At 34.5% G+C, this 144,179-nt stretch overlaps 2 long non-coding RNA genes across 8 annotated transcripts; one reads left to right on the top strand and one right to left on the bottom strand.

The window, feature by feature from the left end:
• Positions 1–69,793: 69,793 nt before the first annotated feature.
• Positions 69,794–97,437, bottom strand: LOC146761108 (uncharacterized). The gene is made up of 3 exons (XR_014945409.1): positions 97,284–97,437; positions 74,742–74,887; positions 69,794–70,535 (listed from the first exon to the last, which is right to left on the bottom strand). It is a non-coding gene; the product is annotated as an uncharacterized LOC146761108 (long non-coding RNA).
• Positions 93,057–131,086, top strand: LOC146761107 (uncharacterized). 7 transcript variants are annotated; one of them, XR_014945404.1, is made up of 7 exons: positions 93,057–93,106; positions 94,664–94,724; positions 104,753–104,816; positions 106,789–106,820; positions 116,652–116,756; positions 125,205–125,277; positions 130,177–131,086. It is a non-coding gene; the product is annotated as an uncharacterized LOC146761107 (long non-coding RNA). The 7 variants fall into 7 exon arrangements; XR_014945402.1 differs by lacking the exon at positions 125,205–125,277; XR_014945406.1 differs by lacking the exons at positions 104,753–104,816; positions 106,789–106,820.
• The last annotated feature ends 13,093 nt before the right edge of the window (positions 131,087–144,179 follow it).

Raw genomic sequence — 144,179 nt, 5'->3', positions numbered from 1 at the left:
AATGATTATGCAAGTACTTGATGAATGGTCCATTACAATATCTTTTTCTCCAGCACTGTGTCATGCATGTATCAGTTGTATATTCTAGTTTGATTTCAGGGGGAAAAAAAAGAAAAAAAAAATGGAAAAAAAAAAGGAAGTAACCGGCAGAATTATATCATTTTTGTCACATTTCCTTGCCTATCCTTGCCACCTGCCCATTCAGTAACTACCCAGTTAGGAAATTACTGATTCTGTCTCCTTTTTATATGGTCTGTGCATTGAATTTGTCCTTACTGACAACTTCAGTTTCACTGTTTTTAAGTTTAAATGTTAAGAAATTACATACATTTAAAAAGACATTTCTTTCTTAGATAAGAACAGAGAATTAATAGTCTTTCAGAACATGTCTTCTAGAAAGACAGGACAGAACCCAGAAAAGGCAGTCAATATCTAGATAAAATATTAAGAAAAGTAGTCCACAGTACCAACAACAACAACAACAACAAAAAGTACTTTTAAAAAAGAGCTATTCAAAGTGCCTTTGTTCTTTACTTTAGAACTTGCATCCATGGGAAAATGAAATCACTTTCTGCTAACTGTTCCAATGATTTAAAAAACATGCAGTTCTTCTGTGCTTATGAGTAGTTCATGGAATTTGGAAGCATCACATTCAGATTTACTTTAAGGGGTTAAATCTTACATGCAAGAAAGCAAGCTCCTACAGTTAAAAGTCTTTGTTCTAGAAGATTTTCACTCAATCTCTTGGCTGCAATGAAAGATCTTGTTATGGTCAAGGCCTAAGTCATCTTACAAATATTGAAAGAACTTTCTATTTTGAAAAAAAAAAACAAAACAAAACAACAAAAAACTTTTTTTTTTAAAAAAAAAAAAATTGGAACTAAAATAGCAGCTGGATTAAATATGTCAACAAAATAAAGTAATTACTGCTCAGGTGGATAAGATCAGATTTTATCAGTGGGACAAATTGCACCGATATTTAGAGGCATGTATAATGGGTATTAGCTATGACGCTCAGTCAGATAAGGTTGTCACCTTAATATATTTTTCCATTTAGATGCTAAGAAAGCATTAGGTATAGATAATGATAAGGATAAAGTATTTCAAATGCTTCAGTGGTTGAATTTAGTTCCAGGTGTATGTTAGATATAGAACTTGCATTGTTAAAAACTGAATTCCTTGGAAATGTTAGTGATACAGTGATATTCAAGGAAATATCCAATTTATTTATATTTACAATTAGTTTTGGCGTCAATCTAAGTTTTAGTAAAGATGTTAAAACAGCCCAACATGTAGATAACAATGGTGCACTACTAGAAAGAATAGCCACTAGCTGTTTCTTAATATTTAGTAGTCTGATTAACACAGTTATGGTAAGGGAAAGAAGTAATGTTGTTAGAAGACTAATACTCCTATGCTCTAGTAGACAGTGATCGGCAATTGCTTAGCTTTGCCTTTTTGTTCAAGAGAACATAAGAAGAAAAGTCACCAATATTTTGCAAGTTTATTGTTGCTAAACTGCAGTCACTTTTAGGTGTGGTACTAAGCATAAATAGTTCTCAGCAGCTTAACTTGAAGATTAGGTTTAAGCCAAAACATGACTTATCCTACAGGACAACCTAATGGCTTCAGACAGAACTTGGTAAGGTGAAAGGCGGATAACAGTGTACTTTTTATGGGTTTCTGAATCCCGGTTGCATTTATGGGTAAGTTTATCAACTAAATCTCTGGATGATTATTATTTTAATCTTGGGATCAGCAGCTAAGTATCTTTCTCTGACAAGTGCCTCAAAAAAATGCCCCTCCCTAGCAAAAAAATAACCAAAAGCCCAAAGCACCACTACCAACAGAAACACTTAGAGCCATTACTCAAAGTTCAGGTAGCCTAGCAGTTACACAAGTGTGTTTTGTATCTGCCAGTACTAGCTGACATGAATGCGTTATGTGTATATATAAAAATAAATAAATAAATAAATAAATCCGGCACACACACACAAAAAACCACACCCATAATTGGTGGGAATTTATATTTAGACTGAGTTTCCTTAACTCCTTGCCTTGAATTTTGAAAACCATCTTTATCCTGCAAAAGACTGATTGCTTTTCAAGGTAAAGCCGGTCTTTCATATCTGTGTGTCTGTGTACTGCATATGTCTTAAGACATACAACATTCACAGCGTTTTTCCCTTCATTTCTTTCAAAAATGAAAAATTATGTAAGCCTGGTCCAACAGTATCACATTATCTGTCTAGAAATTTGTATTTGTTCCTATTTTTGTATGATTTTCATTAATCTCTGCGGGTTCGTGCCAAACAACTGGTAAGATTACATTAACAATGGCATTATTTGATCTTAATTATGATGCATCAGTACAGAAAATGTAAAGATTGAGAGATCCTCTCTCTGCTGGATGATATGGGTGGAACTGTCAAGCAAAAGCAAAGGGGGAATTCAGAAATGGAATGCAGCCAGCAAGAAAGTAGCATTGTACCACCTTTGTGGACTCTTCCATCTCAGGAAAAAGACGGGAAAACAATGGTGGTTACTTCAGATGCAACGGAATGAATTAATGAGGGAATTAACATGGGAACTCCCTTGAAAGAGCCATGGATTGGAAAATCATGCTCAGTAAATCACAGGAGGAACAGTGCCAATCTTAGATGATGTGGAAAAAAAAAAAAATCCACAAATATCTCTGAGGTATTTTCCAAGTCTCAGTGATGGCATCAGAAAAGGATAGATTTCATAACAGTAAAAATAGAGCGCCTACATGGGGAAAAATAGAGTTTTGCATAATATTTTTGATCAAAGCATCCCATATTCCTGAAACAGAGAGATAAATATATTATAAAGGGCAAGACGAATGCCGTTGACTGGACTAAAGAAATGCAAATACTGGTGAAGCAGAGTAGGTGTTTTAAGGACACTTGAGCATTGGATGCCTCTGAAAATGTAACATCTGTGAATGCAGGAAGGTTTCTCTTCATGCTTGTATCCACAGCAAGAACTTTTTGTTAAGCTCTGCTTGCTATAACATTTATAGGATGACCTGCTTTGTGCTTTCTTTGTACACCTCTGACATGTTTAAAATAACAGCTCTAAAATAACAGCCCAGGTGCTCAGATCAGCATAGAGCTTATGAAGGACAAATTCTATCCAACAAAGGAGCTGAAATTTCAGAGAGCCTCAGCAAATTTTATGCTGTATGTAGTTAAATTGCTTTTGATTATGGAAGCTTTTTCTTTTTATGTGGTATTCATTTAAACATTTATTTTTAGTTTATACCAGTCTGTATTTTTAGCTGCTAAGTTCAGACGTTAGCTATGATTTGGCTTTGATGTGGCTGTACTTAAGCACATCTGAGTGATTATTTACAGTTTTTAGCAAAGCCCAAACCTTTGGAGGTATGGTCTAAAATGGAAAAATAATTTTAATGTGTCTCCTATTACCAGAAGTTCTGAAAATAACACTTGAGTTATAAAAAATCTTTCCAAACACTGCAATTTTTTACTATTTTATCTAAGTAGTGTGCTCTAATGGGTAAAAAATTGTAAAATTCAACTGGCAGGCATTTGAGAAAGCACAACCAAAACAGCTTTGAACAAAATATCTTTAGCAATTCCGGGGTATGTAAAGTCATGAAGAGGACATAAGCTTTTCTATCTTGCTTTTATTCTGTTGATAAATCCAGCTTTCAAAGAGCAGCTATAAGAACAGGGAAGAGTACATTAAAATGATAGCACTGTTACTTACTGCTGCAATTTTTTTGTGAATCACATTTACACACATGCAACTTGTGTAGATTTTCTACCAGTAACTTTGCTACTAAATCGTGATATGTAAAAATAAATCTTTATTGCTTATGCTTCTTGATCCGTTCTAGCCTTTACAGCTTGTAAAGTGAAAGACAGATTGCTCTGGTCTTATAAACAGTATTTATTTGACTTTATTTTATACTTTTCTCTGTGTTAGCTCAGAGCTATAAAGTCCAAATTGTGCATATTTGTGAATGTGCAAAATTTATTGTTAAGATACAGAACTATCAAGATACCATTTATCTAATTTTTTCTAAAACTTCAATTTTGAATCAACTTGTATCTCAAAAAATTGTGCTATTTAATACTACTTTTATGCTTATCATTCACCAGAGTACTTAACAAATAAAGTTCTCACATTTGAAATTCTGAGCAATCTTACAAAAAACCTGAGCAAGACATTAAAATATTTTTTTACAAGTAACATAATTTCAGCAACAGATGATTTTTATCACTTTATATGAAAAATGTGTTCATGCACTAACATAGCATCCATTTAGGATGCACTATATGATTTCTAGAATTGAAAAATGAAAATGAAAACAGCTTCTTTATGAAACCCACCTTACATCCTTGTAAGGGACAAAATGAATGTATGCAGTGTGTGCATTCCTGTGACTACATAAGGAAGTTTTAACTGAACAATTCAAAGTAACCAAAGCACAGGTTTTTTGTTTGTTTGTTTGTTTGTTTTTAATGGTATTTGATTTAGAGTATCTCAAAGAAATCACTGGACTGACTCCTACAAAGGGCCATTTTCTACTGCTGTCTGACTGAAATCTAAGTAGATTTAGATAGGATAGCCCTTGAAAAAATGCTGTTCTTTGCTGGAGAATGGAAACTCCATTCCAATGGAATATTCGAGTATTCAAGAATTTTGAAATAATTTTCAGTTAGAATGAATATCATGAAATCATAGAATCGTAGAATTGTTTGAGTTAGGAGGGACCTTTAAAGATCATCTGGTACAGCTCTCCTGAAATCAACAGGGACAGCTACAGTCAGATAGGTTGCTTGAAGCTCTGTCCGGCCTGACCTAGATTGTCTTGTGATGGTAAACTGTGCCACTTTAAGGGTCAGCATTAGGATGCAATTTGAAGCCTTTGACCTTTTTCAAGAAAAAGTCAAAGACTGTTCACAGCCACTCTCAAAACCATGTAGTTTGGCAGGAGGAGCATGTAGAACTGGTGGGTTCAAAATCACTGTAAGCCAGGAATAGACATGCAAAGTCTTTGTGCTTATATTGTTTGTCAGAACAGTAAAGTGTATATAGCTCTTTCCACTAAATTACTTATTTGGAAAAAAAAAAAAAAAGTAATTGCCTTGATTAATTCCCTTTCTAATTGTTGTCTGCACTAACCAGGTGTTCAGAACTTTCTTTCCATGAGAAGAAGATGAATGCTGTAACTTAGATACATATGGTAAGAAATAAAGCTATTAAAAATTCTAGTAATTGGCCATTCACAAATCTTTATTTCTGAGGGAGTTATTTTTTCCTTGTCTGAAATATGGGCTATATAAATATTTAAATATATTCTTTTTTTAGTAAGAATTGTTCCTAGTCTGCTAAGATAATGTCATTGTGTATGAATAAAATATGCAGTTCCTCTTCTGAAATATTTTATCACATCTCTGACTTGTGTGATTATTCTGGATTTCGCTACATAAAATATTCTGTATTGCACTGCTGAAATATTTCATAGGTCTGAGCTTGTAAAAACACATCATATTCTTTAAGAAGGCTAGTATTTGAAGATTGCTTTTCTGGTGCAGTAAAACATAATTCAATCTCACAGATGTCAGGACTATTCCAGTTTTTGAATGGCAACTTTATTTTCCTTGAACGGCAAATATCACTAGCATTACAGCCAGAACAGCCTACTGACCAAGCTGTCAGTCATATGTTTAACATTTCAGACCTGAGACCTGAGAAGTACTGAACTCAGTGACAGAGGGTCACCTAGTACTCTGCACCACACTTGGCAGCTAGTTTTCAGAGCCTCTTGGGGAAACCAGTAGAAATCTATTTTACTGAACTACTAGGAGATTATCTTACAAGGTCATTTTCTTTGCTTCTTTTTTGATTACAACTCCATATAATTCACGTGAACTGTTGAACAGCATGATTCTTTTTACAACCCCTGCTAAAGTAACAAGTGTGCACTCAGGAACCTGCATATGGAAGGTAGTCTTCCAGGCCCATAGAAGCATCTTGTTATCATTTGAGGTACTGAATACAATGCTTGACAATTCATGAAGCCAATAATAATTAATGAAAAAAGTATTGGACAGAAAAGGAGAAAACAAACAAACAAAAAAAAAACAGCAAATGTTTTCTGCTCTGAATAAAAAAATGTATGTTTTGCGGAATCTGAGCTGACATTTCTGAATTACAACCTCACGTGGCACACCTGCTTTCAGGAAATGTTGTTCCTCGCCTTAATTAAATCAGTTGCATCATTTCATATTGTGCTAAATTCTTAAGAATATTGTAACAGAAAATTCTGTTTCTTTGCAGTCTTGAAATTGTCTAATCTCTGAAGACTACATGTTGCAACATATGATAATTTCCCATTGTTTATCTTAAAAATCTTGATGGAACTTGCCTGGCTTGCCCCAAAATACTGCTGAGCTGTCTCACCAGGAGTGGGAATGGACACCCATCAGGTTCCCCCACAGAGCTAAATGGTCTTGCCTGGAAAACAGCCTGGCTACTGATCTACTTTATCTATTCATCTCAGAGGAAATATCTAGAAGGGAGTGAGTGTGGTGCTTCAGTGAAAGGATTCAAAAATCTATGTAACAAAAGTCAAATATTCTCATCTAAGTTCTTGAAAGGGCAATGGTGACATGAAGATAATTAAGACTGCCTATATCATGTGGTCTCTACTTTTATTATTATTCTCTCTAGAACTGGCAGTTAGACTACTCTATTCTCATCTGCAAAACTATTTAAGAGCCAGATTTCCAGAGCAACAAAATGCCTATGCAGGAAGTGTGTTAGTACAACCACACAAAAAGAGCTATTACTCATCTATTACTCACATGTAAATATTTGCATAATATTCAGATCCCTCATGAATATATGTGAGCAAAAATCTGGTCCTGAAATCATTCTTATGTTAAGGAAACTTCTCCCAAATATTCTAATGTAATTTCCAGGCTATATAAATGCTAACTATATTGGGCAGCTTTCCCAGCCTTGGAGAAGAAATAAGTGTTACTTCATTGATCCTCTGTGATTCCTTATTGTTGATTTATTTTTCTCTGGTAGTCTGTAGTTCTCTTCTCCATTGGCCCCAGCTCCTGAGCCTCCTCTTGTCCATCTCAAGTGTGGAAGGGGAAACAGTTTTCCAAGAAAACATACGTATTTCAGAGCAACTTCATTTACTTTTAAGATACAGGCTGGAATACGTATATTTGTCTTCTTTCCATTACTTCAGAGACTTCCACATCCTTAAAGACTTAAACATATGATCTCTACTGCTCTGTCATTTCTGAAGACATTTACTTGAAGACAACTCAAATGAGAAAGGAAGAATCACAGAACCACAGAATCGTAGAGAATGGAGGGAAAATGGAAAGGTGCATAGGAGTCAAGGATATGGAATGCATATCCATGGCTGAATTCACATGACTCAAATTGCTGTCTGCAGCTCTTTTACCATCAAATTGGAGTTTTTCTGGGATTCTTAGTTTTACAATGTAGTCATTTTATGGAATTGATAGGCTTTAGCATGATAATGTGAGCATTTCAGTTTATCTTATTTATTCTCATTCCCTAACTGCAGTTGATTTCAACACAGATATTTCAGGTAGCAGAGCAAAGTCTGCTTTGCAGTAAGAATTGCAGTATATCAGAAGACACATATAAACACAGTCTACAACTGCTCTTGCTATTGTTTGAACACAAGTAGTGTCTAATGGCTATTATGTTTCTAGTATCTTCCTTGTATTCTTTGTTGTATAAACATTCAAAAGGATTTATATTCTATGTAAAGATCATAGATGGGTATTACAGGAATAGAAAGTAGAAAAAACACTGGAAGTAAAACAAATCCATGGTTGAAAATATTATCTAATAAATGTTCTATCAGTGACATAAGGTTTTCCTTTTTGCAACTGTTTCTTCCATTGACATACAAGTGTAAACAAAAAGTTGTTCTGAATTGGAAATAGGGTTTTTATTCATTAATGCAGCATTCATTGTTATACAGCGGTGGATAGCAGCTGGTGGGAGAAAGAAAATTACAACTCATTGCCAAAGCAAAAGAAATGAGGAAGGGAGCTAAAGAGTAATGAAGAATCTTGTAAAGAAAGCCAACTTGTGGTATTAATAGCTTAATTAATGCAAGATGTCACAGAAGCTTTATCTCATCAGCAAAGCAGATGAGATGCTTATTTTATTTAACTTTAATTAGTTTTTGCCACTATTGTTCTCTTTCTTGTCCTAGTTGTATGTGAGATTTACCAAAATATGCCAAGCAACAAGTTACAGAATTGCTGCTTACATTCTTAAATTCTGGGCAGAGTTCTATATATTTCCATATTCATGCCCTGGAATAATTTGAACAAATCTGCTATTAATCCTACTAATTCATCTAGGCTTTGCTTTTAGGAACTTACTAAATTTCTTTTCTGGGTCACTCTCTTGATTTGGGAAACCGTCGTTACTCATTTTCTGCAACAGCCTCTTTAAGACTGAAGAGTTTGTGAAGTTTTTAAAATAGATTCAATGTCTATTTTTATTCATGCTTTAGGATGGTTTTCAACATCACCTTATTAAGAGAGTAGACCGAACTCCCCTTCAGTTGGCATAATTATGTGCTTGGCTCTCTAATGCCTTTACTCTACTCCAAAAATCTTTCTGCATTAACAATTTTTTTTTGTTTATACATCTGCATTTAAAGCAATATCCTTTTTTTATAATTGAAAGGTTATGTAGCAACTGATTAAAGTATAAAGCAATACAAAAATTCAACACAGACAGATAGTAAAAATTCTGTGATCTGCTTTTACTGATGGTCAGCTTCATTTAAAAGCAAGTCTACTTTCTCAGTGCTGAGATCTCCAGAGATAACAGAATGACCTATAGACTCTACCCTGTGGTGTTTTGGGCTGGATCATTTTTCAGTTTGCTCTTTCTGCCCCATGTACAACACAAACAGCTGATCCACTGAAGTCTGAATGATAGCTAGGTAGCTGAAAAGCAACTACAGTGTATAGGTGAGGGGAATAATGGATAGAATTCAGGAATATGGGTACAAAAGAACAGAGAACAAAAAGGAAAAGCTTACACTAAAGCAGATATCAAAGAATGAGCTCAGGAAATGAAAAGGTACAAAATAAAGAAAAGGAAGTCAGAGAAAGTAGGAAAATCTAGCCAGAGAGAGGAGAGGAGAGGAGAGGAGAGGAGAGGAGAGGAGAGGAGAGGAGAGGAGAGGAGAGGAGAGGAGAGGAGAGGAGAGGAGAGGAGAGGAGAGGAGAGGAGAGGAGAGGAGAGGAGAGGAGAGGAGAGGAGAGGAGAGGAGAGGAGAGGAGAGGAGAGGAGAGGAAAGTTCTAAGTGTCATTTTAATAAACCAAATCCATTTTATCCCAATTTAAACAAAGACAGAATGCAGATGTATATTTTATTTGACTAATTAAAATCATGCTATCTGTCTGAACAATTAAGTCTTCTTGTATACTCAGGGGAACACTGAAATAACTGGAAAGATGGACAAAGTTATTCAGAGAACTTTAGTAAAAGGCAGGATAAAATAACAAACATTAAGAAGAGCTGAAGAATTTTTTTAAGTAGAAAAATTTGCAAAGTGTTTCACCAAGTAACTGAAGACAGTTTAGTCTAATTGTCAGAACTGTTGTAAATTAAATGCAAACTCTATACATGTAAACAAAAAGGAAGTGACTTTAAGTAATAAACAGGAAAATGTGTTGGCTGAGTTTGTTGACTGAATAGAAGTTCAACGGTGGAGAAAAAGTTTATCAGGCTAACACAACCTACTTTAAGATATAATTTTTTCTAAATTATACTTAGTTTCAAATTAGTCTTGAAACATTTATGAACAAGATGGTAACAAGCATGGCTAAATCATAGGTTTTAAAGAACAATAGAACTCTGACTGTAACAAAATGCATTTGCTCTCCTTATTTATGCTTTTTCTGGTCCAAAATATAAAATACTATTGAAATAGCTTCTACTAAATTAAGAAAACACAGGGAAGTATAGATCTCTGCCAAGAATTCTTAGCATCTGGATCTAACCTTTATGTAGCAAGGGAAGTTAATTTTCCCTTATAAAAATGTGGTATAATTGTTAAAGCCAGAAATATAAAATAAGTGAGACAGTTCCCAGTAACTGCAGGAATTATAGAAAATCACACTGCCAGGAAAGACAGACATGGAGACTACAGGATTCTCCCTGCCCCCCCCACTTTCCCCTTTTTTATTTTTAATAGCTAGTAGCTGAAATAGTAGCTGAAATTCAGTGACTCTAAGTGTTTTTCGAATGGATTCTGCTAATCTAAAATGTATATTCTGTTAATGTACGTAAAGCCCATGTGATTTAGGTGCACAGGAGACATACCGGGTTACCTGCTTTCAGTAAAATATGCTAGAGAAGTAGATGTCACTTGTTCTCTCTCAACAAAAAGATTAAATACTACTAAATAGAACAGTATAGATTTCTTCAACTCAAAGTATATTTTGTACTGTCTGTTAGACTCTTCATTACAGAGTCATTAGAAAGAGATATTCAATAGATTGTCTGGCAATATTTGATATCCTCTATAAAATAATACAATACTCAACACATTAGAGTGAAATAGGTAGGGTTTTATTGAAAGACATTTTTCAATTACATTGAATATTACATTGTTCTCATATATAACAATTTTAATATTTTAATCCAAATCTTCATTATGTGCTGTGTAATGTGGTTCACAATAAAAATAAAGCCTGCTTGATTTTTTTTCCCCACCTGATTTGTTCCATTTCCCTAGAATAATTCACCCTTCATCAAAAATCTTATGAAAGGCACAGGTGTGTAAAGTAATTAAAATGTGATACTAAAAGGTCTTAAGTTCGTGAACCATGTCAGAAGGCTCTTGGATATAAATGAGTACCTAGTTCACAGAGAGATTTGTATAGTGTCTTTTCATTAGAACAGTAACTGGACTGTACAATCATGGTGATGTCACTAGCTTGTTGTTTTGTCCCTGTAAAGCTCTGACAGAGTTAATCATCCCTAAATGTTAATTCTTTGAGACAGCCAAGGAGAACTTGACTTAGGGGAAGGAGGAATCCAGCAATAAATTCTGGTAACCCTTCATATCATATGACTTACAAACAACCCTGCTAAGAAACAATAATTCTATTTTTCAAAACAGAAAAGTCCTGGAGTCCTACCATAGTTTTCAGATAGTGTTTAAATCTAAGTCACATACCCTCCTGTAATGGAGGTAATTTAAACAAATTACAGAACTCTTCTGATAAGACATTACCTTATACTAACAAGGCGTAATTCTTATTAATAACAACTTACCCAAGAATAAATTTCTGAAACCTTTAAAAATGTACATGACAAGAAAGTAACAAAGACTCTATAACTAGAAATAATTCCTTTACAGTTTAAAAAGTTTGGTCACAACTTTGGTGTTGAAAGTATTTCGTTGAAATTTCAGGTTTGCAGCCAAACAGCATTAACTGTAGCTATATTCATCAGATTTGCCAGACATCTCATACATTCTACTCAGCATTTACCAAATCCTGTTGCTGTCCTGGAGAAGTGCAGAAAGTTTAGTGGCATTCTAAGCTAAATTTTGTCTCACAGTGTGGACTAGGCATCTTCAGTGAAAGCTTCTATTGTCAAAGTTACTGAATCTGCATAGAAAGTGATAAAGAGAATTGTAGTTTTAGATTATAGAGAAAACTTTGACCTCAGTTTTGCAGCGTATTTCTGAAATAAAAGCACATTCAATTATAACACTTGGAATAAAAATAAGATGAAATTCAAGATTATTGTCCTCTTCAAAGTTGTCATTTTAATAAGAAGATATTATTCAACTTCTTTTTTACCTTTTTTATTTTTATAAGATAAAAAATTATTTATATATACAAATTTAAAGAAATAAAAGGTACTATTACAATTTTTAATTATTTGTTTATATAATAATTTATTAATAAGTAACAATTAAAATTAGTGACTATTTTGAAATACAGTAATTTATGTAATTAAAAATGTTCTGGTTTTTTGGTTTTTTTTTTTAGTTTTTTCAGTTATATATTACAACTCAGTTTAAAGAAGGCAAATGTACAGATATGACAGCTTGCAGGTTATTTTTAATTTTTTTTTCTTGGTAAATTATATCTTAAGATTGGTCACTAGTAAGGCTCTCAAGATCAAATGATATGGTACTTCCAGATTTTCTAGCTACAAAATCTGTTCTGCAACAAGCATGCCTTACAGAAATTGAGTCAAATGCCACAAACTGGTGACAAAACTACAGCTCATGATTTTCTTGTCCATAAGCCCATTCAGACCACAGGTGGTGGTCCAAAGATTATTTTTTCTCTGCTTAATAATTCACTTTATTTTCACAGTAGACGTTAGACAGTTCTTCCTTATGTTTTCTTGAAATGTAAAGTGGAATAAATAAAGGATTTAAACTAGTACGTCTTAGAAAAAAAAAAAAAAATTGTTCTAAGGAAAAAATATTCTAGAACACAGGTTTAAGCTCTTTGAAAGTTTTTCTATAATATTTTCCAAACCTGATGTCAAGACGAGATGAAGACAAAAGGAATATTGTCTGAAACCTTTTAAAAAGTCCTTCTGGTGGGAGCTGGAACTGAAGAAGTAATTTACTTGCCTTACATAATTAAATGACGATCAAGCAGCATTCTTGATCTGGTCTTGTAATGAATGTTTTTTGTGATTTCATAGCATTATGTAGAGTTCAGCAAAATATTCCTGTGAGTTGTGCTCCCAGAAGCTGGTGCTTAACTGGATTTTAGTTTAAAATTAGCTAGACACCCATAGGCACAAAGCTAACTATTTTATGATCTTTTTTAATATCAAGAACAAGTTAAAAACTGTGTTCAGACAAAATCCCACTAGTGACCAAAATTAACTTTATGGCATTAAAAAAGGGCATTCTAACCCATTTATTACACCTACAGTTTCTCTTGTCAAGAATCTTAAGCAAATAATAGCCCTAAGCAAAGGGCTTATACAAAATGAACTGATCCAAAAGAGAAATTTCTGTTGCTAATGAGAACCCAAGGCACCAGTTAAGTTTAGAAAACTGTAATGGGGTTTAAAGCTATCATTTTAATCAGGAGTAAAAAAATATTGTGTGTCAAACTATTTCACTATAACACCTGTTTTTCCCCCTGTCCTTCTGATAATATTTGCTCTAAAATTTAAGCTTAATTTTTTTACTTTGGTGTGGAGGTAGAAATCATTTATGTTGGTCTTGTCAGTTTTCTGGAATTTGACTGACTGGCTCTCCTATCCCTTTCTTCTTCCATCCTGTCAAACTTTTAACAGGATTTAAATTACCAGCCTACTAAAATTACAGTATATCTGAAAGGTTAATGCAGTACAGCACGTACATAATATATTGTACTTGAAAAGTTTAATGTCTTATTCACGGAACAAGAAATGTAACAAGGACTGAGAATGACAGAAAATTAATCAGTTCTCATGAAGATGCTCACAGTAAGAGCAAATGGTTATTGAAAAAATAATACTTTCAAAATGCTTGGAGAAAATTGAAATTCTGAGCTCCTTCTTGCACTGTGGAAGGTGTTGGCTGTTATCGGTGAAAACCTGCATGTGCAAAATAAACTAAAACCATGTAAAAACTCAGAAATTTGGTAGCTCTTCATTATATGTTATGAATAATTCTAAGACTGAGGCCATTATGGCAGAAATTTTTTTAGAAAACGTTAGGTAGACTTTATTACTGCTAAACACTGATGGAATCTCTGCATTTTTCTCTAAAAAAGACCCCCTGAACAATGAAAAACTACCATTTTAAAGCAGAAAAGTGGAATCAATTTAAGATCTGTCATTCCTTCTAAGCCTTGGTAAATGTCGGTGTGATCCTTCTGCTAAAGATAACAAAATCAGAAATTCTTTACTGAAAACAGGATGTACATAAACCTTGCTATGTCTTTGTCAATTAGATTCATAAAAACTTATTCTGCTTGTAGAAATCATGTAATTTGAATATGCCTGTTCACACAGTGTTGCCCATAATGTCCAGATAGCAGGGTCCTCACATCATTTTGACTCTTATAATAGTTGAATATTTTCAAATATTTCAGTCTATTTTTATTTTATTTTTTTTTTCCTTCCCTACTCTTTCAGACAGAAAAGGACATGGCATGTGGGGACACTATTAATACATAAGAATTCTATGTTTCTATTATCAGATATTATCTGAAGTGCGTGATTTGGTTTTTTGGGTATTCACTTCAGAAACCTGAGAGGAGATGAGATGTATTATAAAATTTGGTTCACAGGTCTTGTTTCTTCTTGTTTCTGCTCATTGATGTTCTAGTGTTGTTGAATGAACTTTTGAAAGGTGAATTACAGAAAACAATCTAAGAAAGAACCTGGAATTTGAATCCAGACTAAACTCTTTCTCCACAGTCCCTGTTGCTTTGACTAAGTTGAATGCTGTGGTGAATGCATGAGGGTCCAACACTTCGCATTATGGTTTTGTCCTTTTCTTGGAACACTATGTGGCAAGTTGCATACTCATGGCCTATTTGTGCATGTTGGTTTTATACATGCTAATGGAGAAATATACTATAAATATTTAGAAAGAAAAATATTTAGGAGCCTCAAAAATTCATAGTCTTCAAACAGAAGGACTCATGATTACTTAAAGTAATGAGTGCTCCTGAAAGCAAAGAAATGAAAAATCCAGCTCACAGAATGCATGTATGAACTTATGTACATGCACAGATATCAGTCATGAATTCAGTTAATGAGGCCAGTGTGAACACATCATTACATCAAGTTCTTAGCAGTGTTACTGCAAGAAAATGTAAATACAGATGAGTCTGCAAATCTTTGCCACCCCTCAAAATCCCTGCTTCCAATTTTTTTTCAAAAAATTATGTTATTTATTTTTATTTCATTTTGCTATTTGTCAGTAATATTTGCAAGGTGAGGGTACATTTTGTATGCATCAGTAATAACAAAGAAAAGCATTTTATGGTTCACAGACCATAAAGGTTCACTGGACACTCATTCTGAGTCTCCAAAAGCCTGGCAAAAATTAAAAAGAAATACAGCTTGTCGAGATAGCTACTAAATTAAATATAGACGCATGACGATGATAAAAGTTCATTTCTAACATAGAAAAATATGATTAAATTTTAATAGAAATTAGAAAAAAATATTCACAAAAATAAATATTTTGACTATAAACAGTAGAATTACATTGAAAGATTGTATTGAACATATATATATTATATTGGAGATATAGATTAGATATAAGGAAGACATTCTTTACTACAAGGGTGGAGAGAGACTGGAACCAGCTGACCAGAGAAATTGTTAATATCCAGTTCCTGGAGGTGTTCAGCATCAGGGATTTGAACAAACTAATACAAACATTTTAGACTCCCTTTCATTACCTTATTTTTCTCCTGCTTCTCTCTAGAAATCAATTTAGAACTAATGTTTTCAGGTGAATAATAAAACACTGAGAAGACTCTTTCCATTATTTTGCTGAGGAGTGAGATGGTTTTCTACCCCCAGTTTACAGGGTCTCCTTGCCCTAAATTTCTATATTCTGTACAAAGACCCAGTCTATATTCATATCTATAGGCTTTTAAAAAGGCATACTATGAAATACCAGTTATTCCAAGTTTTGCCAAATTATGAGAAGTGTTCATTCATCAGTGATTTTCAGTGTCAGGTACTGTTTTCTGGTGGAGTTGAGCTTCCTGTGACAAGCTCTTTTCAGAAAATATTTTTTCCTAAAGTAATTAATAAAATTACAGCTAAATTCTAAGGACAGTCTTGGGGGAACAAAATAGCACAGGCATGGTTTTCACTGAAATAAAAATTTTTCTGTATATATGCTTAACCTCATTTTCATTTCATGCTCTCAGGAAGAACTGACTGAATGTTTTGCACCATTTCTTGTATTGGCACTAATGGGCGTAGCACAGCCACTAAAATTTACAAGCTATTAAATACTCAGAGCAAATCATAAAACATTTTTGCTCCCTGTTGCTGTACCTTAATTTGATAAATTTTTCTGAACTTTTGCTGCACTGATATCTGTGAGAGTTTTGCCATTGGTGTTGAAGGGACAGAATTTTACTCAGTGTATCAATTACCTTTCAGAAAAAGTTGCTATTTTAGGAAAACTATATAGTACTTTAGAAATAAATGAACTGGACATGCAAGCCTTTGGGTCATGAAGACCATGTTCTAACACAGCCTCATGGAGAAAAACTCAGTTTTCTTTCTTCAACAAGAACATTTTCATCATCACCCTGTTTATCTGCCTCACGGTGTAACAAGCCCACAGTAGATAAAGGATTGAAACAAAAGTGGCCTTGGTCATACTGGAGAGAATTAGTCACTGTTTCCACTTAGGCCACTAAGTAGAAAGTCATTAACAGGGAGTTAATAACTAGAATAACAGGGAGTTAATAATTAGAATGTTATGCTCTCATATATTACTCTTATTGAGGTTACACTGCACAAATTCATGCAGCCTTTATAAAGACAGTGTAAGATCTTGGTTTCATGTGAAATGCATGGTAGTACTTGCTAATCAAAAGATGTTTATCTGTATTTCTGAAACTTATTTATTCATTAACTTATTTATTTACTGGTATGTCTGTCATACAATTTATTGTTTTTATGTATGAAAGTGATTTGCATTCAGCTGGACAGTAAGGGCACATAAATTTCACACGTATCTGATATTTTGTCTGCTTGTCAGTATAAGCAGTAACAACCAAGCTGAAAGAACAAAGATATTTTTCCACTTTGACATCACATATATCCAGCTGAGCAGAGAGGAATTGAAGGAGGGTAGTTTCTATTGTAGTTTTTTGACCAGAAGGGCATAAATCAATTTGTTGATATAGTTACCACTGAAGATCAGAAAACCATTCTGTTTTAAAGAATTAGGAACTCAGATCACTCCAGGTCTGAGAGGAAGATTGTAGTTTTGAACACCAAAATGTCTTTCATAACCATTTCTCCTTATGAAAGACAGGGCTTGCTTCGTCCATCAATATAAAATAAGGTGCACTGACAAAGCCAATTAAATTTTTAATATCCATAAGTAAAATACTACACAACAGATAGTCAACTCAGACACTGGCATAAAAGTCTTTTCCTCAACAGTGCTAACAATACCTCTTAAATCATTCCTTCAACTTGCCTACATATACTTTGACTAACAGACAAAATTCAACAGTCAGGGATTAGATGAAACCCAAATGAAATCCTACAATCTACTGAATAAATGTGAACTTCCCATAGTGCTATCTTGATTATCTTATAAGACATTAAATGTTGATTGATCTTGACGCAGATAGAATCAGAAAGCAAGAGCTGCAGGTGGTGTAACATACTAAATTTATAAATCATCTCTACAGGTAGTTTACTCACCTAACCAGCTGAAGAAGTGGTTGCTTGAGGAACTAAAATATTTTCTCTTTTTTTCTCTAACACTAAGAAGTTTACTTTCCTGTATTAACTCATACATTTCTTCTGTGCTTCTTTTTTTCCTGACACAAAGATATATATTACGTGAAACAAGGAGAAGAGAATCATGGAAATGATTAGAAATATAATTGAGATGAGCCATTTTACTCAGACTAGAAATAAGTATTAAAATATTTTCTGCTGTAATCCTTATGACACTTGGTATTCATAGCGAAGAATCATCTATATTATCTGAAGTAAAAGTTTGAAAGTTTTTTTCCTAAAGCAAATCTGAGATTTCATTTGTTATGTGTTCGCTTGGACTGCTAGGCGCATACTGCCTTTCACAGCAGTGCCAGAAGAGTGCAAGAAAAGAAATCAAATCTGAAACCTTTTCTGTTGTAGGCAAGCCTATTGATTTTGTTTTTTAAGCAGGCCTAGTGATCCATGGAAAATATACATATTTTAACATTCACATTCTCCATCTGTAATATGGGGAAATGTCAGCTGCAGAATACTTTACAATATACTGCATCTTCAAAACAAACACCATGTGTTTCTTTTCCCTTTTCTTTTTTTTTTTTTTTTTACTTACAGTGTTCGATCCAGAGTAGGGAATTAAAAGTGCCTCAGCCACTGGCTACTACAGGGCCTGTGCAGGTTAGACATCAATACCAAGCAGTGAAAGCTCCATGGTTTATAATGCCCTCTATCAGTCCAAGGACATAAACGTGAAGAGATCAGGTTCAGGTCAGATGCATTTCCTCCCTCTGTTCCAAACCACCAAAAGGTGAATAAAGTGTTAGAATGTCTAACTTTATCATGTTGCTGAAATCAGACACGAGGCAGACTAAGGAGGGCAATTGATTTTGCTTTTGGGTAAGGACAGTCCTGAGACTGTCTCTGAGAAAGAAAAAAAAATATATATATAACGGTGAAGAGAAAGCAGAGTTTATGTCTGCTTAAGAGTTATGGACTCCACTCACCTCTATGCCTGGTTTCTGATGTGGAAATAAAACATAGTACACTGTGCTGTTACAGAGTGGAAAATTAAACCAAGACAGGTTTTAAAACATTATTCTCCTCCTTACAGAATACAAACAACATCCCACAGAGCAGTAAAGAATAAGTCTTCAACTGTGTATAAGCCCTCATACCAATATAGATACTTTCTGCTTGTGTAACACCTTTAACCATCATGCGGTCATCAGTCATGGTAATCTAGGAAACTTTTCGGTGGAATTTAACCAAAGATAACATTAATTGCTGCCTTTACTTAGCTTATTACTTAGAGCAGAAAGCAAGTATATATTGCAATATAGTGAACATATTTAAAATCCATTTCTTTTCCATAACATTAGATCAAATGTGGTTCCTATGTACCCCAAGTGAATTTCAGCTAACTACATGAAAATAAGTATCTAAATCACAAAGCGTGATTAACTGTATTTTTAAAGCCTACTCTACATAGATAGAGTATATACGGATTACTAATGCATGCTGGAGTAATGGAAAATTATCTTTAATGTGTTTTGTTGTTTTGTTTTTTTTTTGTACTCTTTCAGCCTTTCTAAAAGTTGAATACGCATACATGTACCCATATACACTTTCCTATTCTTTCTTGCACGAATAATGTATGTATAGCCTTATAGGATAAAAAGTGTTCAATTACAGGTATACAGATAGTAATATACACTCAGAAAAAGACAATGCATGCTCTCCTATTTTTGTTTTTATTTTTGCCTGTTGATAAAATATCCTGACCTACTGCCAGACATCTTATATTTCTTCATCTATTTGTATCCTAAAAGTTGACTCTGCGAGTGCAAACTTGTATGTGTGCAGAAACAGGATGAGAGAGATTGCGGCTGAGGAAAAAAGGGCCATTCTGCAAATAATGAAAGCTATAACCTCTTGTTCCCCACACAGGAGCAAATTCAGCAATTTTGACTAAAACACACTGACGTTTCTGTCCCTTCCACTGTGCCAAGGTCACACATTTTTTCACAAAGAGATCACAACTGTTGAAGCAAAAGATCCCTCATCAATAAGCTAGTTTGGCTATCAGGAACAATATTAGAAACTGAGCTTTCCTGAAAATGACTGTGCTTAGCAACTAACTATTAAATCCTGTATGGCCTGCATTTTCCACATACCTTTCATATTTTTCCTTTTTAATATGTTCTCCATCTAAAAAAGTATCATCTCTTCCACCCATAGCTACAAGCTACTAGTCTGGAACCAAGATTAAACCTAAAAATGTCAAGTATAATGAAAAAAGCAGAGGAGGAGACTGTATGGCTTAGTGGGATGGAAATGGTTTATGAAGTCTTTCACCTTTAACTTAGTGATCTGAATAGTCTGCAGTCAGTAATCAGTTTTGAGCATTTGATACGAGTTCAGCAATGCATGATAAATAAATTGTTAAGTCTCAGCAGAGCTCTTCATGGCTGCTGTGTACAATACATAAAAACATAGCATCTGATATTGATAGAATTTTATATTGTCATTCACAATAGTTATAAAGAACAAAAAAGCTGAAGAAATATACTTTCCTTGAAAGAATTTATGTATCTGTTTCACTGGAAGATCGTTAATGCTCTCAAATTACTGATAGTACTGTTCAGCCATCTTATGCCCTTAATAAATTACATTTTAAAGACTCAGCAGCTGTTTTGCATTTAACAAGAATTGAAGAACTATAGCAAATGGTAATGACTATTTATTTTCCTCTGACTGTCTATGTAATCTACATAGAAAATAGAAAATCTCTGAAATACAATACCTGTATAAAATTATTTCCACCATGAAATGTAAAAGATTAACTATAATTTGCAAATATAATGTGATAATTTACACCACTTATCTCAGGTTGAAGCTCTGAAATGTTTTCTGACTTACCTATTCCAGTTTAATACTTCAAAGGCTAAGAAGGATTAATGCTCTAAATGTGAGAACAGATTCTTCAGTTTTAAAAGTGCAAACTAACTATTTCCTAAACAGGAGTCCCTAAGATTTTATGTTTTATTAAGATCAGGAAAGAATGCATTTCAATATATAGAATATTTTGAAACCTCAGCAGGTTTAAAATATTTTAAGCAGGATGTACTATTAATATCTCTTGATTTTATAGAAATTTCTAGTACATCCTGCTAGAAGATTGATGTAAGACTGGTGTAAGCATAACAACAGTATACTACTTTCTTAAACGTTCTGAATATCAAAGGCATGCAAAGATTACCTATATATTGATGCTTGTTTGCTCTCTATACTAATGCCAGAACTTGTGTCCCCATCTTCCTCAAAGTCTCTTTTGCTTGTTCTCCCAAGACGTCAAAAGGAATCATACTTTATTTATACTGAAATTTTAAGAGGAAATGCTTAGCAGGTCCGGAGCATAAAAACACGAAGTATTTTGTAGGGAAGACAATTGTGTACTTTCTTAAAATAGATAATGGAGAGACAAGTATTCATTCTTCCTATTTTAACAAAGAACAAGTATACTGCATGCATTCATCCACTTAAAGTTTAAATGTTTCAGTAATTGAAACAAATCTCTGGATATTGTAATAAGCCCAGAGGCCCTCTTAAGGAAATTAACCTTTGAATTGCAGTTCTGTCTAGTTTTATCATACTTGGTGTGTTAAAATAAGCAGGAAAATAAATCTGATTTTCTTTCTTACTGATGGCTTCATTTTCATCAGTTGTGTTTTTGTTTTTGTTTTTGTTTTTGTTTTTGTTTTTGTTTTTGTTTTTGTTTTGTTTTTTACCTTGTTGTTGTTGCTCTGGTTTATTTTGTTTGTTTCTTTGCTTTGATTTTGTGACAGTTTCACTTTGTGATGGACAAAAAATGCCTCAAGGTCAGGAAACCCAAAGTACTGTAAACAACTGCAAGAAGAGTTTATTGAATGTAATTAAACACAACCTTTAAAATGTATATTTATAAACATTTTATTGGAAAATATCATAATATAAATTATACTTTTAGGGAATAAATTAAAACATAGAACTGTATTAATAACATGCACCCAGAAGAAACACTCTCATCCTTCCCTTAGAAAAATGAACATAAATCTATAGAGTTGACATTTTTTTAAAAAACCTTCATGTCCAAAACAAACAAACAAATGAAAAAATCACAAGCATTACAGAAATACAACACATTTTTATCACACAAAGTTACTGAGGTATCTATCATTTACAACTTGCTAATCCAAGACTTATATCTGACTTACATAAAATCCTGAGGCGAGCTGTAAAATAAGATCAGATGGGGCACATTAGTTTTCATGTATGTCATCACTTTGAAAGTGAAAATCCAATCTTTATTCTCCTCCCTCTTTCCTTTTCCCCTCTTTCCCCCTTCTTTTTTTCTTTTCTTATGACTTTCTTCCCCTTTTTCTCTTCTTCTCTCCTCCTTTTTTAACACGTTAATCTCATTATAGTGTCAGTTGGCAGATGAGAATATCTTTCTATCCATTATTCAATACAGGCCGGTGAGTCTCACCTCTGTGCCTGGGAAGATTATGGAACAGATCCTCCTGGACAACATGCTTGATCACATAAAGAACGAGCATGTGATCCGAGACAGCCAGCATGGCTTCACCAGGGGAAGGTCATGCTTAACTAATCTTGTGGCCTTCTATGATGGAGTGACGGCGTTGGTGGATGAAGGGAAGGCGACTGATGTCATTTACCTGGACCTGAGCAAGGCCTTTGACATGGTTCCCCATCACATCCTCATCTCCAAATTGGAGGGAGGTGGATTTGATGGGTGGACAACTAGATGGATAAGCAATTGGTTGAAAGGCCACAGACAGAGGGTGGTGGTCAATGGCTCTATGTCCAGGTGGAGGCCGGTAACGAGCGGCGTCCCTCAAGGGTCTGTCTTGGGACCGGTGCTCTTTAACATCTTTATTAATGACATCAATGAGGGAATGGAGTGCACCCTCAGCAAGTTTGCTGATGACACCAAGCTGAGTGGTGCAGTCGATACGGTGGAGGGAACGGATGCCATTCAGAGGGACCTTGACAGGCTGGAAAGCTGGGCTCGGGTGAACCTAATGAGGTTCAACACGGTAAAGTGCAAGGTTTTGCACTTGGGCCGGAAGAACCCCAGGCACCTGTACAGGCTGGGAGGAGTTGTTCTTGAGAGCAGCTCGGCTGAAAAAGACCTAGGGGTCCTGATAGATGAGAAACTTAACATGAGCCAGCAGTGCGCTCTGGCAGCCAGGAAAGCAAATGGGATCCTGGTCTCCATCAGGAGAGGGGTGATCAGCAGGGATAGGGAGGTGATCGTCCCTCTCTACTCTGCTCTTGTGAGGCCCCATCTGGAGTACTGTGTCCAGGTGTGGAGCCCTCAGTACAAAAAAGATATGGAGATTTTGGAAAGGGTCCAGAGGAAGGCCACAAAGATGATCAGGGGGCTGGAGCATCTCCCCTATGAGGACAGGCTGAGGGAGTTGGGTTTGTTCAGCCTGGAGAAGAGAAGGTTGCGGGGTGACCTCATTGCAGCCTTTCAATACCTGAAGGGAACTTACTCCCAGGAGAGGAGTAAACTCTTCGAAAGGGCTGATAATAGCAGGACTAGGGGAAATGGTTTTAAGTTGAAGGAGGGAAGATTTAGGTTGGATGTTAGGGGAAAGTTCTTTACTAGAAGGGTGGTTAGGTCCTGGAACAGGCTGCCCAGTGAGGTTGTGGATGCCCCGTCCTTGGAGGTGTTCAAGACCAGGTTGGACGGGGCCTGTGTTTTTATCACAACAGTTTAATATTCTAATATCCTCTCAATGTGTATGTAGGTCACTCTGAAAGTAATGCTTCCTATTTATTTCCATGGAAATTAGAACTGATACAAAGAAAAATAAAACACTATTTGATAGAACTACTAAACACAATTTTACAGTACAGACATAATCACTAGCCAGTTTGTGTGGATGAGCTGAACAAGATGCCCTTCATTTAATGATTTGACACCTGTGCACGGCTGTCTGAAGCATGGCTTATCTTTTACGCCACTGTCACCACTGCTGAAACGCACCACCCATCACATCACTGTGCTCACATTCACTCTTTGGTCTCCATAGACATTCAGCAGTGTTGATGAATGTCAATGCATGCCATTCTTCCTGCATGGAAAAATGAAGTGACACACCATTGCTTCATATGCATTTCCATGTCAGATGCCATGTTGTCAGACTGCGTCTCTGCTGCCTTCTGTCACAAGGCAACAAAATGCAGTGGAATATTGGTGGGAAGGTTCATCCTCTACTACTGTACCGCCAACATTCACCTCTGATATTATGGGCCAGCATAATAAAATGAGAGGCATTACTGTTGAAGCAGTCCATGCAGAAACAGTTTGTAGTATGTTTAGATTGTGTTATATACATTTAACTCTTAATCTTCACATTATGGTCTTCAAGCTGACATAGCAGTGCTATCCTTACCCCTGCACCTAAAAGAAGGAAAAAATTGAAATACTACAGTGCTGCATAAACATTTTTGTGTGGCATGACTCCAATATCAGCCCTTCATTTAATGATAATTGTAGCTCTGCTGTTCATTCTAAAATCCTTAAATGTACTTAACAGCCTGTTTAAGCTTGCAGTGTACTGAAGTTATAGGAACAACCAAATGAAACAGATAAGTGTATTATGCAAAACTGTGTTCTGAAATGCTTATTCCAGCAGTTAGTATGCATCTGGAGTAAATTTTTAGTAGCTATCCTTGGATTTTATGCATTTTAAATAAAGCACATTTATTTTAATTTAGAAAATTTCATGGGAAATAAAAAGGTTGTACAATTGTAGAATTAGCATTGCTTAAAAAAAGTGTAGTTATCTTAAAATCGTAATTAGTATTTCATACATCTACATTTGTTTGTCTGCTATTTCAATCACCTATCAACAACTGCAGTTATTAAAGCAATCCATTCATATATTAAAATGTTTTTTAATGCAGTGGTACTATTTTTACCTTTATTCAAATGAAGACTTTCTGAGATGAAAGCAAGGAATCAGTCTGTCTTATCCTGAATGTGTAGCAAGTGATCTATTTTTTTATGACACCTGTTGCACTTATATATGCATGCCCCGGTGGCACAGTGGTAGGAATGCCACATTGCAACACCAGAGGCCTGGGTTCGAGTCCCTGCTGTGGCGCAAGTGGTAGAAGTGCCGCTCTGCTACACAGGAGGCTTGAATCCCGGGGGTTGGACTCAATGATCTCTAGGGTCCCTTCCAACCCGCACGAGACTATGATACTATCACCGTTGCAGTTGCAAATGCTATTTTTAAATGGCCAGTCACTATCAAGGACACTGTCAGTTTTGTTTTTTCCATCTGTGAAATAATTTTTAGATGATTTATAATGTTGTTTTTGAAGCTCATTAAAGAATTTTTTATTCTCAACAAATGCTCAAAAAAATGTGTGAAGTACTTACTACCACTGGATTTCTCTACTAGGTATGAGCATTAGGCTCCTCTTATAACCTATTTTAATAGTAAATAAATCTGTAGACCTTTTCAAGAGTTATGTGAAGATATATAAGGACTACTGATATTTGTAATATTATTTTCCTAGATCAATTGTCTTTGTTTGATGAAAAGGAACGAAGTTTAATTGATTTAATTTATTTTTTAGATACTTGGATTCAAGCAGGAGATTTCAGATTACATCTTATTATCAAGTCCAGAATTTCTTGAATAAACTGCAGATCAATTAAAAAAGAACAGAAAACATAAGTAAAAACAAGCAAGTCTCTCATTTGTCATTTCCATCTTTTTCTGTTCACATCTTACCACTTCTACAATTTATGTATTCAGATGGAATAAGTTAAAATAAGCAGAGTTTTAAAGCTAGGTTCAACTATTATACTCTTTCAACACAGTTCTAAAAAACAAGTTTTTGTCTGTGTATTTGTTCTCAAAAGAAAATGGATGGAAATTTATTGAATAGGTTTTTCATTTTTTTCAAAATGAAACAGATTTATGATCTGCACTAGAGGCACAGGGAAGTCTGAAGAAATTAAGGATAAAAATTTAGGTATGTTATCTGGAGCGTATATATCTACATGGTATGTACCTGCAGGAAAACAATCACAAACAGTAAGTAGAAAGAAACATGACAACACAGCTTTTGTTTCACAGTTTATGCTTCCCTTTGACAAGAAAGCTGTCATAGGACAAAACTGTCTCTGTCTTTGTCTCTGTGCTTGATTTTATGGTACAGAAGCTGTGACTTTTACCCCTAAGGCAGAAAACTCTTTCGCTATACAAAAGAAAATGCGAATGCTTAAGGGGAAGAACAGCAAGTTCCCTTTCATTAAGAAACTGGCATGCGTATAATGTAAATCTCCTGTGGGTTTGCACACATTTTGTTCTCAGTGGGGCAAAAGCTTGCAAGCTTCTTTGGATGAAGATGAGAATTAAACTAAATATCATCAGAGTGCATGCTCATCAGTAGCCATTAAAAGCAAAAATAAAAAGAAATTAAAAATTGTGTCATCCTGATTTTTCTGTCACCTAGTGCTACTAAATGCCAGTTCCACAGTACTGGAAAAACAAAGACAAAATTCTAAATTCAATATTTTATTTGCAAATTATCTATGTATTTGAAAGGTTACTATTATCAAGATAAAGAACAGGGTATATTCCAAAGCAAAATATGAAAGTAAGTCCATTTAAAATAAATGTTTTGTATCCCCTTGACTCCAAAATAGATTCTGATTTCATTTTCAAGTCTGTAAAATAGCAGATAAATTCTGGAATACAACTTCAAGAAAAATAGTAGTATGGAACTTTCAAGTCTGAACTGATGATTTTTAACAGATTTTTTTGTTTGTTTGCTTGTTTTTAAAAGCAAATACTGTTGTTTTTTGGTGGTTTTTTTTGTTGTTTTGTTTTTTTGATAGTCTGATGTGCTTAAGTAATTTAAACTGAGGTCTTTTATTAAGCAAATAAAACATTTTAGAAATCCTATGGTTTTGAAGGGATCAACTAAGGATAAAAAGTTTCAAAAATATCTGGAAACCAAGGCTTTTTAATGTTCAAAGTTTTTCCAAATGTTACAGATTGTAGAAAATGTTTTTTGAACTCACACTATGAGTTCAAATTTTGTGAATCCTCTATTCTGTGAATAACACCATTGCTGTTCTTTGGGGGCACCAAATTACAAAACATACTTGTCTATTCAGGGAAGTGCAAGTTATGCAAACAATGAAGAATACCAAGAAAGCAAACTTTGTGTGCTGTATTTTTTCCCTCTAGAAACATAAATAATTCCAGACTTGTCACCAGTTACCTTAGGGATGAACTAGTCACTGAAATGACAGGGAAATAAATTATCCTGTTGTTGGAAGAAAGTGTTGGGGGAAAATATACTACATTATTTGAAGTGGTGAGACAAGTCTTCTTACTTTCTACATTAAAATAATACAAGGCTTGTTTTTAGCTATTCTACTAAAAACTAAATACCATCCTATTCTAGTATAAAACACCATATTTTCTTCATATAGTAATGCCAGGGAGAAACAACTAGATTTACACAGGAGACATTTGTTGTTACTTATTCAAACCAAATACCTGTAGAGGTCTAACATCTTCAACAGAATTGTATAGCAGTATATAAATGGACTCCAAGGGGAAGATGTTTCAAGGGAACATTTTGCTTGTCCAGAAAATATTTTCTTTCACTGATACTGGAAAATCCAACTTGAGCTTATGGGTCACAGAAGGAAAACTACTTGGCGCTTCACTGGGGACAAAGCAAACAAAACCCTTACAATACAGAATCTAGGCCTAGTGGAGATTACTGACATGAATCAACCATTGCTCAGCAAGAGCTTCTATAGCTTTAATCAAATTCTGGGGAAACCTGACTTCTTGAAAGTTATGTCTCCTTTTTTTTTCCACTGTTATTTCCTGAAATTACTGACTTCTCCAGGGTCCTTGCTTGAAGTTTCAAAACCCCATGAGTGTTTTCCCATCAGTCTCCAAGGTCTTGTTCTAGGACTTCTTCTAGTCTCTATCCCAGTATTTCCAAACTCCCAAACTCCTCTGAGTCTACCTAGTGGGTCTTTTTCATCTCAGTTCTGTTCTCCACCTCAGACCACTTATTGTCACAAATCTTTGCCATCATGTGGACACATCATTTTATATCGACTCCTAGAACACCAGAATTCAACAGTGGTTACTGATGAAAAGCTTGAAGTTTTCTGTAGTTTGAAAATGCCAAACAGCAATTTAACTTTAAGAGCATACAGTGACATTGAAGCAGAAATTTCATCAAAATACAGCTAAGTCAAGATGTGTAGTGATGCCATGTGATTGGATCAGGAATTCCTTGTGAAAGGTAAATGGGCTCTCATCTTTGCTGTTATAAGTGCAGTTAAGCTTACTAAGGAAGCATTCATGAAAGCAAGCTGGAAGGCTGTGATGTCTTTGCTCAATGTTGTAAATTTTGAATAAGGTGATATTAGACCTTACTGACTACGGTTCTGACCATAAGACACCTAACATATTAGATGTTAAATGCTTCTAACCACAACTAGCTATGCCTTTTTGGAAATCTGTTTCAAAGCTGGCCAAAGACACATTGAGCTTAATTATTTCTTGGTATCCTACTGTTGTTAACACTATTAGTGGTTTTCATGACACTAAGTAGTAGGGGTACTCATACACAAGCTCTTCTTAACATAAACTTTATAAAAGTCATTATCGCAGTTTTATGGCAGAGGGAAGACACAAAAGCTGAACCTCTCAGACAGAGAAGGTATCTTATAGAAATTGTCTGCCTGGTAAATTCAGGGTTTTATTTTCAGTTTAAAACTATTAGGCAAGCAACATCACTACAAGCAGCTGTACAGCAAGTGGGAACTGACAGTCTGATTGAAAGCTAAGTAATGTTAAGCCTAGCCAGATAATTTTCTCTGATGTTCTGTAGGTAAATTATCTTGAATTTTGCTGATATTATTGCACAGATACTCTAAATGTTCTGAATATATGTTCAGAATATATTTTCTGCATCTGCAGTGGAAAGTAATTACTCTTTTGTCTTAGACTAACATCAAAAATCAAGAAGATGGCCTTCAGTCTAAATAAAGAATGATTTTTCTTACTCAAAGTGAAGGCTAAATAGGTGGGTTTCTTTTCTGTTTTAGGATGAGGATTTTTTATTTCTGAAGTAATTAAGTAAGTGTCTAGTGTCCCAAACAAAACACTGAAAAATATCTGACAAATTGGAAAACATTGTTTACAGTCTAGAACTAAGAGTGCATATTAAAGTGACCATTCAGCATTATGATGAGAAAGCATTTTATGGTTTTATGTAAATTGCAACTGCAGGATGGCCTTACCATGATCAAAATAAGGTCAATCTGATGGAATTTGTAGATAGGTGTTGTTGAAAACATATTTCAAGCTTCATTTTATGTCAAGATACAAAAATCAAATTTCAGATCAATGGCTTAATAAAACAGTGCAAAGTAGTTGGTGAAAGCTAACTTGGTTTCAACACGGGAATTCATAATAATAAACATATCTCTCATTTCCACATCTGTGGTCCACTTTAAAGCCCATAAATCATTTAAATATGGATCTAACTGTTCCTACAAGCAGTTACAGCAACATGTGCTGCACTCAAGAACTTTAACAATAATGCACTTTTTTGAATTCAGAATGATAAAAAATGTATTAAACAATTTATGCTCACACAATTACTGTGCACAAATGCAGTTCATAGCAAAACAACTGTTTTGTTCTGTTTTTTTTTAAATGTTTTTCTTTTTTCAGATTTTTCTTACTGGCATTTTTATTTTTGTGAGACTAGAAGCTACTTAATAGACAGTGTATTTCTGTAGGAATGGAAGAATGCAGAACAAATTATGTCCAAAGTAGCAAAATCCTCGAATCTGAGAGAAGAAAGCAGATATCTGTGAAATAGGTTGGACTGCAACTGGAATACTGTAGGTTGCGCTGCAGGTACCACCAATACTTGTTGCATCCTCAGCACAGTCTGGGGCCCTGTGAGGCATGGCAGGAATGTTGGCAGCCCAGCCTTTAGTGAAAACAGACAAACACCCAGCGGAAGGAACTCAAATACCTTGCCAAAGTCCCCATGTGAATACACGAGGTGGATGCTGGGGTGATCATTGGTATTTTTTTTCGATCTAATAAAAGACTTGAAGGATGGAGAAAGGGCACTGGAGTAAAGGAAAAAGAGGGGAATGGGGGGAAGTTAAAAGGCTCATATAATTTTAATTCTTGATTATAAATTGAAGAAAGCTCAGGGAAGTTCAGAAAGATGACATGTTCCAGCAAACACAAGCAGATTCTGATTTCATTACTAAGCTTTGCAAAATATTTAAATATTATAAATATTTTTATTTATAATATTAATTATAATATTATAGTAAATTATAATATTATATTAATGGTATTAATTGTAATATTATATATTTAAATATATTAAATATTTAATGATTTTCAATACAATAGCTGTATTTATTTGCAACTTAGCAGTGATTGCGTTTTTAACTATTTTAACATGTTATTCTTATATTAGAATCATTAAGTCAGTCTAGGCATTATAAACAACACTGTAGACAGTATCCATCACTGTTAAGAGCTAGTGGAAAAAATCCCACAATCTCTCTAGTTGTTATAATAATGATGTTGGTTTCCTGTTCACTACAAGGGTAATTAATGAAGAATTTGGCTGAACTGCACATACCAGGCAGCTAAGGTAATACTTCATGTACACATTTCTCTACTGCATAGCACACAGTGCAGGGTTTGTTTTCTTATTTATTACTTTGAAAATTAGTCAGGTCACTAAGTAACAAAATATTGAGTTATAACTATTACTACTTTGCTGAAAATGTTTTTAATTTCATGAATTCTTTTGCTAGTGCTGTCCATCTGAGATAGTGAAAATGTCATTGCAGTTTCTGAATGCAGTATGTGCACAACTATTGAACAACCAATAAATATATATATTTTCTTTCTCACTCTTTTTGTCCTAGCCTAGAACAAGTTGACAAATTAAAAGAGAAAATACTTTCTCTTACTCACACAGCGTTGTCATGACTTTCAGCTGTGTTATTTACTTGGAGACTGAGGACTTACTTCGGAATCCAGACTTAGATTTGTTTCTAGTTTCTATTTGCACGTCTAGCAAAACCATATACTTAAAACACTGAATGTGACTATTTGAGAAACAAACCTTTGAAAGGCAGGCTAACATTAACTTTGCATGACTGATTAAGAGCAAATATGAACGACTTTTGGGCTTTCTGTTCAAATGAGCTCAAACCTGATATCCATCTTGTATAATTAATTTATATTTCCGTTGTGCAGCCACAAAGCTTCTCCATATCTACATTTCTTGTCATGGCAAGTGGTCGCACTTGCAAAGGAGGGATCCAGGAAGAATATTCTTTCTTTGCATACCTACGGATTGCATGATACAATTAGTAAATACTTCACCCTTCTACAGTTAAATGCCAGAGATAGTTGCATGCTGGGACCAGCAAACTTGGAAAGAACAGTCTCCATTTCAACAACTTAATAGTCACTGTAATAACATTCATATATTTATAAGGAGGAAACTTAAAAAAAGCTCATGTATATCTATGCCTTTGGCATTAAATACAGATATAGGATTCCTGTTCCATATTTTGGACTTTTTTTTCTTTAAAAACACACTATTAATAAGCAAAGCAGCCAATTATTTTGTATATCTGACACCAGCCTGAATTTAAGACAAACTAATCAGTTTCCAGAAGCAGTCACCCACAAGATCCAATCAAATATTTTCTCAGATACAGTAGGGAAAGCAAGGACCATATTAAATGTACTCATAAGAAGCAAGGTCAACTTCAATGGAATTATTAACGTTTAGAGTTAAAAACAATGACATATTTCAAATTAGATCTATCTGTGGCCAGAGCAAATCATGAGTATGTGCAATACAGATAAGCTTAGATACTGTCTACCAGCAGAATTCACTCAAGGTATTGAAATAATAATTAAGGTTGTGTGAGGTCTGAATTCAATCATGCATGTATCTTTTCAGTACAACCAATATAAAAAATTTACACCTAGAAGAGAAAGCAAAACATAGACAATCTTCTAAGTGCACAGTATCATTAAACTGTTTCCATGTGACTTTGCAGCTTGTCTGATGCATACACTGGTCCAAATTCCTTTTGCTGTAAAAACTTGGTCTTTGTGAGCTTCTTTTCTTTTTTTTCCCCTTGTTTGTTTTTACACTGTTTAGGATGGACTGAGTACAAAACATATTTTGTATGAAAGAAAATTATTTTTTAAAGTAACTTCCCCTTTTTAGATCTCAGTTAAATAGACAGCAAAATACCATATCAAGCTTCTTCAATAACATAATGCAAATATGCTTTTAAGGAGATGTTGGTGAAGAGATTACTTTACAAATACATATATTCTGTCACTGTGCCAAAAGTAGCAGCTCATTTCATTTTCAACTCTTCTCCCTGTAAATGCACACATTTACAGGCACATCTAAGTGGTCTGTGAACTATCAGTCCCACATCAAGAAACCCCACTTGACATAAAATTATTCCATTTATTTGTAATGGAGTACGTGCCATGTCCAGTCATGTTGTAACTCCCTCTTTCCTCTTCTTATTTCCCTTTCCAGCATCTCTCGTCTCCACCATCTGGAAGGAAGGTTTGCCCAAAGCAAATGGAGCAGCTGCTGCACAGCAAAGCTGGAAAGGGGTGAGTCAGAGCTTGGCATCTTGCTCCCTGCCACTACCCAGCACAGGCTGTAACAGCTTTTATGCTAGGCAGCAGGCATTCATTATGCAGAAAGACATTTGGGTGGAGGTGTAAGGAACACTGTGCTGCAGGAGATACTAAAAGATAATCATTACTATATTGTAGTACCAGTTATACTGTCTAGAAAGCTCAATGGAAGGGAGCTTACTTTAGTCCACTGGCTAAGTATTTCATGAGGGACATTTTTTCCCAGTGGTTTGATTGTCAGAAGGGATGTGAATAATGCAGCAAATATTAAATTTCCTAGTGTTTATGTTGTTTTGCTTTTTAATATAAGTAATCTGATTTTAGTTTACCATTTTGTTTCAGGACTTAACTCGAGCTCTTTGAGCACTGCTGCTAAATGTGCTTTCCTTGCACTGTCTCTACAACTACCCTCTGAAAAGCACTTTAAATCTCTTTTAAAAGGAAGTGATTATGCTTTCATCCTACTCTGGTGTAATTTAAGACAACACACTTCCATAATGCTTGCTTGCATTACTAATTTAATATTTAAGGAATAGAAAAGCGGATAGTCTGTTTACTATATTTTACTTTTCTACTGACATTTCTATATTTCTATATATAGTTATATATGGAAATATATGTATATATTTTCTATGTATGGAAAATATTATCTACAGGAACACACTTCATATTCAAAGGAAAAGAAGCAAAAAGTAAATTATATTGACCCGAAAAGATAACATAATGGAAAAAAATACTGTACCACAACAGGAAAAATCTAATAAGTGACAGCCCTGCACTACTTTGTCTCTTCTGTGTTGGTTAAAACATGCGGTTGATGAATCAGAACAGAAGACAGGCCATGTAGGTGGTATTAGGAGTAGCAATCCACCACCACAAGAAGATTTAGAGATCTAAGGAAATGTTCAGATGTTGAACAGTGGAAAATTTGGAATCAGAAAGCTTGCTGAAGTTGAGAATGTAAGATAATACTTGTTCAAAATTCCCACTGACTTTAATGGGAAATTTTTATGAGTAAGGGATGTAAGATAAGACATGAATTTACTTGTTTGGTGTAAACACAAGAGACCGGGAAAACTCCTGTTGCTCTTTGCAGAGGACAATAGATGGTGAGTCATAGTTCCTACATATGCAATCTCCTCCCTTTTAAGATAAGAATCAACTTATTCAAAAAGAAGAGTACGTGTTGTTGCAGTTCTGTCACTGACCACCACCACCATTATGGAAGAATCACACCAAATCTGTACAATACAGATACAATATACTTGGAACAAGTTATGAAACAATTGCAACAATTTAATCAGCAATAGAACTTCTCATAACTTCTCTTTCTCCTGCTCAATTTTGCAGATTTGCAATGTGAATGTAGAACTGAAGTTATTCACTCTAATATACAATTTTAATCAATTGATAATCTCACTTGTAAAATGTTTGGCTAACAAAGTTTTAACTGCATGTAGTATGCTAATTGTAAAAAGTAGTACAAATTCACAGTATCTTACCCTTGTATTCATGTTTATTTATTTCCTACTAATGTGGAGGTTTTGCTTTGTTAAAAGTTCTTCTTGCAGTACCAAAACTTGACTTTATCATGTTTCAACTCCAGTTGCAGCAGTATTCTTTTACTCTGCAGTTGAAAACATATGACAGTTAGAGTTATAGCCAATTTCTTAAGTTATCCAACAAGTATTTTCCAAAAGATTTTCCTAAATTTGATTAAACAGAGGAGAATACTATGATTGTTTTAGATGATGTTATTTATGTCACTAGTAGTAATTTGCTAGTTTGTGAAATTTTCTTAAATACAAATGAAGACTCTTCCCTTCTTTCAAAATAAATTTTATAACGACAAGGAGTGAAGTTCTAAACACACGTACAGCTGAATGTCTCAGCCAGAGAATCTGTGCTACTTGACAGAACAAACTAATGAAGGCCAAAAATGGGCAATAAGATATACATTTTAATTTCTCTTGATACTTTCCATTATAAAATGCTAGTTTTAGTGTTTTTCAATATGCCAATTGGTAGATCCTTGGGCTCAAATGTTCCTTATTGTCTACATAAAGGTATCTAAAATATGTTGGTTTCTTTATTTTTTTCCAAAACAATCTTGTTCTTTCTGAGAAAGAAGCAAGGAGTATATTTTGTTTTGTTTTTCATGATATTGAATCAAAAGGGAGGGGATAGGGAGGAAGATGACAAGGGAAGTTATTTAAATAGTTAATATAATTTGAAGCTGCAGACTGATATTTGGCAGCTGGAGATAACAATGTGGGATGAAAAATTAAAATTTGGCTTTTGTTGCAATTGCAAATTTTATGGTTGGGAGGGCGGGAAGCAAATAGGTTCAACAGAGATTACTATGTCTTAAGCACAGAATATTAATCAAAAAAGAGAGGAGCTCACTTTGGACTAGGAAATCTTGTTGTGTATGCAGATACATGATCTTTTAAACCAATCACAAGGAAAAAAAAATCAGGCTTTCTGTCAAGCCCATCAGCATAAACACCTATTAGAACTACAAAGGGGCAAAGGACAGAAGAATAGCAAACAAGTACAGAAATTTCTTGCTGTATCCTTGTATCCAAGGATTCATGTACTGGGAGACTGAGATTCTGCAATGTTGAAAGAGGGGAGAAGATGAGATCCATATTGAGAATGAGAAAGATAAAGGAAAAATAAATTGTAATTGACATGATAGAGAGAATAGTCTTAGATGAGAAACCGAGGCATTGGAAGAGAACAAGACCAACCAAAATAAAACCTTGAGGAACTGGCAGAAGAATATGTGCTGATAAAAACACACCTTATCCTTGAACTTGGAAAGGATCCCTGTGGTCATGAACCACTCCATTACAGTATTACCTCAAGTATCAGACATCAGTAAAGCAATTCTGTATTTCAACTCAGATATCAATAGTATTCATAAATGTGTGGGAGACTTTTCCAATTATTTGTGACAGGAATGTTGTAAATCCATATTTGGTAATAATTAAGTAAAAACTTGTTGAGTAATCTTAATTGTGCAACCCGTATGTGTGCATATAACAAAAAGTTACAACATAGAATGCCACCTTTTTTCCTTCAGAAAGTGTACCTAAGTACACTTTGTTTCCTGAGATGTGATGGCTTCTCAGACTGTAACAAGTATGTTACAGTTCCATTGTCTAAACCCTCCATTTGCCACAGCAATTGGTAAATGTGATGTGAATGAAGCAAGGACAGTATGTAAAATACATATGTATATGTATATGTATATGTATATGTATATGTATATGTATATGTATATGTATGTGTATGTGTATGTGTATGTGTATGTGTATGTGTATGTGTATATGTATATGTATATGTATATGTATATGTATATGTATATGTATATGTATATGTATATGTATATGTATATGTATATGTATATGTATATGTATATGTATATGTATATGTATATGTATATGTATATGTATATGTATATACACTCTGCCGACTTGGAGAATAGAGTAAGACTGTTAACCTTTTGCAGGTGGCCACAAACTGTTTCAGTTTCTGCTTGCCTGATTTGAGGTAGTGGCCTGCTTTGCAGAAGTATTCATTAGTAGCTAAAGATAACAGGAGAAGAAATTTTAATACAGCAGGTGCTAGATAATGCCAGATTCTGTTTAAAAAAAAAAAAAAAAAAAAAAAAAAAAGTGTCCTGTTAATATTTAACACAGACTAATGAAACTTCAATCTTTAAAGATGCTTGCAGTCTATCAGGCCTTTTCCCATTTGTAATTAGCCCAAACTATAATAAAAATAACATAGTTTATCCTGGTGGAGAACTAAGTATTCAGTTTTATTCTTTGCTTGTATTTTATAGTAAAATTATAACAAAGAGCAGCAAATATAACTGCTAAGATATATCTGATTTTCTTCATCTTCTTCCTAGAAAGGGAAATGTCTGATGTGTTTTATTCTGAATTTTTAAAACTTCCTGAATATTTGTATATGTTTATTTGCTTTAGAAAGTAAGTGATCAAGCAGGAGACAATGCAGAGCTGCAGGTGATTTTGCATTCTTCAGTGTGTCTACAATCTAAGATGAACCTGAGGATATGTCTGCCTTCAGTGTAAAAAAAGTTATGATTTCCACAGATAATTGGCTCAATTTTTAGTACTCATAAATTGACTTAGGGTGAATGCATTTCAGTGTATTTTTACAGGTACAGTTTATACAGTGGTGTCTGTGAAGTCCTCCTCACTGTTCTCCCCTTTTTCTTTTCCTGTGGCAGTCTACAGTCTGTACAGCCCATGTGGTTTCTTTGTGGTTTCTTTCCCACATAGGTGTGAGCGCTGCAGAAGAAAAGAGATTTAGTTCGATGATGAAAAGCAATTATATTCTGCACTTCAGGTGCAAACCATGGAGATCCTTAAGAGAAGGACTGCATGTGCAGGAGGAAAATGCAGAGGTACAGCTCAGCAAGCTGCACTCTTGAACAAGAGATGCACTGCACAAGCCCCTAAAAATTTGAAAGTCTGGAGTGCTACAGGCTTTGAGTCTGCATCCATGGCACAGCATCTGGTTCATCAGGAAGAGACAGAAAATGATTATTCCAGGACAGGCTAAGTGTTGGAAAAGGTAAAACTGAGGTTTTTTTAAAATTTATTTGTAATGCCTGCAGAGGTAGAAATTGAGATAAAGTAACAAAGATCAGTGGATAACTCTAGAAGCTGATGCAATAAAGAAAATTTAGACAGTTTTGTCATTTGGAAAATATTTTCTTGGTGGATTTTTCTGTTGTTTTTATCTTTCTTAAGTTATAGCCAACACAGATGATAACTAAATCATGAGACTAAAAATCACTGAGAATCCTGGAGTAACCCATTTTAACATCCATCATCTGCTTTTATAGAGTGAAGTGGAGTTTAATAGAGCTACAAGAAATCAAGTAAAATATAAGACAATGCAGAGAGTGCATAAAAGAAAACAGCAGTCTAGAGAAAACATGAGAAACACGATTCACATCTTAAGCATAAGAATGAACTAGTTACCAAATAATTAATTATGATAACTATAAACTGAAAAGTAACTAAAATTTAAAATTAAATCTTTTGCAATTAATTTTTGTGTACTGCTACAAACAAAAGAAATATTTAAGTTCCAGCAAGAAATACAAATAACATTGCAATACTGATATGACAGCAAAGAGATAATGGGAATAAAGGGAAGTAAACATGAGAGGTACATAGCTCCAAAGCAGACTTTTTTTTTCCAGATCAAAACATGTAAGACTATGAGAACGATGTTGCAACTTTAGAATGTTACGACTTTAAAGAAGTGAGCAAGACTAATTTAGATATACTACCATCTGGATCTTTCAGAAATTATGGACAAATACATAAATAAATGCATTTAGTAGTTTAGTGTTAGGGAATGTCTGTCTAAAGTCAAGATTAGCTAACTCTTACAGAAAGCATTATTAAATAATTATATCTCCATAAGTGAGAAGCAGATTGAAATGAAAACATTTTATAGTGAGGATAAGCATGAGGACTACTCCAAAAGACAATCTACCTGGAAGCCAGGAGAGCATTTGATGTTTAACAGAATATTATTAGTCAAACTGGGGAAGATGATGTTTAGGAGAAGGACTGAGAAGTGGATAATTGAGAATCAGAGGGCCAGTGGTGTCAACATGGTGCAGAACAGCTGAAGTGTAACTACAGAGATCAGTCATCAGGTAGATACTGTCATTTTTAGTTGCTATTTCGGCATAAAAGTGAGAAAAATTTGGTGAAATTTGCTGAGAGTTTAAGTTATTTAGATTATTTATAGTAATCAAGAATATTATGTTAGTAATTTATAGTAATTTAGACGACTAATAATCCTAAAGAAGAAATTTTCTCAAGAATTGTATTTCGAGAGGAATTTAAGAAAAAGATCTGAAGATCCACATTATTATCTGAGCTGAAACTATAAATATTTTGCCTGAATGAGTAAATTTTACAATGGTCACCCTACTAATTTTGATATAACTGCACATAGTCAACTAACAGCAGAGTAGCAGAAGTATATAATCTGAGACAAATAATGTCATGAAATAACTTAGTAAAATCATTAATAGTTGTACTTCAGTCCAATACAGTTTAATTAGGTGCAGGGTTTTTTGTTTGTTTGTTTGTTTTTCCTTTGTTTGAACTGTGTCTGCCCTGTTTGGACTTTTTGTATTTTATATTTACATTAAGTATGAATACCCTTTCTTGAAATACAAGGGTAGGCCTGCAGCTGCTTCAAACACAGTAATCTGCCAGTTACCTGTAAGAAACATAATATGTGATAGAAATAAGAAATACAAAATGACTCCCTCTATGAATCTGACTTTCTCAACATTCAGTTCTATAGGGTGCAAAGCTTCCTCCCAGTATAGGAAACAGTAAGCTGATGTTTGTCTGAAATAGAAGCTTCATTCCTCTTCAAGAAACCAAACACCTGCAGGAGCCAGCCGATCAGTTTCTATTGACCAGGTATTTACTCAGCTTCTTTCATTATAACACAAATACCATTCTTAAATGGCTTCTATTTCATTTTACTTTATAAATAAGATCAGTTAAAATAATTCTTCTGTTTACTTTTGTCCATTCTGTGTGTTTTCTTGATAGTAATACAGTTCCGTTGACTGCATGATGATTCCATATCAATAATACTGTTGTTATACTACCATAATCCATAATAAGTAATCTAGAGACATTATAGTACAATTTATGAATAATTTAAGTAATGGAATTGTATACCACCTATTCATAAATTTTATATCTTCTGTTATCTAATTATACCTAACATTATGCCTAATATATCTAAATTTATATCCATAATGCAAATCATTAGTAATGCCTTATACACTGCTATTTAAAAAGTGACCTTTAGAATTGATAAAGTTCACAAATTGGATTTCATATCTTATAATGGGCAGAAGCATCTGTAGCTCATGTTATTTACTTTGTATGCATTAGTTTAAGATAGCATAGCATCAATAGGAAACACTGGTCAACTTTTGTTCGTCATAGATCAAGCATCTTTTTCAAATGAAGGACTACTTGTTGAATACATTTGAGATATTAATATGTGTGTACATATATATTTACAAGTATAGATGTAGTTATTCCTGAAAACATAAATTTCATAGGATTGTCCATGATTTCATAAGCTTTGCTGCAGATATAAAAATGATAAAATGTCACTTATTTTTGGACCGTATTATTTGATCACCTCAAACTATTTCTTCTCACTGCAAATTCATTCCAACTATTTCAGAATGTCTGGAAAAGAGAGAAGAAAAAGAAAAACCTTAATCTGGAAAGCAAGCCATTGTGTAAATCACTTTTGGTCATTTCTATGGTAATTGTCTTAATATACACTTCTCCAGTTTAGTAAGATACCATTTTTCTACAGTAAAATGGCCATTATCAAATACAGTCTATTCTTTAGAAGAAGGCATGCTTCTTTTTTGTAGAAAATAAGACACATGTTTAGGAACTCTAATGTAACTAAGCCTCATAAACAGGTCACTCATTTATATAAACTGTAATAGTGACTTCCAAAGCACCCTAGTAAAGCTTGATGCCCAGTTAATTTTAATGAGTATTAGGTTTACAACTCCCTTAGGCAGCTTTCAAAATGTCAGTGCACAATTACAAGCAGCTTGGACCAACGCCCACTGAATTTAATAGGAAGTCTCCCATTGATTTCAATGAGCTTTTGGATCACTGACTTTACTTTTATCGCAAATATTTCTACAGGATTTTGATAATAAATACCATGTACCTTAGAAACACTACATTGCAAAGAATATCTTCATATTTCAGAGTGTTGCACTGCTTACAAAATACAGTAAAATTGTAGGGCAGTGGCAAGTTGTACAATTTTAGAAATATTAAATTTAGGGAGAAACATAACATTAAAATCAAATTAAAGTATTTCCACTACAGAGCTGATCAAAGCTATTTTAGAAAATTGTTTCAGCTGAAAGAAAGGAAATGAACCCTAACAGAAACTTTTGTAAAGAATGGTTGACTTTGAAGAACATTAACTGTTGGTAAGGAATGTTTTTATCAAATTTTGAAACTGTCAGGATAATTCCTATCAGCATTTGCTAAGTAATAAATACTGCCTTTAGTTTATTCTTCTGGAATGATAAAGTAATTATAGAAACAAAGACAATTCATAAGAGTTTTTTGAAATCATTGATTATTTTTCTGAACAGAAAGTATTTTCCTATCTTTGAGTTGATGATAATATGTAAAGTTTCAGCTTAGCATGGTAGAGGAAAACAGATTTCCTGCATAGCACTCTTCAGAAGTTTAGAAATATCTATCTGTTACTGAGCTGTATTTTTGCAGTACACAAATTTGCCTTTCCTTTCCCAGATATTCAGGTATCGTTTTGCTACAGATGCAGTAAATGCCCTAGGCATATGTTATTGGCAAAGTCACAGACAATCCAAAGAAAGGTGATTATACCATGGAGCTCCCTGTGACACAGAAATCCAGGCAGGTGGCTTTGCCTGAGGTACACAAAAGGAAAGCATGACACCTGGTTTATCACTGTGCTGTAACCAAATGCTGGTAATCAAATGTACAGACCCAAACAAGTAGTTCAAAGGCAGGAGAGTTTTTCAAACACTTCTGAAGGAGAAAGAAGAGGGGGAAAAAAAAAAGCAGGATATGGAGGGAAAATAGAATGAACAACAGTGACATACATTTGATATTGAAATATACTCTAGAAGATGAGTCATACATCTCAAACAACCACAGTGAAAAAGCACTAACTGTTGGAAATTAGCTGATATAATGCCACAGAGGCATTAGCACAAAGCTAAGGAGAAAATGTCTTCTGGTGCTCTCCCTCTGAAACTGGTAATTCTGAGAAGAGAATTACTAAGAGAGACCAGAATTAAAATCAAGAAAGTAACTTAGATAAATGTTAAACCTTTGCCTTATTATTAGCTATGCTTTATAATTAGGCTTTACAGACACATATTTACTGACAAAACTGCATCAAAAAAAAATTGAGGTAAGGCAATTGAACTTGTCAAACCTGGGTGGTTCAACCAGAGACTCTCATTTAACACAGCAAGATGAATCTTCCAACCAGGTATTTTCAATTCTTCAAGTAAAGACAGGGGAAACTCTGAAATAGATTTCAAAGTTATTTTGCAGCATCTTCACTTCTACTGTTCATTAAAGATAATTTACCCAAACTACAGCAAACCTCTATGCAATAAAAAGTAGCTAAGGAATGCAAGTATAAAAAGACAATGACTGATCCCAAACAGTTTCAATATAATCAGAATAAATAACAAGTTGACAAATGATGTCAGTTTATCAGATTTTTTATTTTTTTTTTCAGATAGAAAGAACTCTGTTCTTATACTGTAGTAAGCAGCCAACTTTTTAACAAAACAGTATAAAATGAGATGTTCAGAATATGGAATTTTTCTTTTTGTAGTGAAAGTCTCTTTGAAAATTTATTGCAAATGTTAATAGTATAGGAAAAATACTCAAATCAGTGATGTAATTTTTCATTTGAAGAAAAATATAAAATATATTTAGCACAAAGTTTATTTAAAATTCTTTGTAATGAATGAAGCAGTGTGGGGGTTTTATCACTATTCCAGCTTGGAATGAAACTATTTACCACAATAATGGAATTTTCTTCAATACAGAAAAACCAGTTATCTTTATAGGCTTGTTAAAGTTAGATTTCCATTGTAGTCACATATTATAATTGTAATTCATTTAAGAAGGGACAGTTTATTGATATTTGCTTTAGAAATTTGCTCTGAGCCAACTTTTTAGTTTTATATATCAACATATTAGTTATAGATGCAAACTGTCATTAGACTATCATGACTTCTAATAAATTAATTTGTTCCAAATTCATTTTGTTGTTCATTTGGGTCACAGGTCTGAGATTTATCTAGTGTATATTTTTGTTTTGTTTATGTATTTTTTTCTTTGGTTTTTCACTACACTATATTGTTTTCTACTCACTGAGGAGGTACTCTGCATATTGTAATGATTAAAATTTATCATCTTTATGGCCTGGTCATTCTTCCAGTATTAGTAGATAATAGCAATATCATCTCAAGTGAACTCCAGGGATTATCTAGATGCCTCAAAAACTCTGTCTTTCGCTTGTAACAGATGCATCACTGTGTACATAAGCCTCTATGTAGTTGTCACACTAATTTCTTCATATTCCTGATAGCCACCCCTCTGGGCTGTTTTTTTCCGTCATAACAGATGTTAACATTTCTATCAGATATTAGTGCCTTTTATAGTTGTTGTATATTACACAACAAGAACTGAGAACTCAGGGGGTTTTGCAAGATGTTTGTATACAGAGGGCTCTCAGTGAGTATGGTGACCAATACAGTATTTAAGAAGTGCAGACAGCTTTCTTAATTTGTATCTCTATACAAAGTTAACTTTGTTTTCCTTTTTAGTTTTACTTTTGCTGCATCTCCATTATGAACTGATTTCCTTACTCAAATGTCAGTAGTTGTTTTTTAGAGTTTTTTTCCCAACCCTGTTGATTGGTTTAGGTAAGTTACCTTTCTGTGCAATGGAAAATGCTAAAAGCATCTCTGAGGGTTTTACAGAAGTGATGAATTTGCTTTTTCTTTGTGTTTCTAGGTAACTTAATTTAACTGATTAACTATTAAAACATTCCTTATTCCTAAAATTCATAATCTATTCCTGGAATTCCTGGACCATATGTAGCTTGTATTACTAATATCAAGCTAATTAATATTTCTTTCTTAAAAGCCACATCAATTTACTAGTCTTTGTCTTAGTAATTCATTGGCTTTATTTCCATGTCTATTAGTCCATATGAGAACCTTTATTATTTAACAATTCATAAATGAGAATATTGCTGTGTAATAAACTAGGAAAAAAAATGACACAATGTATCTAGCTACTTATTCTTAGCATTCAGGGTCACAAAGGCAAGGTATTATTAAAATAAGTCAAATTAAATATGGACAACAAGGGGGATAAAAAAAATCACTCTTACTGCCATTTCATTGAAGGAAACTTTATGTCTACTTATTAAGTTACAAGAGGGAGTTTAGTCAGTCCAGTGAGATATAAAACAAAGTTAGTGCCATAGTACAGTAATGGCATATACATCACTGAAGCACCAGCATTTGCTGACTGAAAAAATTGCTGAAATAATCTTCAAAACCAATATTTTATTTAGAAGGGTTTTTATTCAGCAGTTTAAATGCACCTTACATCATTTGCTTGACGATGACTATATCCATGCAGAACTTTTTTTTTTTTTTTTGAAAATACTAACTTCCATAAATATTTTCAAAACAAATTAGCAATAATTTTCCAAAATTGTGAAGAATGTAATACCACATTCAAATCAATTATAAATTGTGACAGTAGATGCAGAAAACTGCTTCAGTAACTAAGTCTTCATTACAAAAATAACTGAAAAGCAATGACAATCAAGCTCAGAGTCGCGTAATCTATTAACGACCTGGATTCTGCACCACTGAATTTAAAAGAGAAAGAAAGGACGGAAGTTGTTCTAATAACACTATATTGTGACCATGATAGGAACAAATATAAGCCATATAGGCTGTATTTCAGTACTCTGTCCAATCTTTACTAGTCCTACTAAATTAGGCACTTCATGTATCAAAATAATGACAATTCCCTGTATAGTTTACAATTCCTCACATACTATGAGAACTGAATACTAATGTGGACTTACAGTTTCCATTTTGCAAAAGTAAATCTGGGAATGCTGACTGCTTTATCCAGTCAGCTTTCAGAATGAAAATGTATGTGGTATGGTGTTGAGGGATTTTTGGAGCAAGAGGGTCATGACCTCCTTCAGCTGAGCAACCCAAGCTACCAGACTGAGGACTATAAGGAACTTCCATAACCTTGTCATTGGACTGACCTTCAGTGACTGATTAGAGGAACTAAGTCAATGTTTCAAACAAAAATATTTACACCTCCAGGATGCAGTTTGCAGAACTTCTGACTGCATGGAGGGGGGCTCAGTGTTGTTATTGTAGAAGCTTACCACCAATGAGTGTGTGTTATTTTCGAACACCCTCATCTGCTATAAAAGTGCAGCTTTTCAGGCAATAAAGGAAGCATGATTTAACCATATTGGTGTATGTCATGACTTTGGCTGTCTGATCCAATGACAGGATAGTACCATGGAAGTCCTTTCATACCCATTTGGGACTCCTCTCCAGTCCCTTGTCCATCAGTCTGCACATGAATCTTGGGTTACTCAGTCCCAAGTGCAGAATCCAGCATTTACTCACAAGAGGAAAGGACGATTTTCATTCCATCAGCTGCTGAAGCACTCAGTAAACATGAGTGTCAGATTCCTCCCTATTTCAGGCAATTGTTGTGGATCACACTGAATTCCCAAAGAGAAACAGCTCAACAGTGCAGGACCATCAGGTACCACTTACGAGCATGACCTAAAACAGAAAATTGGAAGACTTGAGAATTTTAAGGATGTTACTCTAACTGCCAGTCCTGTGCATCATAACCTGAAAATTTTCATTTTGATTGCCTTCAAAATCCTTTTTTCACTCTCTATCACTGAATAGTTTCAGTGATCAAGACTAAAAACAATAATATAGCATGACTGATTGACAAGCTACATTGAGTTTTAATCTTTACATTTACAGCTCAATCTCATTTGCACTTCCCCTTGTCAATTCAAAGTCTATAGTGTGTCAGAGCCTAGTGTTTCATCCACAATCTGATTTCCCTGGATAAGGTATTCACAGGTCTGGGATGCTAAGGAAGTTCTGAAAAATTATTTCCAGATCAAATTATTTCAGATTCTGGTGTCCACCTCTCTAACATACTAATTCACCATTCTGTAATGCCTTGAAAAAAAAAACAAAAAAACAAAAAAACACACAAACACAACAAACAAACAAACAAACAAAAACAAACAAACAAAAAAACCCCACTATTATCTTCCAACCTAAATAAAAAGAGAGGCAGAATATTACACAAATGATATGTCAGATAGAAGGAAGCATAGTATATAGCTTAAAATTCACCAGGAATCTACCTACACTCCACTTCTCTATTCATGGATATTAACAGTAGGATTTCATTAACAGAGCAAGCAAATATTTCAAATGAATCAAGCATTGCAGCTTATTAACTCTTCTTTAAAAATCTCAGCTATAAAAAATTAGGTTTCATTAGAAAATTCATTTTCTGTATTTCTTGCATTTTCTTCATACCATCAAACAGACCTCTTGTAGATAAAAATTACAAACGTCTCTTATAAAAATAAATATATAAAATAAATAAATAAATAAATAAATATTTAATTGAGTGTGCTTTCTCAGTTTAGGAAATCAAACATTCAAAATGTTATATTGAAGTACAAAACTCTTTGAAATTTATAAACGTTCTGACAGCTTTTGATAGTCTGTCAAAGATTCACAGAGGTTGGGGAAGGATCAAGCACATGCTTTGGATGCAGAAATAGTTGAGTTCACTACCGGCAGCACAAGAGTCGAGCTAGTCATACTTTGATAACACTGGTTACACAGACATATTTTCATTTCTTTTAGTGCCATCTGACTCCAGGATTTGCCTCATTCAGAAACTCAGCTCCTAGTAACTTTCATAATATTCAATTTCTGCATTCTTTTCTATAGCCACAACTTTTTCTACATTCTGAAATTTAACACTAGTTATTTTGTAGGGCCATCAGTGTCTTTCCAGACACCTTGTAAAGAGAAACCTGAGATAAGGAAAAACAATAATGAAATAGCATAATTTTTTTTTTCTGAATGGATACCAGATAGAATGCAAATAGTCTCATATGCAATTTAGGCCACATGATAAGAAATTTTAGGCAGAGTGAATTAAGGGTTAACAATGAAACTACTTCATATACTGGTGCTGAAAATAAATCTTGGAACATCTGTACATAAAATTCCTCTAGATGAAGAACTAATCTACTGATTTCAAAGAAAGGAGGGTAAGTCCCAGGAATGTGAGCAATCCAAATATATATAACAGAAAGTTAATAAATAATGTAAGTTTCAATATCTCCACTCTCGATTGCAGCTATATGTCAGTCCAGATATTAAAGAAAGGAAAAAACTCCCAAATAACCCATACCTCTGTGCTTCCAGCTGATGGTTATTCCTGGCAGGCTGGAAGTAAGGGGACAGCCTATACACATTACAGTATGGTAAATCCTGAGTGTGTTGATTCAACAAAGCTGTCTTTTTTGGCACTCCCTTAGAGCTAATTTAAGATAAAAGGTCAGTTCTGATCTCAGTTACTAAACTTTAAATCAGAGAATTCTTATGGCCCTGAGGTAGTCCTAAAACTTAAACCAACCGTTGTCAAGATCCCTAGAATTATTTCTAGTTTATTCGAAGGAGTGTTTTTATTTATTTTTTTTTAATGTAATATAGGGAATCAGTTTTCAGAATAATGTAGTAGATATTCTGTGCAATGCAATTAATTTGCATTTCCCTCATAAAGATATTACAAGTTAAAAGCACTCCTGTTTACATAAGAAGGTTCAAGTTCAGTACAAACACATTATTTCAGTTTTATTTTCAGTAGCCCCTTTGATTATGATGGTAATGAACCCGTGAATTAGGAGAAAGCACGAATGCACAATTTTGCCTAAAAGCATTACAACCAGCTGTGACGTCTTCACTGAGATAAATGCATTTTGAATGAACTTCCACTTATCTCAACAAGTGTTGCTCTCATCAAGAGAAAGATAAACATAAAATGTACAAAATCACTTAACTGAAAACTTCAAGTATCCTGGCCACCTACATTTTAAACTGATTCCAAAATAATCAAAGTAAGTTTTGCAGAGATTAAATCAGCTTTTTTATTTTATTTTATTTTATTTTATTTTATTTTATTTTATTTTATTTTATTTTATTTTATTTTATTTTATTTTATTATTTTTTTCTGGATCACAATTAAAAAATAATTTATTTTATTTTATTTTAAGAAGTTTAATTTCTTATTTCTTGCATTGGTAGTTATTTGACAACCAGATACTCAGAAAATTTGTCAGAGTAATGCTCAGTTTTTACAAAGCTTGATATTCCACAGCAATGTGTTTCAGATTACTGGAAGTCAGAAAGAAAAGTAGAGATGTCTTGTAGCACACTCTAATAGAAACTAATACTTTAGTTGTAGAGATTAATGCAACCATTATTTTATATTCTCTTTTGGATGCTGATATTGCGCTTTAGTTGTGGAATATCTCACAGCAAAGGGAAAGGAAATAGAAAATAAATACCTAACCAGATGGAATACCATTTCACCATTTCTTACTTGTTGGAAAAGTCATAGGCAAAATAGAACCCTGTCACTGAACAAACTGAACATTCTGTGTTTCTACAGCATAGCAGTTATAGCCATAAATGACAACACAGAGGCACATTTTTATTTTGTATGGTTTCTTTCCATTTCAGAGTCAAACTGGACTGTTCTAGGAGATAAATTACTGAACAGAGGAAAAATTTCAGACATACCAATCATAGAACTTCCCAAAGATGGAATGTAGTCACAGTGCTTATTTTGCAAATGAATCATTTCACTACCCAGTGTCCAACAGCCACTTAGCTACTGGGTCAAACATCTCTGGTATTTACTGTGGACTTCTTCCTTCCAGACCTACTGGAGGAGACCTTGTTTTCTCACAAAAGCACTACTGTGAGGCACCTGCTGAATTTCTGCAGAGAGTAAAGATACTGTCTTCTTTCTATCTGCTTTCCTACAAACATTTATTTTTGCAAAATAGTTTACAGACTCCAAGTCTGTACAGTGTACAGGGAATTTTCAGATGGCTGTAGATGTACTCTATTCATTTTGCCTGACCCTGCAAACCAATCAAAGTTGTCCTGAAAAAAAAAAAAAAAAAAAGGCATGCAAGAACAGATGTGCACCATTCGTATTGCTTTCCTACATACAGTGAAGTGTGGGAAAGTTCCTAGCAAGCAATGAAAACTATGTTACAATGGATTCAAATAATGGTTAGTAAATAGTTTTTCATATTTGTATGAGCTTAAATTCACACACTTGACAATTTACATTCGACATGCAAGCCATTACAAGGATGTATATGGCTCAGAGAATAAACATAAATAACAGGAATCTGGAACTGGTATGATTTACAGTAGCAGCATCTCATAGAAAATATTATCTGTCCACTGGGTCTCTGGCCATTTTATTTCTCAGACTACTCTTGTATCATAGAACTACTGCAGAATGAAATAAGATTTTCTCCTGGGGACAAATATACTAAGATCTTCACTTATTTAATTTTATTGGCAATATGTGTGCACATTTTGTCAATTGGAAACTGTAAAGCATGTATTTTTAAGGTGGTGTAAAACTAGGTAGCATGTGTCATCTGATGACAACTTCTGCTCTCTGCTTCAGACTGATTATTTCCACTTGAAACATTTCTTACCTGAATGAACACTATATATATATACTTTCCCTAGAAGTTGTGTCCTGTTCTTTTCTGGCAAAAAACTAGGCTTTTTCATGCTACATATAAATAACAATAAAAATAATGGAAGCTGCATTTATTACTTGAAAGAATGATGTATTTCAATATCCTGGCTGCATTTAATGGAAGATTATTGAATTTCTGAGATTTGTAGAGTTCATTCAATTTATGATTGGGTAAGGATGGCTTGATACTATAGGTAGTTGTTGCGATTCCAATTTCATAGCCACAGAATAATAAAATCAAGAAAATATTGATGCAAACCATATGCATGAACACTGAAATAATTGTAAGGCAGATATTTCTTACTTACTTCTCTTTTGGTTGTTAGGCATTTAATGGAAACTTATACATAATAGTAGTTCTAAGTCATTTTTATCCTTGGACAGCTGCAACTTTGGATTGTGTTGCAATTATTTTCAATATTTATGAATCTTAAAACCCTGCTATTCTTTCTTTTCCAGTTACATCTATTTCATCCATATCTTTATAGAGCAGCATTGTAATGATAAGTCTGCAGATTAACCCTAGCACCTGTGAAGGACATTTCCAAGCTCAGTAGATTTACGTTATCTACTGGGACACCATTATGAAACTAGTACCATTAATGGCCTGAATAGAAGTCACAAACTAATTATTAACTAGTCATTAACTAGCTAATGACATTAATAAGTCATTAACTAGTTCCATTAACAGATGAAGTTGTTCCATGCTTTACATTTTACTATGAATTTCTGGTGTAATAATGATAACCTGTGGGACCTATAAATTATAAAAATTTTAAAGACATTCATTAAGAAATTATGGCCTTAATCAAAGTGATAGTCATTATCAGAGTCATAAAAATGACCCTAGATCATCAGTCGTAAGAAACTTTACTTCTCACCCAGAAATCTGGTACAAAAAAATTTAACTACTCTATGGACAGACACACTATCAGCAGTGTTGGAAGAAATACTAATAAGGAGAAAGTATGCCAGTAATATAGAATGGTAGCATTTTACAGTCTGGACAACAATTAGGTAGTAATGAAATGTGGTAAAGTTATCCCAAAAATCTGAACTAGATACTGTTCTCAGTTACAGTACTGATACTCCAAAACAGAAATGGAAAACATTCTACATTCTTGTCATTTATGTACTACTTAAAATTAAATCATATGCACTGACAAATGCTAGTAAAGAGTTATGCCTTATGCCTGTGATTTCTGTACTTTTCTCATTACATCAATGAACTGACACCTTTGTATATTTTCATTTTTATGAAATTATAAAATTAAAATTTTATGAAGCAATACATTGCTGGATAGAGGTGAAGGCACTATCTAATGAAATAGGAAGTGTTTACAAGAGCAAATCCCTGGTAGGCAGAAACTTCAGTGCAATGTGAATGTGAAAAGCGTAACTGAAGATCAAAATATTCCTTAATTGTTTATTTATGATACAAATGTTAATTGCCTTATGCCTTACACAGACTGTACAATAGGAGTGGTTAATTGGGCTCAGATATGGCTAGCTCTGAAGGTGAAAGCTCACTATAATTAAAAGGCCTGTGCCACGTTACCACAACTCTCTGTCACATGTGCTCAGAGAATATTGTTTTGCTTTTTTTCTTTTCTTCTTATTATTTTTTTAAACTTTTTCCTCTGTTAAAAATTAAGTGCTTTCCACTATGAATGAAGAAAGCCAAGACCAGTGCTTTGGCTGACTACTGATATCATGTGAAACAGATTTTCATGTGGAAGTATTTTAAGTATTGTGGGGAATGAAAGGACTACGTAAGTCTGAATGACTTACAGTAATTTGTTCAAAGCTTTATTTGCATCTGCCTGTACTAAACCAGACAGCAGGAGCCCTTAGTACTTCCAGGAAATAAAATGGCCTCTAATTGCTTATATTTTGATTGCAAGCTTTGCAGAGCAAATCCATCACATAAAACATACCTACTTTTAAGAAGGGTAGCTGGAAAGAAACCTGAAGTCTTACAGGCCAGGTATGCAGGAAAAGAAAAGAGGAATCTCATTCTCCCTGATCCTTATTCACACCAAGGTGGCTTTATAGCACACTAGCAGCATAAAATAGGGACAAAGTGGGTATAAATTACAGTTTTAACTATGGTGCAGCAGTAGTAGTGTCAAAGGATCGTAAAAGGCCTTTATTGCAGTCAAAGTTTTGATGGCTGCTGCTCTCATAGTTATACCTGAACAGCTCTCAAACTATGTATCTGCCACAAAACAGCTCGGGGAAACTAGCCAACACCTTAGCAAGCAGCCTTGCAAGGGAGCTGCTTACAGTTACATCAGTTAGTTGTAGCAAGTTTGTTCAGAGCCAACAGAAGATGTTTTATTATACAAGACCTAACCAAGTCTTTGCCCCAGACCTGGTCTAGCCAGCCTAGTACAGCCTCACTGTACTGAAGAAGAAATATATATGTATATATATATATGGGATCAAAAACTAAATAGAAAAAAAAAAAAAAAAAAAAAAAGAAAGAAACTTAAAGAGAAAAGTAAAATGCATGTCTCTCATGAAGAAGAGCTGTGAATCAGTCATCTGCTTCTCATAAGACTGTCTATATCTGATGGGTTCACCTTGACTAACATGACAGTGCTTCTCATTCTCCAGAAGTTTCATTCTCTCAGAACACCTTGGAGAGATAAGTTAGCGTAAGGAGTTTAATTGGGGGATTTAAAACCTTTCCTGTCCATATTTTTTTCCACAAGACAGAGCATTTTATTCTGGTTGAACATAAATCAAAATAAACCTTCATTCTGGAAAGGACAGAGAAGCCTGATTTATAAGCTCAGAAAAACTACATTTTCTGTCATTAAGAAAAACACACTGTGTTCATAATCTTCTGTTTTATCTTGCTATTGAAACACACCATCACATAGTATTTTCTGCTTCACTTTGTTAATTAATTTGCTGTTTCCAGGAGTTTTTCTCAAAAGGCAAAACACCACAAGATCCAGTATACACATTTTACATTGCAATATCGCATGCAGAATTGATGTTCTGACTGTACTCACTCAATAAACTAAGAAACAAACCTAAAAAACAAATAAATAAAAATAACTGTCAGTTTTATTTTCATGCAAATGACCTTAGAAATGGAGATAATGTTCAAGTCTTTTCATTTGCCCCTTTTGATCAAAACATATTTCTGGCAGTGATGGATAGAACAATTTCTACACCCTGTTCTCAGTATTGTTTATCTGGTAATCATTCAAATCTTATAATTATTGTATAAAATACTTAAAAAATTACAGTCAAGATTTAGTAACACCCAAACTTACTCTCAGTAAAAATAGAAGATGAATTACACATCTCCATCATTTCCTAGAGATAAGCATTCATCTTCTCTACTCATGTACAGTCTTGATGGATCACTGTCTTCAGATGTACACACTGTGCATGAATTTACTAGGACATTTTTGGATTGTTTTGATTATCAGGGGGCTGGAGCACCTCTCCTATTAGTAAAGATTGAGGGAACTGGGCTTGTTCAGCTTGAAGAAGAGAAGGTTCTGGGGTGACCTCATTTCAGTCTTCCAGTACTTGAAGGGAGAGATTAAACAGGAGGGAGAGTGGCTGTTTATGAGTGTGAAGGGGGAATGTTTTTAAACTAAGACAGGGGAGGTTTAGCTTAGAGATTAGGAGAAAGTTTTTCATACAGGGGGTGGTGGCACACTGGAACAGGTTGGCCAGGGAGGTCGTGGATGCCCCATCCCTGGAGGCGTTCAGTGTCAGGCTGGATGTGGTTCTGGGCAGTCTGGTCTAGTGGTTGGCGTCCCTGCATATGGTGGAGGGGTTGAAACTGGATGATGATTACGGCCCTCTTTAACCCAGGCCATTCTATGATTCTATGATTCATCTCCCTTTACTAACCATACTAGAAATAGTCACTTTTTTGTGAATTCTCTCTGTCTTTCAGACAGGTTTTCTCTTTTCAGGAGAGTCAAAACATGGAAGAAGGGATGCACTTTGACAGTATCTTTCCAATATACCACTGCAATCAGACTAGTGTTTGGTGTTTTATTTTTTACTTTTGGAAACAGAAATGCTCTCAAGAATGGGAGCCTAAAAATAGTTTCAGATGATATTAACAAATGTAGGGATGAAGTTTCATTACTGAATTTTGGGTCTTGTAAGTGGCTAGCCTTCTACTCTTTAAAGGCTTTAGAGTCTTTTAGAAGTTAAACTCTCCTCCCACACAGAAGCTCACAGGGATGCTTCAGTAATACTTAGTATCTTATCTCAGATATCTTATGTAAATTCAATCAAATTTCTGTTTTTATTACACATTTAAGCAAAGGCTTCATTTACTATTTAGAACTGCAGCACCAACGTGTTTTCATCTGTACCGATGTCATTTACCTGGATATGAGCAAGGCCTTTGACATGGTACCCCATCACATCCTCATCTCCAAATTGGAGGGAAGTGGATTTGATGGGTGGACAACTAGATGGATAAGCAATTGGTTGAAAGGCCGCAGACAGAGGGTGGTGGTCAATGGCTCTATGTCCAGGTGGAGGATAGTAACGAGCGGTGTCCCTCAAGGGTCTGTCTTGAGACCGGTGCTCTTTAACATCTTTATTAATGACATCGATGAGGAAATTGAGTGCACCCTCAGCAAGTTTGCTGACCACAGCAAGCTGAGTGGTGCGGTCGATACGGTGGAAGGAAGGGATGCCATTCAGAGGGACCTCGACAGGCTGGAAAGCTGTGCTCGGGTGAACCTAATTAGGTTCAACATGGCAAAGTGCAAGGTTTTGCACTTGGGCCGGAAGAACCCCAGGCACCTGTACAGGCTGAGAGGAGTGGTCCTTGAGAGCAGCTCGGCAGAGAAGGACCTGGGGGTCTTGATGGATGAAACATGAGCCAGCAGTGCGCTCTGGAAGCCCAGAAAGCAAATGGGATTCAGGAGAGGGGTGGTCAGCAGGGATAGGGAGAGAGAGGATTGTCCCTCTCTGCTCTGCTCTTGTGAGGCCCCATCTGGAGTACTGTGTCCAGGTATGGAGCCCTCAGTACAAAAAAGACATGGAGATTTTGGAAAGGGTCCAGAGGAGGGCCATGAAGATGATCAGGGGGCTGGAGCACCTCCCCTATGAGGACAGGCTGAGGGAGTTGGGTTTGTTCAGCCTGGAGAAGAGAAGGTTGCGGGGTGACCTCATTGCAGCCTTTCAATACCTGAAGGGAACTTACTCCCAGGAGGGGAGTAAACTCTTCGAAAGGGCTGACAATAGCAGGACGAGGGGAAATGGTTTTAAGTTAAAAGAGGGAAGATTTAGGTTGGATGTTAGGGGGAAATTCTTTACTAGGAGAGTGGTTAGGCCCTGGAACAGGATGCCCAGGGAGGTTGTGGATGCCCCGTCCTTGGAGGTGTTCAAGACCAGGTTGGACGGGGCCCTGAGCAACCTGATCTAGTAAAGGTGTATGTTTGGTGGCCCTGCTAGGCAGGGGGGTTGGAACTACAAGATCCTTGAGGTCCCTTCCAACCCGAGTCTGTGATTCTGTGATTCTGTGATTCTGTGATTCTATGATTCTGTGATTCTGTGATTCTGTGAGTCTGTGATTCTGTGATCTGTGACTGAAGGATGTGAGATATTCGTTTTCCACAGAGGCCCCAGGTAGTCTTCTAAAGCAGTATAGATAACAATTTTAAATCATAATGCACATATGGATATTCCAAAAAGACAGGCTTTTCTGTGCAAATAGGTCTAATTTACAGGGGAAATCATTGTTTCCATGTGAAAAATGTTAACCAAGTGCCTATACTAAGCTTGTGAATGAGATACCATCCAGATAAAAATTACTCTAACAGGGTTTTTACATTACTACTGGCCTGCCCAGGGAGGTGGTGGAGTCGCTGTCCCTGGCAGTGTTAAAGATGCATCTGGATGAGGAGCTACAAGATATGGCTTAGTGGTTTGTTATAGCAATGGTAATGGGAAGATGGTTGGACTAGATGATCTTGTAGGTCCTTGCCATCCTTGTCATTCTATGATTCTATGATTAAATCTTAGTCATTCTGCAGTCTGGTAGAGAACCTCTTAGATGTTTGCTTACATTTTCTTCTACCTACCCGGATGTCCATGAGGAGCAATTTGACAGTTTACCACTCAGCTAATTCCAACTCATATTTGCAAGGATAGAGACAGTGAGTGACCTAGAGCATGGAATATTGCTCTTACTGAGTCTTGAACATAAGAAATGAGAAGAAAGAGGTACCTTCAAAGCAAAATCCTCAAAAATATAATTTAAATGAAACACATTTAAAATACTGGTGAGGGATTTTTATGTTTATTTCATAATAGTATCTATTTCTGAAACAAAATGCAAAGTAGGCTACAAATAGTTTATTACATAAACATACAATCAGTTACTATGTGTGAAAAATGATGAAATTGGAAATACAACAGATTTTCTCACAGACATAAATGGTTTCTTGTTGTTGTTTTTTTGTTTGTTTGTTTGTTTGTTTTATAGTGATAGCTACATCCTACACTTTTTGTATTCTGATTATGAAGTGTTTGTACTGTAAACTTCAGAGAACTGGTTGCCATGAATTTGCTGACAAGAATGTACTAATCCTTAAGTACACACACCTTTTTTAGCAAGGAAATCATCAGTGCATGTTGACTTCCTGAAGGAGCTGCTTACAGGTGCTTGACTGAGATTTCACTGGATTTACTGCTGTCTCACTCCAGTTTATAGGAGGGAGGCAAAGTTCTTTTGATATACTATACCTGGCGTGAGATTAAGAAACAACAGTTCAAATGTTGGTCCAACCAGTTTATTAGAAATAATAATCAGCCGAGAGGATGGGGAAGGGAGAGCGGAATTAAGATGATGGGGACGGGAAAAGTAGGAAGAAAGCAAGAATTGCGTAAAGCAGGGATAATCACCACCTGGATGCAGCAGTGTCCTGGCACACGTCATTCTGTTGGTGCACAGTAAAAGTGCAGGGGAGAGCAGCTGCAGAAGGGAATGGCAGCAGAGTGGCTGACCACAAGCAGCAAGCCGGTCAGCACAGAGAAGGTGGTGGAAGGAGCAGCAGGGTCTCACGGCACAAGGTCTCACACAGCAGGCCCAGGATAGTCTGCTGGCAACAGTAGGGCGACAGTAGAGCAGCAGCGAGGGATCTGAAGCCAGACACCTGTCTTGTTCTTCAGCATGCAGGTGTCAGGTCGTGAAGCAACTGATGCCAGAGAACCTAACTTCATGGTTGCTGATCCCTCTTTTTATCCTTCTTTCTCCTGCCTACTTGACATTCCATGTGCAGCACCCCCTGAAATGCACCCCCTCTTCCTTGAGAAAAGCCCACAAAAAAGACCACTTAACGGCCATTCATCTGCAGTTTATCTCTCTCTCTCTCTCTCCTTGCCCCTGGCCTTGTCCATCTGTGTCCCTCAAACAAAGGATTTCTCAACCCTTGTCCAGGACTTGCTTGGACTTGCCCATCCTCAGCAAACTTTGAGGAAATAGTAAAAAGCATGGCCTCTTACAACTACTTATCCTGTTTTAATGCTGTGATGCAACTTAGTTATACATTTGCACTAGTGAACTTATTCTTTAACATTTAGTTTTAGAAAATCTAAGCAAGCAATATATGGAAAAACTGATTTCTACTATCACGTTACGGTTCTGCAGTTTTTATTCATTTTTCAGCAAAGATAAAATAGTAAAAGTAAATTCTGTGGTTTCTGATCACTGAGTACATTAACTGACACTGCTTCATGAACTACATTGTCCTCCCAGACGCATTCCATGTCCCATGATTTCCAATATCTAGCATTCATTTAGGTTTTGCAACATAGCCTAAAAAGATTACACTGTTAATTTTTAAATGAAACCCAAAGGCAAGTTTAATTTTAAGCAGCATTAATTTTCATGGTGAAAGACTTCAGTGATTTGTTTTATGCAAGGATGCTGATATTAAATTTGGTATTTAATGAAACAGATGAACAAATGGAGGAAAGTTTGTCAACAAGAGTTTGTCAGTTTTACTTCTTTTCCTTGCAGGTTTAGGATATTTGCCTCAGAGACCATCTCTAATGTTGCAAAGGAAATCTGGCATCACACAAGATGCTGCTGCTATAGTCTTAGTTTAGCAGTATTAGATAGTCATATAAGTAAGTGTGGAATATTAGGAAGAAAGGAGCAAGACATTGAACTAAAATACAAAGTTATTATAAATGAAATGAATGAATGTCTATATATCTACCTTTTCTTCTTTTTGTAAGGTGAGTCACATTTCAGAAGAAGTTCCACATTTCAGAGGCAGGACAAAAAATAAAAGCATTAAACAGGAACAATATGTCAACAAATTATATCAGCTGAAAAGGAAAGACCACAAAATGTGCCAGGGCCTTTTCTTTTCCAGTCATGGTAATCACAGAATATGAATTTTATATTAAAAATTACAGAATCATGAAAGGACCTTTAGCTTCTATGGTTTTTGCTTTTGCCAAGTTCAGTGATACACCGACTGTTGCTGAGGTCATTTTGCTTTAGCTGGGCCACAAAAAAAAAACAACAAAACAAAACAAAACAAAACAAAACAAAAAAACCAAAACAAAAAAGAAGATCAACTATATTAGGTCTCATATCCAAGAGTTCTTACTCCTACTCCTCCAGTCAACTATCATTGGCTGGGTTGGGGAAGATACCTCTTCCCACATTATTCCAGACAGGTGAAATATCACATTGAATTTATTGGGCCATAACTCTACATAGAAAACATTTTTGAGATTCTAATGCCTTCAAATAGAGACTAAATCTGTGCCTCTAATTGTCATATGTTGGGAGAAGCTGAAAACTTACTTTGGATCTCGCTTGATTGAGCTTCAACAAGATTAAAATTCTGCCTGCAAAGTATATGTAAATACTTTGATTGCCATTACTTTCCTCTGGGTAGGTAAGATAAGAAGATACTATAACAAACCTTTTAACTGTGACTGTATTATAGAATAAATGGTTCAGAAGTAATCACATTAGTTCGGCTATTCTTTCAGAAGAGCCTACTAGAAATCATGTCTAGTACTAAACTCATAGGAAAATAGGTGGAAGGGTATTACAAACACTTCAAGTGAAGATAATATTTTAATTCTTAAAAATATTTTTCTCACTGACATGATTGCAGTTTCACCAGTGATGTTAGGAATTAATTCACCTTATCAGAGCCCAGAAAATGGCTCACTGCTAGCATAATATTTGTTTTCACAATTGGGTAAAATAGTGCAATTTGCCCTATACAGTTTTATTATATGCTGACTCTTCAGTTTTCTTTCAGTTAACTTTCTTACTCTGTCTATCTGAACTGCTCCTATAAGGTCCACTTATAATAACTTCTTTAAAGAGACAGTCACGTCACATAAGTTTCCCCTGTTAAACTCAAAGACCTTGTAAATAAGCTGCAGTACAATGGCTTCCCTTTGCAAGAACCAGGTTATGACCAGATCATAAGAGTAAATTGAACTTCTCATCTTTCATCTGAAACAAAAGGAAAAATTGATGCTTTGTTTCCGTCATTAATCATACAGAACACAGTCAACCCCATCTGTTTGTTATGTGATACACAAACTGCTCCAGGCCTTTCCAAAAAGAAGTTGCTCAAGCATTTAAGAAGAATAAAGACTAATTTCCCATTGTTCAGGCTGTTCTCATCCTACTGGAACCCAATACGTTTTGTGAATGTAGATAACTACTGCGTGTGACTGCGCACTTGACATGCAGAAAGAGAGTAATGCTCTAAGAACTTGGGTGGCAGAGATAATAACCATATAGATCTTGGACAACATACTACTGTGTAGATGAAATCTCACAGGACTGTTGTACACCTTCTGAGAAACAGGACACTAATTTACGCAAATACTTTGCATAAAGAGGAAAAGGAAGATAGATGAAAAGAAGATTTAAAATAGGAATACAAGATTTTTTACTATCTGTGTGAGAGAAAATTCCCTGATGCTAAGTTTATTTATTACAGAAATACAGAAATAATTTGTTTGACTATAGTTCAGTTAGCGTCAGCAATTTCATTGTAAAATCATTTCTAAGAAGGTAAAGCTTGACTTTTGTGGGGCTGAACCTTTTCTTCAAAGGTCTCTCCACAAGCATCAAAAGATAGGCTTATATATACAACTCTCTTTTTCTAATTAAAAGAGAAGATCAATTTTAATGACAGTATTTCACAATTTCTTTTAAATTTGTTTCAGCTGTATCACAGATGTATACAACTACACTACATTGAACTCCTAAGAGAAAAGCAGAAATATATTTATTGATATAAAAAGAGTTTTTAAAAAGCTTGATTGTAACTAAGAAAGAGACTTAAGTTTTGAGACTTCCGACTTTAAGGGAGATCATGTCATACAGTATAGTACGGAAAGCTCGAGGGGTCCTCCAACTAAGGCTCACTGTTTATGGGGTAAGGTGATTGACTCATTGATATGCCTGGTTTTTAGACATGTGCTCAGTTGGCCCTCAGTTGTTAAACCAGAGTCTGCTATTAGTTCTGTTAGCCCTCATGAACTGAGACAGATCTGTAGTTGTTCATTTGCTTTAGAAAGTATGTTAGCTCACTGCCTTTCTGTACAAAATCAGGTCATGGGAGGAGTACACCATCACAGGCTGACACAAGTGTTTTTCTTTATTAGGCTGCCCAATGGCTGCATTTCTTGAGACCTATTTAGAAGAAGTAAGGGGGTAGCTCAATTATTCTCTATTCAATTCTTCTACATTTCATTACTCACTGTGCCCACAGTTTTATGATTCTGTAAGCAGATAACTTTATAGTAGGTTTTTAACTCTATGTTTCAGGAGCCAGCCAGCTTCTGCTCCTCAAATTTCATAGGCAGCTGAGACTATTCTTCTAGTAGCCTGTAAACACAGGGATTAATGTTCAAAGTTACCATTGTAAAACCATTATTGTATTTTTCCCTGTCTGCCATGCCCCTATATCTAAAAGGCAATTGAGGTTGGTAGTAAACAAGGGGAAAATTTTGTTTCCACTGTTTAACATTTACAGTCCTTCTAAATTATATATTTTCTTCTTAGACTGAGATTTTGGGCCTATAATTCTGTACACCCACAAAAGCTGACATTTTATTCTTAAACTTTCTGTCTTTCCCTTTTATAAATTCTAATTCTTCTATGTCATCTGTATTTCTTTCACTTGTTTAAAGAAATGCCAAGCGCATCTTTGACTAACTCCAAGGTAAGTGTGTACTCCATGGGTACCCACAGGTAACTAGGTGTTTTTCAGCTGAAGATTTATTTGTAGATTTGAATTTTCGTCACTTTGCAGAAGAGAAGCCATAATAAAGTATGCAATTACACAAAACACTACCAGAAAGAATGCTTACTTGTAAAGAATAGTTCTTATAAAATTCTGTCTGCACATCAGCTCAGTGGACTATTGCTTCATCTTGTTATAGTTCCTGTGACACCAAAGTTCTGCATTAAAATACTATCAATTAAATTTTCCTACATTCAATTTTTAGCTCTTTTTGGTTTTGCATACTTCTTTTCTACATACATTTTTTCAGCTAATGGAAACTTAGATTATGGGTGTTAATAGGAAATATATTTTGGTGATGTTAAAAGTGTAGGTGTTGCTTTCTGGAACTTTAAATTAAAAATTTTCTACTGCAATTACTTTCAAAAGATTATTACTTTAACTTGTATAACAGTTAAACAGATTTAAAATTAATTAGTTCCCAAGCAGCTTAGAAATTAATGTGGGATTTTTCAGTCAATGAAATAAAATGGCATGGAAACACAATCTATTTAAGCAGAGATATTCTAGCTAAAGTTATTTAAATTGTAGAACCGCTCAGTATCTCTTGGAGATATACAGTCACAGAAAATTTAATGCACTCTTCCATAGAAATGTTAACATTAGAAATAAATTTAGTGACTACAGAAAACCTGTGCAGAAATAATTGATCACCAGACAGCACAGAATGCTGGAGAAAATATTCAGTCTATTTATCATGGGGTTTTTATTTGAAATTAGTATAAGATACACTTAATTTCTCCTTTCACCTGACAGCAACAAAGTAATAGTCAGTGGTACCAAAACACCAGATATATCTGAACCCAAACTTGTTGACCCAAACGTCTTTTCCAATGGCTTAGACTTCACTTGTCTTTGTTTCAAATTCCCTAGGGTCCACATATCTTTCAAAAATTAATGTGTTTCCTTGCTTTGCAAACTAAATTTCTTCCAAAAGGTCATTAAAAAACGTCTTGCCTCCTGCAGCTCAAAAAATCTTATTCTGTGCCTCAGAAGCATAGTAAAACTTGAGAGTAATTAAGTTCTGTCATCCTGTCCCCCTCCCGTCTTCTGATTTTAATTGATGGTATTTTAAAACTAAACTCCAGGGGAGTGAACTATGTCAGCTGCTGATGCATTGAAGAGCAGTTTGGCTAGTATGCAGATTACCTCCGCTGCATTAAGTTCTCTTAGCTGTGCCAAGTATAACATTAGAAAATTCCACTGTGTGATGGGACTGGGATTCCTGACTTGTCCTGTCTGGGAGCTGAAGGCCAGGTGGGTTTTTGTTTGCATGTTGATTGATTTATTTATTCCACTAAAAGAAGCACTTACAAGTCATTACAAAATGATAGCTGACTTTGTGTGTGTGTGTGTGTGTGTGTGTGTGTGTGTGTGATATTTCAGGTCCTTTGAGCAGCTATCCAATTAACAGTAGAAATAGATTATCTTGGAGTAATTATTCAGCAAAACAAGTACCTGTGCATTTCAAAGAAGAAAACTGCAACAGATTTCATTGAGCTTCCTTGCTGTACCATGGACCTCCTTTATAACCTCTGCCTATGCAGGTACATTCTCCTGGGGTTAGCTGCTTTTCCTACCAATCCTTGCATGAAACATGGTCAAAGTAGCTGTCTCTCACTAGATTCATATATTGAAAACTTGCAAAGCTGTGAATGTCAGGTGATTTCAAAACGCTAGCTCAGGCATAGGTTAAATGCCTCCTTTGATGAACTCAGTTCAGTATTTTAGCTTAGGAAAGAACATGAAACAGACTGGTTGTTTATACTCTGCATCCAAATATTGTGTACAGATACCAGATTCACTGTATTTGTTATTTCTGTCAGCATGCTCCGGTGGTAACTCCATGGCATGCTACTTGCATTACCTTGTATTTCCTCTTGGAAGAGTGCTAACCACAACAGTTTGCTGAAATACCTCTCGTGTTTTGTCTTTTGTCTTTTTGGCAGTTACATCACTGTCTATTTTTTACTTATTATTTACTTCTCACATTTATAATCCAGCTTACTCTGGATACTGCTAATCCAGATCATAGAAATAGTCAATGGAAAGTCACTATTTCTGTTTTTAGGAGTGAAGAATCTAAATAAATAAATAAATAAAATAGGGAAGTGTAGTTAAAGGCAAGAATAATTAAAAGCTTGTAGAACAAATGAGCCAATACCAAAATGCAGTATGCACAGAGAATCCTCTAACCCAATTATATTTTGCAAGCATTAATTACTATCTACTCCTAAAAAAAAAAAAAAAAAAAAAAAAAAAAAAAAAGTACAAGGAATAAAAGGAACATAACACTAAATCTGAACTTAATGAAAGAAGCTGTAAATGACCAACAGTTTACTTCATGTTTACATAGTCTCTTCACAACCAACCATTCAAAGTAAAGTACACCTGTACTAAACAAGCTCCAGAGAAAAAGTGTGCCTGAATATGAAGTGGGAAGCAGCTTAGGTAGCAATAGATAATGATATTGAAGAGAAGGACTGAAAAATAGAGATTGTGCATATCAGGAGGGATGTGGATCAAAAATTGCCTTCACATGTAAATAAATGGAAGACTATTGGTTTATACGAAATAAAGCCTTAGGAATAATTTTATTCATCATGGAGAAAATTAAGCTGGGATGTGACTGTGATGAGCTTTGGGTGATGCAAAAAGTCAGGGGAGAGAAATGGTCATGGAAGACATGACCAACATGAAAAGTGTGGCAGTGGCTGAGTACTTAAAAGCACGCTGCTAATCAGCCACCTGATCCACCTGTCTAATGAAGATGCTTTAGTGACATTAGTGGCCTTAAACCAAGAATGAAAGTCAGTCACTGGAGACCTTTTCAATAGAAAGAAGGAGTAAACATCTTTTAACTTAGTTGTCTGTGAAACAGTATTAATAATACTGACTACTATTATATAATTATTATTAATTATTAATATTATTAATTATATTAGTAATATATTTAATAAAATAATAATAAATAAAATAATAAATATAGTAAAGTCCCTTTTTACACTTTTCGGGAAGCATTCATGAGGGCTTAGAGGTGTATAGACATTCCATTTACTTATTTTATTCATTCATTTATTTATTTATTTATTTATTTATTTTAATGCCAGTTTAATATCTGCTTTCTCCATCAGCATGAGACAAAGTGTTTAAAAATGGAACTTCAGTTCCCAAAGGGGGAAATAAACTATTTTTAACACTAATACTATCCTTTACAATGGCATTAGGAAAAAGTGGAAAGGAATTTGTTGAATGATGATACTGATTATTCTGTTGAGAGATGGCTGGTCCCAAGTAGCTTTCAGAGATCTTTTTTTCTTTTAGAGAAATAGGCGAAAAAAATGCCCAGAAGTGTTATTGATATATAGTTGAGGTGACTCCCATTTTTTTCCAGGATCCTCTGAAAGCCATTTTAAATATAAATATTCTTTTCAGATATGGTCTTTCTTTGCTGTTTCTCAGTGTTTCCTTGACTGTTATACTATCTTATAAATCATATATCATAAGATGCATTGCACAAACATTCTAAGCACTACATAATATAATGGAAAGAAATTTTTGAGTTTCAAATGTGTGCTTACTGAGCTTTATTCCAGTGCCAGCAACCAACATTAAATATGTTGTGTCTGTATTAAAGATACATAAAAATGTGTTAAAAATTAATAACAACATACTTTATTCATTTATTATTCTTAAGCTGAGGAATTTTTTCGTCTTGCTTGAAGGGCATTTAGGTGGCATTAATAAGGTATTAATTGCCTTCTATTTGAAAAGGGGTAAAGTTATTTGAAGTTAGTTTGAAGCTATTGTCTTTGCTTCTGTTTGAGGTTAATCTTATTTACTTGAAGACAAAACATGATAAAACTCAATGCAGAAAGGAAAATGAAAGAACTAGAATGGCATATATTAAAGTTCTCTTGCTGCTATTATAGTTTTGGTGCTGAAAAAAACAAACAAAAAAAAAAAACCAAAAAAAAAAAAAAACAAAACAACAAAACCCACCAAAACCAATACCAGAATCAATGCACTGTTGAAGAATATCAACAGCTAGGAGGCCTGGCACATTTGTACCAATAGCAGACTATAGCATTATTTTTAGCTACCTTTTTAGTCTCTTACAGAGGTGCTGCAAATTAAGTTGTTACTAAGTGATTTCTAACGGAAGAAAAGGAAGGTAAAGGCAGGAAAAAAGATGAAAGTGAAAGGAAAATCGAGTGTAGGGAAGAAAACACAAGAAGTTTTATGTTGTGTATTAGTGTCTAAAATTGTTTCTCAGAGAAGAGGAGTGATTTTTCTCTTCCATTCAGCATAGTCAGAACACTTTGCAGAAAGTGGATGTTAAATGCTCAGTTGGAGCCAGATGGGAATCAGTGCCCCAAGTGGTTGAGGCCATAGTAGCTTTAACAAAAAACCTCACTGTTTCAATTCACTTGACCTTCCTGTATCGATACCACATTACGAACATCAGTCTGCAAGATCTTGCTTGCTGTTATCTGTCACATGGATGTAACTCGCAGCATCTAATAGCCACTTAACCACCAGAGCACAGGGCATATGACTTGACATAAAGTATCTAGATATGTCTCCAGAAAGGCAGCAGCTCTGTGCAGATCCTGTGTCAAATACTGCAACATTGTAGTATCAGATCACAATGGAATGGAATAGGAGCTTCTGTTTTGATACCTATATGTCTAACACAATTTCCATGCTTTCACAAGCATAAATGTTTGTTACATTGGTGTTTATTTTGTTTCATCAGTGTCAGGTTTTCTGTCTTTTCTTGATTCTTCACATAGCATTTTATAAGAAGATGAGTCGGGTCCTCATTAAAGTGAAAGCTGAGAAGTGTAAATCTGTGTCTGACCTTCATCTGCAGAGTGTGCTACACAGGTACTTCTGACTACTAGTTTCGTCTATGGAACTTGCAACACAGAATCAGGAATTCTGCCAAGACCTCAAAAAGAGAGAAACATGATGAATAAGCTGAGGATTTTTCTCACAGACTTTAATAAACAGAAGCTGATTAATCATTCTGCTCACGCAAGTGAAAAGGTACAGTTTAGATGGCTTTGGCTGACATTAAAAGTGACTTCTCTCCTTAATCTTACAGAAATATCTTCAAAAACTGTTTTGAAGGAAGTTGTGCGAAGAGCAGAGCAAAGAAAAATCTAGCTCATCTACAACCTGAAAGGAACAAACTTTGTTTCAGCCTTATCAGTTGGGCCCCAAAGTTCTGTCCCATTGGCTGCTACACAGGCAGGATCTGCTCCAGGATGGTTTTGGAGGAGGGGGGCATCCTGTCAGGGAATTTGACATCAAACTCAGTGATGAGGTCTCTGCGCTGCTCTCTCTTGACTGAGAATAGCTCATGCAAAGGACGTTTTGACCTTAGCAATTATTTTATTAAAAATATAATGCCTATTATGGGAATGAAAATGATACTCATTTTTAAAGGCTTTGAGATAGTCTAAGAACATTATGCAGTATTAACTTTTCAGTGCAAGAAAAAGTCGAAATAAATAAGCAACAGAAAATGGTTTCTTCTGCATTCAAATGCCAATTGTCCCTTAGTTTTGAAAAAGTGTTAAGATGGCCACTAGCATTTCAAAAAACCTCACCTTCTCTGTTGACACAATTTATTTCTTGTTAGGATGGTAATTCATACTAATTAAGATAAACTGTTTCTAATTAATTGAAACCTGGCATTTGTAGACTGAGCTTTAATGTATGCAGAGAACACAGGAATCACAAGCAGATAAATGTTATAGATTTTTACCACTGTCCAATTTAAAATTCTGGATGGATAATGGATATATATTACTTATACTTATGTAAATAATAGGATCTCCGAAACTTAGCTGTAAGGCAAATATTACTTGATATCTTTTAGTGTGGTTGACAACTAGGGGCTAGTAGGACAGCCTCCACTAAAAGGCACTAGCAAGCATGTAAGAATACCTGAGTAATGTTAAGGTTTATTTTAGCTGATACTGACTTTCATTTGACTAATAAAGTGAAAGAGAATGGCAGAAAAGCAGGTAGAGCTGATACTAGAATAGATTAACATCCACTCTTTTATAGGAGATTTAAAGTTTTTTCTTCGCCTCTCCTTTTATCAAGTTGTCCTGTCTCATAACTTTACTCTTTCGCTCAAATTTCATTTATTTAAGAAAAGGAGATGGAGAGAAAATACTGAAAAACAGATTTTGTGTTCTGCTGGAAAGGTCTACTTTAATTCCATTTGATCAATATGTCTTAGTAGAACAGAAATTCATAAGTACTAACCCCTAGCCCCTAAAATCAACTCTATTTAGGATAGCTCCTAGAGTTTAAACTTTCTGTTTAGAAAAGAAAGGCCAATCATTACTTACCTTGCATATATGTATAATAATGTATATATACTATATATATAATATATATAATATATAATAATAATAATAATAGTAATATAATAATATATATATAGTATAATATATAAGCTTTTTTTTTTTTTTTCCTTTTCTTTTTTTTTTTTTTTCCCCAGAGTGTCTTCCTCGGGGCTACTTTCGCTTTGTTTTTGTTTGTTTGTTTGGTTGGTTGGTTGGTTGGTTTTGTATTATTTTGTTTTGTTTTGTTTTGTTTTTCACATGGCAAAGAGATAGGAATTAATCAGTACTATGTCTGTTAAATTATTCACTTTAAAAATAGGAAAAAAAAAACAAAAAGCAAGAATTTCTTAGCAACCAAAAGCATATACAGTGAACCTCTGTCTCATGAAAATACAAATCACAACTGGTCTTATACTTTTTCTCATTTTCCTCCCATTGAGGGACTTAGTATCCCATCTGATTTTTTTCTTGATTACTTTCTACTTTCCAACACTGCCATCATAGATGAAACTGGAAGTATATTTTATATGATTACAGTTTCCTTGATGACAAATAGCTGGTTTAGTGATACTTTTTTATCATACAGAACTTTACCCTGGCATTCAGCAGCTCTTTATCTATATTTCTTACTGATTTTATTCCTAGCTGGCCTGGAAATTTAAAAACTTCAGATGTGTCAGCCCTCCAATAATTCAAATTGATAAGTCTGTGCAACCACAAGGAAAAGGTGAGCTTGTCTTTGAAAAATGCATACAGACTTTTCTAAAGCAAAGAGTTTGAGTAGAATATTTGCTTGCCTGTGACACTAGTCTCTCCCTAGGTTCCTCTGAAGGCATGTGCAAAAGGCAAAATCAACAGTGATATTTAGGGTTCTCCTTGAACTTGGGCTAAAGTCTGCAAATATAATTTCATTTCGGTAGCACCAACTTTCATATGTCAGCAGTCCTGAGGCTACTGGACCAAGTCTGCTTGCAATGACATCCAAAGCATGTTTCATGTTTTAATACTTGCATGCCTCAAACACAGGCAGGTGCCCTGTGGGACTTCTCTGGGCTTTGGGTCTTTCTCTTCCTTCCTTGCTGCTTCCCCCAGGCAGGTAGAAGGGAAGGAAAAGCATGAGAGAACATTGTTGTAATATAGTACAGTGGCTGGAAAGTGATACAGAGGTAGGCTTTTGAGTGTGTTTCATCTTACAGCATCAGGAATGGGAAGGTTAATCATGAGCAAGTGCTGTTTGGAGAACAAGCTTGGAATGAAAAATTTGAACTTTGCCTGCTTCCTAAGAAAATTGTGGATGTTGCAGTTAATGAATTAGTAGGAGCATGTTTGGTTTTGTTTGTTTGTTTGTTTATTTATTTATTTAAGAGTAGCAGGATTTGCAGTGCAGTTCTGATGAAGCCACTGAGCTCTAACATTACAAGAGTTTCCCTTTCCCATTTTCCTTTGATATAGAGGTTCAAGAAAAGGATGAAACCATGATCCACTTCATTTCAAGTGAAGCTGAGCTCATACCAGACCTGAGCCAAACAAACTCAATACATGCCATATGGATTTCTTCGTTTAACTCTTCTTTAAAGTGCTTCCTTTTGAAAGAATGTACTGCAAGGTCATTCACTTGGCCTAGGCCACTTCAGCTTTTTTATTCTGTGGAATTGTTTGTTTTCTTATAGAGCCCATAAAGAAGTATTTCCTTTACCAATTAGATAAGCATGAAAGAGGAGTAATGTAATAAATCCTTACTTGAATAAAGGAGTATGTATGAAGAAATGTTTTAAGCTGTTGCTGCAAACAGAAATGAGCTCTGTTGTGCTCTTAAGTTGATGTTCATTATGATCACTTTCAGAAAGAAATGCATTTATTTATGGGAGTAGTCTAGTAAACCTGAGAGCCTGCCAAAATATTGATCAAACATTTCCTGAATAGCTTCTGTAGTATCTAGCCCTGTATTAAAGTAAATACATAAGTAAAATAATCATTTAAAATAGGAACAGTTTTTAAGTGGAATTTTATATAGCAAACATAAACCATAGAAAAGGAAAACTTGTACTATTTTCTCTGTCTCAGAATAATGTTTTCCTGCAATTGGAGTAGCAGTGAAATAAGTAGTTGGTTGCTTATAACAGAGACATAGGAGAATACCAGTTAGTCTGAGAAATTATTTCTATGAAAAAGTACTACCCTTCTCAGATAAAATCTAAATTATTTCTTTCAGCTATGTTATAATCTTCTCAAGATAAGTAGCAAACTGGTAAAAAGTGAAACTAAAGTTATATCTCAAGTCTTTAGGGAAGAAAGTAATTATTGAAAAACTTGATCCCTTGTTTCTGGAGGTCTCATAATCTATTTTTAATTTTTAAAAGCAGCACTTCTTTTAAATATCAATTCTGCTTTCACTTTCTTTTGTTATTCATATGTTAAGCAAATGTGGATTTTACACAACATGACTGATAGCTCAGGTTGTAAATACTGAAGTAGCATCTCAAGTCTGTAGAGTGTATGACTCAAAACCCCATAAGCATATTAAGAAAGAAAGCTGTGCATTTTGTTAATTTAATAGACATTACAATTCCAACTATTAAAGAAGGAAAACATTGCACATTAATTAACATAAAAAATTTTTAAGCATGTGAGCATATCACTAAGACTATTCATGTGCTTTGCATACTTTCCCACATGAAAATAAAGAGAGTACAAACTATTTCATAGTATCATAGTATCGTGCGGGTTGGAAGGGACCCTAGAGATCATCGAGTCCAACCCCCTGGGATTCAAGCCTCTGTGTAGCAGAGCGGCACTTCTACCACTTGCGCCACAGGGGGGATTCGAACCCAGGGCCTCCGGTGTTGCAACGCGGCATTCCTACCACTTGCGCCACCGGGGCACACTTTTTTGAGAGTTTGCTGTGCACTGAACTACCATTCTTCTTCAGAAGACTAGATTGATTTCAGTTTTTCCATAAGTATTTGCTTATTAATACATGCACCATGGTTATACTAATCCCAACACAGTATAATTGTGACAATTTTGAACTGAACTTTGTATCATTATTGGGGCGGAATCTTTTATCTGACTTACAGGAGCTGAACCATTGTTGTGTTCACACATCTGATAATGAAACATTTCTCAGATTTGCAGTAATCACTTGGCACATCTCTAGAAGTGACTGTTGCTATTTTCCATGCTGAAATGTCCAGCAGCAAATGATGAACAAAAGCAAGCAGTGCCTAGAGTATTCATCATCATAAAACTGTTCTGAGGCAGCTTTTACAAAGGTATATTTTTATTAATAGAGGGTCAGGTTAACACAATGTTCAGAACTAGAATCAGCAGACACTGAAATATAGCTGGAGACTTTTATACACATTTATTATTTATTAACATTTAATTTTAAAGTAATTCTTTGAAAAAATAGAATAAAGAGTGCCACAAGGAAGTACCTATTCACTAATGCTTTTTTTTATCCAAGAATCAGAGGTGGTATCCTATTACTTTCTCAAAAAATGATGACTTTCCTGTTTTCCATACATAAAGTTGGCGGCTTAGCTCAAAGGAATCCTTTTAAGCATTGCTATATCAAGGATAATTCTCTTTTTAGCCTTCTAGATTTATGGAGCTTTGAGGTTTAAACTAGTAAGAAGCTAAACACCAGAACCCTAGGGGTCAACCTTGAGTCTCCTCTGGTGCTTTGTGCCAGAGACATGCAGACTTGGAGATATTGTTGTGAAGTACCATTTTGACGTTGGTCATGCTTTCTGACTCACTGGAACTGCAATCTCCAAAATTCATATTCCAAAGGGGAAACTGCATGTAACTTTCAAGATATCATTTTTCATCATCAGAAGTAGGGAGGAATTAATTCATCTGTTCTTCTTCCATTGCTAGTGCAGAATTATTCTCAGCACATCTAACAAAAGCTCTCTCTCCATTCCACATGGTGGTGTTGTGGAGAATGGTGAGGAACAGCTTTATCTCTTTATCTTGTACATCCTTTAGTAGTACTGCAGCAGAATCCGGACCTAAAAAAGCAGAATCTGGACCTATTAAAAAAAAAAAAAAAAAAGAGATGAATGCAAGACGAACATATATATATATATTTCTTTATCTGTATTGTTTACATATATATATATATATATCACAGAATCACAGGGGTTAGGAGAGACTTCCAGAAGTCAACTAGTCCACTTTCTTACTAAAGCAGGTTTCTTTACAGACTGCCCCTCTGCTGCTGTCTGTCACACAGCAACAGAATGGAAAAAAAAATATTGGCAGGAAGGCTCAACTATCATACCACTAATATCTGCCTCTGATGTTGTGGACCAACAAAATAAGGTAGGAGGCACTGCTTTTGGAGCAGCCCTCACAAATAAATATAAATATAAATATAAATATAAATATAAATATAAATATAAATATAAATATAAATATAAATATAAATATAAATATAAATATAAATATAAATATATTAAAATATTTTTTATTTAGATATAGATCCAGTAGGGAAAACTTAAAGGCTCTTGAATGAAATTTTCAGGTACTATTTGTAAATCTGTAAATGTTTTGAAGTGTCAGCTACCTGCTCTTATGCTAGAGCCACTACGAACTGAAACTTAATGTTGCAGCTGTGCATACAAAGAAGTTATAGATGTGTGTGTATATTCAGCTCGCTGGCAGAATATACTGTAATCCTTTTTTTTTTTTTTTTTTTTTTTTTTGGTGTAATTGGGCTGTTCCTTTAAAAAAAAAAAAAAAAAAAAAAAAAAGAAAGAAAAAAAAAAAGAAAGAAAGAAAGAAAGAAAGAAAGAAAAGAAAGAAAAAAAAATATAAAAAGAAAATAATTCCTTAGAATACATATTAGGTTATACTGTCAACACTGTCTCCTTAAAACAGACTGCTGTGTATCTTCCAAACAATGTTTTTGCCTGAGCTGGCCTCCTTCTGTATGTAACGTTAACAGGAAACAGGAAACTGTAAAATCTAAGACTGTAAAGTCTAAATTCTGTAATCTACCTTTAAATCATTTACTGTTAATCTGTTTTTCAACTGAGAAGAAAATAAAATATTCAATTAATAACTTCTCCTTTATAATTGCTTCTCTTTATTTTCAATGGAATATGCATAACATTTTAGCAGTTGAAGAAAAAAAATGTTATAACACCTGAGTAGCTTCTGTTGCTATTTTGAAGTCGGTGAAGTCACATCAGTCTTTTGCCTGGTCAAAATAAATCAGGTATTTGAGGAAATTACCCAGAAAATCCTTGATTTCTATCTCACTTTACTTAATATATTGGTATTTTAACAGCACAAATATATAAAAAAAACAACACAATTATCTTATAAACTAGGCTCTGCAATTAAACATTTGTTTTCTGGAACACTACTAATAATGAATATGACTGGAGTAATAAAAAACAGATTTACAGATATTATTCTCAGTCATTTAGTATTTAAACTAGAAAGTTCTATACAAGCAGGTTTTTTACATGGCAGATATTACAAAGAAGAGATGCTGCTTGATTCCCTGTCAAACTTTCCCACTGGCAAAAGAAAATTATAAAACTTTCTCAGGTTATAAATGTCAGATTTCTAACTTTTATTTTTATTTTTATTTTTTATTTTGTAAATTAAATAATTTGCAAATATTCCCAATACTGCAGTAAAAACTTTTAGTCTGTTAGTAAATGAAGTAAGAAAAATATAATTTAAAGCACACTACCTTTTTTTTTTTTTTTCCCCTAAGATTATGCAGTTTTGCTCTAAACTTAAAATTACAATACAAACTGGTACATTTTTCAACTGTATTCATTTTAAAGTGAATTAAGGATAAAATGGTTGATGTTTAACCTTCAAACATCCCCTAGGAATGTTCTCAAGAACCTCAGTTTACTTACTATGAAAAGAATGCTGATGAATACTCCAGAAGGTTGTGTTGTAGTTTCAAATTGATCTATAACTATCTAACTCAAAAACTCATTAAAAATTATCATGAATTCTACTGACAAGCAGTGTAATTCAAAATAAGAAAGCAAAATACAGCATAAACTCTAGAATAAATCTTGGGTTTTCTTTTGATGTCTGGGGTACTGGAGAGTAAAAACTTGTTTCCAGGAGAAACATCCCTAGCACCAGTAAAAATGTACAGATGTCACCTTACCCCAGATCACCCAAAGAAAATTGTTACAGTCATCAAAGGGCTTCTGTCTGCAAGATCTGAGAAATCTGTGTTTGATGATGAGTTATAACGTGTCCAGAGTGATGGTCTGTTAGCACACACATTGATCTCTAAAGATACTGGTGATTGATGCTGACACTGTAAATGCTGAAAAGAGGAAGACAGTTCATGTAGAACAAAAATACTATTATGATACATTCTGCATCGAAATACTTATAACTTAATAAAACCATTCTGAATTGATTAAATGTTATGTATTCAGTGACTGTGGTTCAGCTGTACTATATTACTTTTTGTTCAGTCTGGAACTAAAATTGACTAAACAAGACATTCACTTTCCTGGTTTGCAAGTTATGGTAAAAATCCTAGAATAGTTTGACTAAGCTAACAAAAACCATATACTTTTTATACCTTTGAGCAGTGTGGAAGAGATGCCGTTAGAAACCAGAGCCTAACTGAACACTTGGTACATTTTACAGATCTTCTCTAATATCTCACTTGGATTCATAATTACTTTGGTGTTTCTATGACAAAATATTTTTCTAGTTTCTCTTTGTTTATGAAATATATGGTGTGCTGGTGATTTGATAATGACACTTCAGTACAGTCAGTTCCTCTAGGGTAATCTTCCCTTCTAGGGAGGGAGCTCTGCAGAGAAGGACCTGGGGGTGTTGGTGGATGGAAACCTGAACATGAGCCAGTAGTGTGCTCTTGCAACTCAGAAAGCAAATGGTATCTTGGGCTCCATCAGAAGAGGGGTGGCCAGCAGGGACAGGGAGGTGATCATCCCTCTCTGCTCTGCCCTTGCAAGGGCCCATCTGGTGTACTGTGTACAGGTCTGGGGTCCCCAATACAAGAAAGACAGGGAGCTGTTGGAGAGGGTCCAGAGGAGGATTGCAAAGATGATCAGAAGGCTGGAGCACTTCCCCTATGAAGACAGACTGAGGAAGTTGGGCTTGTTCAGCCTGGAGAAAAGAAGGCTGCAGGGTAACCTCATTGCAGCCTTTCAATACCTAAAAGGAGACTGTGAACTGAGAGGAGTCAACTCTTTGAAAGGACAGATAATAGCAGGACAAGGGGGAACTGTTTTAATTTGAAGGAGGGAAGATTTAGGTTGGATGTCTGGGGTAAGTTCTTTGCTATGAGAGTGATAAGGTGCTGGAACAAGCTGCCTGGAGAAGTTGTGGATGCCCCATCCAATGAGGTTTCCCAGGCCAAGTTGGATGGGACCCTGGGCAGCCTGGTCTAGTATTAAATGTGGAAGTTGGTGGTCCTGCCTGTGGTGGGTTGGTTGGAGTTTCATGATCCTTGAGGTCTCTTCCAACCTGGGCCATTCTATGATTTTGTGGTTCTGAGATGATTACAGGGTTTGGAAATAGTCAGCCAGAGTTTGGAGTGTGCCCAGAACAAAATTTACTGTTGATGTGATTTAAAACCAAATAAAATCCTGCAAAATAACTTCAGTCATTTATCTACAAAGTGTTAGCAGTGTTATATTCATTGTAAAATAAACAGGTTTCGTTTTATATTGAAATTATTTTAAATACAAGTAATTTGAAAAATGCCTGCAAATACTAATTACACATTCAGTTTCCTTCTGTGAATCTCAGGGGTTCATTTTTACGGGGTTAAAAAAGAAAAAAGATAAACGTCATTTTTGCCTCAGTATTTATCTAGTCTGTGCAAATAGATCATGGAAGAACCCTGAGCAGGAGAGGTGCCTAAAGGCCACATCAACACTATAGTAATATTAAATAGATCAGTCTCATGTTCAGCTTAAAGTGATGTATCTTAAGCAAAACACAATAAATTTTTAATTGCTAGAAGCAAGATAAATATTAGAGAATAAGTTAGACTTTGCAGATATTACTTCCCTAACTCCACTAGACAGAAGCAGTTTTTGAAAGTTATAATAACTGATAGAAGTGATTAGGAAAACCACCTGACCTTATTTAAGCAGGAGCAGAGAACACTCTAAGTGCACTTTATGTTTAAATGTGTCAACCCCCCCCAAAATCTACTTAATGTGTTATCATACATCACTATTAATTAGAAGAAAGATTATACTCTTTACCTGCAGAAAATGTTGAAAGGTGGTAGAGCAATCATATTTTCCTAGAGGCTGCAAGGCACATAAGGCATAGAAAGGAGTGTAGAGCATCTGCTGCAAGTCGTTTAGAAAATAAATGGGTTTAAAGAATTATCTTCTTGTTTCATCTTCTGGAAAGAAATCACAGATATGACACTTTAAAAACATAGCATTAGAATATCTTAATAGAATGGTAAAGATTTTTTCATACATTTATATCTGGGCAAAGTAAATGAATTATTTCATTCCAGAAGGACAGTAAAAGCAATGAAAGCTCATCTACTAGTCACAGAAAGTGGACAAAGTATACAGGTAGTGTTGAGCCTAACAAAAAGGCCAAATATGATGATGTCAAGTAGAACCTTCTCAGGCTTAAATCTCTTTCAGATTACTGAGACAGATGTGATTTCTCTTTCCAGTCCCCTTTCCAGTGTCCCAAAGTAAAGCCAATTGGGGGAATATACACAACTGATCTCCTTATTCTCCTCTTTTAGTTTCTCAGGATATACAGACATTTTTACATCAGTATTTCTCCCAGTGAATCCTTGAGTTGCTAATTCTGTCTCAACAACTGCACTTCTATCCCCTTCATCATATTTTTTATTCAAAAACTTTTTCAGAAATTAGCACTAATTTTCTTAGTAAAACTAAGCCAAGGTTCATCACCAAACTATGGTATAAGCTGATGTCAGTGCCACAGGGAGTATGCTTATAAAAAAATTAAATGGGATACTTCTGAACCAGTATTCTGAAAGGAGATATACTGCCAACTCTGTGATCACTGTGCAAATTCTAGATAACTATGAATAATATATTTTTCAGTTAGAAAAAGAAATAATCAGTGATGCAGTGACAGAATTTTGTCCCAAATTGAAGGGAAAACAAAACAAAGCTAAACTAAACTAAACAATAACAACAAAAACACAGAACTCATGTATTTCATGGTGTTGTTAGCAGTATATATTTTGAACTAAAAAACGAATGGTTTTTTTTTAGCAGATCTTAAGAAAATGGAAAAAGCAAGGATATCAAACTCAGTTTTTACAAAACAAAAAACAGAAATGCAAATGCACACCCACAAACTAAATGCATAAGTATCTGGAAAGGAAGACAAAAAACTTCTGTGATTTTATGGATTTTGTAAGTTCAACTTATGGTGCATGAAATCACAGAGACTGACACAAACTTTCAAATGGAAGCAAAAAGCATGCTTTATTATTGAAGGGCTGAGAAAAGACAGCATTGGTCAGCAGTCTTCTGTCATTCTGGGTGACAATAAAATTTTAGTTATGTGTCCTTAATGGCAGATCTAAATCCCTTTGAGCCTACTGAAGAATTTTGTCTGTAGAAAAATGAGGCTCTATGACAGCTATCCAATTATTTGACCAAGTTCATTCCTTCTTCTGAAGCTACTGAGCAATTTTCCTTCTTCCTTGAATGATGCCAACATTACTGATAATTACTAGTCTGAACAGTAATTATTAAAGCTCACTTGCCACTTCCAAATGAGTTGCTTTCTGCAATTACAAAGAACAGATGTAAAAAGTCTTCCACTCTCTAACTCATGCAACAATTCAGTAAAAACCACTAATTCTCCTGCTAACAGCATATCTCAAACACTTGTATCAGGATGGGATGAATCTCATCTAAAGTCTACCTAATTATTTCCATGGCCTATGCAGAAGAATGAGTCTTAGATATTGTTATCTGGAGTAAGATAATAATAATTACATAAACTAACAGAACAAAATTTTGATTCATCATAAGTAATAGGATGATATGTACTTCACCTTCTTGTATATGTTTCATTTATTCATACGTCACTTGTATAATCTTTATTATCTAAATGTTAGTCTTGTGTTTACAAGCATCTGTAAACACAGAAAATAGAGTATAATTTTTTCTCTCCTTCCCAGACTAATGAAACTTTTTGAAAATTTATATGCTTGGTAAGTACCCAGTTCAGTAGTGCTTTCTAAACTAATTGGTACATGCTTAAGTGTAAATGAACTCAATGCAGTGAGCAGTAATCCTGAATAAAAACTGTACAGGGCTGTGCTTCCCACTAACACCAGAAAGTGAGTATATCATCACAATTGTGCATTGACAGGAAACCATAAAGGGATTTTAAGAATTTCTATTTCGGTAGAAAGACTTCTGGCTTGATTTTGAAGCACTTAACTCATTTTAACTACACCAGTATATTAAAAACAAACAAAAAGAAGTAACAACAAATGAAAAAAAAAAAAATCTGTCACATGTAATATGCCGTGCCTACAATAAAAACCTAATATTTTGCATCATATATCTGATTTCCCCAAAGTTTTCAGGATCACTTCTGAAGCTGATGCTAATACATGTCAGGAAATGAGCATATCACAGAGAAAAGGAAGATAATTTAAAGGCATTTTGATCTTGAATGGAATTAAAACCCAGCTTTCAGTTTAGATAGCACTAGAAATTTTAAAATAAAATTTCATATTTACACACTTGTCCAAAGTATATTTTCATTGCATCTCATGAAGTTGAGACAAAAAACATCACAAAAAGCCTGGTAACTACAGATACATCTTTGCTTCAGTTTTAAATTTGTTCTTGATCGTTTGTGTCAACAGCTGTCTTCTGCTCATGGCCTCATACCTCTAGGCATGTGTGCAGCAACTCCCAGCTGTGTGTAATCATATCAGTATTAAGTCTACAGTCTTATGAAAAATTAATGTATGTAAAACTGTGATAAATGGGATTTCATTGACTGAACTGATTGCTCTGAAAGGCTATGCTATAACAAATAACTCTCTTAAATGTGTGGCTCCTGTGACTGGAAGTCTTTGAAAAAATACTTTATTAAAATAATAATAATAATAAAAAATATCCTAAGAACTTTATATGATTGTGCTAAAATACATGGTAGTTTTGTTAGTTGAATTAAAGAATATATTTAATAAACATTTACTTGTTATAAAAAGCAGTTGTGAGACTATGAAAACTGCAATCTTCTGTCTTGACTTGTGCCTATCTTATTTCCTTTTAACAAGTGCTTTTATGCACTTTCAATTTAACATTAACAATTTCTAAACAATTAGATTAGCCTCATGTAAGCTGGAAATTGACAGTGCTTTGTTCTGGTAACTACCATGACAGTGTTGCAGAGTACCTCTCATAGAGGAAGTGCAGAAAGGTTATTTGATTTGATCTAAGGAGCTGAGAGAATGTTTATTCACATACTGTCAGACAACAACGAATGGCAGCTAGAAAACTGGCTGATTGCTGCAGTGATGAACTTTCTCTCCTTTGTTCTTTTCCCTTTTTCACTTATCTTTCTTATCTGTATTATTCTCCTTGCCAATAGCCAGCCACAAGACAAACCATCTCTCTGCAGAGACTCTAAAGGCGTGCTTAGTATTTAAACTCTTTCTCTAAATCTGTTGACAAAATACAATGTTTCATTGTGTATTTCTTCTAGAAACATCAGTTGGACACTTGGCAAAATTTTGGGCATTTTAGTTGTTTTTCTGAGAGAAAAGTTTAAAAATCATAAACTCCTATTCGGAATCAAGATTTGTTAAATTACACAGCCCACTCTGCTGTTCAGTTCTTTGAAGGTTCGGACCTGAGTTTAGATATTTTTGAACACACTTCTGTGTACAGCAAAAAGATTTGGCATGCACATAATATGCGTATTAACTATTGGCTTTTCTGCAGCCTTTCTCTGTCTGCCCATACTATTCTAGATATGTGAGAAATCTTTTCCAATAGAAGATATTTTTCCTTAAAGGGTCAGACAAACAAAAAATAACATTGTTTATATGTATATATAATTCTTTATCAAATTTAAATAAACACATACCTAATATTAAAATAATAATAATTCCATAAATTAAACTATGATTTACTTTCACAGGTTTGTGTGTTGTAAATTTTCATAGCCTTTTATGACGATAAATGTTGTATCATTATTTCCAAGCTATTTATAGTACATATAATATGGTGTTCAACACATCAAAGAAGCTATTTTAAGAAATCAAATCACACACACATTTACACACAAGCATGTATATACACACACTTATTTTTCCTCCAAAACCTATCCTCAAATGTTAATCCTGTCTTTCTCACACAGCTGAAAATCAAGTAAGTTGTGTTTTATATAAGTTATATAAAGTATTATCATATTTGGATGTGATATTGGTCAATGATATGAAATGCCTGTTCTCTAAAGGTAACCCTGGGAGCACACAAATTAACCATTGTTTTCGCTGTTAGACAACAAATTATTGTAGCTAAATATATTCAGCTTCCCAGTTATAAATAACACATCTATCTAAATAAGAGCATATACACATGAATTTCATCTGAGTAGTGAGGCATTTTGCACTTGTCAAACCTTCATAATAATTCAAAAATTAGGCAGAAAAAGAGAAGGGAAAAAAAAGATTCTGACACCAATTCTGATTGCACTGCTTCGTACCAGAGGTTTCAAAGGTGTAAAGGAATGGAATATCAACCACAGAATAACCCAAATTGAAGACACACTCTACTCAACCATACATTACTCAGTCAGAAGCTCAGACTAGTAAATCTAATGTGAGCATCTGAATGCTTTCCAGAAACCAGTGATTTTGTTCTTACTATCAGGGAGATGGGCAGGAGATGTCATGGGGTCCACTTAGATTATCCATTTTGAGATATATGAAAATGAATATCCAATTTCAAAGTGCAAAATGAAGGTCAAGATTCCACAATTTATACTAGAGTGGATGACAGCAAGTTTGTGTTTATTCAGGCTGGACATTAGGAAGTATTACTTCTCGGAAAGGGTAGTCAGGCATTGGAATGCACTGCCCAGGGACATGGTGGAGTCACCGACCATGGGAGTGTTCAAGAAACGTTTGGATGTTGTGTTGAGGAATATGATTTAGCCGGGAAGTATTGGTAATAGTTGGACTAGATGATCTTCTAGGTCTTTTCCAACCTTGATAATTCTGTGATTCTGTGGTTCTGTGATTCTGTGATTCTATTCAGTGTATAGGATCTATACTGGTGAAGAGCAGGTTCATAACTCCCATTTTTGGAAAATTACTTTTGAAAATGTATTAGAAATATGCCAAGACATTAATTTAATGCTCAGAAATTTCTTTAAAACTTTTAATTCAAGATGTTGAATTGAAAAAATGCAATAGGCAACATATCTACTTTAGCATAATATTTGTTCTATTTAGTCCATACACTCAGATTAAATATGTTGCCTTTTTGGTGGTAATTCAAAATAGAATACATCATACTTGCATTTACACTAAAAGGAACAGAAATTTATTTATCTTTACATATTTTTTGTTTCAGTTCTAGTAATTTTGTTATACTGTGATACTTGGAATACTCACAAAAGAGTTCTCCATAGATGATAATCATCTACAATAGCTGATAATTCCAGATCTCTCCAAAATAAAAGAACCTATTGGAAAACAGAATAAACTCCTCCTTAACTTCCCTCCCCTTCTTTTCAGTTGTCAGTTATTTAAAACTGGAGTTCTTCCAAGAATGAGAGTCATAGATGCATTATGCTAAATTCAGTGGCAGCATGCATTTCATCTTTCTTTTCCCTATAGCTTAAGCTTACATTTCAGGAAGAACAAGAAGCTTAATTAAGTATGTATCAAGACTCTCCTCCGCAGAGTCAGACCAGGATGATGACAAATGCGAGTGGTTTGCCAGCAGTATGGCTACTCCTGTAATCTCTCTCTGATTTTCAGCTGCCAAGAAAAAGTCCCTCAATCTAATGTTTATAGACAATGTGCTCAGTGTATATAGACATTTTACATTTGAAAGGATTAAAATGGTAATGGATGATGAAAATATGTACTGAAATGGTATTATCACAAAATAATACCAGATAAATTACATCGTTCTACTCTAAAAATGGAAAGTTAAACACAGAGGAAATTCAGATATAACAGATCTGTTTCCTTGAATATGAGGAAAGTTATCTTACACCATCTCAAAAGGCAATGTTTTCTCTACATTTGTGTCTTTAGGGATTTGGTGCTTGTTCTGGGGTTTTTTTTTGCAGGCAAATAATTTTATATTTACAGGATCTTTAACAGTTTAAATAACATGTTTGTCACTCACTCCTTCCATTCTTTCACCGATGTTAAAATATTGACTTCCTACACCTCCAATTTCAAGTGTAATTTCACTGGGACAGTTATTCTCCATGTCTATATCAGATATATAGACAACTTGCTTATCTGTATCAACAAGATATAGGATAAACAGATCCGGACAGCCATTTCTACCATCATGTAACATCAGTTTGTATGAATACAGTGGTAGGAATGCCTCGTTGCAACACCGGAGGGCCCGGGTTCGAATCCCCCCTGTGGCGCAAGTGGTAGAAGTGACACTCTGCTACACAGGGGCTCAAATCCCGGGGGTTGGACTTGATGATCTCTAAGGTCCCTTCCAACCCGCACGAAACTGTGATACTGTGTAATACTAAGTCTTTACATTGAACAGCTTACAGTTCAATACCTTCCACATCAAACTCAACCACACAGGTAGACCAGGAGACACATAAATCATCAGGTACAGCAAATTTACCTATAAGGAATCATTATGTCATTCACAAATGTGTATTTACATCATGTGTAATGCCTGCCAAGGAAATTCGTAATAATAAACCAAGTGTAGTAACTATATAGTGACAAGCTATGGGATAAAAAGATATTCTGAAGAAAACAGTAATAACTGTATATTATGTGTTTTATATTAGCTGCTGAATCTGTTCATAAACTTATTTTGCACATATATATATTATACATAATTAATTATGTATGTGTATCTGTGTATGTAAACATAAACCTGTATGTATTTACATATCATAGAATCGTAGAATACCCTGAGTTCAAATTCAGTATTCAATTTAAATGCTGTTTCAAAAACGTATCTTATAAACCTCACTCTGAGATAATAGGAGAAAAAAACTTCAGGTTGTTCAGTGAATACAATAACATTACCAGGATTTTGTCTTTCCCTTTTTCTGTCTTGAACAAGCTTGAAGCATCAATCAGCTCTTCAGGAAGCCTGTTCCAGTTTTTGTCTACACTCAGGGTACAGAAATTATTCTTAATGTCCATTCTGAACCCCCTATTTCTGCCATTCCCATCCTGCCATCAATTCCCAGGCATAGATTTCCTGAGAAGAAATCTAAACAACCATCATAAAGTAAATGCTTCATTTTTTAGATGATGTGGTCAAGAACTAACAAGAACAGATCTCTCTATTGATGTAAATGAAATTTAGGTACATATACCGAATAGATCATTGCAGGCAAGAACTAAGCTGTTTCATTAGTATCCATTTAGCTATTTAAGAGTATGCACTAATACACTAAAATTTTTATCCTGTAACCTTATATTATTAATGTCGCATGTATCATTTAACATCACTTTTACACACACACACAAGAATTAAATATGAATGTTCATTTTTTTCATTTGGTATGTACACATATCCTCAGAATACCAAAGAATTTACTCTGATAGTGTGCATTGCTTTGTTTAAAAATCTTATGTGCTACACAGTTAATCTTCTCAACAGCTCTGATCGGTGTTATGGTATATTATATCTTTATGATGGCATTATTTTGAGAACGTACTATTCAAATAGAACTATGAGGGTTTAAAATTTTTCTATATGTTTATTCTTCTTCAGCCCACAATTTTGTTGTTGTTGTTGCTGTACATTTCTTGTTTATAAATCATCTATGATTTTTCTTCATATTCTGGAGACTGAAGTTGGTGTCGTCAGAAGGTAAGTCAGTCCTTATCAGTCTTTCCACAGCATCCTGGATCTAAACCCCTGGAAAGTACTAATCTTCTCTAGATGATAGGTCTGATTCACTTCCTCCATTCTCCTATCCCACTCCCACACAAAAGGGAGTTGCCAATTACTCTCAGTCACCATTTCCTTCTGGTGCTTCTGCTTGGCTCAGGATCAGTTGGCTCAAATGCTGTCCTATAAAGCAAACCCATTTCCTTCTCAGGTGGAGCAGGATCCACCTTCTTAGTGCCAGAACTCAACAGATTCCATCCTTTTCCTTCTCCAGATTATCCACTTCCTGTTCTACTTGGGCCACATTTTGCCTTTTAGGATTGGTAGCTTCAGCTTACAGAAGAAGTGCTGTGGGGTATCAAATGCGTAAGCTCCTGTTAGGCATAGGTCCCCTCAAAAATTTTGCATGCCAGTAGCAGTGTGTCCTGCAATTATTGGCTGATGAGTCACTGTACATAGCTAACTTACATTAGGTATTATGGCAATTAACTGTATTGTTCTCATATTCTCACTAATCTATCAATCAAATGCATGCTAAGTACCACTGAGAGTAAAAAGACAAGTCTGTTTTTCAGCTTTCCCATTTTATAGGTAGACTCATTTGCACACAGAGAGCTAAAAAAGCTCTGAAGAAAGCTTCAGCTCACAAAATCAAATTAACAGCTATTGAAAATTTGAGTTCTTTCAGAGTTTCATGATCAGTTATATTTACCTATAAGACTACAGGAAAAAAGACTGAGCTTACCTATTTTCGGTATTCTTATTTAGCAAAAGTAGGTTGAACTACTTATTGGCAAATATTTCCTATATTTATGCATTTCTGTTGAACTTCGTATGCAACTATGAATTCCAGTTTTTCACTGGATCTTAACTGAGACGTCTCCCCACTATGCTAAATACTTTCCAAACAGATTAGTTCTCTACTTTCCATAGTTAAAAAGTCATTGTATTTGTACCAAATGGAATATGAGTGAAGAAACAAAGCAATAATTCCAACATCAACAAAATTATTATTCCAGTTCCCTTGACATCTTCTTTGCTGATCTTCCAGCCCAGTGTGTCTTTCCATTTTAAACAGACAGACAGATCCTCATGGGCATACTTGTGTTCAAGTTTCAAGAAGAATAAAGATCACACGTATCAGTGCACTATATATGGAAATATTTCTTGTCACACAAAATGGATCTTTTCACTGTTTGACTGTCAACCCCTTCCTGATCAAACCAGACAACACCAGCTTCTGCTGCTTTTCCAGACTCTTGGCAGTCTCTCCTCACATCTGCACATCTTGCATTTGCAAGTACACAGATTCCAAAGCTGTCAGTGGATGGAAATAATTTTGAAATCCAAAGTGAATACAAATGGATTCCCTGTAAAAGGCTTTTATTTCTGTGTCAAGTGGTAGAGTCGCTAGTACAGAAGCTTCCATTTTATACTTTCCCATTTCCAACAGTATCACCAAAGGCTGGAAATGTCCCAGCAGCAAATGGACTGAGGATTTTTTTAATTGCCATGTGTACAAAATAAGTTCAAAACAAATTTCTTTTCTTTTAGGATACTTTGTAATATAAAAATGAACTTAAGAGAAGAAGAATCTCTTGGTTTTTTTATTCCCCTTTTTCAAAAGAAACATTCAAACAATAAAAAATAGTTCTAGTGTATTTATAGTACAGTGTCATATGGGAGTGCTTACAGTAGCTATGGATTACAGTATACAGTATTGGCAATGTAATACAATCCATTTATTTCTTATTATATATCACCCTTCCAAAAAATGTTACAGCATTAAAGTTCAAGATTAGCTTGGTTTGGAACACGTTAGCCTGAACTGGTTGTTTATTCTGGATGCTGCCTAACTGTGATCTCATATTTGTGATGTGAGATTGACATCTTGACAACCAAGCAGAATTTCATGACATTTCCACCACAATTGGGCTTTTAAAGAAAAAACAGATTGTCTTTAGAATAAGTTTATTTTGGGCAAAATGTGAGTTTCCAAGTTTCTCCATGAGGTATAATTAAAATTGTCAGACTCTTAACTGCTACCTTAAAAAACTATTACAAGTATAGAAAAATGCACCTCAAAATAAAAAGAAAAGAGAAATATTTTCTGGTTTTTACCAACACAATGAAAGACTTTCTTTTTTCTTTTTTACCCTGCAGAATTTTGACCAAAAGCAGCCTAAGAAAGGAAAAAGTCACTGCTGTTGGACCTTTGTAGTGCAGCCCTATGAACAGCTGAATGCATGAGTAGAGGTCTCCTCAGTATGTGCCTGGCCAAAAGCAGCTGACCAGAGAGTCAGATGCAATGAAGCCTTTTAAGCAATCAGCAAGCAAACCACAGATCAGGCAGTATATTGACTCTGATCCCAGTGAAAAATCTCTGCCTGGAATGAAATGCCAAACCGTTATGTCCCTAAAGTATGCAAATCCCTTGGAACATTATCATAGTTATGTCAGCAACACATCCCAGATAAAGAGAGCTTTTCTAGGCATTATGTATTTTTCTACAGGAAGAATAAGTGCATTCATTAATGAGAAGGTATTACAAGAATGTGAGAAAAACAGTGTCAACAAAACTAAATTGGCTTTCACTTAAAGCCTTGAGAGAGACAAGTGTCAGCCAAACCCTCACCCGAGTCTGAACTACTTGATGCTGCCTGCATTAAAAAAAGGCTACTTGACCTACTTTTGTTTTCTGGATAAAAAATAGATATTTATGTATGCTGGAGGCTGTAGTACTTCCAAAATAATAGGAATCAAGTGACTTATTTCTTCTTAAAATAGCTATCCTAGATCTGTTCTGGATGATGAAGATCAAATTATAATATCATCCAAAAGAATAATGAATTTTCCATTGATCACTGATTAGGAAAAAACACAAGATACTTATGTACCATATGGCATAAGGTGAGTTTGAACAAGAAAACAAAGTTGTTCAGAGCACACTTATCTACAAATATTGGAACATACTTATAAAACCGTATAGAAACTGCATGTTTAGTGTTTAGTGTCACTTTCTCTTTTCAGTTTTGATGTGTTGTGTTGAGTGGCAATGAGTGTTATGATTCGGCTATGCACATGGAAGGCAGCCTCAAGAAGGAGTAAAATACTTCTATTTATGACTTGGTTGGTCTCTCTTGCTATTCTTAATTATCCTCCACATTCCCTATAAAGTGACGTATCAAACTGTGGCCTGCCAGCCTCCAGTGGTCTGGAATGGCCTGTCCACTGGCCACTCCATGCGCCATGCTATAAAGGCAATGACTCTTCCCCTGATGAGCAGCTTGGCCTGGCCATGTGTGTGCACTCATCATTCAGCCACAACAAAACATCACTGTGCTATTAACACTGTCTCAGTTGAAACCAGGACAAGGAGGAAAGCACAGTGCAGTGATAAATGCACCTCCTGCCATGTTTTCAGTCAAACTGAACTCCAAGTGTATTATATGTTGCATGAACTTGTGCTGCTTGATGAGTAAAGTGCAGTGAATACTGATAAGAACATTCTGACTTACCTAATGTCACCTCAAAAGAAAACAGAACCAAAAAAAAGAGAAAAATCATGGATGAAGAAGGAGTATTTGATAAAAATAAATAAAAAACATGGATGGATGATTACTTTTTTGTAGAGGCAAATTTTATGACACTGTACTTAGTACATAAGGAAATTATGTCAGTTTTCAGAAACACAAATTGAAAAGACATTACATGCAAAAACTTGCTGCCAAATCCAATATATGTCAAGAAATACTTTGTAAAATAAAATAGTGAAAATGAAGAAAATTTGTCACTTCAAAATAAATAAATAAATAAATAAATTTATGTTTCAAAAAAAATGGACTCTATTATAAAAGCTAATTATGTAGTAATAAATCTGATTTTAAAAAAATCAGTCATTTACTGAAGGTGAGCTTGTTAAGCAACTTATGGAAGGCATGTGATGATAACAAGAGAATTTTTTTAAATCAGTATGTCTCACTAGACTCTAACCATGAAAACTGAATAATCAGGTAAATCAAAAGGAAATTTGTCAATGTCAAAGGAATCAAAATGTCAAAGGAAATTTGGAGTGTAAAGCTGCTAATTTCAAACTGAATGCTTTGGTGACAGAGAAATTACTAATGTTAATTAGTATGATATGGTTATGCTTGCCATTTTTATTAGAGGCACTGATAATAAATACGATCTCAAGATCTCTTTTATGTCTCAAGAAATGGCTTCTTTGGTGCCATTAAAAGACACAACTAAATTTCTTGATTTTTACTATTAAAAACTACATTAAATCAGTTTTCTTTAACTTTTGCCAGCTTATCTAGTATAGCTACTGAGGATGTCCTAGTGATGATTGGTTAAAAAATGGTGGGACTTATAAATTAATAGAATTCAATCCAATTGCCACTAGCAAGTCATGTTTGATGAAATATCACTACATCATACACCTAAATTAAAACCGGATGATGTTGTACAAATCACCTTCAAAGCTATGAATTTCATGAACTCCAATGGATTGAATCACTGCCAATTCCAGGAGTTCCTGAAATGTATGGATGCTAATTTACTTTTCTGATGAAAGGTGGCTAGTTCTAAAAAGATGTTACGATTTGCAAAAGGAAATCAAGTCAGTTGTGGAAGCAAAATGAGAATTTGTGCCAGAACTTGAGGATTAAAAAGGTTCACAGATTTAACATTTGTGGTAGATTAGACCACTCATTTAAATGAGTTAAGCATGTGTCTCTGACAGCAGATCTAAGACATGTTTCAAACTGTAACAGTATTCAAAATGAAACAAGTTATGGGAAGCATAGTTTGTGGCAACTACAATACACATTTTGACACACTGGCTAAGCACAGTTTTAGCATAAATATGAAGATGTAGTCAAAGGGTGGGAGAAAGAAGAGTCCAGAAACAGGAACAAAAGTAAAACTATGGGATGTCATTATTTGGCTATGGTTTTTAACCTACTTTTTCTGACCCAATGCCTGTAAAGTAAAGTTAAATTCTTTCCTCTGCTGGTCAATATGTAATTCATTACCTTTATTGCCAAGGCAAAATTAGTAGGTGATTTGGTAGCAGTTTCACAGAATCATAGAATTATCAAGGTTGGAAAAGACCTAGAAGATCATCCAGTCCAACCATCACCAATACTTCCCAGTTAAATCATATCCCCCAACACAACATCCAAAAGTTTCTTGAACACTCCCATAGACAGTGACTCCACCACCTCCCTGGGCAGTGCATTCCAGTGCCTAATTCCAGTCTGGGGATAATGATTCTGTTACACAAATACAGATTTTAATCCACAAATAGAGAGCTAAGTGTAGTCTTGTTGAAGTTAATCAACATTTGAAGGTAATGGAATGAGATTAATAATTAATGCATTGCAATCTCTTTGATTTGAGTATATTCCTTTACTTCCAACATGGACAGAGAATATGATTAAGAATATGATTGTTCTAGAAATTCAAGATTTTAACTAGATTTTAAAGTCTTACTGCCTTGTGTCTCTTAACTTTAAAAGTATAATAAGGAGAAAAAAAAATAAAAATTAAAAAATATCAAAAAAGCACATCTGAGCTATCTGCAGCAATAATACAAAGTGTCTGTATCTACTGCTACAGCCTTCAGTGTGTAAGAGCAATTTCTGATTCAGAGCTAGATGTACGTTTCAGGGGATTCTTGTATATAAAAATAAATCTTTAATTGCTACAAATTTTAACTGCAAGACTCTCCCAGTTCAAAAGACAAAAGGGAAGTTAGTGGAAATTGAGCTCATGTCCTTCAACCTTATGTTTTCAGTCTAAAAGAGGTTACCAGCTCGTTTGTTTGTTTGTTTGTTTCTCTTGTGTTTTTTCCTTTTGCTTTTTTGTTTGTTTGTTTGTTTTGCTTTGTTTTGTTTTTCATTTAGGACTATTTTTTTCCTCAGAGATTTTGTTCCACAAGAATGTGTATTGTAAAATGGCAATACAGGTACTTCTTGCCAAGTGACCTGGCACATAATATCACAATTAGAAACTGCAACAAAACCATAAAGCAATAAAAATGTCATATAAGCTTCTATAAACCAAACTAACAAGCAATAAAACAAGTAGAGTTTAAGGGTAAGGAAGGTGGTTTGCTGCCAGGAGAAGTATTTTACGAAAAAAAGTATATACAGTCGTTTGCATGTTCATAGCGTTAAACCAGTGAATGTTCTTTAAAGGGCAGTATTGCTACTTAAATTGTTGTTTGAGAAGTACAGGTAACTATTGCATCTGCCCTTCAGCAGTAAAATATTCCCAGATAAACGTTATGTTAGAAGATGAACTGATTTTTTTGCTTAACATGTCAGGAAACCACTGTAACAGAGAATTGAGCTAGGATTACATAAACAAATACCTTAGAAATCCCATTTAAAGTAGAAAATGAGCACAAAGAAAAAAGCACAATTCAGTGATCCCTTAAGTCTTAAAAAAGAATAGTTCTCCCTTTTGGAGCCTTTGTACCAATGCTAATTCTCCTGCTTCTGTTGCGCCTTTCTCTTTGGCTTACGAAAGAAGCAGCCTGTAGGCTCCCTACATGGGCATAAACTGAAGCCAATGTCAGGATTTAGAAATACTTGTCACCAGCTTGAGTGTGGCAATGGTCTGGCCTGGGCTGGCAGAGCCCTCCAGCTCAAATCCACCTCCTGATGTGCTTCCAATTCTCCTGCCACAAGCAGACTGCTGGCACCAGCAACATAGTAACCCTGTACTATAAATTGACACATTTGGCTGAGAATAGACTACTGCGCGCAAAAGAAGGCAGCAAGGGACATAAAATTTATTTTTTCTTACTGATAAATGCTGCTTTTTGAGCTTAGATGAAGACTTATATAGCTACATACTTCAATACTTTGCAACAGGGTAGAAATAGTGTGCAATTTCTTCCTCAGTTCTTCCCCTTAGACTTATTTCTATATTAAAGGACAATGGCTGGTCAAAAACATACAAATAATGTCTAAGATTCAAACTACTGTTCAGTATTAATAGCATTTCAGTTACTTTATCTTTTCCTAAAGGTAATATCTAACATATATTGTCAGCAGTGAAATAAAATAAGAACTGAAAATACATAACGGTGAAAAACAAGGAAATAAACACATTAGAGAATATCTATGTGTTTGAGGACATTTGTGGGTTTTTTGTTTGTTTGTTTGTTTGTTTCATTTTTAAATATCTATAGCCTGTTGTATACTTGAAAGTCAAAATAATACTTCTGCTTACACAGACAGATTTCTGACATTAACTCATTATTTGTGATTTAAACTTTTTAATATTATAGGTGCTCTAGCACTTAAATCTTTTATGTCTTTTGAGGAGAAAGGACTTCTAAATAGACTTGTTTGCCCCAAATTTATTGGATGGATGCCCAATGCTTCAACAAATGAAATGAGTGCTTCTTCTGTTGCTCTCTGTGTCAGCCCTATGCAGTTTGTGTTGCCTTCAGAGGCACAAATAGTCCTTGTAAGGTAGGAACTATTCTGGAGTAAGATATGATATTAAGTTTAGCTACTGAAATATTCTACAAGTAAACTTGTTGAGCTGCCATCTAGTATTAAGCAGAATTAGTTTTGCTTTTCCTGTAGATAGTGAAAACATGCAGAAACCACAAACTTTCCAGAAAATCAAAATACACCTGGACAAGGACTGTAAATAGCCAGCTCTCCCCAACACTCAGTTTTTGTCAAGTTTCAGTGCTCTCTAACACTGGAAAAACAGTCTTCACATCAGCAGAGTTAGCTCTGAGATGTTTCCTGTTCTCTGACAACTTATGCAAGAGCAAAGTTTTTCATTGCCATCGTGTTAAAGGAAAAATAGCCTCACTTGAAGCAACACAACGCTGTGCTATGTGTTTGTTCTGTGACTCTGCAAGTCTTTTTGCTTATGTGTTCACAGGCATACTTCCATGTACAGCATTACCTGAGACTCACTGCAGCTACCAAGTTAAGTTCATCTCATTATAGAAGTAGCAGCTGACATTTAATAAACAAAATGATCACAAGAGCAATCCTGTATCATCAGTAATTCAGCCACTAGAGCATCTTAGGCTGTTAATTGTAGCTAACTGCCTTTCACAAGTAGTCTCATAAGGATGCTGAGGAAAAGATGTGAGAGTCTGAAATCTGAGAGATGCTGATGACAAGTAAAAATATTTTCTAATTTTTAAAAGATAAGGCTTCAGCAACTTGGCATGTATTACTCAAGTATGAAACCAAGTATGAAACCAGAAGCAGTACTGAAAGACAGCCTTGGTTCAATTATCATCAAGAGTGCAGGCACATTTTTCTAATACAACCTAGAAATGTCAAGGCAAACATATTACACTCTGGTATGGTAGTATGAACATGAATTCACTCCAGCTGTTATTTTTGTTATTTCTGTATACATGCTCCTGCCTGGTGGTGAATGAGAAATGTTCCCAGGTAACAACAACACAGAGTTGGAATGCCCATATATATCATACAGATTAACTTCACAGTGAAGCTTGCCTTTCAGAGGCTCGTTCATTAGTTTCACTCCCAGCACTTAGAGATCACAAATAAAATAATTTCAGTTGCACTATTTGACAGTTCATTAGAAGTATAACTAACTGTTGTGTTGGCTTTATTAAGACTACAAAGTCTAATCACTGTTGCTATGATACAAAACTGAAGATTTCTACCTAAAGGAATTTTAGTGAATAGGAGGCTGAGGTGAGACGTCATTGCAGTCTACAGCTTCCTCAACTGACCTGTTTCTCCCCTGATGCAGCTCCTAGCCATTCCCTTAGGTCCTGTCACTGTCATCACAGAGGAGAGATCACAGCTTTCCCTTCGCTCTCCTTGAGAGAAGCTATAGGCTACCATGAGGCCTTCCCACAGCATCCTCTTCTCTGGGCTGAACAAGCCAAGGGACTTCATCTTCTTCCAAACATTTTGTCCCCTAGACCCTTCATTATATTCATAGCCCACCTTCAGATGCTCTCTAGTACTTCTAGGTCCCTCTTAGACTGTGTTGCCCAGAATTGTATGTGGTGCTTGAGGTGAGGCTGTACCAGCAAGAGCAGAACAAGACAAGTCTTTCCCTCACTCACCTGAAAGTGCTGTGTTTGATGAACCCCAGGGTACAGTTGGCCCTCTTTGCTGCCAGAACACACTAGTGACTCATTCATCTTGCCATCAACAAACGCCCCCGAATTTCTTTCCACAGAGCTATAGTTCAGAGTTTTATTCACCTATTTAATTTTGGACAGTCTTTGAGAAGTGCTGAAGTCTTTCTGTGAAAGGACACAGCTTCTAGCTTATGGATACTAACCACTAGCTCTAGCCTTTCAGCTTAAAAGGTACTGAATTTGGGGTAACATCATGAGAAATAACACTAAGTATTTGAGTTGCCCTCTGTTCAGCACTAACTTAAGTGGATCTTTAGCATCATCTATTACAGCCATTCTTATACTCTTGTTGAATGATGAATGACAGGCAGAGCAAGTGGTAGGATATGAGAAAAAAATGTTCAGAAGAATAAAAGATAGAACAATAACCATGAATAGAATAAGGAGAGAGGAAAGTGACAATGAGAAGTGTTAGTGAGTTAGACACCAAAGGAAAAAATCATAAGTATGAATAGATAATTCATTTTACTCTTGAATGAAAAATAGTTAAAGAGTCAGATTTCACTGTAGAAATATAAGGAAGAAGTATTATCTGGTAGGAAAACTGAAAAAAGTGCAGGAATTTGGTGATAGGAAAAGAAGAAGGTAGTAATAACTAGTACTTGAAATTGTACTCCTGCTCTGATATTTTGAGCATTCTTAATGCAAAAGAAAAGAATCATTTATTTTCTGAAGCCATTAAGATTTAATGAACTATACCTATCGGATAAAAAAATAAAAAATCAGAGTGTACAACCAAAAAAAATTCTCATTGCACTTACATTTTCTCAGCCAGCGGGATTAACAGCAGACAGTATTTATTTTATTTTATTTTATTTTATTTTATTTTATTTTATTTTATTTTATTTTATTTTATTTTATTTTATTTTATTTTATTTTATTTTATTATTTTATTTTATGTTGTCTCCAGAAGCTTGTAATTGGGTGAAGTGTTGCAGTGTAATTGGGTGAAGATAGCTGCACATGTAAGACTCTGGTACAGCAAGTGTTGTATATTTTCCTGAAAAACAAGTGTATTTCTTTCCTAATTGCTTTCACGTTGGTATGTTTCAATGTTATAACGTAAGCATAATTCGCCTACTGTGTATAGGCGAATATATATATATATATATTATATATATATATATATATTTTATTATTTTATGCCTTAACATTGTTCACACTGGTGCATAGGAGTATTTGCAGTCTGATACCACCGTGGTCCTTTGTTAACAAGTTTCCTGAAGTGCACTTCTTTATTTTCTGTTTGTCCGTGGGATTCAACCCTTCCAAAATTCTTTAGAGTCCTGACATAGATTTTTATATCCGCAAATAACATCAAATTCCAATTCTTCACCCTGGACCTAAGGTATCTTCCTAGTACTTCACTTATGTACACTTTCCTATGGAAAAATTGTTTGGAAAATATAGTAATTATTGTTTAATGTAATGCTGCTCTACTTCCTTATTTTTAGTTTGTCATGAAGCCACTGAAGCTGTTTTATTGAAGAACTTTCCAAAGATGTTTTAATGTTTTACCATTTACATGAAATTACTACAACAGATCAATGAAAGTGTCTCACAGTTCTTTAAAATTATATTTCAAGAGCAAGTAGCAGACTAAAATGCAGGTATATCATCAGACTTTGCTGACTATCCAGATAGATGGTGTTATGCTTCATGTGTCTGTTGATAGGTAACGTGGAGAGCGCAGCTTAAACTGAGAGAAAAGAGGGAAATGTACAGGAAATGGAAGGAGGGTATGTAGACTAAGAAGAATAAAAGTACATTGTTCACATGCTTAGAGATAAGATCATGAAAGCCAAGGCAGAGATGGAGCTGAACTTGGCAAGGGATATGAAAAACAACAAGAATGGGTTCTACAGGTACATAGTCAGGAAAAGACAGACCAAGGAGAGTGTACCCCCCTCATCAATGAGGATGTGATGAAACAGTTTTTACAGTTGCCAATTACATACTTAAATAAGCAGGTTAGATGTTCAACTGTCCTACTGCATTTTAGAGAGAGCTTTGAAATAAAGCGTTTTGTCATTTTTTAGAACACCAACCAACCCCTTTGATTTTTCAACAGTATCTTCAGTCTCTGATGAATAGTAGGTTCCCTTCAAAGCAGATTTATGTCTGTGTATTACACAGTACCATAAAGATGGAAAAGAAACAAAAACACACATGCAAAAATTAAGTAAAAAAATAATAAAACAAGTTAGTAAAAATTTGAAAGAGAGACACATTTTTCTAATATTACTACAGTATATCTTTGAGAATGTCTGTAATGAAGCTTTTAGAAGTTCAGTCTATGGCATCACCAGTTGCACAGATTAGTTCCTGAGAAAGGATGAAGCATATATTAAAGCTAAATGTCATCTACAGAATATTAGGAGACTGCGCAAATACTAATTGTGCCTGGAATCTTGAAGAAAATTACCTAAGAAAATATGAAGTAAAAAATGAGCACAGTACTGCAGTAATTTAGTAGTTTCCTTTTCTATGAAAGTTCGAAAATGAGCATCAATCACAGATAATCTGTGCAGAAATACTGTCTGTGAAGCCACCAAGGAAGTTGTCCCATGGATTTTTCTGAATAATTAACATTTAAATGAAAAAAAAGATATAGATGAACACGTTTAAGAGCTGATTGTTACTGCTTCCTGAAATGTAAACTAGCAATGATAACCCCACCGTATATCATAAGGCTGAGTCATAGGTCTACAGATATGTAAAGTAAAAGTGAAAAATGATTGCAGGCCCATACTTAATCATCAGCCAAAGGATATACACAGCACATAATTGCAAGACTTTTATTTTGCACAACTGAATTAGTATCAGCTTTAGCATCATACTTCAGGTCTTTATTTTCTACTTTCAAGTCATCATCACTTTTAAATAGCTTTCTGATTGCTTGCAGGATCACAAATTAAGGAAGCCAGGCTTCATAAGTTTAGAAAGGCCTGCACACATCCTAACAGGTATGTATCCCTGTTTTGAAAATGTTCCTAACAGAAACAGACTTTTAGAATCCAAGAAGCTCTTAAAAATACTACTAAAAAATGTAGCAATGTTTTTTCACATAAATGTGATATTTAACTTTAAGAACATGCAGCCAAATGTCTTGCTAACTTTGTCGTACTAACAGAATCTACAAAACCAGAGACGGGTCAGGTATTCTGAATTCAAGATCCATATTAACTGTCCTCTGTGTATCCATGGCATTTTTCAGATTCCATTACATGAAGGGAAAACAGTAAATGCTGGGGGTAAGGCTGCCATTTTTTTGCTTACAAAAAAAAAAAAAAAAATTGAGAAAGTTTTTATTTTCTTAGATATTAACCTTCTTTTTTCAGGCAATTAGAGACACTGCTAGAAAGTATAGCAATAGGTAAATTGTGTAAGTAGGATTATGTTCTGTGTTAAACCACCATTAAAATTAAATCCTGATCACTCACTTCTGGTAAAATGAACCAATGGAAGTTGAAAGATGTACTTTCTGTACGATAATCCTTTCTGAATAATGCTATATGGTAATGTGGTTAAGAACTCTCCAACTTCACATATTCATAAATTATATGTGAATTGTCCTTAGAAGCTTGTGTCTTATTAAGTGATACCTGAAAGAAGCAACAGGCACAGAAATTAATTTTCAACAGTAGAAACACAGAAGTGCCTTTCTCACACCATTTAATAAGTTATAATGCAATCATCAAAGTATTGTCATCCTTCTAAGGCTGACATATTAGTCAGTTCTTAAGGCTAGATTAGTTCAAAAGGATAGGATATAATACAGTCTCTCTCACCCTGTTTGTACTCTTCCATGTACAACAGGGCTCTGCTGTACACAGAAAGCTGCTGTGAAGATTGTTTTCATAGCTTATTACTTGGACTGTTTTATTATGGACAATTCTCTGACTTTACTCCTTAATCATGTTGAAATTAAAACTACTTTCTTTCATTCTCAGTGATTTTCTCAGTTATCCCCTCTATTTCCTCTGATTCCACTTGGAAAGACTGTTACTTCTGATTGATTAGAGACTCCTAAGATATCTGGCTGAAACTCCTATGATTTTCAAAGATGGTTTGTGCATTCTCATGCTGATCCCCTCTGCAGAAATGAAATATTTAACTATATCCAAATCTTTACATCCGTCCATACTGCCAAAACTCCCAGATATGATATATTTAACAAATTTGACAGCTGTGCACCCTCTACACTCTCTACTAACAATATGAACTGTACTTTTAGTGTTTATTCTCATACAAGGACAAGTAAATGCTGAAGAAACAACCACTGTAAAGTACAAATATCCTGTTCTGATCAAATAAGGGCCAAGCAGCAAAAGTAAGTGGTTTGAACTTTAATGTAAGGGAAACTTCTCAGAATTACCATCTCTTAAAGAAAGTTATAAATATCCCGAAACTTTAAAGGCCAACTCTATCAGCAGCATTGACACTGAGAAGTGCCAAACAATAGACAATAGAATATAAAATGTCTCCTGTAACAGCTAAAATTCAAACTCAGTAGAAATAACTTGTCCCACAAAATTAATGGCAACTTATGTCATTTGACTTGTGCCTTACAAGTAAAATAGTAGATTGTGCTCAGAAAGGAAGCATTTATCAAACAATCATTCAATAAGGATGGAGGCTCACTTCCAAAAGTAGGTCCTGAAAGAATCCAAGTAATTGATTTAGAAAGAAATAACAGTACTGGTGATCTTCATTGAGGAAGCAATGTGAGTTGGTAGCATTACTGAAATTATGTTTTGAATTTTAACTGCATATGTGTGGGGGGGCTACATCTCAATACAGTCTGGCATTATCACACATTATATAGCTATGAGATTTTATATTGTTTGTTTGCTCACGCACCTGAGGATTGATACTAGTTGTATTTGTTTCATCTATCTCCTTTTCATTTTTCTTTTTTTCCCCACATAACTAAGTCCTTTCAGATCTTTTGTCCTTACTTGTCTGTACTGCACTTAGCTTGAAAGTATCAGTTTATCTTATTTTATTACAATTGCATATATGATTGCTCAAATACTGACTACTTGCTTCTCTATGCTAAAATAGTATTCTTGTTTTCTTATTTATTTTTGTTTCCTTTTTTAATTTTTTCTAGTATTTTGATTAAATAAATAAATTAAGTCACAGAAGTTGCTTTATTGATTGATGTCTTTTTTAGAAATAACATCTCTTGTTTGTGCAAGGCATTGCCTGGGTGGGTAGCAAGAGTTGTTCAGAGTCTTTGCAATATTAAATTACTAGTCTGATTCTTTGACACAGTCCAAATGTAAGCATAGATTCTTTTGATTTGATGAAGTCTGGAGTTTTTGACATAGCAATGTGACAGAGCAACTAATTAAGGATTCAGAAACAAGTCTGAAAATGACTGACAGAACTTTCTAATATCTTTACAGTGCTAAGCATAAAATCCCTCCCAGATAAGTAAAATGAGTTTTATTTAAAAATAATAATAATAATAATAATTCTTAACACACTCACATTTAAAACTGTTATTAGATACTCACCAGTTATGTATATACTTGCCCACATCCTTAAATATTTTTCTGAATCTGGGTCCAAATGAATCCATGCTGTAGAAAATTGCTTCAGGAGTACAGCATTCAGGCTCCGAAGATCACCTGAAACATCAGCTGAAAAGCATTAGAACACTTTTTTTTTTTTTTTTTTTTTTTCAGAGTTGTTTTCCTGGATACTGTATTAAGTTGCTTTTGTGTAGGATTTTTTGAAGTTTCATTTGAAGCAGAATTAGCAGATAGTTTACCATTTCCCATATATTGACATTCCAGTATGAAAGAGAGAGAAAATAGAGTTGCTTGGTGACAGCAGCATGTTTACTATAAATCTAAACAAACTAGAAACACTGCAGGAAACTTTTTATTTCCTCCTTTTGGTTGTGATTGGTGTTTGCAGAAATGCAATTTTTGAAAATGAAGAAAGTTTAGTGGGATGTTAAATTTTTAGTGGCTTTTTTTTTTTTTTTTTTTTTTTTAATGGGAATAAAATGGAAAATTGTATGCATTTTGAGATAGGGAGATAGAAATGCCAAAAGTCTGGTCAGATTCTAGTAACACGGGAGTCAGTGATAAGGTGCCTGATGAAAAGGGCAAGTGATTAGCCTAGAATTCTGTTTGATCATGGAACAAGACAACTTGAGAGACTGTTAGATGGAAAAAGAGTAAGGTAGTGGTGGAGTTACCTATCTGAGAAATGTGTGATGCCCGGAATTGAATTGTTTGTCCTGTCCCCTTTAGAAAACTAATTCTGGAAAATCATGTTTTCTCCAAAAAGAAAACTTTTATACTTAGTGGCTCACAACACAGAAAGCATTTTCAAATACTGCTTGAAAAAGAATGAATATGGTTGGCTTTAGTTCTGCTTACTTTTTCATATTGAAAGACAGAAAGGTTATTAACAACAGAATTGGTACCTAACGTAAATGTTAATTTTTAACTAGTTTAGGATGAGATGTGATAACATCAAATGAGAAGATCACTAGTCATACTATTTACCTATTGCTGTGATTGATTAAGCAATAATACATTATTATTCTTATCAGAAAGTTCATTTTAGTTTTGTTCTGATTCTGAGAATGAATCTAGTGTATCTCCTCAAGGAAAAGGGATATAATATGAAATTAAAAGTCTGAGGCTTGTTTTGTGTACTGCTAGTCCTATGCATTCATGGATATTTCTGAGACTGTATTTGCCTATAAATGTAACAATTACCAAACTGAAAGTAGAGACATATTCCTGCTGAGCAAGCACACAGAGAACTAGACAGAAACAGTTTTCAAAAAAGACAGCTTGCCTTTTTTATTGCTCAGAAAATAAGAAAGAGAGAAGGGGAGAAGAAAAAAGGAAGACAGAAGTGAAGAACAGGAAGTTAAATAAACAGATTCTCTGAGAAAAAAGCCAAATAAACTCTATACTTTTCATCATGACACATAAGCCTTCTAAGTGCTTTTCCTCTTATTCAACTTGTGTGTATATTCATCTGCTTATAAGAGTTGGGGTGTTTTCGAGCTTTTGAAAGTTCTATGAAAAGATTGTTTTGCTTACTTTTACTTTTTTAATTGCTTTCACTTTTCACATCCAGCGAAGACATGCCTCTCCATTCATATACATTTGAGGTTATTTTTCATGGAAATTTCTTCAATGTTTAAATATATTTCTTTCATGTTTCAGTGTTCTCTTTATTACTTTGTCCAAGAGTTTATTCTACTTTGAAATATCTACTCTTGTATGTGAAGTGACATGAACAGATTTGTAAAATTTGGACACCTTTGGGGAAAAAAAAAAAAAAAGAGAGAGAAACAGAAAAAAATTTCCATCAAAGTCACCTTTATTTGCTAAAAGAATCACTTTAGTTTCACATTTTAAAAGTTTCGGAACTTTATTGATCTCGTTTTTCAAAACAGACTTTGTAGGAACTACAGTGTCAGTGGATTGCAAAATACATTTCTTACAATGATGTCAACAAATATTGAAACTTCTTAACTAAAAAAGATATTTTTTTTTCTGAGATTTTCCTTTTAATACAAGAGAATGTCACCGTCATGAGACAGGTTAGTTTTACCCTACTGATGATGTGTCATTGTGCTAGTAATCCTAACATAGTCTAAGTAATATAAAGCAAAATGCTCTGGCAAAGAAACAGCAAGAGTAACATAGGTGTTCCAGGTGATAATGTGTGATATTCTAAAACATCCCTGAATTAGAGATTAGCTCTGTGGCTCAGATTGCTAAGCCTCTCTTGAACGTACCCCAGCTCCAGTATCTGTATTGTCCAGTTGTCCAAATACAGACATTTTCAGCCACTGTGCTCTGTACTTCCAACTTTTCCATGCAGGAAGAAGATGCAGACTCTGAAGTCTTCCCCTGAGGGAATCATTTTTGTGACCACAGTCCACACTCTGATACAGCCTTGTCCTACTACTTTTAGACTGCAGTAGGCTTGCATTAACAGGTTACTGAGCACAGAGAGTCTTCATTCCCTGAGACCAAACATACTGTTAATCTGCACAGCTTGGTTTGCCTTCTGGCAGCAAGCAGCTGCAGCAGGCAAGGCTCAAAGCCAGGAGTTGAGGCCACACCTCACATCCTTTGATCTTCCCAGCTTTCCACAGCCTCCTCAACCAGATGCAGCTTGTTGGTAGGGCTCACAGTCTGCCTGCCAGGTGCATCTGGCACATTGAGAGTGCATGTGATGGAGATGCCACTGTACTGCACTGTACAGCAAGGAGGTCTGCCAGCCAGGCCTCCCCACTGAGGATCTTGGAAGAGCCCATTTTGCAGGCTGCCGCTTTGAACTCACAACACAATGCTGCCTCCCACATCTGGACCCTGAGGTAAAGGAAGATGAAAGTGAGCTGGGAAGTGTAGGGGCTTGTGAGGCACGCTGGGAATGCTCCTAGACTGTGAGGAAAGCTCACATCTTGGCCAGCCCCCAATCTAGGTTACAGCTCATGGTTTGAGGAGATATTCCTTGAGTGTGTGCACTGCACATTACCAGGCATGCATTTGATGTATGGTGGAGTGTTTGCACATAAACAAAAGTTTGCTAAGAGGTGCTTGCATTAACTATTAAAGAAAATGATAATATTTAAGAATCATGCTGGTATTGATCTGAGTAGTTTTCAGAGATACTGATTATGCTCTTACAGTGGGTAAGCTATCGATTAAGTTTGGGAAATGTTAAATATTTTTAACTTAATAACTTACACAGTGTACGTTCCCATTGGCTTCAACAAGCTTTGAATCAAGCTGCTAGCACATCAAAAGGAAGAAAAAAGGAGGAAAATTTCCAACAAAAACTTCCATCCAATTCTATTAACCTTTGTAGTAAATCTATTTAAAAGAGGGTAAGTCAACATGAAACGAACCAGCTGGCCTGTTATACTGAAGACTTGACTGCTTTCACCATCTCAGGCAAGTTTATAAGCCCCACCATTCAGCAAAACAAAAGTTTTTGATGGACTGGCTATACTGAGCTAGGATGAATTTCTGAATAGAAACCTTTACCCACCCTTCATATGGTAGTAGCAAAGTATAAATTTTAAACTGTTTATTCTTTGTTGTTGTTGCTATTCTTCTTCTGATTTGTGAATTTTATTGTCTTTATGGGTTGTGATATTATAATGTTCCCTGAATATTAGTGGTAGAGGAGGCAAAGAAAACAGATTTGCAAATATATATAATCATGTAAATCTTAGTCTCCCTGGTCTTTTTAGAATAACAAACAACTATACATAATTAATTGTAATTTTGCTAGAAGAAGTGACATTATCACCGTGCTCATAAATACCCACAAGGCAAGGGGTGTCCCAGGGGGAAATAACTTTCATTCAGTGGTGTGATAAAATGTTCTCATCATGGACAGTATTTATTGCCTTTGTCTCTCAAGAGATGATTAAAACAGGAGAAGAGCAAATAAGCAGGCACAGAGCATCTTTGCTGTGCTTGTTTCATACTATAGCTTCAACTTATTTAAAATACAGTGCATTAACACAGAATCCGAGAATCTTTATTTTTACAAGTTCTGCCTTGTTATTGTTTCTTGTTGTTGCTTTGGAGCAAAATTACTAAAAAGAAACCGACAATAACAACAACAAAAAAACCCACCTTCATCTCTTGTTGAAAGTCCTGCTACACTAAACTGCAATCTCTATCACAATAAGCTACCTACAAAATCTTCAATTATAATTTTGTTCCCTTTGCCCTGCTTTCATATCTCATTCTTTGTAAGCACATTCTGTTTTCTTACAAGGTAATCCAGCAGAAAATAAGTACAATGAAGTATATCAAACTTTATTTACTTAGCTTATTATATAAAGAATAGGAACTGTTGTAAGCTCCATTTCTTTTAGATGAGCAAAAAGTTTTTTATATTTATTTTTAGTTTTCTGAAGGTTAGGTAATATCTCCTGAAACACTGACTTTAGTTCATAGTCTTCTCTTGTCAAGTCAAAGAGATTTTGAGTTTGAAAAAATTCATTTAGACAGTCTGCTAGGATGAAACCTGAAAAAGGGTTTTTAGCCAAATTGGTAAAAATCAACCACTGACAATTTCCCTTTGGGTTTTGAAGTTGGTCTCTCAGCACAGATTTAAGCCACATTACCAAAAAACAAATCTAATTTCTGCAACACACAAAACTTAGTTGTGTTGTCAAGATATAGGCATTTCCATTTTGATGCGTTTATTAGATGTAGATATCTGTTTTGGCCTTCATGGCAAAAGTTCATTTGTCCCATGGTTTTGCACAAGATAGTTACAGCTTCTTCTTTATCCATACTATAAATTATGTTGCAACACATATAATATGAGAATATATAGACATATCATGACTCATGATGTCCTTCAACTTAAACATCAAACTGTAACTATTTTTTTTTTTAAGTTGACCTTTGATGAATCTACCAGTGAGCAAGGTAGTTGGTTAGCAAGTTCTGCAGCTAGTTTAAAAAGAATTTGATTTCCTGTGTATAATTTGTGGAGTTGTAATATTTCCGTAAATAGCTAATCGTAGTTTAACTTCACAATGAGCCAGTGCTGCTTGATGTTTTTATCAGTGGTCAGGATGCAGGAGTGGAATGCATCCTCAGCAAGTTTACTGATGATACAAAACTAGAAGATTTTGACTCTCTGGTAAGACAAGATGCTTTGCCAGAGGGTTCTAAATACACTGGAGCTTTGAGCAATCATCAGGAGTGTGAAGTTTGATAAAGGAAAATGCCAGATTCTGCACCTGGGATGGAGTAATGCTGAACACAGTTTCAGGTGAAGACAAGTGGCTGGAGAGCAGCACAGCAGAAAAGGACTCGGGGGTTCTGCATGGGCCAGCAGTATACCTTGGCAGATGAAAGGGAGGCTGCTTTTGAGGTGTGTTAAATAGAAGGGCCAGCTGTTCAAAAGGCATGATTTTCCTGTTATATTTAGCACTGGCATGGCTTTGTCTTGAATGTTGTGCACAATTTTGTCCTCCACCATATAAAAAGGATGTAAAGGTCTTTGAAAGAACTTGGAGGAGGATGCTGGTAGCAGGAGAGGAAGGCACATCCTGTGTGGAGAGCCTGAACACATTTTCATTGTCCACTCCTGAAAAAAGGATGCTGAGGGGTAACCTCATTGCTCTCTGCAGACCCCTGATGAGGGGAAGCACAAGAATGTGCCAAGCTCAACTCCTGGGAATTGATGGGAATGGCAGAAATATAGATCAACCAAAGAAGAGGACATTAAGAATAATTTCTGTATGAGTGTAGTCAAACACTGGAACAGGCTTCCTGGAGAGGTGATTGATGTCTCATGCCTGTCAGTGTTCAAGAGTCATGTAAATGTCTTAACTTTTTGTTAGCTCAGGAAGGGTCAGGCAGTTAGATGATCTGTGAAAATCTCTTTCAATTGATTTATTCCTTTATTCTATTCTATTCTATTCTATTCTATTCTATTCTATTCTATTCTATTCTATGCTATGCTATGCTATGCTATGCTATGCTATGCTATGCTATGCTATGCTATGCTATGCTATGCTATGCTATTCTATTCAGGATGGTTTCTAAAATCATGGCATTTTCAGCAAGCTCAAGGTAACATTGGCTGTTCAATGATATCCTAAATTGGATATCCTAAATTGGATTGATAACCTTTTATCAATCCAAATTCAAAATGTAAAGGACCATGTCAGAGTTCCTAATTTTTCATTTCACTTCCAATAAAAAAAGATTCCCAGGGGGAGAAGGTGAGACTCATCAAACACAGAACAAAAATTTGAGAAAGAGAGAGAGACGATGTAGTCATATCGGAGAACAAGACTAAGCAACTTCCCTTTTTTAGGTCAGATTGACTGCAGGTTACATTTGAATAACTTTTTCTAATTTATACAGCAAGGCTTGCTAGGTGATAACAAGATTCACACACATGGTAGTCACTGCAGTCGAGACCTAATCAAATCCAAGACCAAAGGCGCAGGTTGCAAGTGCCACTCAACATAAAGCAGAGACAAGAGTTCTAGAATCATAGAATTGTCAAGCCTGGAAAAGAACACTAAGAACATCTAATCCAAACACCAACTCATCTCATCACCACCATGCATGCCCTTTAATCATGTTACTCAGTGCCACATCTCATCACCCAAATTGCAATGATGCAAAGAAGGAAACTCAACCAAATGGACAAATGAGCAGGGCAATTACAATGAAATAATGAATAAGGAGCTCCTTGAAGAAATATTTAAGGAATCTTTTCAATGTGAATTACATATTTTATTACTTTTCCCATGTTACCTTCTTTGTATTTTCAATCCTCATTTTCAGACTCACAGTCTTAAAAAATAGTTTGTTCTAGAGAAAACATAAGATAAAATTATATTTATATGCATAGGACATCAGTAACACAATAACAAAATTCTGATCCTTCTTGTAATAATAGAAACTTAATGCACACATGAAAAGTGCTGAGTTTTTATGTCTCTCTTCCTGTAAACAAAATTTTTAATTTTCAGTGATTTTACTCAGTGCTTTGTTTTCTGGGTTTCTTTTCTGTTCGTTTTATTTTGTTTTTACCTGCAAATTGGTCTTCAGAACATATAATAAAATAAGAGGACATGGAATAATTTTTGTACAATGGAAGTTCACTTTGAACTTTATTTAATTCAGTAAATTTAATTCAGTTTATTTTTTGTAGTCATGTTACACTTGCCTACAAGAACTATGTTTTCCTTGGCAAAGCAATTGGCGAAGCAAAGGTTCTGTTAAATGAGACACAATACCATGGTTAACTGGGAGTACTGGGAGTATCTTTGCTTTTTACTTTGTGGTATCAAAGACAAGACAAGCCCAAGTTCACATTTGAAAAACTAATAAAAATCTATTTCTCCTTCTATTTTTTATTTTTATTTTATATTTCTTATTTTTTATAATAGTTTAAGCATAGAGAGAAACAGCACTGTATCACAGCTTATATTTTGCCCTTTGCTTAGAGAAATGGTCTTGCATATGGAGATGTGGAATCTGTAATATAAAAGCAGTGAAACTTCACTAACAGTAAGTAAAATCCCTTTCAAGAACATTCACCAAATTCCTGCTTTTTAGGGGTTTTAAGAGGTATTTTTCATCATATGAAGTATTTACAAAAGACACACAGAGGTTTAACATTTTACCCCTATACATTTTCTATTTCACATTATTTACATTAGGCTAAGAATCTATTTAGTAGCTAAATTCCATTGTTGGTTCCCAGCTATAGTTGTTATCAATTATAAACTTCAGGAGCACTGTATGTCTGATATAAACCAGAATTGGAAATAATAAATCAGTATAGAACACCCTGGAATGTAATTTTCCAAACCAGTTATTAAAATCTGCTTTATGAAATATATAGGAGATTCAATTTCTGAAGACTCAAACTGATACTGCAATAAATAACTTTAGATTTTCCTGTTTATCCAAAGATTTATCTTTACTTTTTTCTGTATGATGGCTACAAATATTTGAGATTCAATAGATCAGATACATATTATACCAGTCTCTCTGATCAGCATGAGAGTCAAGGAAAGATTCATAATCGGTCATATTTCTACATGTATAATCATCTCATATATTTATGTGTTATTTATAATTATAAAATAACATAAACTATTAGGATGTTCATTCACTATTTGATAATGAAATGCTTTTAATTTAATTTAGATGACCGGAAAGTTTAGTACATCTTTAGTAGCTTGCAAATCAGACTTGTAAGTTTCAATCATGATGAATTAATTAATTAATAATACATCAACAAATGTGTAAGCAAAGTGTTTGCTATTTCTGCAATTAACATCAGTGTTTTATTAATGAGATTAATAATTCTAAATTAGATAGAAGTGTAGAGATACATGCTGGTGCTGCAGACTTTTAAACACTCTTTTACACTTCTCCTTAATTTTCAAAACTTATCAAACTTTCCTTGCAGTTTGTTTTCAGAATTAGCCTGCAGTTTTTGCACATCCTGTATTTTAATTTTCATTTAACATATTGAAAAAGAAGACATATTCTGAAATGTGACTTTAATGAGTATCTTCAAGGGAATATTTTGACTGAATATAGTATTTACTAAACAAGGCAAAAGGAAAAATGTTGCTTGAGAAAATGAAACCTTAATCTGGGTTTCCTTCCACATTACTTTGATACTTTTTTTAATTCTCTGGAATTCAGTACAGGATTAATAAAATAATTTTGTAGTTCAAGAGTTAAGAATTTTTTTATGCCGTTGTTTGTAACCAAAGCTAAAAGACAAGACAATGCAAGTGCTTCTATAAAAATGTTTATCTCAGATTTTATGCTGTACTAAAAGCATTTTTTCCTATGGAAACAATACCCTAAATAGCTCTAAATGTGTCAGAGAAACCTTGTAGAAATATAGACCAAAAAAATTTTGTTTGCATTACTTCTTTATATAATCAGACTATAAGTATAGTTAAATCCCCAGCAATGTGTAACTTTGTCTAAACTATATGCTGCTTTTACCCTCAGACTGCATTCATTTTTGGCAGCAGTTACAAACATTTTAGCACTAATGAAGAAGATCATACTAAACTTCTTCAACCTTTCAGGCTTTTGCACTTGAGTTGATAATTTTAGAAGTCATCTTAGTTACACACATGTAAAATAAAATAAATGCACTCAGATTTTTTTGAGAATAAAATAAAGGAGTCTCTGTTCCCGACATTAGTGTATGGCAGAAGGTCTTTTTGGCCACACTATGAGGGGAGCTGCTATACCTGTTTTCTTATTTTTTATTTCTTATTTTGATGGCATCTTCTGTTATCAGTGATTTTCTAAACGTATTTAATGTGTGTAATATATTTTATGGCAAATTTTATTGTTTTAATCATATTTAATACCCATTCTAATTTGTTTATTATATTTAGTGTTCATCACTCATTTTTGCACCTTATTTTGGCATATATAATGCTATATTTTTTTCTTCCATGATAAATTTTTCTAATGATGATGCATTTATCTATTATCACAGACTTTAGAAATGAGCTTCTAAATCTGAATAGAGTAAGTATGCTTTGGTTATAGAGACATTGCTTATTTAAGCAAATGTTTTGTAATATTCACTAATTCTAATTTCCCAGACACACACAAAAAAAGGCTTTTGGCATCCAGATTAAGTAGCACATTTCTTCTGCCCATCCTGTATCCCTCTCATTATGCCAAATGGCTGCTCCTCAACTGCCCAGTTTTGAATCCTTTAGTTATAAAGTCTGTTTGATTTGTTTTAATGTGCATTTCATGCAGTTGTTTCAACAGTCAGATGTGCGTGAGCCAGCAGTGCGTCCAGGTGGCCAAGAAGGCCATTGGCATCCTGGCTTGTGTAAGTCCAGAAGGAACAGGGAGATGATCCTCTCCCGTGACTCAACTTTGGTGAGGTTGCAGCTCCAGTACTGATTTCAGTTTGGGTCCCATCACTACAAGAAAGACATCAAGGTCCTGGGTCATGTCCAGAGAAGGGTAACAAGGATGGTGAGGGATCTGAAACACAAGTACCCAGGAGTAGCAGCTGAGGAAACTGAGATTGTTTAATCTGGAGAAGAGAATGTTTAGGTGAGACCTCATGGCTCTCTACAACTTCCTTCATTGATTGGACTAGACCATCTCTAGATGGTCTTTTCCAGCCTCAGTGATTCTGTGATTTTATGATTATATATACATGTGTGTGTGTGTGTCAGTGGTGCAAGCTTAAAAGAGGCGTTGGTTTCTATTAATCATAGAATCATAGAATCACAAGGTTGGAAAGGACCTATAAGAGCATATAGTCCAACTGTCCTCCCTTTACCATACCTACAGAAAACCCCTAAACCATATGTGCTAGATCCCTATCCAGATCACACAGTCTTTGAGAACAACTGAGAAAATGGCAGTTTGCAAGGAACTGAAGAGCTCTGATAATATTTCTTCAAGGATCAAATCTTGTCTGTGTTTTGCTTAAATAGGACTACAGCATTAAACTTTTCCATACATAAGTCTCAGCCTGAATACTCTTAATTCAGAAGTATTTATATTACAGAGATGTGTGTCACAAGCTTTCTCTCTGCTATTTCCTCTTGCAATTAAAACCCTTACTACCAGGCAGAATAAAAAACATTCAGGGTAAGGTATAGGTCTGTGGACTTCCATGAAAGAGGAGCTCTATATATTGATCTGGTACCTACTTCCAAGGCCCTATCTTCATTAGCATATCCTGTGTAAATAGGATTTTTTGACCACGCCTGGCCTGTGCTCTACAGAAAGAGGGGCAGGGCAATTCTGCTCATCTCTTCCATAGAAAAATCTTTTGGAAAACAGGAGTTAAAAAGTGAGTTTGCTGCTCCTTTTCATTTGTCTGATAGTCAGTTTGCATAAACTTCATTTTCAATGATCAAATTTAAAAAACATCATGTTGATTAATTTGTCTGCCAATTTATCTACATCGTTGATTTTTACTTCTGGAAACTTTTTAAAGTTTCTAATAAGAAAGTAATTTAGGTGAACTTTATCCATCATGGAATTTATCTTATCTTAATAAAACTCTTTAAAGTTTGCATAAAATGTATTTACTCTGCCAAAACTGATAGTTGAAATCTTGATTAAATGTGATGATAAATTTGCACAGTTTTCTTTTTATATTACACTTCTCTATAAAAACTGGTATGTTTTTAAAAGTTGATCTCCAAAATCAGAGGGGAAAATTAACAAGATAATTAGCTGCATCTGAATATGATAAACGTGTTTATGAGGCTTGAAGCTCCTGTGCTTCCTTACTGTTCAAATTATCAGTAATAAAAGACCATACACAACATCTCACAGTTTTCAGTTTGCTTTATATCCTATTTTATAGGATATGCATATTAATTGTATGTGACTTAAAATGTTTTATTTTAAGTCCCTTTCTTTTCCATCTGAAAAGAAATTTATCTTCCAATCAGTAACTCTGTATCCGAAACTCAGTGAAAACTTTTCAGAAGAAATATTCTAAAAGTGACCCCCAAAAAAAGTGATCCATACTTTATATGCAACTTAAGTTCATTTTTGTCTAACAGTAACTTAATAGTTTAACAGCAACTGAAGCTCAGTTTTTTTTAACACCAGCTTATTTCCACCGCTGCTTGCATTCTTCTGACAGCATGCAAGCTATTGTCATGATTTGACCAATATTCACTGAGCAGAAATCAACTTTCTGTGAGCACTTCTGTCAAAACGACTGCTACAATCAAGCCTAAGACATCTCAGGAGAAAGCTCTGAATTGCCATAAAATCCTCATCTGCTCTGCCATCATCACAGTATTGCAGTGTAAAAGTCTTCTATCACACATAGAGCTTGAATAGCTTGACAGCTCTTGTAAATTTCTGTGGCTTATGGTAACAATAAAGTTCTGGAAATTGAGTCTTGTTGCCATGAACTTCTCTAGCATACTTCTTGAATAACTATATCTGTTTTTTGAGCCATTTTAGTTTTCTACTTGGACTTTGCTACTCAAAGATTTGATGGTTTATCATAAAGTATATAGTTTGAGTTTCATGTGGCCTCAGAGCACTTGAAACTCTAATAATAGTTTTTCATGTGTAAAGGCAAATGATTACAGTACTGCGCTTCTATCCTTTATTTTTAAATCTCCCCTCAAGTACAGCATCTGTCACCACTAGCTAACTTTCCTATTTACTGAATATGCTATAATAATATCAGCCAAACAATTCAAATATTAATATAACTTTTATAGTTATATGTCCCCAGGTTGACGTCGTGTAACAGAAACTTTCATGAAACACTAAGTGATGCTAACTGTAAAGTTCCTAGCCTACTTTTTTTCATTATCATTGAAGAGTTACTTTTCAAGAGTTTGGGAGTTGGCTTTATTTAGTTCAGTCTTTTCTTAATCTGAAAGTTTTTTGTCTTTTTAGGTATGATAGACTGAAAAACTGAACAGAGATTACCAATGCAATAGTATTTTCCCTGTGCCATCCGATTACAATTGCAGACACAAATTTACTATTCTCAATGAGCTAATTTTGCCAGTGGATATCTATTTAACTTTCTTAGTCTGGGGGGATCAACAGAGTGGAATAAATATCGGGTAAAATACTCTTGTTAGGCATTGTCCCTCATGTTACCATGGCAGGTTTGGAATGTCTCAGTGGTAAACTGTTACTAATCAAATGATACTAGCTGTTAAAAAAGAAATTACTTCTTGCTGAGAATCTCAAGGGAAAGCATTTCTAATAAGTCCTTATGAATTTCATTTTCAATTCAGATATGAGATTGCTATACTGCCCAACAGCTTCTTTTTCTGACTTTCCCTATGTGTTCGCCTGCTGATGTGTTACTGACATATTACCCCTGAGTAATAATATAGTTTTGATATGCTTCTCTCTCCTCCATACTTACTTCCTTAGCTATAATGCTGCCATGCAAACAGAGATGAAGAAATTCTGCTGTCAGAGGGAGATCAGTTTTCAGTCACACTTAGGGCTAGCAATCTCTGACCAGTTTAGGTAGGGCTCCAAACCAATTGCTTGTTACTCATAGATGTCTGAAGCCATTTTTCCTTTATCATTCAACTCTCTATTTTCTATTTTACTTCCTGTTATCAATAATATCTGTATGCCTTTTCATTTAACATAGGTAAATAAACATGACAATATGCAAGCTACTTCTGACATATATCACTACATGAAGATAAGCACCAGAAAGTTAAGCTGCAGAAACTACTTAATACTTGAAGATGCATTGGTACAGTTACCCTCAGCCAGTAAATAAATGAAGTATGTCAAGTTATAGGCCTGATACTACATATTTGTTCTTTTTAATGGATGAGGGCAATTAAAACCCTTTTCTGCTGGTTAATTATTGCTAATACTGTTGTGATCTCCTTTTAACTAATAAGTGTCTTAAGTCTCATTGCTGTCAGGTACCACTATAAACAATTCTTAGCCTTCTATCATACAGTTTTTGTTATACTACTGATATTTAAGATCACTCTTCCCTTCATTTCCAAATTCTTGCTGAAAACTCATGCTAAGGACTAAGGAAAAAAGTCATCAAACAATTTAGAAAAGTGTAATTAGCTCTGACCTACCCATCTCCCTCTTCCACTCCTTTTTCTGTCCAAAGCAATAATACTTACTGCAACGTGGATAACACATCACAGTGTTTTCAGTCATTTCTTAACTTGCCGTGTTAAACATTACTACCTCATCTTTGACAGTATTGCATTTTATATCTGAAAATTATTTCTGTCTTTGTATTATGGACTTCAGTCATGCTGCATGTGGCCAGTTAATTTAGTTTTGAATAATTGTTCAGGTCCTACAAAGCACTGAGGTACAGTCTAAAGTCTGTCATTGACCAGAAAGGAGCAAAAATTTCTTAATTATCTCAGTTATGACTACATTTAAATTGGAAATGCTGATTGATTGACACCAAGTGCAAAGATTCTTCTTAAAGATTCTTCTTAAAGCTGGCTAGATGTAATTCAAATATTGCTTGAGAAACATATTTGGTTTATGAGTATCTGACAGTTTGACTGTATACATATCTCCTTTTATTACTCAAAATATTATGTGTATTCATCATATATTAACATTTTGCTGCTCGTGAGAAGAAAACCAATGTCCACTCCTCACAGGAGAATCCACTTGCATGTAAAATTAACATTACCTTTGTAGCTTCTGTGTAATTTGTAACAGTGATTTGATAAACGTAGATGTGACTAGCCACTACATTATAAATACATCAAAGACTATAATAAAGTTGTCAAAATGAAAAGTTCTGTATTGCTAGCATTATGAATACGAAACATGGAAGATTCTTAAGCAGGAGGGAGTTATGTTCACAGTTTATTTAGAATATCAAATAATCCAGTCTGATCAATGAACTTAACAGACAAGGAGAACAGTTTTTTTGGTATTTCTTGACTGCTTCTGTTTGAACATACATAAGAAAATTTAGAGGTTAGAAAAAAGTTTAAAAAAAAGGAGTATGCTAAAGAGAAGCAATTGTTGCTGTATATCTGTAAGACTAAAACAACCTCGTATTGCACACATTTTCTGAAATCAGCCACATCTGCAAAGCAAACAAAGAAAGCTGTTAAAAAAGACTTTTCCATAGTATGTTAGGTAGACTGGAATGAGGGTACGGGTTTTCATCAAGTCTTTCCGTAGTTCATCACTACTTACTCAGTTTTGCTTAATTAAAAAAGCCCTCACTCTTTAAAAATATATAAAAATCTATACTTTGAAAAATATTTGCAGTCATATGGAATGAGACTCGGCTCAGTTTGTAGCAGCAGAACAGAAAGTAGCACTGCAAAAGTTGTAGAAATTATTTTGGATCTAGGTTAGTGTTAAAAACATAATCAAGTCAAGCACTTAAATATATAATTTCAATCACAAGAGTGTTTATAAGTTAAACACTTGACAACAAATAAAACTATTTGTTTACTGAAACTAATATTTTGCTGGTAAGAATCAGAAAAGTGTGACTAATATGCATGGAAAACTTTGGACTCCAGGCTTCACTCTCTATTAATGTTGTAGACAAAAATTATTTATAATATTCACGTTCTATTATTTTCTAGCATTGAAATAATACCTACTTATTAGTAAGTTTCTGGGTATCCTAGTTACATCTATAGCAACTATGATATTTTAAACCTGATCCCTCCTGGCACGATGACATGCACATACACTGCTTGCAAATTAAATTGTGAACCCAAAAACTTAAATGGGACTGTAGTCTGCACTTCATCATTCTGATGTGAATTAGTAACATTTGGATATTTATCCAAATCCAACTTATCCATGTTAACAGGTGTTTGGATATTTAGGAAAATGTCAGCAGTCTTTGAACCTGCATAGCTTTATATATTTTGCCAAAATAACCTCTTCTGCTTTGAAGTCTGTAGTCAGAGCAAAAGGCACTGTTATTCAGGTGATACAGACAAGCATAGGAAAGCAATTGGGTATTGAGGTAATAGATTTGAACAAATTACCTATTTTATGTATGGAGTTTATTGATACCCAGTAGAGATTCATGAATAATAAATACAGCAAAACAAAAGAAGCTATGAAGTTGAAGCACTTTACCAGCACAAGTGGACTTCTTACAGAACTAATTTTACCCTTGCAAGAAATAATGCATATAATTTTATCTTTCTGTAGAACATGTAATTTTTGTTGTTGTTGTTTTTTGGTGGTTTGTTGTTTTTTTTTTTCATTTTTATTCAAGTATTTTTAAGCAAAAATTGACCATTCTACGATTCTGCAGAGTAACATGGTCATTTTTATATTGTGTGGAATAACTGAAAAGCTAGCCTGTGGCAAACTAGCTTGGTTTTGGATGTTTTTTTGGTATTTCTTGACTGCTTCTGTTTGAACATACATAAGAAAATTTAGAGGTTAGAAAAAGTTTAAAAAAACAGGAGTATGCTAAAGAGAAGCAATTGTTGCTGTATATCTGTAAGACTAAAACAACCTCGTATTGTACACAGACATTCTAAATTTTATTTTCTCTGAAAACAAATGTGAATTTTATAGAAATTTTAAACAATGTACATGCTGTTTAATATTCCTGAACACTAGGCAAAGCATCTAAAAACATAATTTAAAAATAATTTCTAAGAACATTAGCTTAAACAAAGGTGATCACAGTCACTATTCAGCTTCTTATGCTAGTGTTTTCTTTATATCATGCACGAAGTCAGAAAAAGAATTTTAAAATGCTGATGAAAATTTTTGTACCAAATATAAGATGGCATTAATATTATTTTAAGATCTCTGTTGTTATTATTGTTAGATATTTCAAAAATCACATAATAACAATACATTCATCTCAAGACACACAAATAAAGTATTAATAAAATAAAACATTTTATTTTGACAGGAAGAACTTTGCAGACTGTTTGCATTGGACTGAAAATCTGTACTGAAACATATGTAACAACTTACTGAACAAAATAATTGAATGTATGCCAGTGTTTTGGTGTTTAGTACTCCCAGTATTAAGACAGTACAGAAATATTTCTGCTGCTTTCTCAATTAGTTTCTTCTAAACAACATTCCACAGTGTCTCAACAAGATGTCCCAAGGTGGCTCTTCTAGAAGAAATGTAATTTCAGAATACTTCACTGGCAAGAGTGTAGAAAGTGAGAAAATGTGAGATTAAAATAGGTAGATTCCAGAATTCTATGGAACTCTGAGATGTGGGAGTGCTCCTAGAATTCCAGGTCTGTGTTCAGTCCTGACTGTATGTCATGTCAGAGTTCAATACTTTTCCTCTCACTGCCTTTAGCATGTGCACATGTGCACATGTAGGCACATGCACACACATTTGCATGTACACATACATACACATGTATTGTTGTCTGCAAACTTGATGTTTATTTGTTTTAATAAGTACAATCTGGAGGACATATTTGGCTTTCTGTACTGTCTTCTTTTGACAATAGAGATAGTTATGAGTGTACACTATACTTTATATTCTTACTGAGGTATAAGTCTGTACATTTTGATGTTCCACAATGATCTTCTTAATTCATAAACAGACCAAAAAAAAAAAAAAAAGTGCCTTCTATGTATAGATATCATGATTATAACATACAATATATGCATTACCTCATTACCTCATATACTCACATGCCTGTTTCTATGCCTGGCTGAATTAAAATGATTACATACCTGCAACAAAGATAGAGCACTATCAACTAAGAGACAGTACCAATTAGACCCCAAGTGTGCATCACAGGGTGAACAGAAGTACAGCAAGTCTGAAATTACAAAACATGGAATCTTAGTAACTGCTAATATGATACATAATTTTTTGTGCTTTTTTTTTTGTGTGTGCTTTTTTTTTTTTTTTTTTTTTTTAGCAGAGATAGAAAATAATGTCTTGGTATTTTCCTGCTTAATTTACATTTGATCATATACATACTTTCATTTGGTTGAAGTACAAATCACTCAATTACTTTGCAAAAATCCAACTTGAAATTTTTCAGAACTATCGTCTTTCCTGCACAATACAGCACACAACAGCAACATCTACTACATACTTTAAAATCAACTTAGCCTGATAACTTGTTTTTGGAAATGAAAATAAACAAACATAATTAGAAAGCTTACTTTTCATATGTTCTTGAGACAGTAAGTGTACAAATAGGTATATTTAGCCAGTAGGGTGCCTTTAATAGACTGAAATGCAAGAAACTCTTTATTTCATATCAGTACAAAGATTAGTACAAGACATTAGAAATGAGAAAATTTTGTCATTTTGGAATATCAGAAAAATCCGTTTATATTGAGAGTGGAATTTCTCAGCTGCATGACAGCAGCAGTGCCATATAACTGTCTGAAAATGACTTGTCATGCTGAAACTACAAGGAAAGTTTTTTTTCTTGGTGTACAGTTTTCTACAGGTTTTATCTCAGGATTCAGAAACTTAAGTTTAATTCCTTCCCTTGATTCAGAAAAGTTTAGTCTACCATCCTCTTTTGCTTGGATGCTGCAATAAAGACTAGAAAACTGAGGTGTATATATAGTTTAGTTATTACATGGGCAAAGTGTAAGGGATGTTTTAATGCCAACCATTTTAATTATATGGGCCTCGACCCTGCTTTAACACTGCCAAAGCTCTTTGTTCCTTTGGGAGGAACTAGATATTATTGTACTGCCTGCCTTAGTTTTCCTTACACCTTCAGTAGAGTCTGATACCTCAAAGTATTTATGAGAAAGAACATATCAAAATCTACATTCAGCAGAAAAAATTCTTAGCACATGGCTATCTTGCTGAGGTGTCCTCTGTGGGGGCCCTTGCTTTTACCTCCTGTAAATGTGTTCAGCAGAAGAAATCACATTTGAACACCATCCGGGCTAGTTATACAGAAAAAGGTTTTCTTTACCCAAAATAAAGGTATCAGGATTTGTTGCCTAAACTGTTGTACACTGGAGAAAACAGCCAAGAAAAGAAAATCTTACTGTAGTTTCTTTTCTTTTGTCTTAAAATGCTGTCAAGTTTCCTTACCTGAAGAGCCACTTTTTATTTTAACATTTAATAACATGATTTAAAATGTGCATATGTTGAACATTATTTGATAGCAAAAATGACATTCCCAAAGTCAGTGCAATGAAGTATAAAGGATAAGGCTCAGTAGGGGTTTGTATCTGTCTTGTATGAGGCAGATAAATATACTTTTCTTGCAAGCGTTCTCATTCTTTCCACTCTTCAAGCTCTTCAGCTACAAAAGCTGCAGTCTGATTTAATAGCTTTTCTTGCAACTGAAAATAAGTGTTTTAAGTCTTTAATATGTGTCTCAGAACTGCTATTTTGTTTCTGTCATTTAGTCCTGTCAAGTTCTTCACATCTTGACAGCAAGACCAAACAATCTTTTGCTTTCCAACTTTCCCTTTCACACAGGAGGAAAGGAATAGTATTCTGTGCACCAACAGAAAAAATACTTCAAATCCATAACTGTTCAGAAATGCAGACAAAAAATTAGCAGGGAAAATGCTTCCCTGATTGCAAATTAGTACGTATTAGGAAAAATTGCCAATAACATTTGCTAAACTTGTTGACAGGTACTGCGTCTCTCTTTCTTAATTTCTCAGAAGAGTTTGTTTTTTATCATATGAATATAGAATTTTTTATTTCACCTGAATTAATATTCACACAAATACAAGTACTGACTTGTAGTAAGTTGGGGTTTTTGGGGGGGGTTATTTATCATATAAAACAGAGTATAACACTCCATATGAAAAGTTCTTATTATGGAGCATAAGTATGTTTAGAGCTCAAAACTGAATTTTTTGAAAGTCACTATTTATTTGACTCTTTTAAATTGTCTTTCTTTTCTTTTCTTTTAGATAAATTCTCGTTGTGGACAATAGAAGATGTAGAACTGCTGTTCTACAGAATCAGGGACTAAAGAAGTAGCAGACATAGAAACCAGAATGAATTGAATTACAGAAGTATGTACACATGTATTTATAGTTAATTATTTTGCCTAAGAACAGTCAATGGGATTTCAGACACCAAATTTCAGTGACTGAAAAGATTTCTAATTATGGGAGGAAAAAAAAAAAAAAAAAAAAAAAAAAAAGTTGATATCCTTGCATGTAGCAAAATGTTTCAACCTAAAGTACCATAAACTAGCAAATGTTTTAAACTGAGTAGATACTTTCTTTGTGAATGGTGAACAAGGAATAAATATAGTTAGGGCATCCTAATATTTTAGATCATTATTAAAAGATGCAACAGTACATGAACCATATAAAAACAAAATTGAAAAGTTAATTAGATTCAGAAGGACTAATCTTTTTCAAATGATTATTTTTAGAATGAAAATGGAATTTATAACTTTGTACATCACTGCAATTAATGCTTTAATGACACCTATTGCAAATAATATGGCACTAGTACACAGAATTAAGTGCATTCATGTACAGCTTGTCTACATCACAGGATCAGGTTCAAACAGTAGTAAAGGTTTGAGTGATTCATGTTTTCAGGAGCATGAATTCTGATAACTGTATTATCTTATGCATGCTGGGTTGTTTTGTTTGTTTGTGTTTGGTATTTATTCTTGTTTTTCATTTATTTATTTATTTATTTATTTTAGTTTGCCTTTTTCAATTGTTGTGGACTTGATCTGAGCATTTAGTTATTCTTAGTGAGTCATAGTGGAACTCAGTCTGGTCAGATGACAGTATTCTTTAACCACAGAATATTGTGGTCACTACTTGCCAGAAAGCTTTGTCTGGAAATGTACTACTTTATTAGAATCTTACTTTTTCGCCTTTCTGAAAGCAAAATTCTGAATTTCAGGTTATGGATAGACTTGATTCAGGGAATTGTAAGGTCAGAAAAGCAGAAAATATACTTTTTAATATATTATTTAGTAAACTGTAGTTATAATTTAGGCTTGATTTTAGTTTTGATTCAGCTGACTCTTGCAAATTTATAGAGTGCAGCTATGTAAGATTATTGTTATCATCATTCTAAATGCTGAAAAATTTGTATTGACAAGATAAATTTGACATTAAGTAAAAATTAAGAGTGAGATGGGATAGAATGCCATAGCATTAGCATAGTCATAGCATTAATGAGATTGATAAAGAAATATTTTTTTCTAGGCTCAAAAATGCCTGGGGCCTAAAATTTTTTTCTACAAATTAAGAAGAGATATTCTTCTCATCATACTTTCTGCATTTTCCCTTCCATACTAGTCTTATCAAAGTGAGATAAACATCACATCTCACATGAGACACTGCTCCTAGTAATTCATTGAGTAGAACTACTCTCTGAATATTACTAAGTTGTTGGTGGTGCCTTACCTTTTTTACTGCCACCTACATTAAATCAAAATTCTACTGCAATAATAATAAAATGCAACTTCTCTCATGCAGATGTGACCAAGACCTTTGTGGTAGGCTCTTCCTGAAGAAGAATACACTTCTTATTCATTTGATCCTTTTTTTTTTTTTTTTTCTTTTTTTGTTCTTTAGATCAGGCTCAAAAATATTACAGTGGCATTTTGCTGTCATATTTGGATTAGTCCTTGTATTCCTAGAAAGAAGTGATCACTGTTACCATCTAGCTTGAACTCACAGAAAACATATGTCAGGAGACATTCCTGAAATCCAGTCTGAACTAATGTATAACTTTCTGAAAAACAAAAAACATACCCTGTCTTGTGTTATAGATGCATAAAAATTTGAAACTCCTCTTTAAATTTTTCAAAGATAAAATATTCTCTATTTGCTAGAGGAGGTATGAATGAAAATGCCTTAATTTAAGTCAGATTACTTTTGAGCCCACTGACCTTGCTATAATTTGTTACACTAAGATCCTTGACTCTGTTTTCTATCTTGGTATTCCCAATCTGTAGAAAGAAAAAAAATATACACTACCTTGTTTTCCTCTGATCAGAAATAAGGACTGTGTTTCTTGTGTTGTTCTCTAAAGGCATATTTAATTAGGCAAAATTCACAATCCTTTGATCATTTTCATTCTTCTTCTTTGAATTCCAAAATTATTTCTGTACCATTCTTAAATGCGAAAATCTGAACTGAACACCAAGATCCTGCAATAAATATCAATGCAAAGTACATACCATCTGCTATAAGATATTATCATCTGAATTAATGCAATAATTAATTTATCAGCATATCAAAGTAAAAAATCATGAATAGCTGATTAATCACTAAGTTTTTTCTAAAGTCACTGCTTTCAAAAATACAGTATCCACCCTTCAATTAGGATCTTTTTGTTCTCATGCACAAGGCTTCACATGTGTCTTTTGGAAAATCTCATATCCCCACAAAGTTCTTTATTCTATATCAGTGGCCATCTGTTTCCTTATTTTATGCTTTCTCTTTTTTGCAATGTGCAGGCAATCAATAGTGATTTCTCATTATAATATTGTACTATTTTGTTTCTTGAGACTACTTTTTTCAAGGAAGTTTTGAATAATTAATACTCAAGACCTAAGATTTAATCTCAGTGCCATCCTAAATGTGCACAAATTAATATGCACTCCATTTTTTAGCTAATCACAGATTCACAAAATTATGCAGAATCACAGAATCATGCAGAATCACACAGAATTATGGACCTGTAGTGATTGAAAGGGGCCACTGGAGTTCATGTGGACCAACCACCCTCCAAAACAAACACTCTAGGCAGCTTGTTCCAGTGCCCTCAAGTAAATTTTTCCCCATATTTGTATGAAACTTCTTGGGTTCCATCTGGTGCCCATTACCCCTAATCCTGTTGAATGGCTCCACTGTAAAAAGCTTGGTCCCATCCACTTAACTCTGACCCATTACATAAGCACTGATTTTCTCTGTCTTCTCTAAGGCTGAACAGTTCCAAGTCTCTCCACCTTTCTTCATAAGGGAGTGTCTCACTCCAGTTAATTGAGGCAAGATGATTTATGATATAGCGCACTTGATGTGATTAAGAATTGGAGTCAAATACTTGCCCAACCAGTTTATTATAAAAATCTTGGTTAGTTACTCTTGGAAATGTTGGAGGGAGAGACAAATGCAATGCCATGAAGTTCCATGAGTCCAGCAGGCAGCTGGGTTGTGGGGTCCAGATTCAATTGCCTTGACAATTGCAATGAAGCTTCTTTGGGCAGGAGAAAACTGTACACCATGAATAAAGGGGAAAAAGTACACAAATGTTTTTACAAAGTCTTTATATAAACTGCCTGATTCTTCTTGGTCATGTGGTAATGATACATCTAGCATGGGTAAGGCAGTCCAGTGCAGACCTATCGGTAACAGAGAAGATAAGGTCCCCACAGAAGGCTGAGCTGCCCCATTTCTGGTGGAATGCAACAGGTGTTGAGACATTCCACTTAACTTCATTCTTCCTGACACTCATGTCTTTGGAACTCACAGCAATGTTTGAGACAAAAGGAGTTTTTGTATGGCTCCTAAGAGGGAGATGATTCAGAACTCTTAACATCTTTGTAGTCTCCTGCTTGACTCTTTCTGGAAGTTTCCTGCTTGGCCTGCTGTCTACACACTTTTAATGCAGCTTAGGATTGCGCTAGCATCTTGGCCACAAGGGTACACCATTGATACATGGTTAACCTGTTGGCCACTGGGGTTAACTAGATCCTTCTTTGTAGAGTTCCCTTTCAGCACGTCATACTCTCACCTGCAAAATTAATTATATTAAATTAAAATATCATATGATATGAAGCAGTACAAAATTCAAAGTGCACTAAAACATTATTATCTTTATCAATCAAACCTGTAGTTCAAGTTTTTTTTTGTGTTAAGTTTTCCATAAACCCACGCCAGCTTGCTTTGATACTCTAGCTTCAAACCTATTTTCACCAATCTGTTACATTGTTTAAAATTGATATCAGACAAACACAATCTGAGACAATACTCATTTCCAACATAGCTCTAGAAAGAAGAAATTTCTAAGTACTATGAAGTGCCCAGGATCTGAGATGGGAAAATTTTCTACATAACACACTCTTCCACATTTGTGAAATGAATAGAAGAAGAATATATGCAAAAAGTTCTTCCAGTAAGCCAAACAAAGTGAGATATTCCAAACTGCATACTTAATGATGAGAAGATGAAATAATGAACAATACATTCTTAATTAAATGAATAATGTTCATAATCTACAGAGAATATAGCTGATAATCAAGTATTTTTAGTGCAATCACACATTAGCTTTAGTCCCATTCTCTAGTATTTTAAGATTAAAAGAAACTCTATTGATCTATGTGAATCCTCTTTTATCTTGGATCGACTTCATGACAAAATGTGCTAGTTAAAATTCTCAAATTTTCAAGTTTCTAGATTTTGTCTTTTTAATGTTATCTTTTAAATCACTGAAACATTTATTTCTCCCTAAATTGGCTTGATTTTAAGGTTCTGCAAATTTAATTTTAGATTGATTCTGTCATATTTAAAACCTAGTAAAATAACTCAGATCTGCCAATTTAAAAATGTTTCTGATTGAGTTATTTTTGAAGCTTTTATTTATTTTTTTAATGTTGTCTGCATTTTGTTGTGACAGTGAATGTGAACACATGCACCTGATGACTCTAAATAATTTGTAATAAACTCGTTCCCCAACAGTTCCATGTACAGCTGTACACAGTAAAAACTGTACACAGTACAAGTGTACATTGTAACAACAAATTGTATTCATTATTCTTTATAGTGATTTGTGTAAATGAAAACACAGAAAAGCAGGCATGTTTCTTTCTGAAAGGGCTATTGATACAAATAAAATACAGCATGACATGAAGCAAAAGATGGTTTCAGCATCAGTGAATGAAGCAACAGTGGTTTCAACCCTGCAATAGGACACAATACATCTTCCTTGAAAAAATATAGAACTTTCTTTTCAGAACCACAAGTCAGTAGATGGCATCTGGCTTTAAGAACCCTACTCAATCAGGGCCACACAGAACAGGTTGCGCAGGATTGTGTCCAGACATCTTTTTAAGATATGCAAGGAGAAGACTACATAACATCTCTATGTGATCATGTACTATATACCTTAAAACTTCATTTATGGGAAAATCAAGAAAGTGCAGAAGTGCATGTGTTAACTAAGCAAATTATACTTTTAAGTCAGTCATTTGCTTTTAAACTTGTTCAATGTCTTTCTCTTCCTCACCTAAGTTCCATATAAATTAAGAAAGAGGCTGTCTTTTGACATCAGAAAACCAGAACATCAAAGACAGCTATTTCAAAGTATTACTATATTCCCCCTGCATACTCTTTTTTCTTTATGAGGAGAAGACTAACAAATGTTTTATTCTTTATCATGGTTATGCTTTCAGAGTATCACCTTCAGTAATCTAGTGTAATCTACATTTTCCATCACATGATGATCTGGATGCCAAATCAGTGTCTATTCCAGACTGAATGTCAGAGAGTGTAGAAGTGTGCTATTCATTGTATGGCAGTACTATGGTATGGTTTAAAGGAATAGGTGGAACAGTTTGAGAGCATAAAATGAAAGCTATGAGTTATCACCATTCTAGTGGGAACAACTACTATTTTTGTGTAAAGAAAGTATCTGTAGTATCCACTTCATCACTGATTTTATCTTATGGCTTTTAAGATCCCAGCCATTACTGAGAAATTTCTCTGTTTGGTATTGTGTCTCGCTCCAATTTACAGGAGGGAGGCAAGGTTCTTTTGTGTATATACCCGGCGTGAGATTAAGAAGCAACGGTTCAAATGTTGGTCCAACCAGTTTATTAAAGTCCTAGCAGTTTTTAGGGAGACGGGGAAGGGAAGGTAGGCGATAGGGAAAGTAGGAAATATAAGCAAGGAGTCTTTGCAGAGAGCAAAAGAGATAGTCACCACTGTGGGTCCAGCGAGGTACACAGTAGGTCCATTGATCTCAGGAACTCGTCTGATCACCACAGAGGATGGGAGACAGCCAGGGAGCTTCGCAGCAAGCCGGTCCCGGGGTTCTTCCGATGAGGTTTTCCCCTCAGGGAATTCTCCGTCAAAGGTGTCTCTGGGAGTATGTCTCCAAAGTCCCCAGTTTAGCGAGGGCCTTTTATCCCCCATTTCGGTGGGGGTTCTTCTTCTTTGAAGTTTGACTCAGCATTTTCGGGAACGTATCTCGAGCAAACACTGAACTTCCAAACAAGCAGGTAAACACACTTTGTAATAGGGTTTAAAACCAGCTTTTGTGACATTCCTGGCCCACAGATAAGCCAGCAAGGAGGGGGGGGGCTCTGTTGCCAGACACAAGCATTATCGCCTTCTGCAGTGGTCAGCTCCTTCGAGCAGCACCCCTGAAGAAGACTGCTCATCATGCTTCTGCTTATCTTTGCAATCATAAGCAGAGGTACTGTGGCACAACAACACCCACCATTCACCCTCCTAGATAGTTAGCAGTCGCCAGTCAGAGTCTTATAATCAGAAAGGCCTCACGAAGCAAGCTTTGAGACAATAAAAGAAAAACAGTTCCGTCCTTTACAGGTATAAGCTACTAAGCCTAGCCCCAGTGAAGAGTTACCTTTCTTTCACTTAAATAGCTCAAGAGCTCAAGGAATAAGAATGCCTTTATGTCCTTTAAGAATTATGATGCTTTTAATGCATGCTGTTATAAAAATTCCTTCATCTTTTTTTTTTTAAATTTGTTTATACTATAACAAAAATGTTTGCACATTTAATTATATAAAACATAAACATTCTCTTTGAAGTAACTCATTTGTTTCAGCATACCCAACCTAACATACACACAAATCTCTGTAAAGTTCTTCTGCTAATCCTGCATTCTGTGGTTACATAAGGGGAGAAGAAGGCCATATTTCTTACGCTAATATTGGGACAATCCCCTAAGTGTTAAATCTTCATTTCTCCTCATATTGCTGGATCATCAAGGAGAAAGAATAATCTCACTATCTGCCTACTATAAAGTGTACCAAGCAGACAGACTGTGAATTATTAACACTAGATAATCCACTAATGTGGATTAACTCTAACTAAAATAAAGATTTTCTTATTTGCTGGCCTTTCAAGAAGATGAGCAAGTCTGTGTACAACCATCATGAATATAAAACCTGCAATTTTTAGGGCTTTATAGAGAAAATAATTACAGCAGTCACCTCTGTATGTTTGCTGTCATAAGGGAGGAGCTGCTATCCCAGACACAGTTTTGCTACCTCATTAATTAAAGGACAGTTCAAATGAGAACTGTTTTAACTTTCAGCTAATGAATAGAAACTGTATAGAAATTAAGCTGTCAGTCTGTAAGCTTTCTATTCTTTTAATGCGATAATGGAAATAAGAAAATTAACTAGAAAGTACAAAGTATACCTGACATTTTCTGCAGAACAAAAGCGCAAATAAAAAATAATAAGTTTTTTTTTCTTAAAAAAAAGCAGAAATCAAATATGTTTATACCCAAAACCACAATTCAAACTGAACAACGTTTTAAATAAAACAGAATTAAAACAAAGGTAGAGTTTAGAGTATAGCTATACAGCCCTTTTGCACTGTAAGTCTGGGTACAAGGGCTGCCCCAAAAGTAATATCTCATTTTACTACATTGAGCCATGATGTCAGAGGCCGATGTTGCTGATATGACAGTAAAAGCTCAACCTTCCCAACAATATTCCATTATGTTTTGTTGCTGTGTGATATTTGGGAGGGGCATTCTGACAAAACAGCGTCTGATAAGGAACTGTGAATGAAGAAAATGCTTCTTCATGAGTCAGCTCTCAAAGCAACATATCCTTTAAGAAAATACTTGTATTTTTCTGTTATCATATTGATCTCAGATTGCTATGTATTTTATACTCAGTTAATAAAGTCAGCACATTATAAAGTATTATGGTTGGACTAGATGATCTTCTAGGTCTTTTCCAACCTTGATAATTCTGTGATTCTGTGATAATATCTCATCGCGCTTCCACGAATTTAGGACAGAAACAAAATATATGCACTCATGCAATATGCATGGTTATTTTCCAATATCCAGTATCATAATATGATTTTAAAAATCAGTTATTAAAAATAATCCAGGTGTTAATATTTTTTATGCTTCCAAACAGACTGTGTTTGTCATTGAAAATGCTTCTTAATTTAAAAAATATTATTTTATGTGCATTAAAAATTTATTGCAATAATGCAACAGGAACTTTTCTGTTGTATTACTATTGAAATCTAAATGTATATAAGTGCCTTATATTTTTTCCTCCTATTTTTTACTTTTTTTACTTGGCCTTTTTGCCAGATGATTGTGGCATTAGCATTCATCTGTCATAATTAGAGACAATTGCAGAGATGTTAGGATAAAGAAGTTAACCCAAATTCCTAGAACGTATTCCACAAATATTTGATTTTTTTAAATACCATTTCTTCTCCAATACTTTTTTTTTTTTTTTTTTTTTTTTTTTTTTTTTTCAGAAAGACAGGATCCAAGAAGTTGCAACAAAAAGAAACTCTTCCTTTAGCAGAAATTTCAATAATTTTTTTACAGGTAAATGCGGGACTCATACTCTAAGTGATTTTATCTCTTATCCAACTTTAGCATGGTTTTCAAGAGTAAATAAAAAGGTTAACCACTACACTCTATTTAAAATCAATTGAATTAGATTTATTGATTTAAATAAATTTATTTAAATACACATACATTCTGTATACATATTAAAAATATGCGTAAATAGCTAGTCTTGTTGAAGGGAGCTGTTAGTACTGGTTGAGAGCTTGTTAAGAAGTGGTTACATAACAGAAGCTTAAAGCACAAGGAGTAATAATCTTGTCAGTCTGTGTGGGGAAGCCAAAGCAACACGAGTTTGATTCCCTTAGCAGAAGACTACACAAAAATTCTTAAAGAATTTTGCCGTGATGCTCCTTATGATGCATTTGGATGAGAAAAACTGTAAATTTTGCATCTGCCTGACATGGGGACTGGCATATAGATGTACCACCTACGGAGCAAGAAATGACTTAGAATACTGCTCATTCCTCCCTCATGGAGGTGTGCAATATCTTCCTCATGGAGGCGTACATTACTTTGTACTTTCTCTTGTAGAATGGCTAACATGTTTTATATGCCTGTCCAGATGTTTGAGCAAAAGAGAAGAAAAAGCCCATCTGCTTTCAAATCAGTTCCTAATTACCTACTTTTTGGTGTCAGTACAGATCTATGCAAATAAAGACAAGGCAGCCCTTCAGATCAACATGATTACTTTCACTTTCATAACTACTAAAGGCCGGAGTATAAATAACTTCTTTTCAAGAATAAATCTGGATTTATTTTAAAAAAGAAAATGTTGTCATTTCTCCCTCTGTTCTGTGTGTTAGTGTATTCTGACCATTTACAGCTAGGCTTACAAACAGCTGAAGTTCTCTTGTATTATATGACTTCACTTATGAGTGAAATTTTAATCATTTATTTAATGATTAATTTATAGGATCAAGAAATGTATAAGTAGACTTTCAAATTCTATCATTTGTAAATTCTCTTCAGAGAAAATATAGGTAACTACATATTAATTTCTAGAACACTATAAATAGGTTGTTTGAATCTGATGTAATGTAATATCCTCTGCTGAGCTTGTCAGTTATGTTAAGTTTCTGTCTCTAGACAAGTTACGTACATATACATATGCATATATATGCATACATACATAGCAGAATATTTGTAAGCTCTGGTTTCTGTTCCAGGAGTAACATTAAAGTTGTTCAGTAACCCTTGGTAAGTCATTTGACTCCCACGATTTCAATTTTTCTTCTTAAAATAGGAATAAAGCACTATTTTGGTTCTCAAAAGAGTAATCAAGAGCTGTGGGATTTTCTCACAAAGGGGGGTATATAGAAGCCAACACATTATCTGTGATTATGGAAGAAAATCTGTTACTGGAATACTGTCAGAAAGAAAACACAAAAGGGGTGCAGAAATGGAGAAGAATATGACATTTTAAAAATGAGCTAATACTTCCAGATATAGAATTTGTTACTCAGTTCACTGTAGCAAATTTCTGGTTTTACAGTGTTGTCTATACCAATCTACTAATGTCAGCTGAATACATTTGAACTAGATTCATGTAGAAGTCAATTTTATGTGGATTACAACACTTTTACACTGTAGTCAGAATTTTATTAACTAGGAATACTTTTACTTCTGTAAAAGTTTTCCTTTATTATTTTTTATAATGTGTAGTTTTGTTATGTTTTCTAACATGATGTGTGTAAGCATGTTTATTCTGTCTCCATAAAAATAATCTCTGGTGGTTTAAAACTGTCCTTAAAATCACTGACAGTATGTTTGTAGCAAGCAATTATATCCTCTTCCCTACCTTCCCAAACATGAGCCTTCCTGACTCTTCTCAAAGATGTCAAAGATTTTAATAAAGTTGTATCAATCAATTTATCATTAATTCAGGACAGAATTAAGTATTGCCTAATTCTCTGATCCACTGAAAAATGTGTGTACGAATTGGAACAGGAGCAAAAACTACTACTGGGGATAACTATTTTTAAGAGCATATATTTAGTGAAGAAAAAGATATTATTTAAATGGCTTTCCCCGTCACTTTGAAAAAGATATCATGGCATGTATGTATGTAAAAATATACAGTGACCCTTTAAATCAGGTGGCTGGCACCTGACACCTCCTTATTTAGGATGCTTATCAACTAAGGAAAATATTTTTAAGAAATAAACAGTACTGTAATATTTTTATTTTTATTTAATTTTAAATGAGCTCTTCTTGCTATTCTGTAAATATATTTATGTTCTGAAAATGACAAAAAATTTATTTCATTTTTGCAGACTGATATCTGAGATGATTGCTGCAGTTTAGTATGCTTGTAAAAGTTTATCTTCTCATATGCTAAAATGAATTATTTCTTGAATGAAAAGGTTATTTCTAAATGGAATATAGTTTGTTTAGCCTAACTATAATGCTACTACAAATGTGATGAATATGCTTTCAGTACTCAAACTGATTACTCAGTTTAGCAGAAAACTATAATTATAATAAGTCATAGAACAACTGTGCTCAACAAATACTTCCAATTTTCTTCTACTGTATAACAAAGGCCTTTAAAAGCTTACGTGAACACTTTCTTCAGATTTTCAGTGCTGATTAGTTCTGCTGTGAAATGTACCCATTTAGCTAATTCTATATATTCTAGACATATGGAACCGTGTCACTGATGGTAATGTTGTTCTTAGACTGAGTTTCCTTATGGTAACTAGAATGATAAACTAATATTTTTATTGATTTTATTATACAGCAGAATTTCAAAGAGTTAAAAATTACTCTTTTTATTAAAATAAAATAATTGGCCATATTTTCCCCAAGGGCTAAACTTCCTTCAGCTAAGCAACTGGAGGAAAACAGCCTTTCAGATCTCTTTGGAGTGGCTGAAAATCATCAGATTTTCAGAAATTCATCACAAGCCATTTCTGGATGGACTCTACAGAGCTTAGTTGTTGCAGTGAGATGTATTTTGATCATCTTTAGTTTAAAGTCAGTTATAGTCACAGTTTGGCCAGGTTTAGCCTAGTTCTGTGACAAGGGGATGAAGGGACCCACGGAACCATGCCCCAGGAAAAAAGTGTGGGGGAAAGGAAAAGGCAGGGAGTTGGGCCTAGATGAGTAGAGCAGCAGCAACAAGCTAAGGGGAAAAAAATTATTTTACTAAATGTAGTTGTGGAACTAGGCTGCCCAGGGACACTGTGGATGCCCCATCCCTGGAGGTGTTCAAGGCCAAGTTGGATGGGGCCCTGGGCAGCCTGATCTAGTGAACATGGAAGTTTGGTGGCCCTGCCAGGCAGAGGGGTTGGAGCTTCATGATCCTTGAGGTCCCTTCCAACCCGGGTCATTCTGTGATTCTGTGAGATAACACAATAGATTACAATATGATTGGAACTAAAGCTAATAAATAAAATAAGAGTTTCCAAAAGTGAAGTCCTTATTCTAAGGCTGTAAGCAAAATGTCTAGGGAACAGAGAGAGAAGAGCCAGCCTTGTGAATCCCAGATTTATGTTTCCCTATGAATGGAAAACGGAAAAATGAAGTCTTCCAGAAGTTGTAGTTCATTCTTCTCTTCTGAGACCAAGAGACCAGAAATGTGGACAATCCACAGAACTGCAGCATAAACTCTTAGTGCACTGCATGATGTTATGAAGAAAAAATACCAATGACAAACCACAAAACCGTGATAGTATAGGCAGTTTTTTTAAGGTTACTGACCTGCTTTTGCTGTAAAATAAATCAGTAAATCACTTGTTCTCTCCTGCTTTGTGTGGACAACCTTACCAACTAGCAATAAAAGAAGTGTGCTGATATTTTTACTACTTAGCACATATCAAAAAGGACTCTAGACCTAAAGACCATGGGGTCTATCCTAACTAGGTATAAAGAATAGCTGATGATAACTATAACTCCTTCTGGAGGTGAAGATGTTGTTTATTCCCTGATTTTTATCATTCTGTATGCTTTAAAGTTCGAATCTTGTGACCATTGGAAAAGAGTTTCCTACTTATTTTGCTCAATTCATCCCAAGAGGAATTCTGACCTTTTCTATATGTGTTCTCCAGTTAGCAGTCAAAATGGCAAATGCATGCAAACAAAAGAGAGCTGTACACAAAACAGAGAAAGAGCCAAATTCACAAAAACTTTTTCTTTTTTTTTTTTTTTTTTTTTTTTTTGCAATTACTGACTTGCCATTTTTCTCGATCTGATATGCTTCTGCAAACACATGGGGCTCTGCATCTAGCAGCATGTTTATACCTGGGCTGATCTTCTCCAGGGTAGCCCTGACTCTTTGTACTTCACAAGCTACCAGATATGGTGGTGCCTAGCAGAAATCTAAGATAAATTGCTCGTCTCATACATTGGAAATGTTTGTCACCTTTTCCTGCCTAAGAATAAATATATTTCTCTTTATTTTGGTTTAGCTTTTGTTGTTGCTGCTTTTGTCTTTCTTTCCTGACAAAGTTCTCTTCACAAGCCACTGCCTATTTAAGTTGCTTCTTATAACTAAACCTAAACACACTTTCTGTGGTAATGCTATTTTAACATATTATCTGTAGCTCTATTTGTATTGCTGTTGTTTTATAGTACTTTCATCTGCTTAGCACAGGCCAGGTATCAGCTCTGCAGCCACAACAGTGGCATCTGATTATACTCCCAGTGAGCTCAATGTTAAGTATCTTGACATCAGATTTTGTAGTACACTTTTGCACTGTATCTAATTCACTTCTAAGTCACAGAGATGAGTTTGAACTCCCTTGTGCAAGACAAAAAGATCACTGTTGAAAGTCAGAAAAACTGTATTTTCTTATCTCACTCAGATCAATCTGATCACTACTTGCTGCAACTGCTATTCACTTTTGTAACAGTTTCTCTCTTCATTTTGTTCAGCTCTTACACAGAAACATTTCTGATACAAGAACTGTGGGAAGCAAATAGACTCCATCAAACAGAATAGAGGAAGAGGAAAATAATGATAACAAGCAAGAGCTGGATTTAAATTTCAATTAAAAAAATAAAAATAAAAAGAAAAAACAATAACAACAACAACAACAAATATTTAACATACTCCAGACAAATTGCTTTTGGAAAAGAAAGAAAAAGAAAAGAAAAGAAAAGAAAAGAAAAGAAAAGAAAAGAAAAGAAAAGAAAAGAAAAGAAAAGAAAAGAAAAGAAAAGAAAAGAAAAGAAAAGAAAAGAAAAGAAAAGAAAAGAAAAGAAAAGAAAAGAAAAGAAAAGAAAAGAAAAGAAAAGAAAAGAAAAGAAAAGAAAAGAAAAGAAAAGAAAAGAAAAGAAAGAAAGAAAGAAAGAAAGAAAGAAAGAAAGAAAGAAAGAAAGAAAGAAAGAAAGAAAGAAAGAAAGAAAGAAAGAAAGAAAGAAAGAAAGAAAGAAAGAAAGAAAGAAAGAAAGAAAGAAAGAAAGAAAGAAAGAAAGAAAGAAAGAAAGAAAGAAAGAAAGAAAGAAAGAATGACCAATAGGATGAAATCTTTGCCATACCAGGTCAGATGTGTGAATATCACAAAATAATTTTTCATAACTCTTTTTGTAATATGCTTATGTCATTAAATCCCTATTTTTTCCATGTAAATTTAATTTTCAAGATTTCAGGTAATAAGTAGTTTCTAAAATTAGTTCTTGATAAATACAACAGGACATGTTCGGATCACTATAACAGATATTAAAAATAGCTATTTTCAAATATTTGCATAAAAATTTTAAAGTGCATTTAGCCCATAAGTGGATGATGATGTGTCATCATGGCTTAGGTATCCAAAAATAAATAAATAAATAAATAAATAAATAAATAAATAAATATTTAAAAAAAAGAAGAGAAATAAATATGGTCTCTTTTTTTCTCAACTTCATCATTTTTCTTAAAGATTTCTAGTTTTTTAAGAGATCATCATTAAAACTTTTTCTATTTTTTCTGAACTCTATCCTTCAGTCTTCAATCAGCTTCTTTTACTAACCTTTTTGTTTAATGCTGTAGCCTTTCAAGGAATTGTGGGTTTATTTTAGTAGAGTAATTGAATGTTGCTGCATTACCAAAGTGACTTCCTCCAGTGATCTGAAGTCTCCATGTCAAGCATTTTACTCTGCTGCAGTACTGTACTAAAGAAAGCAGCAAAACATTCAGAAAAAGCATTGACAGCTTTAGGACTTGATCATGTAACAACAAACTTCAGTTCATTTTGGATGTCGTTCAAGTTTTTCTTCCTAAAGCCTCTTCTCGTTTCTTAATATTACGTGTTTTATGTTATGTACTGTATGTACCAATCTTTCAAAAATAGATTTTACAGAAAGGAAATGCTCACCAGTAAAATTCTATATTAAGCTGTGCAGAAAAGAAAAAAGAAAAAAAAAAGTATTTTTCTTTAGAAGATCACAATTGATTTTTCAAAAGAAGGTCTACATTTGCTTTGCATCATACTCCAGTTCATACTGGAAACAGCATATTCTAGCCAACTCTTTGGCTTCATCTCAGCTGTTTCCAAAGTGAGCCAGTAACTGATGTCAAAACACTCATTTGGCCACCACATGATGTCTGTCTTTAGTTCTTCTTGGGAGCCTTCCAAACAGCTTCTCTAAGCCATTTCAGAGCAGTGATTATCACCTACCCCGGTGATTTTCTAGAGGTGCAAATGTCAAAGATTCAACTGGAAGAAAAGAAGAAAAAAACCTACACAAAAGAAATTATTATAACACATTCTACACTTTAATAGAATAATATAGAATAAAATAATAATAGAATATGCACTTCTTGGATACTTATATATTGTTGTATTAGAAACATAAAATCATAGAATACTTAGAGATGGAAGGGACCATTAAAGATCATCTAGTCCAAATCCCCTGCAATGAACACAGGCACCCAGCACTAGATAAGTCTGCCCAGAGCTTGGGCAATCTCACCAATCTCACTATAAAATGTTTTTTTACTTATATCTAACCTAAATCTACCCTCTTTAAGCTTGAAACCATTTCCTCTTGTTCTGTAACCACAGACCCTGCTAAAATCTCTGTTTTCTCCATTCCCGTAGTTCCCTTTTAGATACTGAAAGGCAGCTATCAGGTCACCTTGCAGCCTTCTCTTCTCCAGCTCTTCCCTAGCTTTTTCAGCCTGACCTCACAAGAAAAGTGTTCTATTCCTTGAATTGTTTTTCTGAGCCTTCTCTGGACATGCTCCAAACAACCTATGTTTCTTCTGTACTGAAGACTTCACATCTGGATGCAGTATTCCAGGTGAGGCCTTACAAACATAGAAAAGAGGGGTAAGATCATCTTAATCATTAGTCATAGTGTATGTTAACTTCCACATACATTTTAATGTGTATTTATAAATATTTATAAATGCATGTGCATCTTACATGCATTAATTAGCACAAATATGAATACTATATGATTTATGAAAGCAAAAACTGGAACCAGACCTACCAACAGTGCCTCTTCTTATTGAGTCTTAAAATTTTCCTCTGAGAGAATGTTCAGGTCTTTAGCTTACTTTCCTAGACCATATTCCAAAAGTCTAAGGGGTTTTTCAGTCAGTAAAATAAACAATTAACAAGGGCAAGTTCCAAATGGCCATTGGTCCTGGTACAGTGATCACAGCAGAAGGATACAACCAGTGCTGTGAACTCTAAGGTGTAACATAGTTCTCATTGGCCTAAAGTCTTGTTATTTGTACCTTTCTCTCCTAAACATTCTACATCTTTGTTACATTTACTTTGTGTCAAAAAAGTTATAAATAAAACACGCGGAAAATCTTCCATATGTGTGACAAGATTAAAATAGACAAGAAATAACATTACTGTAGATGATTAGACAAAAAAAGCAGAAATGTAAGTTGTTACAGATTTTCTGCACTGTCACAAAAATACATATGAACCATACATATGAATCTTAGGCATCAAAATTTTTGACAACTGCCAATTTAAATTTTCTATTGCATTTTGTTGTTAATTGTTTTGGGCTTTGTGCCCAAACTTCATTTTCCTCCTGTTGTTCAGATTAAGAAAGAGATGAATACAGATCTTAGCACTGTAAGTTTTGGAAACGATTCTTCAGGCTGTAGGCAAAAGACCCTATTCAAATGGCCACTCTCTCTACCCATGCAGAGTTTAAGAGGTCTGGAAAGCAATGCCTCCAGTGGATATAAACTTTCTTTAACTTTCCTGGGTGTGTGTGTGGAACTATCAGCACTGAAAGTTTATAAGCCCCAGGCCTATAGAATTAGAAAAATAGGTGTTTTTTTTTCACATTTTCATCTGATTTAAGTAGAGTTATGAGTTATGCTTACCAGTTGCATGAAGCACCACTTTCAGATCTAAATTTAGGTGCTTACATTCAAAAGAGAGTATTGGTCTCCAGAGTTTTTCTGTTGTCTGTTTAGCCTAAGGTGTTGTGAATCTCGAACACAGATCTGCTGCTAGAGTGTACATGTCTCCTAGGGACATCTAGCTTATGGTCTACTCTTCTGCAAAAGAGTTCTATGCAAAAATTCTCAAATTTATAGCTTAAGAATTTCACTTATAAGCCCCACTAAAACTAAGTGTAATTGCACTACTGCAGCAGAAGCAGGCATCAGAAACTCAATAAAGTTATTCTGTTGCTTGACTTAGATTTACATGTATCATTCCACTTTGCAGAGCCTAGATTCCACAAAATCCAGTTTTGAGCCTCATCTGGAAGTAATCAGTGTTGTCGATGATAATTTCAAATAAATAAAAGGAATAAATTTGAAGTCAGTTGACATTTGACCCAACTCTTAAAATAAGCTGAAAGACTTGAAAAATGTTAAAAATAACCTGAATGACCAAGTCAAAAATTTTAAGTTCATTTATTCATAATGTTATAATTCTCTAATTGTTGGACCATTCCATTGAAACACTAAAATTCTAATAGAACATTTTTATTCCTGAACAGGAAAACAATGTTAAAAACACCTGCTTATATATCTTCAGTATTCAAGTAAAATGAGGTCAAAACTCGCCTGATGTTAATATGATTTCTCCTAGGCATTCTTTTTAATAGAGTCACCACAAAGAGTCAGTCACTTTGAGAAAACTATTTGGATGTGCCTTTTTGGAAATGTCCTTCAGCTCTTATATAAAAATGCAATTTTAATTGCATAGATACAATGCCATTAAATTAAATTGCACAAAGCCGAAAACACGTGAAAAACACATTCTCAGGGAAAATATGTCTATGCTGCCATCCAATATAAAATCCGAGGTACTACTAAGAGGATCATACAAAGTATGTTTTTAAATTATTAATTAAATTAATTATTTGTAGTTTTCTGAGTCACTTTATGTTTAATCAACAACATAACTGTTTCCATAATAAAAATGGCTTTTAAATTACTTAAAGAATTCCCACTTAATGACAGAAAATCAGCTGCAAAACTTTTCCTACTTGAAGTAGGCTCATAAATTGTACCTGCTAAAACCAGGAACTATATAGTAGCTCATCTAGGTTTTAAATAATGTTATTTGATACAACAGATAAGGCCTTCTCACATTTACGTTTCATGCTCTCACAGCTCATATGAAAAGCTTCTGTCATATTTTCCCTGCAGACATTAACTTTTTACTTGTTGTTTTGTGTTTACCTTCTTACTAGGAAAAAAAAAAAAAAAAGGTGAAGAAAAGCAGAGTTGATTTTTATATGTATTTTATACATATATATGTGTATTTTTATATTTATTTTTCACACATGCTAAGTGTGAATATATATGCATATATGCAAATTTTATATGTGGTTTTTTTTCACACTGATTGATCCTGGCTTCCTGTATGTAAATGAGACAATTAGAAAATTATGCTCTATGTGTAAATATGAACAATATAAACTGGAAAGGCTGGAGAATACTGGTACTCAAGTCTCAAGGAGGAAATATACTAGGGTAGACAGAACCTGGGAATATAATCTACTGTTTCCAAAGATAACAGCTGATCCTCATCAAACACAACTGTCTAGGAAGAAGACTTTGGAAGATAAACTATTCCCACAAGTTTAACAAATGGCTAGAGAGAACTCGCACAAACTTCAATACTCATTCTCCCATGCATTTCTACTACTTTTTCCAGCAAGCAAGCTTAACATGAAAGTACAAAAGAAACCTTCCTATGTTAATTCTACAGCAGTTGCCACTTCCTTCCAGTTGTATACGTATGTGTATATGCTTGGTAGATTGTTGGACTGTGACACTTGGAGCTGATTTTGGTTTCTGTTTCTTATGAAATCTACCACAACAACCTCTACAGATTTTGGAAGTAATAAAGCAAGATTTCTGATGTAAAATATATTCAGTTGATGATCATCTTTACTCTTTGCAGCTGCTTCCACTTGATAAGTCCTCTTCCACTAGAAATAATTGAAAATGATGTAACCAAAGCACAGAATCAAAAATCATTATGATAGTAGAATCACAATATGATGTCTACTATGTCCTGGGATTTTGCAAACTGCCCAGTTCCCAATCACTGATTAGACTTAGGAAAAGAGGGGGGGGGAAGGACAGGATTTATTATAGTGTTGATCAGAAGGTTCTTTATTGGCCAAGCACTTTTCATACTGTCATTTTCAATGGATTGTTCTGACAGGAAAGGTTATGAAATTTTATGGTGAGAAAAAAAAATAATAGAAAAGGAGAAATATAATTGGTTTGGCTGAAAAGTTCAGAAAGGTCTAGGCACATTGGACAGTTGGACACTGATTTTATTCTACGACAGGGTCACATTTTGCATTGACAGCAAAGGCCATTCTGCACTGCAGATGATTTAATTTCTTGTGCCTTGCATGGGCGGCAATATGTCTTCTTTAAAAGGTATATTTTCAATAATCTTTCAAATCATTTGTCTGTAACAACTGCTCAGAGGGCTGACATTGAAACCCATTAGCTTATCAAAATATTTTCTTCTCTACAGCATGTAAAGTTTCATGCTAGATATTGTAAACTTGCCATTGATTTTCCAAACAGTTGCAAAGAGCTGGGGTAAAAGGAAGGTCACATTTTGAAGAAAAATGGATGTCTGTATGTTCTAGTAAGAAAAATAGGTGTCAGATAGTATTTTTGTAGAATGCAAGCTTTTCATTTTCAAGGCATGTTGAGCAGTGTTCATTTCACTTCATCACAGTCCACAGTAATACCAAAAATGACTTTATATTAAAGGAGAAATATAAGATTTGTCAGTCTTGGAAAGCTGGCTATCCATTTCAGTGACTGCAGCACATGACTTGCTTTTGCTCTCATCAACATAAGTGCTTTCACTGCTATTTTGATGGGGAAAAAAATGTTTAACAGTGGTGATGTTTATCTCAGAGTACTAAAGAGAATAATTGTTCCTTACACATTTATATTTTTCATTCCATATAGATTAAAAATATCCAACAATGGATTTAACATGATCTGAACTTCAAGACTAGAGCTAGGTATTTCTGTTTTTCAGATGTCTTAAGCTCATAAAGAAAATTAATATTCTTGAAATAGCCACCCACTAGAAGCTTCATTTCTGAAGTTAATGGCTTATCACTGTAGAGGAGGTAAGTTACATTTATCTTTAAAATGAGTCATCAATTTGAGGACTGTCTGGAATTGGTTTATCTGTCAGCAGTGTGATGTCCTCCACTGAAACTTCATATTTAGTGTCTGAATTGAACTTATCTGTTTTCCTTTCTTTACTTAATGTATGTATATTATTTGTTTACCAGAAGAATACTGGTTCTACAGAAAAGCTGGCATTTTGGAACTGCTAATGCATGTACATGAAGGGACAATTTATTCAAAGTTCTTTTGGACCTACTTCCATGGGACTCAGTTGTGTGAGATACTATTAAAAATATTTTGATAATGTGAAAGATCAACATCACCTGCTCTTAGGACAATTTAAAGAAAAAATCATAGAAAGGCAGATGCAAAGTGTTAATACGGGCTTAGAACAGCTTACTGTTTTTCATTAAAATTGTATTCTGAAGGAAAGAAAGAAAGTAATTTCTTTGTGTGAATAAGAGAATTAAATGATTGCTTGAAAATAGCTTTTTTTTTTTCTTCCTCCCCCCCCCGACTCAGGAACTTCAGTAAATAAATCATTCTTTACATCTGCTGTATATAATAATAAACTTTCTCAGCATTATTATATTTTGACTGTTTCATAAAATAATTACAAACTTACATTGCAGTTTGAGACAATATTTAAATACTAAGTTAAGTGTGCCAGAGCTGGAAAAGCAGAGAATAAATACTGATTTTCTTGAACTGGCATGCTTAGAGCCTTTGTGACTACACATTTAATATGGTCCCTCAGTCCACAACCTTGACATCCATTCCAGGTAATGAGGAAACATACTCCTTTCAACCAAATATTTCTGTTGAGAGACTGGGAAAAGAAGGAGGAGCAGTCAGCTTTAGAACTGTTTCCTCATCACTCTTATTCCTTTCCCAACAATTATGCAGTTCTGTACTTGTATGCCTCTCTCAGCAGAAGAGGTCTATGACCATATGTAGATACCAACTGGAAGCACATGGTAACAGCATAGCCACAGTTTTCCTCCTGACAGAAAGGAAGTTGCCTGGCCTCATTACCCCAGTTCCAGCATCCAGAAAAATAGTTCTGCCATGTAACCAAGAACAAGCCACACATAAAGGAAGGGCTGCTGCTGCTGTGAGATTTGGAGGCTTCTTTTTTCCATTCACATGAAGGCACGGTTTCACTATTGTCATCAATGTACAACTTTAAGGAACTATTTGGTTTAGGCCTGAATTCAGTTCTGGCATTTGGATACAGATGTGTAAGGAATATCTAACAATTCTAATGCAGTAGTGACAATTCTGTATTTTACCTTTATATGATATAGATTGTAACATGTTTTAACTGGAGCACTGCTATTAAGAACACAATAAATATACAGAAAAAAAAGATTAATAACACAGTAGCCTAGGAAACTGGATTCACCTGGGGACTCAAACTCAGGTTCTAATCACTTTGATAAACAGTGCAGGGATAGCTACTCAACTGGAAGTTACTCCACAACAACCAATTCTGCTCTTACCATAAAATGAGAAAATTGTTTAACTCCCAGTTTGGAGCTTGGGACGTAGCTAGTATAATGATGGGGGATGATTAGGCTACAAAACTAAAGCCATGCTTATTGGATTATTTAAATCACTAACTAAATCCCTTCCAGTCATCTTCTGCAAAGGTTTTCCCATGTTATTTTCTTTTCAGAGATTTTCATTTCTCATCTTTCCCAAGAGAAGTTATGCTTTTTGTTGTTTCTACTTCTGTACATTGTATGGTTCCACCAGCTTCAAAGACAATTAGGCAGTTCCACAAGATGATAAAACTGCCTTGACAATACCACATAGCTGTAAAGTTTTCTTGTGTGTTACAATGACATTTTCTCCATAGCTGCACAGAGCAAATTACTTGATGATGAATAATAGCTAGACTGGAGCTAAGTTCTTTGACTAAAACCACAGTTTTCATCATGGAACAAGGTACCAGATAAATCTGAAAATTCAATTACACAGAGAATAAGTATATGAGTTTCTCTCTGCTCATACCAACTATATTGTGTTCAGCCAGACTGTGCAATTCATGAACCCTGCAGAAATTAATGCACAAACCCAAATGCAATATTCCTAAATGAGGTGACAGCCTCATCACATAACTGATTTTAAACCTTCTGTTCTTCTTTCATCTTCCTCTACCTGTATTTCTGTACTCTTTGTTTTGCTTATTGATGTCATAATTGTATCTCTTTAATAATTTTTTCAACAATATTCATTATTTTACCCACAAGCCTCTTTTATACATTTTTATTCTTATTGAGAGTATATGCACTTAATTTTCAAGCCCTTATTGAAGCTCAAACAGGAAGCTGGGACATTCAGAATTAATGTTTCAGGAGAGTCTCTGTGTCACTTTAATCTGCTTTTTTATGTTGTGATTTGACAGATTATATGTTATTACACTACCTTTAAAAAGCCAAACTATTTCATTTAAACATATACAAAAATAAATAAATAAAATAAAAATCCCAACATAGTTGTCTTAAATTAGTGTTGACTTAAAAAAGATATTAAAATCATCCTATTCATACTTGCTTTTTCAAGATAACAGCACTGTATGTAGAAATTGAAAGATGGAACAGATAGAAATAACTCTTTTCCATCAACTTTAAAAATCTGATTTATATTGACAGTGAGAAGGAAATATCTTTTTTATTTCTGATTCTCTGCATATCTAGAGGTTTAAGAGTGCTGTATTAATACAACACTTCCTACTTTCTCATTTATTTTTTAGTATACCTGTGCAGATTGGAGAGCTAAGTTTTTCTAGTGAAAAATCAGAAAATATATCTATAAAGTATTAAATTTATTTTCATATATTTGCCCACACACACTAAATGCCCATTTTTACAAAACTTCAATTACAAAGCACTTTATATATACACACACATGTGTATGTGTATGTATATATGTATGACTAGCAATTTTAAGTATATATGAGGGATAATATAAATTATTAAAATATAAAATTCACTGCAACCGCAAACTTTGAGGAAATGAACATAGCCATCTATATGTGGACCTAGCATACAAACAAGGTATCTGTTTCATTAATATCTAGTATCTTTCAGTTTTCATCTACTGTGTTTTTATCGCATTTATATGCTTCCTACTTGAAGAGTTCATGACAAGGACAATGAATAATTTTATTTCTGATTTTATAATTCAACCTTCAATAACAGCAAATATTTCTTTAACATTTATATGCAAAAGGTTAGAATCTGTGCCTAACTATTTAATGTCAGTTATACAAAGCAAGTATATGTTCAAAGAGTGCTTTAGTTCTCAAAATGGTGTACATATGGAACACAGATATGAAAAGCCAACTAAAGTTAATGAGAATCTGTATATTGACTCAATAGCTTTGGCTTAGACTAAACGTGACTGAGTATGTTGTTTATTTCCAGCTGTTTAACTGTGATAGCCAACAGCTAACTTCAGCTAGATAATTTAAAGGCATTTCTATTATTATTTTTCCATGTAAGCACTCTTAACTTTTGCTACGGTGATATTCATAAACTAAGAGACAGATGGTCACCACAATGAAGAACAGGAGTAGTGATAGCCTGTGCAGAGTAAGAGGTTTATAACACAACTTCATGATCCAAATGAAGAAATTGTAATATAATATATTTGCTATGCAGAAATATTATAAAACAAGCAGGAAAACTACAATGAAATTATATAGAATTGGGTTTTTTTTGTTTGTGTGTTTATTTTTCGCCTTGCTGCTTTCAAAACTAAAGATTAATTTTGCATGGTTGACATTGAATAGTCATTTTGAAGCCTATTTTTAAAGTTTCTAACTTCTGAAGGACTCTGAAGCACAAATATATAGTAATTCATTAAATAATCTATTGTTCTTTCCATGTATATACTCTGTATATAAGTCTGAGCAAATGAAATTCTATTTTAAGTAGTTAAAAATCCTTTGATGCTGATATTCCTTCACACTTACTCTTCAGCAATTCACTCACACTCTCCTCACAGCACACAACTACACCAGGAAAGAGCATGTAATATTGTGAAAATAAATTATTGATAAACCTTTTTTGTTCCATTTAGTTTGTTTAAGATCCTGGATGTGTCTAGCATTTGCAGCAGCTGAGGACTTCAGCTTTATTTCTTCAAGAAAGAGTAACACGTCTATATGGTGAAATTGAAGATAATCTACAACAGAAGTCTTTTTAAAAAACTATTACTCCATGTTGTTTAAGGGTGTTGTGATATAACAGTTTTATTGTTGACCCTCATGTTTTTGGCAGTTAATGGGGCTCAAATTAGCAAGAAATGTGATATCTATTATGAAACCAGTTAGTTTTGTTAGAAAAAGTGAACGTTTCTAGTACTCCATAAAAGAGGCTTGTGTCTGAAGATGGGAGTCAAGTCTTACTATTAATGCATGGGAATTTTTCTTAACTGTATTAATTATTTCAGAAATTGAAGACTGGGTTTATTGGACAAATGGAGTATGCAATACATTTTTAGATAGAAACTGTTTTAAACTGGTATTCATAATTACAGATTTTAATATACATACCACATTGACTGTTATGTTACTAACCGGGCTGCTTCCATTCAATAGCAAATAAAGAAAAGCATTTCTCAAATACTGAAATTTATGCTATTTATTTAAACTTCTATTAAAACTTTCTCTCCTGAATAACTTTCTACTAAAAAAAAAATTAAAGAATTTTACTCATATGCATCTTCTCATTTAAGGAAAACCTAATCAAGATGATCCAGAATACAGGCACAACCTTTGTTTTCTTCTAACTGCAGGAATTCAGTTATTGCATGTCACTGGGATGTAATGAAGTTTTTTGGATCTTCCAAATTTGAATTACCATAATTTAAAATATACGACCAGCTTCAGGTGTCTTCAGTTTGCACCTAAATACAATGTTGCCACTGACAGTATTCCTACATTAAGTACTTTTTGCTTAAGTTTTTGTCTGGAAAATGAACAAAAACAAAATTTGTCATCATTTTCATGATATTGAATTGTTAATTTTTGTTAATCAGAAGACATGAAAATGTGTTACTCAGCTTTGAGACCAGACTAAGTCAGTGATACACTCTTAGGGTTGCTTTATTAGTTTCATCACGTAACGTCAGGAAAATTGACTATGGCCTTTATCAAAAGCATCTTCATGTATATTTATTCCTTGATACTTATGTTATTTGATTCAAGAGGCGAAAATTAGCATTTTTCCTTCCACAGAATGGAACAGCTAATAATCTTGTTCAGTAAAGAATTTGCATTAAAAGTAAATATCATCCTATTCCACAGGAGACATAGGAATATATAGTAATTTTACATCCATATGGAGTTTGAACTTCATATCTTGGCAGGTACCTGCATGGAACTTCTGTTGATGATTTTATTCTACTGGAAGTACTTTTCTTTTAAAATTTGCTTTACTCTATTTGGACAAAAAGAAGTTACTGAGAAAAGAAATTGTTGTGATGAAATGAAGCAATAAAAAAAGAAGAGTTAGAAGTACACAGATTGTGAGACTGAGATACATCTAAAAGTATACTTAAAATTATTGCATTGTTAAGAAGAGTAAGAATTAATATTTTGATTTAAAATTTTAAAGATTTCCTCATCATAGCTTTGTTACTATACTAAAAGGTCTTTTGGAAAAAGGAAAAACCTCTTGCTAAGGTTTTTGAGCTATGCTTGCCTTGCAGAGCACTCAATACTTGCTCTTTCACGTGTCTGTTCTGAAGATTCTTGTCAATACTGAAAATACAATTATAGCTTATTCATATTCAGATAACCTACTAACTTCTACTGAAAATGATTTGCATGTATTTATTGCTGTTTGCTGAAGCCATAGCTAAGTACCTTCTGTATGGAAGAGCTTCACTTTGGATTTTTAGCCCCATGGTTAGTTTTTTTCCCTCTGAGAGAGTAAGTGCAATACTGATTGAGGTATTCCTTTATTTTTCCCCTCCACAACTCACAGTGATTTTCAAGGAGTGTCACATCTTTCATATGCTTATAGCACACCGCCAAGAACACTAAATCTGTACTGAAGAAGCTACCACATCTCAAACTGCAATTATGCAAAGAACGCAAGGTTACTAGCCAAAGAATATTTCCAATGAAGAAAACTGGAAAGCAGGTAGGAAAGCAGATAGTACCTGCTTCAAGACCACCACTTTTATAGCTTTCAAGGACTAAGTCCTCAGAATACTCTGCATTGCACTACCATACAGAAGTTTAAACACATCTGACCAAATGTCTCCTGCTGCTGTTGCTAGCAGTTATAGTGAAAAAGAAAATCTGAAGTTACATAGAGGAATTTTCACCTGTTACGATTTAAATACACTGGGCTTTTCACTTAAAATAATACTGAAAGTATATAAGGGAAAAACATCAGTTTTTGCTTGGGCTTTTGTATTGAATTGTTTGCTATTACAAACACTGATAAATTAAGTTTCTTATTTCTCTATATTTTATGTGTTCAAGAATTTGAATTCCTGATAGGCAACACAGTGAGGTGCTAGACAGAGCAACTAGAATTACTCTATTTCTGCATACAACTATCAGAAGTCTGATTGAGTATTTGATAGTCATTGCCATTCTTGACCCGACTGACCATGAAGCAGAGCTGTTAAGAACATGAGAAGAGTGATAAAAACAATAGCAGAATGAAACCCCTAGGCTTCAGTGACTTGGCCTGTTCGGGAAAATGCTAGGTGGTGTAAAAGTAGTGAAATGAAGGCTAAAGAACTTTACAGTTCCTATCCCTCAGTTTGGCAATAACTGCTTCCAGGCATGCCAGCTCTGCACCTAGCAGTAGGTTTTGAGGGAGTGGAAGAGAATTAAGTTAGTTGTTATTATAAAGAGGAGAACTCACCTTGCCAGTAGACAGACTTCAGAGATTCTTGAAGAACAAGATGGGAGGCTGCTCGCTAACTTCTTTGAAGTGTTATACAACTAAGAGATGTTCCCGGTGACTGGGAAAATAGATAAACAAAGTGTTATCTACACTCATCTTCAGAAAAAGAAGGGAGAAGATTCTGGGTAGCTGGTCAGCTTAACTTCAGTCCCCAGGAAACTCATGAAGCAAATCCTTCTGAAAGCCATTTCTGGACACATCAAATCCTTCTGAAAATCATTTTTTGATGCATTCAGTCAAGGAAGGTGACTGGGAACAACCTGCATAGTCAGCATCTCAAAAGGTATTTGGCCATCCCACTTCTGGAAAAAATAAAAATAAATAAATAAAAAATAGCTCTAGGGACAAGAGAAGAGCAGTGCATGTTATTTATTCTGACCTTTGCAAGGCTTTAAACATGGTCTCCT

This window comes from Coturnix japonica, chromosome 4, assembly GCF_054131305.1.
Source record: "Coturnix japonica strain WE chromosome 4, WE-NBRP24, whole genome shotgun sequence".
Lineage (NCBI taxonomy): Eukaryota > Metazoa > Chordata > Aves > Galliformes > Phasianidae > Coturnix > Coturnix japonica.
This window is presented reverse-complemented; position numbering and strand designations above follow the sequence as displayed.